We start from the raw sequence: 144,179 nt of genomic DNA, 5'->3' as shown, positions 1-144,179 counted from the left end.
TCCCGGAAAATATAGTGATGATACAGTAGTACGCACATTTTTGAATCTCACCCCAGATGAACAGAGGTTAGCTGGGATTTATATGATTCAACAACTCATTATACTATATCGGAGTCAGCATTCGGACCCTGGTCCCTTACCTGACATACTGACTGAATTGCTTATGAATAAATGGAGAGATCCAGGTACTAAATTAATTAAAGAAATTCTAGAATCAAGAAAGCAGTATATTCTTTTTGTATGCTCAGAGCAGGTCTCAGTGCCCGTCAAGGAAAGAACCACGTATCACGTGGATAGACAGAATCCGTTACGAGAAGTGCACCCAATAAAAGGCGAGGACAACGAGTTTAAGCGCGTATTTGTATATACGCCCATATCAAAAATAGAATTGTTACAAATGAAGAAAGTGGTACCCAGTCATGACAAAGATCCAGCGGGTTTTCACCGAGAAATTAAAGACATGTTACTCATGGGAGAGTATACCTATCCCGACATTATGACAATATTAAAGGTATTGATGCCTGCTGGCATTTATGAAAAACTCAAGGAAAAAGAGTGGGAGGTAGGAGACCAAAAGATAGAATGGTCAGTGTTAGAAGCGGAAGAAAAGGCCCGAACTGCAGGAGCAGGACTTGGGGATAAAGCTAAAGCATTACCAGGTTTACTAGTACAGGTACTGCCACGTTTATTAACTACGAAAAAGGAAGATTGGGGAACGATTTCAGCCTGTAAGCAGAAGCAAGATGAAGACACTAGTGATTACTATGCCCGATTTGAAAAATGTTTTGGTATAAATAGTGGCATAAAAGCCAGTAGCGAATCATACCCGCATCTGTTTGTAACAAAATTAGTAGAAAATGCCCTGCCCCCAGTAAAGAATAGAGTATTAAAATTCGAGAGTACCTGGCAAGGTAACACTCCATCACAAATGTTACAAATGCTACAGTACCATCACAATAGAATTAGAGAGGAACAAGAACATGAACACAGACGCATGAAAGACACGAAAATGAAAATGCTAGTTTCCCAGACAGTTCCAGCGGAAGGACATAAAAAGGGTATGACACATTCCGATTCAGCAGGACCTGTAAAAGGGACATGCAATTATTGTAAAAAGCCAGGTCATTACGTACACGATTGTCCAGTTTTAAAACATAATATCGCCATAGGTAAAACACAAGAAAGATCACGGCCACTCAGACAAGATCAGAATGAACAAGGAGCTATGCAGCATGCCCAGGCCATGCCAGCCGCACAACAGCCAATACAGTTTGTGCCAGCTGCACCACCGTTGCCTGCTGCTGCCACACAGACAACAACACGACAAATGTATCAGACCGCACAGTATGAATATCCTGAGTATCAGCGTTACGCATGAACTAGCCTAGAGAGGGAAATTGACTTACCCCTTATCGAGATTCCTGTAGATCAAGAAGGACCTTATGTACATAGTGAATTATTAGGCCAAGATAGGAAGTTTTTACTCGATACAGGGGCAAGTCGAACAACTATAAAACGTAGTGAAGTTCCAGGGGCACCCCTCTCAGGCTCTCAGAATATTTCCCTTGGTTTTTCAGGAAAACCTATTGTTAATGAAGTATCACAGCCTCTTCCACTTACGATAGGACCTCTGACCCGAACTACAGATTTATTGCTTACTAAATCATGTCCAGAAAATCTGTTAGGAATTAAAACCCTGAAAGCTCTAGGAGCCATAATATGTTGTTCTCCGGAAGGTGTAAGGTTGTTTTTACGTGATTTTAAAGGTCACTATGTGTCTAGAGACATGGATCCCCGACTGCAGATTTTACTTCACATCTATGGGCACAAGGCCCTACTGATGTTGGTTGCATGAATATTACACCATATAGAGTCACATTAAAGGCAGGAGTGGTGCTACCACGAATGCGACAATACAAGTTACCACCAGATGCTGTAGTGGCTTTACTACAAATCATTGACGAGCTCATTGCCCAAGGAGTAGTTGTGGAAACAGACTCCAATGTATGTAATTCACCGATAATTCCGATTCTTAAACGAACGGATCCAAAGGCCCCGCCAGTATATCGATTGGTTATTGATCTGCGCGAATTAAACAAGTGCATTGTGCCACAATTTCCTGTGGTCCCAGATATCTCGTCATTACTGACAGCCATTGATTCCGAAGCAACATTCTTTACTGTAATTGATCTCAAGAATGCCTTTTTCAGCGTCCCAATAGATCCGGAAAGCCAATATTTGTTCGGATTTAGTTTAAATGGACGTAGCTTTAAATTCTCACGCGCACCTCAAGGATTTACGGAAAGCCCCAGCATCTATAGCCAAGCACTGAAACGAGAACTCGATAGTATCCACATGCCAGTTAACACTGCCTTGCTTCAATATGTCGATGATCTGCTGATCACCGCCCGAAGCGAACCTGAATGTGAAAAAGCATCACTGACAGTTTTACAATTTCTAGCCGAAAAAGGGCACAAGGTGTCCCCTTCTAAGCTGCAATTCTGTGTCCAGCGAGTTGTTTATCTTGGACACTCGCTGTCCAAGGAGGGAAGGCAGCTTACACCCGACCGCATTCAGTTAATAGCTAACATGCCTATACCCAAGACACAAAAGGAGGTACGAGCTTTCATAGGCCTCACTTCATATTGTAGGCAGTGGATCCCTCAGTATGCATTTCTAGCAAAACCACTCATTCAGTTAACCACACAGGAGGCAGCCACATCGACTGTTCTCCCTTGGACTCAAGAACATACACAAGCTTTTGAAAGCCTAAAGAAAGCTTTATGTCAAGCACCTGTTTTAGCAACACCATGTTACAGAAAACAGTTTACACTCTTTGTTACAGAACGCGAAGGTACTGCCTTGTCAGTACTCACACAGGATCAAGCAGGAGCACACAAACCATGTGCTTATTTTTCTAGTACATTAGATCCCGTAGCTCAGGCTTTGCCTGCGTGCCTGAAATCAGTGGCAGCGACAGCTTTAGCAATCAGACAAAGCGATGCCATAGTGTTAGGACATTCATTGACAGTTCAAGTACCACACGCAGTAGAGGTTCTTGTAAATAGAACACAAACACAACACTTGACTATAGCGAGACTTACAGGGTACGAACTAACACTGTTTCAGCCACATATAGAAATCAGACGCTGTAACACATTGAATCCTGCCACACTTTTGCCAGTAACCGGAACAGACCCACTAGCTCATGACTGTATTGAAGTTATTACTATAACGACAAAACCCAGACAAGACCTGACAGATGTTCCATTGTCCGATCCAGACCTGACGTTGTATGTAGATGGTTCATGTATGAGAACAAGTGCAGGAGAACTAGTGGCCGCTTACGCAGTCACAACAGATACTGAAGTCATTGAAACTAATCGTATAAATACTTTGTCAGCTCAAGCCGCAGAGCTCATCGCTCTGACACAAGCCTGTATTCAAGCCACGAATAAAAAAGTCAACATATACACTGATTCACGTTATGCATTCGGAGTTGTACACGACTTCGGCGTACTGTGGCGAGAGAGAGGTTATTTAACTTCCCACGGTGCCCACATTCAGAACGGACCCCTCATTCATGCCTTATTAGATGCAATACATCTACCCACTGCAATATCTATTATGAAATGTAAGGCTCATACAAAGGTTACTGATATCATTTCCCAAGGCAATGATCTAGCCGACAGAACAGCTAAACAGACGGCTCAAACTCAAACCCCCGACATGACAAAGACAATAGTCCCGACACCGACACATTGTATGACAGTTAAAGATCCTACCCTTGACGTAATTGACATACAGACACATGCTACACCAGACGAAATAAGGAAATGGACTGAATCAGGAGGGATTCAAACGGACCAAGGATGGATGATGAAGGAAAAGTCTGTATGGTTCCTTCCTGATTCAATGGTCCAAATTATAATTAACACTATACATAGTCCAGCACATCTAGGAGAAAAAGCTATGCTAGACAGCATTCAACACATTTGGTTCAATAAACATTTACGAGCAGCAGCCAAACAAAAGGTCCGTACCTGTATGATCTGTTGCCAGTTTAACCCAGGAAAAAGCGTTCCCGTAGAACAGGGTGGATTTCATCCTCCTAATAATCCTTTTGAAGTGCTCCAGATGGACTATATCCAGATGGAACGATGTCGAGGATTCAAATATGTTCTCGTAGTTGTCTGCGCTCTGTCCCGTTGGACAGAGGCGTACCCGGTTTCAGATTACACTGCCCCGACTACTGCCAAACAGTTGGTTCGAGAATTCTTCCCACGATACGGTTTACCACGTGTTGTTCACTCAGATAACGGCCAGCCGTTCTCATCCGAATTAATGAAACACGTTTCACTTCTGTTAGGTTATCAGTGGAAATTCCACTGTGTCCGACACCCCGAGGCAGCAGGTCTCGTAGAAAGACATAACCAGATACTGAAAATCAGATTGTCCAAAATATGCAGAGAGAAAGGTGTCGACTGGATAGTAGCGTTACCAGTTGCACTCTTTTACATGAGAATGGTAGCACACTCTCGAACAGGGCTATCCCCGTATGAGGTGATCTTCGGTAGACCACCAAATATGTGGGGGACGCCCGTACCACGCAAAATAACTGATATTGACTGTAATATGCTGACAGATTACTTGGCTTCCTTGATGTCTGCACTACAATCTTGTCGTTCACAGGTAGCTGCAGCCTTTCCCGACCACACCGAGGTGAAACCCCATGACGTGGTTCCGGGGGACCTGGTCTTTGTGAGGAATTTCGACCGAAAGACTCAGCTGGAGCCCAGGTGGAAAGCACCCAAGTTGGTCCTGCTGACCACAAGGACAGCCGTGAAGATCGAGGGCCGCAAGGGCTGGATTCATTCAAGTCATATCAAGAAATTTCATGGACTATCCTCGGATATAGACATTGTGCCCTGCACTCCCTCACAGACTGATTCAAAACTTCCTTTGGTTGAAAAGACTGAAACCGAACTTTACAAACTAAAGCTTAGGCCCAACAAGTCGAGCAATTTGATTGTTTAAGTCCTCTCCAAGGTGAAGCGGTTGAATTGTCTCTGACATGTATCCCTTGGACCTGAGTAGAGAAAATACCCGGAAAATGTTGAAACGACAGGCGTCTTGTAAATCACTGCGTAGCCACTGCATAGTGACATTATTAATTCTGTTTTTATTAAGTCTTTTAATAATTATTACAAGTATGTTGTTGCACATATATTACCCTATTTCTAGACATGTTTATAATGTTGCTGCTGAACATTCTTTTAGTGACTTACCTCCACATGAATTGTCTTATAGACTTGCGCTGCGCAATAACACTTTCATTAGTATGTTACATCATTCCCATCAGACTAGTAATGCTACTAATTGTTGGGTGTGTGGTCGGCTCCCTCCCTATCAGAATTATGAAGGAGTCCTGCCATTCTTTCCACACCCATTTACACACAATGGCTCCTGTGGAGCATGGTTTAGTTTAATAAATTCCATAGACTCAGACACAGCAGTTTACCAAGATCATTGGGTATGGGGAAATCTGAACCTAGTTTTACTCAAGGTCTGTTACCGCGACAAGGAGGGTCGCCCCAAAAGAACAGGAACTGATCTAGAAAATGAAGTATATGGATTAGGTAATTTTACACCTAATCTCATGATTCTAAATGTCGTATCCGAAATTGAACTAGTCTTACCCACCATGTCAGTATTCCCAGCGAAGGGTGAATTGTGTGTAAGAAAGGTTGGTTCCATACATATGGGCCATAGTAAATGCACTACTATAGTAGAATTCAGTGATCAAGGCAAATCTTCATTTAGAGCTTCTCGCCATTCCTACTTTGTATGTGGTCAGACTGCATATATGCGTTTACCTCTAGATTGGGATGGTACCTGCTACATTGCATTCCTTTTGCCACCTGTTTTCCTAGCTCCTCCTGATTATTACAGAAATATTCATTTAGTACACAACAGAGAGCGGAGAGATCTCCCCATTGTCGATTACACTGAGACGGCATGGGACAAGTATGTAGATTTTAATAAAGGCATCTTTCCCTACATAGGTACCGTTACTAATAGTAAGCTGATACGTAGATTAACTAGAACCCTTGAAGCAGTAGTGAATGAGACTATTTCCGCCTTAGGCAATTTAACAGAAGAGCAGTCTGCTATGCGGATTGTTGTGCTTCAAAATCGTCTTGTCCTTGACGTCATCCTGGCTGATAGGGGCGGAGCTTGTAGGGTCATCGGATCAAGCTGCTGCGTATTCATACCAGAAAATTCGCCATCTGTATATAAAGCCATCACTCGCCTTCATAAGATTGTAAGCCAGATACACCAGAACCCAGGCACTTGGACTTGGTCCAGTTGGTTTTGGAGTGTGATATCAGCCTGGGGATGGAGAGTTTTATCCTTCCTAGGTATTGGCCTTCTCCTACTATTCAGTTGCTGTCTATGTCTACAATGTGGACCAGCGATCTGTGGTCTGTGTGCCACATCGTGTATTCCACCACCAAGATTTCATTCGTCACGGAAGAAGAAAGAAGAACAAATGATGCTATATGAACAGATCAATGGATTAATGAAGATTGATATCTCTTGAAGGGCAAGTAGGGGACAAGGAGGGAATGTGGAAATATGGATTTTTCTGGTCAGTTATGTCCCCTATCTTGGACCCCAACGGTTCTATGTGCATGTTACAAGTACATGTATGTTCCCTCCAGTTCCAGTTATGAAGACGCAAATACATGTGCGTCCAACGTCAACATGTCCTCTGTCAGATCCGCCATGAATAGGCCGGATATTCCATTCCTAAATATGAAAGGCCACCGGCTTTATATGGTTCACTTGTGCCATTTTACAGTCCAGGCAAGTAGGCCCTGATTCTGTCATCAAAACTCTTCTTGCTTTCTGCCTCTGAAAGCTCCAGTCTGAGCCTGCATCTGTGACCATGAACTTTGTCTCATTCTCTGCGCGGCTCACGAAGCCTGACATCAGCCTATTCTCTGCCAAGAACTGTATTTCACCTTCGAATTATCTGCTTCCCCCTCAGCCGATGCATTCCTGCCTAGTAGTTTAAGTAAACATTCTTCCAGTTACCGAGCAAAAGGCCCGGCTTCTCTGCCCTTATGCAAGTAATTCATAGCCCTGTTACCATGGAATATTCCTACCCCCTCGCATTCAGTGTAGACACTTAGACGCTTGTACACGCACGCACAGTCAGTATAGAATAGATTCTGTCCGAGAGTCCTTCTTTCTTGGATAACATAGTTCTTTAAACATAGGATGTTAGATATGATTTGGGATTAGGTTGACTTGACCCCCCAGACTTTTTGTCTCCACATGTAGAGCTAAATGTCAAGTCCCCTTCACCCCCTAGTTACACGTCAATTACACGTCATACTGCTGCGCGCGCATCTAGGCCAAGTATTATCTTATAGATCCACCTATATATGACATCATAACCAATTATGTTCCTTTTTACTCTTTATTACACCCATTTCTGGTTACGCAGAACAACTCGTCATTTTCCTTATCAATTGTTACGCCTACTGCATTCGCTTCATTGTAATGTATGTACTATAAAAGTTACTTCTTGTCAATAAAGTATGTACTTCACTTCCTGAACCCCCGTGGTGATGGAACTTGGAGCAACCGATTATAATCGATCACTGGAATAAAGCCCATTCCGAAACTCTAATATCACGGATTCTGCCTCTCATTTTACTGAGCTATTTTATAATGTTTCTGTATCAAATTCAGTCCCGGTAAAGGAATTTTATTTACCACAGTAAGCATATTTTTTTGAGATTCATACAATGAGTACCATTAAGTGATTAACAGATATTTATTCAGCACAATGATACCCCTAGGGGTGAATGTGCCCTTCACAAATGTACATCTTAAATTATGTTATGTGTTACTGCCTTTCATTGCCACTTGAAGAACATTCAATTTGTCAGTTTCAATCTTTGAGCAGGGTCAGGTGAGAGGTTGTACCAATTTAAGATACTTCACTAGGCATCTTGAGAAACACATTTAATATCTCTATGGCTGTTTCCCCTCTGAAATATTGACTTTCTCACACTGCCTCGCTCGGGAGATGGACTACAAGTTCAGACAACACATTACAGCTTCACTGGCACAAAAAGGGAGACCCCAAGTTGCACAATTTCATCTTATACATTAGGGACTGGAGCTAATCCAATTCCCTTAAGTCAATGTTATAGAAGCGTTTTTGCATCAGGACAAAAATATGGATGGCTAAACTACTGTTTTTTTGCTTTCATTTTATTTATAAGTGTGTTATGATTATTTAACAAAACAATCCTAGCTCATAAAAAAACTTTTTTTTCAAAAGAGTGAAATGATTTTGCACTATTTCTGCTACTTATTTAATAAAAGATGAAACAAGCTGCAGGTAAGTCTTTACATTTAATTATTTTATCATGCCTGATATTATTTTAAAAGGAGGGCGGGCGGGAGGCGGGTGGCGGGTGGCAGGCAGCTACGCTTCGCCCTGGCGTGTGCGTAGCGCTGCCTGCTTCACCTACTTCGAAAACTGCGAAGCAGGCAGTGCTACGTACACTACGTGGGCGAAGCGTAGTATAACGCCCAGGGTTATAAGGAGGACAAGCAAATGTGAGCGCGCATACGATTGAGGCTGTGTAGAGCGTGCATGCTTGTCGCAATGAAGTGGAACTCCCTGGGATAACTGCGCACGCCAAAGGGCAGGAGTATGAGTGCAGGCATGCAAACGTTTTCAGGATGTCCAGCTTGTGCCGTCTTGAAATTGGTTGAAATCCTCACTGCACCAACGCAAGTGAATACTAACTTTTCCGATCAACGAAGAATCACATATTACGATTTCCACGACAGACTTGCGTATTGTTTGCATCCTGGCAGCATGTGTGGCACGTCACTTCTCTCTGCCTCCCTATCCCTCATCTTCACTTTGATTCAGCAGTGTTGGAGTGTTACGACACTCATCTCCGGCCCCTCACCCTTCCGAACTGCACAGTAGTGAAACTGCAAATGCCTCAATTATTAAATGGCATGTCAATCTTTTTTGCCCTTCATACCTTTGGAAAGGCATTGCTGCAATCATTTTGGCGGGCAACGTGAACTGCCAAGGTCAGCCATTACGTCTTGTTTGTACCCTGGCTAGCGGACTCCAAAGAGTGTTCGGAAGCAGTCTGCTTTCATCCTGCTTAGTTGTACGACGTGGGAATAGCGTCTTTGGGAATTCTCTGGCATTCTCAGGTAGGTCATTCATTTTTATCAAGGGTGAGGGGGCGGAGATGAGTGACGTAACACTCCAACACTGCCAAATCAGAGTGGTTAAAGTGCCACACATGCTGCCAGAATACAAACAATACGTAAGCCTGTCGTGGACTTCGTAGTATGTGTTTCTTTGTTGTTCCGAAAAGTCATGGTTCAGGACTTCATGGTTCAGGACTTCGTTATATGTGATTCTTCGTTGTTCACACTTCGTTGTTCAGGTAGGTCGTTGTTCACACTTCGTTGTTTATGATATTTCCCATTGCAAGTGCAGGAATCTCTGACCCAGTGGGTGGATATACTCTGGCTTTATGTGAAAATTAAATGAAGAAATTAACAGACAAATACAACAAATTATGATTGTGTACAACTTTTAACATAGCTACTTAAATACATTTAGAATGCAACAGTGATGTTTACAAATCCATGCACGCTTTTATGTACCAGTTACAAAACTTCATTGAAGTCACTAACTGAGATGATTAACTGTTTCTGAAGAACACATTGGAAGTTAAAGTGTGCACAACTCAGGATTCTGGAACTTGTAGTGTGATAGACAAAATAAAAGACAAGAGTAGAATTCACCATGAATATTTGCATAGACTTAAAGTGACTACCATAGTCACATTTGCACTTCATATTAATCAGTTTTCAAATAAAGTTATTGTTTAACCATCACATCTTACCAGACACCACAAAAAGGTCATCAGTAACAGGCCGCCCATGCACCACGTGGGGGTGCATGGTGGAGAAGACGTCCTTCTCAAGTGGTGTGCGATGAAGACAGGTTCAAGTTTGTCAACCAGGGAGAGCTCTGGTCACCTCGATCCTGGTGAACTTCTTCTTCACACATCTCTTCTCATCTTGTCACTTCTTTTTATTGTCAGTGATGGCCCAGACACCCTCCACCAATGCACTGACTGCATTAGCAACTGCTTTCATAGGGATGCCTTCTGTGTTGCACTGGTGAGGTATGGAGGTAGACCATAAAGCTTTTGTTAGGTTTCCACTACACATTTTACAATCATTTGGTTCTCCTCTTTTGTGAAATTGTTCTTCCCCCTGACATTCAACATGCTGATAGGGTGATGGGCAAGATGAAGCAAGGCTCAGAGCAGCCAGGTAGAAGAATGAGTTTGGAAAAAACAGAACCTTTGATATGTGCTGCTTTTATGTGGTTTGCAGTGCATGGTTTTCAGGTGGCATTATTTGTCTGCAGGTGTTTGTATTTACACTTTTCCCACCCAAGTGCAGAGGCTCTGCCCGAGTGTGAAGGTTCCCCCGAGTGGGGAGGTTCTGCCCTATGTGCAGAACCTCCGCAGGCATAAAGATACTACTTGTAAGTCCCTTTGTTAATACCAAAAAGTAGCGAAGTTATACTTTTGGTCTAACTTTACCTTTGTGAATCAGGTCCTACATGGTTATTCCCTTTCCATTGCTGAGAGTTCATGTATGGTACTTTATTCCCCCAAAAGATATGGCATGAAAGCCCCAGCGGGTTGGTAAGACTAAAAGTATTAAACAAGCATTGGAATTTCTAATAGGTCTCACTTTTTTAAACAAGCATTGCCAAAATCAATACAATTTGCTTGGAACTCAAAATGCAAGTCGGGCCTGTCAGCTTTGTTGATGCTTGTTACTAGAAATCCCTCCAATCAGACTTCTTGCTGTAATAGCAAACTGCAATAGGTTAGATAGTTATTAAAGGTCCTTGGAGTCAGACACAAATGCTTTCTGTGGTAGTATCACTGGAGTGAGATACAAATCCTTTTCTATATCAGGTAACATTAACTTAGGTTGTTACTAGAGGTCACTGGAGTCAGACACATGTTTTCTGAAACAATGTGCAGTGCCTTATGTAGTTACCAGAATGTCTTGGAGTCACCAGGATGTAGTCAGGCTGCAATACTTTGGGTTATCACTAGAGGTCTCTGGAGTCAAAAACAAACCCTTTTCTGAAGTAAAATGCAGTTCCTGAGGGTGTTTTTCACATTAACCCCTTTCCCTAATACCAGGCACTTGTATGTAGAAACAGTTACACATTTTCTGGAATTCTTTCAAGAACACAGTCTGTTACGGGGCTTTTTAGACCCTCTGGTACTAAGAACTTTGTCAATGTGACCTGAGACAGCAAGCTAGATGGACTGCAACTGCTCTGCAACACACTGAGCATTGCTTGAGCGTGATGCATTTTAGGTAAAAATCAATCTTGCAAGACACCACAGGAATAGTTACAGCAACCCATATCCTCTCTCATCATGGAAAAGCACACCTAGGAATATTTGGAAAACAGGAACATAGTTTCAATATTTATTCGAAATTAAAACCCGATCCCAATGCATATGAGGTGAATAATAATGATTATAAAACAAGCTAAATTGTGGCATTGAACCTTATCAGGTGGGTGAAAAATATACAATATTGTAAAATTGTGATTGTGTCATCAATCTTATTTATATTGATATTTCCCACTCCACCCCTTGCTGATAGACCCGGCCAATGAAGGCTAGATGTGCCTCCTGGTAGCCTTCGCGAGGGAAGGGGATTGCAGTTCTGTATGACCCTGCGGACTTGAATCTATATTATGACATTTTTTTTAATCTCATTACATTCTTTTCTTAGCTAATATATTGTATTTGAACATTTTTTTACATTTTCACAATAAACAATTCTCAGAAGGGCCCTGGCAGCCTTTTACTTACTTACATCCTATGACAACGAAACACAATATTGGGAATGCTTGCACTAATTGGCTGTTATCTTGGCATCAATACTTATTAGGGTGAACAATCATGAAGCATTTTAAGGAATAAGGCATTATGAATGAATAACAAGTGAGCTGTAGGTTTGCAGGTTGAATTCTTTTATTTTTTTTTCCTTGCTCAAGGGAGAGAGTCACAGCCAACACATGTTCTTCATACCCACTAGGGGATAGCTGGAGCACACCTAACTGCATCCCTTAGTTACTAAGGCAATCATTAGAACCACTATATCCACAGCAACACACTTCTTTATGTACCTATCCATTGAAACTGTGCCTATTTAGAAAAATTAACGAGAAGTAATTTACTTGCTTCCATTAGACCTTGTTCATTACTTAAACAATCACTGGAAAAGAAGATTCAATCCATATGGAAACACATGTATATATTAAAGCAGGCTTAATTATCAGGTTGCTGTGAAAAATGACATGAATAAATCTGCATTTATATTTAAAACTTATAGTTACTTTAAGAAGGGGATACCTATAAGAGAAAACATATAATACTTATAACAAGAGGCAAGTGGGCAATGGAGAGTAAGCCAGAGAGTAGAGCATATGGAGAAAGGAAATGACGTGGCACAGCTACATGCACCTAAAAGTAAAATGAGCCAGTAATTTCCAAAAGGAAAAATAATTTTCTGTCAGGATTTAAAGGATACAACTCATCCCACCAAAACACTGTCCCTACAGTCACACACAAATAATTTCTGTAAAAAGATGCAATACCTTAGGTTATTACTAGAGTGTGACATAGACTTTCCTGAGTGTTGGCTGGAGGTTCCATGAAGCCATGCAACCTTCTTCGGGCCCACCGAGGTCTGTAACAAGAACAGAAAACAGGGTAATAGAAAGAAAGGAAAGAGTAGAAGGAGGAAGCGAGAAAGAAGGGACTAAGAAAAGACACACAAATGTGGAAAAAGGCTATTCAAGGCTGTTTCTACGAGGACAGGACAAGAAGAAGAAAGGAGCCAGAGACATCCTCAAGATCGACTTGCAGCAGAAACCGCAGAGAAACTGCCATCCAGACTGCAGGGAGCCAACAGGACCCAACAGGGATCCAGAGGATCCCATTGTGCAAAATTGAGGCAATAAAGAGAATGCAACCGCTCCCCTGCCTCCTGATATCTAGGTCCCACCACAGCCCAAGGGAGTGTTGTGGCTTTGCAGGTGTGTCCTTGGTTGCCCTGGAAGAGGCCAAGTGGGTGGGCAGCACTGAGGAAAATATCTAACAATTAGAGGTGGCGGGAGAAAACCAGAGTAATAATGTGGAGAAGCAGGGGAGAAACGCCTACCTTGAGCTCTCAGTAGCATTTAGTGGGACTTGACCACAGGGAACAATACTGCATCTAAAAGGTGGATTCTAATAGGTTTCAGTTTTTAAACAAGCATTGCCAAAACCAATAAAATGTGCTTGTAACTCAAAATGCAAGTCAGACAAGTCAGCTTTGCTGATGCTTATTACTAGAAATCCCTCCAATCAGATATAAGTACTTGCTGTAATAACAAGCTGCAATACCTTAGATAGTTATTAAAGGTTCCTGGAGTGAAACACAAATGCTTTCTCAGGTAGTGTCAATGGAGTGAGACACAAATCCTTTTCTATATCAGGTAACAGTAATAAAGTTTGGTACTAGAGGTCACTGGAGTCGGATACATGTTTTCTAAAGCAATGTGCAGTGCCTTTTGTAGTTATTAGAAAGTAGTTACTAGAGTCCTGGAGTCACCATGATGTAAACAAGCATTTGCAATGCATTAGGTCTCGCATTTACGAAACTCTCATAAATGTGACACCAATTGCATTGCAAATGCTTGTTTGTAAAAGCGCCATGCCGCTGGAGTGATAGCAAAAAGAGAAAAGATCGATTAACAAAACACCAATCTCAACAAGGAAGAAACTCTTGAATGTGTCAATTTGCTAATGCGAGGTGTCCCCTCTAGAGACGTGAGAACTTCCAGAAGTCCCGGGTGGCCCTCATTGCCTGTTAGGCGAGGCAGGAGAGGCCAGCAGGCCCTATTCAGAAGGGGTGCCACTGAAGGGGGTAGTAGAAGGGGGCAATGCTAAATTATCTAATTTATGGCATCCTTTTCAAATTCAGCTTTCCTCTAAATGGATTTTGTAGGAAGGTGGATATCTGACTATGGTCACTGGGGTAAGTTGGTGTAACCACCTCTTACTTAGGTGTAGTATACCTATACCTAACCTTAAATGGGACACCTGGTAACCTATAAGTCACTCCTATGGCAGACCTTAACAATCCTGAAGGCAGAGTGCTTGGTTCCATGTGAGATGGTGCTCTGGCATGAGCTGAGCCTGTCTGCAGTTGTCGGAACAACTTCCTTCTACTGTTTCCAGATATCGTCATACCATATACTCTTAAGTGCATTATGAACCTCGCGGTTACATGCTATCTTTGGTTTGGCTTTATCAAAACATGTCGAGTAAGGTGTCATACGAATTGGAATACTAACCCCTCGCCAATTCTGGCGACGGGGTTAGCATTCCACCCTTCTAGAGGGACACGACATGTACAGTACCTGAAACCCGGGTAAAATCAGACATAGCCTCAGCTCCACAAAATGGATGCTGCCACCACAGACACAAGTCTGCCCTCCTGCTGCTGGGAGTCCTTCCAGCTTGGGAGGTGTGGACAAAGGGTTTCCTGCCAGGGGAGGTGCATGCACCACCCCAGACAGGATTTTGTGTATTGGTTAGGTAGGGCTGAATAGAAACCAGACATGCCTGTGGCTCACAAGGAGCCTCGGTGCATATGCCAGTTCAAACCGGTCCTGGGGCACACCAGTCCCGGGCCTGGGGCGAGCTGGACAAAGGATTGGGGGTGTAACCACCCCCCTTCCTGGTCCCACCCTTAGGGAGGGACCTAGCAGGTAGTCCGGCCCCTAGAATCCGCTTAAAGGTAGGAGCTGTGTCCTAAGACTTCAGACATCCTGGAATCAACTTGAAACTAAGAAGAAGACGGGAACTTCGACATTCTGCTGCACAGAAGACTGAAGGAAATCTCCCCTGTGGTCAGGGAGTGACCACCTTGCTAACGCAAGCACCATCCAGCGAATCAACGTCTGCTTTGCCGCCGCCTCCCGCCGGAGCCCGAGCCCAGAGACTGACAAGACCTGGACCTCCAGACCTCTCACCGCCCGATCCACAGTCCCTGAAAAGAGGAGACCCGTGGAGGCACCGAGACACGTGAAGCCAGCCATCTTGAAACGACCACAACAAGCTGACAAGTGCAACAACCGAGGCTCCCTCCAAGTTGTGCTTTGGGATCTGAGAAGCCCAACCCTCGAGCAGCATCTGCACCAAAGGTGAGCCCTCCAGCATCTCCACAATCTGCGTGGGGCCCTTCTGCATTTTGCCACTCGACGCGCCTAACCGGTTGCTGGCCCGTTGGCTAGTGGCCATCTTGGCGACGAACTTTACAAAATACACCACTGGTCTGGTTGCTCCAGACTGGCCCTTGCTCCCCTCCAAAGGAGCAGTCCCTCTGACCTTGCTGGTCAGAACCATCAGCTTATTTCATCTCCTACCACAATTGCTTTTGCCAAGGCTTGTTTGCTTCGATCAAGTTGCCGACACCGCTGACAGCGAGAGCCTGCGTGGAACAGCTCGTGAACCGACTCCTGGACGTCGTCGACCTCCAGGGACCACGTGGCTGCAGAGACAAGCTACACATTTCTTCCTGTTTGCACCCGACATTGCCTGGTACCCACCTGGTGCCACGCTGGTCACTGGCTAGTGACTGTGAACACTGTCCCCTCTGCTTACAGGTCTTCAACATCTCCGATCCACCCTTGGATCCACTGCATCTCTCCCGGACCGACCGCCTGCAGCATCTCTGTCTTCAGGCTCCACGGAACAGATAGAAGAAACCCGACGCACTTCGAGGCCTATGCACCCGCTTCCTGTGGGTGAGGTAAAGCTGGCACTCCTGTGCCCAAGTGTAGTATTACATCTCTAGTGCCTGTGTTCCAAATCTTGAGTTCCTAGTCCATCCGGAAGATCCTCTTTGCAGTAACTTGTTACTTTTTACGCACCCATTGAAACCTATGGGAGCACGCGTGTGACTATTTGCTCTGCACACGCCACCCGTGGACCTCCTGGTCACTAACTGAAGTTAGCTCCTTGTAGGCCCAGCGATTCTAGAGGCCCTAGGCCTTTTTCCTTTTCTGTTCGTGGTACTTATACCACTATTTTAGTATATGGTTTGAGCGGCCACTAGGGCCTATCCATATAAAGTGCAACTTCTGTGTATTCTACTGTAATCTTGTTTGACGATTTGTGCTCCTGTGCTCATAAAGAGACTAGGGGTTACTTTGAGAAATAAATACATATATATTTTGAATATATATCTGTGTGGTGTCCTTTCATTGGTATAAAAGGGGGTTACCTTTGGTAAAACAGCTGGCTTAACACGCTTCACGAGTTTAGCCTCAAAGACTGCTTAGCCTACGCTACCACTAGGGCAGCTAGTCCGAAAAGGTTGACTTACAACCACACCATAAGGGTTGCTTGGCATGGTACAAGGTGGTCACTTTAACTAGTGAACATCATATACCAGGCCAACTTCTCACATTGGTGAGCAGCGGTTGGATTTGAGCTTGCTGTGTTTTACCATTGTAATCTCTTGGTTGTCAATTGAAAGATCACATAGGTACCTGTAGGTACATATAAAACAAGATTAGATATACATAAGTTCTACTGAACTTAGTTGTTGTAGAGCAAAGGGAGTAGCACACCCTGACTACAACTACTAGATAGGTTTAGTAGGTAAACCCAAGTGTAGGTAGATTGCAACACATCCACCCACACTTAAGAGCAATGGCTGGGGCAGAGGGGTCCAATGTACCCATCTCTGCTGAGAGTGACCCCCAGAGGGCACCATCCATCTTTGCTACCCTTAATCAGAATGAGCTCAGGCATTTGGCAACTCTTAGAGGCATTAAACAGCCCAAGAACCCTACCTCTGCTGAGCTCAGAGAACTCTTGCAAAATGATGAAATTCAGAGAGAGCTCAAGAAATCTTCCCAGTTAGCCCCCTTAGGGTCAGGAACAGGAGGCCCCCCTTCTGAAGATGCTACAGAGGTACCCAGATCCAATAGTCACCCCTTAGATGGCAATAATACCACAGAGGATGAGAGTGATAAAGGTACTGATACAGAGAGTAGTGATGATGAAGGGAGAACTAGCCCAGTGCCAAGTGTTATACTTGGCCCAGCTAAACTAAGGCTATTGGGGACTGACAATGGGATCATCCCATTGGATCTCCCCAGTGGACTTAACCAGGGGCTTGGGAGGCAAAGGAATCGCTCAGGTGACTCTAATGCTTCTCATGCCTCTAGAGGCTCTCAAGGTCACTCCAGGAAAAGGATGACCACCCCTCAGAGGAGGGAACATGAGGCCAGAATGCAGGAAGCTCAGCTGAGAATCAGGAAACAGGAGCTAGAAGTAGCTCTGATGCAAGAAAAACTGAGTAAGGCTAGGCGACCTAAAGAGAGTGGGTCTATACCCACTGGTGGCAGCATTGTCCTTAGGGACAAAGATAGGGTCTTTGATAATAGGAACCTGTCTAAGGTTGTGCCCCCCTACAAAAGTGGGGATGACATCCACAAATGGATGACTGCTCTTGAGAGAGCCTGCAAAGTGCAGCAGGTTCCTGAAGACCAGTGGGCAGCAATCCTCTGGCTCTCCTTTGAAGGAAGAGGCAGAGACAGACTCCTCACTGTTAGGGAGGAGGATGTCAGAAACTACAGAGTCCTGAAGAGTGTCCTAGTTGATGGGTTAGGCTTAACCACTGAACAGTACAGGTTAATGTTCAGAGACACCCAGAAGACACAGACTCAGGACTGGTCTGAATATGTTGAATGTGCCACTAAGGCTTTGGAGGGTTGGTTGCTGGGAAGTAAGGTATCTGATTATACAGGATTGTACAATTTGATGATGAGAGAACAGATTTTAAGTAACTGTCAAAACCAGCTCCTCCATCAACACCTGGTAGACTCAGATTTGACCTCTCCCCAAGAATTGGGAAAGAGGGCAGATAAATGGGTCAGGACCAGGATCAGGCCTAAGAATCAGGGTGGTGACCAAAAGAAAGATACCACCAAACCTCAAGAGAAGGGTGGGGATAAAGCAAAAGAGAAATCTTCCTCAGGGCCCCAAAACTCCCCACAGGGTGGTGGGTCCCAAGCTCCCTCCTCTACCACAGGTAAAAAGCCTTACTGCCATGAATGTAAAATTCCTGGGCATTGGAAAACTGACAGCAATTGCCCAAGGGCTACAAACAAAACTGTTCCTCCAATTACTCCTGTCACACCACCTATTACTGTCAGCAGTAATCCCCCAGTGGGTGGGTTTACTTGGGGAACACAGGGGGACCCTGGCTTAGCCAATTCCCCTACAGCAGATACTCTTGTCTGTGATGGTGGCATGGGGTTTGCCAACTTCACTGCCTGTCCCAACACTTTGGGTAGGTACAGACAGGAGCCCTACATCAATGGTACAAAAGCTGAGGCCTACAGAGACACTGGAGCTAGCATCACCATGGTGGCCCATTGGCTAGTTCCCTCTGAGCAGCTTTTGCCTGGTTGCTCCTACCAGGTAACTAACATTGATGGCAAACAGAACAGTCATCCCATGGCAGAGGTGTGTCTCAGCTGGGGAGGTGTCACTGGCCCTAAAAGGGTGGCAGTGTCCCCAACCCTGCCTGTAGACTGCTTACTGGGGAATGACTTAGAACTCTCAGCTTGGGCTGGAGTTGAACAACACACCCATTCTAAAATGGTAGGCCTTTCAAAAAAGGGTAGTGGGGTTGTGCCATTCACAACCCCTGTCCAAATAGATTTCCTCCCTGGAAAGGTTGGAAGGGCAGTGGTAGCCACAGCCCAGGCACAGACAGACTTCCCTGTAGAGACTGGCAGAGCTGTGACAGTCACAGCTCAAACACAAACTGAGTGCCCCCCTGAAAAGGTTGGCAAGGCTGTAATGGTCTCAGCCTATACTCAGACTGACATAGGTGTAGTGAAGCCTGAAACTATGGATCACTCCACACAAACAGAGAGTAGTGGGGAGGAAGAAAAGTCTCCCTCTCCCCAGACCTTAGGAAAAGGTCAGCCTCCTCAGGGATCTGACCTCACCCCTTGTGAAGGAACTGCCCCAGAGGTAGCCAGGCCTGGCCTGGCAGAGCCTCTGATGTCAGTGGCCCCTTCCAAGGTGGGACCCAGTCTGGTGCAGGTAGCCTGCCTCTCTCTACCCTGCCTCAGTCAGCCCAGGGCTGCAGAGGTCAGGGAGGCCAGTGGACCCCCAGAGGGCCCCTGTCCACGAGAACCCCCCCATCAAAAGAATGAGGATTGCCTGGCTAGTAGCCCTAGTCAGGTGATGGGTAAAAACATTCCTGAGGGATCTCCTTTACAGGTAGTTAGGGACCTCCCCCAGAGGGATTCTGTTGGGCACAGGCAAACATGGGACCTTAGGGCCCCAAACCTGACCTGTCCCTCCAGTAAGCCCACAAAAGGGACCCAGCCTCCAGCTTTAGGTAGCCAGAGGCTGACCCTGAGAGCACAGTGCAACTCAGTTAAGGAAAGAAAGGCATCCATGGTGGAGGATGATTGGAGGAAGCTGAGGCCTCACTTTGAGGACACTCACTTCAGTACTCCATCTCAACACCAGCCTTTTACTTTGCCAAGACACACCAAAGGTAGAGATTCCCTATGGTGGAGACCCTCTGATACCCTTAGGGTGAGGGATTGCTTAGTGGACCATGAGACAGGGGGTAACCATGCCAGTGCTGGTTCCTCCTTATATGGCCACTTGGGCAATATAGGCTTACCTGGTCAAGGTCAGCCTTATCTCCCTTCGTTTGGGGGGGGGGGTTGTGTAGGAAGGTGGATATCTGACTATGGTTACCCCCAAATTTTTGCCTAGTGTCTAGCTGGTTTTTCGACTTAGTTGGCCTGAGATCCTGCCATTCAGGATCTCAGCCTGGCTGTTCTCTCTTTAAAATGGACTCCATTTACCCTAGGTACATACCCAATTGGTTGGATCACCCTGTGAGCCCCTGTACCAGTGTACACTAGGTACCCAGGGCATTGGTGTATCTAAGGCCTGCCAGGGGCTGAAGCATGTATTATGCCACCCCAGGCTTGGCCTAACAAATTTGACACAACTGGCTGATCACTCAGCTGGGGTAAGTTGGTGTAACCACCTCTTACTTAGGTGTAGTATACCTATACCTAACCTTAAATGGGACACCTGGTAACCTATAAGTCACTCCTATGGCAGGCCTTAACAATCCTGAAGGCAGAGTGCTTGGTTCCATGTGAGATGGTGCTCTGGCATGAGCTGAGCCTGTCTGCAGTGGTCGGAACAACTTCCTTCTACTGTTTCCAGATATCGTCATACCATATACTCTTAAGTGCATTATGAACCTCGCGGTTAAATGCTATCTTTGGTTTGGCTTTATCAAAACATGTCGAGTAAGGTGTCATACGAATTGGAATACTAACCCCTCGCCACTTCTGGCGACGGGGTTAGCATTCCACCCTTCTAGAGGGACACGACATGTACAGTACCTGAAACCCGGGTAAAATCAGACATAGCCTCAGCTCCACAAAATGGATGCTGCCACCACAGACACAAGTCTGCCCTCCTGCTGCTGGGAGTCCTTCCAGCTTGGGAGGTGTGGACAAAGGGTTTCCTGCCAGGGGAGGTGCATGCACCACCCCAGACAGGATTTTGTGTATTGGTCAGGTAGGGCTGAATAGAAACCAGACATGCCTGTGGCTCACAAGGAGCCTCGGTGCATATGCCAGTTCAAACCGGTCCTGGGGCACACCAGTCCCGGGCCTGGGGCGAGCTGGACAAAGGATTGGGGGTGTAACCACCCCCCTTCCTGGTCCCACCCTTAGGGAGGGACCTAGCAGGTAGTCCGGCCCCTAGAATCCGCTTAAAGGTAGGAGCTGTGTCCTAAGACTTCAGACATCCTGGAATCAACTTGAAACTAAGAAGAAGACGGGAACTTCGACATTCTGCTGCACAGAAGACTGAAGGAAATCTCCCCTGTGGTCAGGGAGTGACCACCTTGCTAACGCAAGCACCATCCAGCGAATCAACGTCTGCTTTGCCACCGCCTCCCGCCGGAGCCCGAGCCCAGAGACTGACAAGACCTGGACCTCCAGACCTCTCACCGCCCGATCCACAGTCCCTGAAAAGAGGAGACCCGTGGAGGCACCGAGACACGTGGAGCCAGCCATCTTGAAACGACCACGACAAGCTGACAAGTGCAACAACCGAGGCTCCCTCCAAGTTGTGCTTTGGGATCTGAGAAGCCCAACCCTCGAGCAGCATCTGCTCCAAAGGTGAGCCCTCCAGCATCTCCACGATCTGCGTGGGGTCCTTCTGCATTTTGCCACTCGACGCGCCTAACCGGTTGCTGGCCCGTTGGCTAGTGGCCATCTTGGCGACGAACTTTACAAAATACACCACTGGTCTGGTTGCTCCAGACTGGCCCTTGCTCCCCTCCAAAGGAGCAGTCCCTCTGACCTTGCTGGTCAGAACCATCAGCTTATTTCATCTCCTACCACAATTGCTTTTGCCAAGGCTTGTTTGCTTCGATCAAGTCGCCGACACCGCTGACAGCGAGAGCCTGCGTGGGACAGCTCGTGAACCGACTCCTGGACGTCGTCGACCTCCAGGGACCACGTGGCTGCAGAGACAAGCTACACCTTTCTTCCTGTTTGCACCCGACATTGCCTGGTACCCACCTGGTGCCACGCTGGTCACTGGCTAGTGACTTTGAACACTGTCCCCTCTGCTTACAGGTCTTCAACATCTCCGATCCACCCTTGGATCCACTGCATCTCTCCCGGACCGACCGCCTGCAGCATCTCTGTCTTCAGGCTCCACGGAACAGATAGAAGAAACCCGACGCACTTCGAGGCCTATGCACCCGCTTCCTGTGGGTGAGGTAAAGCTGGCACTCCTGTGCCCAAGTGTAGTATCACATCTCTAGTGCCTGTGTTCCAAATCTTGAGTTCCTAGTCCATCCGGAAGATCCTCTTTGCAGTAACTTTGTACTTTTTACGCACCCATTGAAACCTATGGGAGCACGCGTGTGACTATTTGCTCTGCACACGCCACCCGTGGACCTCCTGGTCACTAACTGAAGTTAGCTCCTTGTAGGCCCAGCGATTCTAGAGGCCCTAGGCCTTTTTCCTTTTCTGTTCGTGGTACTTTTTTTTTTTTTTTTTTTTTTTTATAGTCCTCATTTTGCAATACTTGTGTAGGTTTTGATATTGGAGACCAGAGCTGCTATTTCAACTGTCCCGGGCAACTCAGAAAACCCTCAAAAGAAAGTTTTTTCTTGCAGCTGGAAGCCAGTTATCACCTCGACACAACGAAGGGGGCCATCCACCCTTAGTTATTTAGTGTATTGCCTGGGTTAAATCATTGGACTTTAGTCACAAGGATTAGAGAAATGCTCCCAAATTTCCCAGAAGTTGTATTTTTTCCTGGGCTTCCCGCTTCTATCTAATCTGTTCACTCTACCAATGGATTTCCACCAATCCAAGTGTTTAGGAGGTGTGGTGCAAACCCAGTTAATACATATTTCTCTACGTGCTAAAAGAATTAATACAAAAAGTAGATTCTCCTGTCTTAGACCTAAATTACTTGTATTTACAATTGTTTTGAAGATCCCAAAGATTACCAATTCCATACTTACAGTTATTTGTTGACCAAGAAGGTCCGTCAACGTCTTACCAACTTTTAGCCAGAAGTCTTCGAGATGGGGGCACTGCCAGAACATATGTATATCATCTGCCTTATCTTCGCCGCATTTTGGACATTTTTTCACTTGTTGATGACTTTGGAACTTAGAAAGTTTTTTTGGGGTCCAGTAGGCTCTGTGAATAGTGAAGATGTGATTTCTCCTTAGTGCGGCGGACTGAATGATACCCCAGCATTTCCCCATTGATACTTGCCATATGTCTTGAAGATCTGTAGTAGGCAGCGAGATCCCCCAGGTCGAATCAGGAATCGTAAAATGTTCTTCTCCAGCTGCTATTAGAGACCAGTACCACAATGATACTTCTTTTTTCTGGAGACCGACTCCAAGCATCTTGAGTTCCAGTTGCTGGTTACCCTTAAGTGGTTCTGTTATTGAGTTTATCCAGCTCAAAAGTTGGTAATATTTAAACTTTGATAGGCGATCTTCTGTGGCAGATGTTAACAGATCCCAACCAATCAATGTGTTATTAGGGATAAGTTCCCCCCAGTTTAGGATTCCTGCTCTCCTTAACGGTAAGGCCAGTTGATCTTTGAGGCAGTCCGGAGTTCCGGGGGAATCCCAGACTGGAGAGTATTTACTATAATAGGGGATCTTTAAAGTTTTCCTGATTTGCAACCATAACTTAGCTGCTGACAGGAGAATTTTCAGTTTAATCTTTTTGAAGAATTTTTGATGACCAAATTTAAATAGGAAGTGTCCTCCTGTGTCTACCATCGCTTGTAAGTGTGGTGGATATACTTCATAGTTTTGCAAGAGTATCCTAGTGTGTTTAAATTGAAAGGCCTTACAATACTCTAGTATGTCTGGACTTGCTATACCACCTTGGATCTGTTCCTAGTCCATCCGGAAGATCCTCTTTGCAGTAACTTGTTACTTTTTACGCACCCATTGAAACCTATGGGAGCACGCGTGTGACTATTTGCTCTGCACACGCCACCCGTGGACCTCCTGGTCACTAACTGAAGTTAGCTCCTTGTAGGCCCAGCGATTCTAGAGGCCCTAGGCCTTTTTCCTTTTCTGTTCGTGGTACTTATACCACTATTTTAGTATATGGTTTGAGCGGCCACCAGGGCCTATCCATATAAAGTGCAACTTCTGTGTATTCTACTGTAATCTTGTTTGACGATTTGTGCTCCTGTGCTCATAAAGAGACTAGGGGTTACTTTGAGAAATAAATACATATATATTTTGAATATATATCTGTGTGGAGTCCTTTCATTGGTATAAAAGGGGGTTACCTTTGGTAAAACAGCTGGCTTAACACGCTTCACGAGTTTAGCCTCAAAGACTGCTTAGCCTACGCTACCACTAGGGCAGCTAGTCCGAAAAGGTTGACTTACAACCACACCATAAGGGTTGCTTGGCATGGTACAAGGTGGTCACTTTAACTAGTGAACATCATATACCAGGCCAACTTCTCACAGATTTCCTCTCAAACCTGCAGAAAGGAGTGCAAATTAAATTACCCCCTCCTTCCCCAATGGGCAAACAAGGCTTTTAATCCATGTACTATGCATATTCCCACATGGCCTGTTTTTTTTTTTGTTATTGGCATCTTGAGAAGAGGTTTGCTTCTGTCATGCATCGACTCTGCGACACTATTTTGTGGCACATGCCGGTCTTTGACAAGGATTAGCTCAAGCCGTAGACGCAGTTTTGCGCAAACCAGAACATCCAACCCGCAGATATGGTTTTTAAAAACAGAAAAACTGCACATTTCAAGTCAGATTTTGCTGAGTTTTATAAAGTTCTGAACAGGTGTAAACAAAATTCCTGTCCCGTCTTATAGCTGGTAATTGGTGCCTGTTAGTTTCAGATGGTATTTTTAGTAAATCCGTGGAAAGTATGGTTTTTATAAGCTGGAACTCTGTTTTACTGTCCAATGTTGAACATCTATGTAACAATCGCTAAATCCAGCAGAAACATTATGTAACCCATAAACTGGAATGTCCACTGGGTATATGGACGGCCACACTTCATTCTTAGAGTGTATTTACATTTGGCTGTTGATCACCCACAATTGTTTCAAACCACTGTTTCACTGGAATGAGCACAAATTACTGCCTGACATTCACTAGAAATAAAATGTCTAAATTATATTTATATAAAGCGTTGTATGTGTATTTACTGAAAGGGGCATGTTTTTGATTGGGAAGATCTCTGCCACGGTTTGTTTACCAGCACGTAATTTTATACAACTCCAGGGAAGTGGCAAAGGCTCGCCAGCTTGTGTGCAGATCCATGCAGAGATAAACAAGCTTCGTCCAGAATTGATAATTTTGCCAGGTGATGTACACGTGAAAGTTCAGCTGCTCAGGCCGCTGCATGTTATTGTAAAAACACTGTGCTCCCTCTGCTCATGCACCCCGCCCCTCTGGGTGGTATCGAGATTCAGCTGATTACCTGCTGGTTGAGGTCCGTGGCCATATGCAGCTACCAGAGAAGGAAGAGGCCGCCCACTCGCTGGCGGCCAGATGCATAGGAAACTGTCCCAAGCAGTCCCCGGCAGAGTTCCCAGTGCTGCCCTGCCCTGATCCCGGGCACAATGATCTCCGACACAGATCACTTTATTCATCTGAATTAGTTAATGTGCCGGGTTACTGTGACACCACGGTTTCGATTTTCACAGTTATTAAAAAAAAGTGGCGCGTCCGCCATTACATAAAAGTGCACAACGGGCACTTGTTAAACAGGGCGCTCGGTAAACAAGGAAGCAGTGGGGGCGGGGAGGGGTGTGTCTGGGACTGCGTTCGGCGGCCGGGATGCACATGCATGTTAATGCGCACTATTTTTTTTAAAAAACAATTACGCTGTGAAGGCTTAAGGATACTGAAGTTAGGTCGTGCTACTTCCGGAATGAACAGTAGTTACTTACGGCATGAAGAGCCAATAATGAGGCTAATAACAAAAAAATGCACAAGTTAACGAATCGCAAGCCACAAGAAAGTAACAAGCAATGGGCGGAGTTTCAACACCCATATGGATTACTAGATGTCTCAGAGAGACAGCGCATGCGCGCTGCCTAGGCGAGACCTAAAATAGGAAATGAAGACTGAGAAGCACATGAGAAAAAGAAAGAAATGACGTTAACCAAAAAGAGATGAATACTGTTGACATAATATTCTGGTTACCCTGAAGGGCAGAGAGAGTGAAAAAAAACAACGTGCCAAGGAATGCAGAGGTAGATAAAACAAAATCAGCTGACAAAGAAAGGAAGATAGAGAGAGAGAGATTAAATAAAAGAGGAGAAGAAAAATCACATCTAGGTTTCTTTATATTATTATTATTTGCATTTACCATGTTCTTATTTCCAAGGAACCAGATGCCTGAGGTGGGAGGCAAAGGGAAGGAGTAGAAGCTGGATGCGAAGACTAGACCCTAGTCAAAGGAAGAAGAAGGAAAGAACATTACATTGCTTTAGTCGAAAACAAGACTGTCTCTCAAATACACAGTGACATTTTCATGTATTTAAATTATAAAGAAGATATCAAACTCACAAACAAAATCCCTTTTCTTTAAAAACCAAATACTGAGATTGTATCCCTAATTCTGGTGATCCCAGCTCCCGCGTGTAACATTGTCCCTGAGGCAACGAAAAAAACTTTTTTAACCAGTCTGCAGTATCTTTGGACATTTCTGAAGTTTCCTGGAGTCTTCCTGTAATCTAGGTGCAGGACCTTACCCCTTACTAGAGGTTTATCAGAGGGAGATATATTTACTTCCTTTCACCAGACTGCAATGCCTTAGGTCCATAGGCTCAGGCCTTTGCCAATGGTCCTCTAGTACCAACCAAAAGCATAATCCAGATATTGTATACTCTCTGCAGTCTATTATGCAATTTCTGGAGGTTCCTACAGGGCTTACAGGGCTTACCACTATCCCTTCAACCTCTGCATACCAGAGAATTATGAATAGAGCAATGCTTTTCAATGTCTTTTGTTGAAAGAAACAATGGCAAAAAGGTTGACTGTGCTTTTATTTTTAGCAGGCCAGATCGTAGAGGATGTGTGACTTCAAAACAGATTTGCATATGGACTTTTGACAGTCTAATGATTTCTTTGCTCGGTTTTGTTGCTAACTAAATATAGTAATGCTGGCCTGTGATGATCATCGGTATGATCATTCCTATATCTTCTGAAAGAAGTCATCAAAATACCACCTGTCACTTTTAATTAGAAATGTGAGGAAGTAAAAGAACAGAAACTAGAAAGGAATTGCAGTCACGTGCATTGCCACGTTCTAAAAGAAAAATGAGAGCTTGACTTGTGAAAAGAAATATACATCTCTGATGTTAGCAGTAGAAAGTCATACCTCATTCAGTCAAGACAGTGATCCTTGAGTTGCACACAAATCATTTTCCACAGCCTGCTGCAGCACCCTAGATCAGTACAAGGGGTCTCGAGTGAGAAGCAAATCTTTTACTAGCAGGCTGCAGCACCTTAGGTCATTACTAGAGGCCCCTGGAGTCCGGCATAAGCCCTTACTGTAACCAGCCTGCAGTACCTTGCAAATATTTGAGATCCAGTTGTCCATATCTGCCCCACATCTGCGCCTTAAATCTCAGGATCCCCAAAAATTAAAAATAGCGCAGATGCCCATCAATGCCTTTTGCTGAAAGTGAAAGAAATCAATGGTAAAAGGGTTGCCCCTGCTTTTGTTTTTAGCAGGCCTGGTCTCAGAGGAGGAAAAGCTTCCAACTACGTTTGCATATTGATTTCCAGAGGACCATCCATTTTTACTCATCTCCTAGGACTGAAATAAATATTCTAGTCTTCGGCTCTGATGATTCTAGTGATTTTTCTCCCTCTGAATGCAGTGCTTTATTATCTGGAAGAAATTACCTTAACATTCTCAGCGAATACCAGGCACTTGTACGTAGAACGTTTCACCTTCCTGTGTCTGTAGTGGTAAGTTCTTATTAATGTTGTATGGTTGATGGTTGTTATGAGGTAATCGTTATTGGACTTGTGAAGTACACCAATGGAGTGAAAACGGTTAAGCAAAATCTAATGACTCAAGCCCAGGTAGTAGTTCTCTGATATCAGCAGCGTACGTTTCTACGTCATACAATGAACACACTGTGAAACTGAAAGGCTTCCGACTGTGAGAAAAGGTATCAAGTCAATAGTGAAGACCTAAGATGGTTATTAAGGAATAGAGCAGTTGCTGGAAAAGAGAGTGTACGTTCTGAGCAAATGCAAAATAGCCAATAGGGGATTAATGATTTATAATTAACGTTTGGTTAAAAAATACTTATGAGTATTTGTGGGAGAAGGAAATTAATTCAATGTGATTTTAATGGTGAAGTGGTATCAAAACCCACACTCTTGGCTATATAAATTTTACCTATATCAATACTTTATAAAAACAGAATTAGAAAAGATCTTCCCCTACTTTCAGAGCTGAAACTTATATTCCATAACAGACACCCAGTCAATACTGATTGTGAAAGTAGCCCCTCAAATTTGCACCTCTCTGTTTTATCGGTGGATTGGCTTTGTGGTTAGATTGGTCAAGTGAATAGTATGGTTGTTGTTGCCTTGGGTTTTGTGGTAGGCATGTGTCAATATCTGCTTGCTCAAGAACAATCAACAGACTTTACATTTGGAGATTTGCACACACAGTGAGGACCTACATTGGAAGAGGTGAGCAAGTATGTTAAGCAACTCAAGCTATTTGGTTGGCTGATTGAGGTTGTAGGTTGTAGAATCAATTGAATGTCATTGGCTGATGCAGGTGATATGTTTTATGTCAGTTTAGTTAATTACAAGATTCATTTTCAATGCTTCTAATCAGTTAATTAGATTGGTGAATTATGGCAGCTAGTCTGCCATTTCTAATGGTTTGTTTTATTGTATAAAGATGTTATGGAAACATTTGCTAATAGTATTGTGATGATTAAACTGAATATTTCTCCAACAGGGTCTCTGTGGTTCCATGTCTGTGCCCTGAAACTAACTGCGTTTTCACTAGCCAGAATATTTATAGTATATATGCTGTTGCAAACTGTACATATGGATGTTTAAGTATTTATTTACATCTCTGTATTTAATATTTACAGTATGAGATAGTAAATGTGTTCAACTCTTGAGATGAACTTATAAATCAAAGGGTGAGTTGTACCATAATGCAAATAACCATTGTGACTTCTATCCTCATCTACAGTTATCAGTTGACCCGGGCACTCCGGTGCGTAGAAGCAGAGTGGGATGTAGTAAGTGGTTAGATGATGGTGAGCATGGGGACGTGGTTTAGGCGCCGTAGGAAATGACCACCTCTCTGGGACGCTCCGAGAGTCCGTGAGCTGACGGGACTTCTCCGGGCGCGTATGCTGCTTTTCTAGACTCAGCGCTTCATTTAAAGGCATTGGAAATGCTCCTCCGCGCGATGTTTAGGAATCGGTGTTGCGGGGGGAGCTAATTTGCCTTATTTCGGCATTTTTTCTCGGACGTGGCTCGTTCGTCAATAGCGGCCGCCATTTTGAGTGCCTGCAGTCCTGTTTCTGCATTACATCTTTCTTCTGTTGAGCTTAACAATGATTTGGAGCCTAAACAACGGTTATTTTCTTCATGTTTTCCTCAAAAACTATATTTTTTGTACCTTCCTGCGGCAATAAATATCCTGTGGCTTTTTTTTGGGGGGAGAAATTTTTCTTTTGCTTATCTCTTCAGCTTATACATACATTAATTGACTCCATTTTCACTCTGCAGCTTCTATTTCTTCATTGTTGGCTCTAGGATTACAATTTTTTGGGCAAAGATTTTATTTTGAAATCCACTGACTGAACTTTTTAATTTCTCTTCACCTTTGAGACGCCATTTTCGATCTTGTGATTGCTTGCTGATATCCTTTTTGCTCACAACTGTGGTAATAATGGCTCGCTCTAATCGCAGCAGTGCTCATCATACTACTGATATCTGTGTACCATCTGACGACGTCAACCCTTTTAGTGTATTGCAGGATAATATGGATGATGCAGTTATTGACTCTCTTGGGGCATAAAATTCTTCTCCTAATTCGTCTCGCTCAAACACTAAGCCTAATTCCAAAATACCTTCCACATCAGGAAAGCGAGTAAAGGCGAACCCCCCATCTCCCACTAACACTTCTTCGACTGTATCCATGGAACTTCTACTTGATGAAATACGATCACTTAAACCTTATATGGCCGAAACGAACGCTCGTCTTCAACGTCTAGAGGATAACTGGTCCCACACAGAACAACAAGTTGCGGACCTTGAAGGGAAAATGACTGCAGTACAATTAATCTCTGACCAAGTGCCGGGAATACACAGAGAAATACATTCCCTTAAACAACAGGTTGAAAATTTGGAAAACCGAAATAGACGAAACAACCTATGTATTTACGGTCTGGCGGAAGGTCTTGAAGGGTCCAATCCTATATCCTTCTTTCAATCTTTCTTGCCCACGCTACTTGGTCTTCCGAGTTCCCCTCCTCTGAATATTCAACGAGCACATCGTTTGGGTCAACTTTCTCGTTCTGCCAATTTCTCTTCCGCTTTGCCGAAATCTAGAGGTGTCATCCTGTATTTCCTAGAGTATACTAACCTACTCAAGGTTATACTAGCTGCCAAACAAAAAGGGAAAATCACATGGCAGGGCTCAAATCTCTTTTTTGCTCAAGATTACGCAAAAGTTACTGCTGATCGCCGCAAAAAAATTCTGGATATGAGACCTGCTCTTCGTTCCTTGAATGCACGTTACGGATTGTTCCACCCTTGTCTCTTCAAAGTGACTTACAACAACAAAACAACAAACTATGAAGATCCTGCGCTTCTCCAGCAATTTCTCAATTCATGCAGAGAGGAATCTATGGACACTCCCAGATCATAATTTGAATTGATTGTCTCCTGATGTCTTTTGTCCTTTTTTGCTTATATGTATTTTATGTTTTTGCTGTAGTTGTGATTTCCTGAATTTCCCCCCTAATGTTTTTTCTTTTTCTTGTTATCAGGTGCAGTCTGGTGATCCTTTTTGATGTTTACCCGTGTAGTTTTATTGCCCGGTGGATGTGTCTCCTTTCTCGCGCTCGCTCGGAGTTTCCCGTTTGGTGTGCCATTTTCCTTATGTGGTTCCTCCATCCCCATCCTCATGGTTCTTTTGTGGTATGTCTTTTTGACATTCGTGTAATTTTTCGTTTAATATTTGATCTGTTTTGCTTTCTTCTTTCATGTTTTCTTTTCTTCTATCCTTTTTCCTTCATCTCCTCTTTTTATCTTTATCTTTCCTTTCTCTTTTCTCTGTGTCTCTTTATATTTATTTTTCTTGATGGCCTCTTTTTTCTAGCTTCTCTTCTACGTCTACTCTGGCTTTCTTATTTTTCCTCTTGTTGTTCTAATGTTCATTATTTGCTTAATATTACAGTTACTCTTTTTATTATTCATAAGTTACTGTTTCCATTTAATGTTTTTCTGATGCATGTTTATTCTCATTTTCAAAAAATTTCTAGCATCTTTTTTCGCTTTCTCAATATCTGCCTCTCAATGCCCAAATTAAGTTTTGTCGGTTTCATTTAGAGTTGTTACATGGAACGTTAAGGGAATAAACAATCCTATAAAAAGACAACGTATATTAACCCATTTGGCTAAGTTAGATGCGGATATAGCTTTAATACAAGAAACACATTTATCTGACGCTGAGGCATCTAAGTTGAAGAGAAGTTGGGTAGGTGATGTTTTTTCTTCTCAAGCTTTAGGCAAAAAGAATGGAGTGTCTATTTTATGTCATAAAAAATATCAATTATCAGTTACTCATCAAGAATGTGATCTGGAAGGTCGTTGGATATTAGTTCAGTTGCTCATTAACCAAATACCCTTAGTTCTTTTCAACATCTATGCACCAGATATTTCTGACAATGACTTTTGGCCACATATTTCCGAAAAATTACTTTTGTTGGTCGATGATTATATTGTTTTTGGGGGTGATTGCAACCAAGTTTTTGATCCCATATTGGTCAGACATTCTTCTGTTAGATTTTCCAACACCGAAATGCACTCTCAATTTTCTTCCACTATACGACGCAAGGCCTTGGTTGATATCTGGAGACTTTGTAATCCTGACATTCAAGAATACAGCTTTTATTCCCCCCCTCATCACTCACAATCTCGCATAGATTACCTCTTTCTCAGTAAGTCCCTTTCCCAACAAGTTTCCCATTCCGAAATTGGTTCCATTTTAATTTCTGACCATGCCCCGGTTTTCGTTGATTTTGATCTGCTGCCCCCTACTTCACATACCCGCAGATGGCGTTTTAATAATATTTTACTATCTGACCCCAACTTTACAAGTCAATTCAATGCTTTTGCTTCTAAATTTTTCTCTCTCAATTCTGTCCCTCCTTCCTCTCCGTCATGGTTTGGGATTCCTTTAAAGCGGCTGCCAGAGGTTTCATTATGAATTTTGTTTCTCACAAGAGGAAATCCTTTCAGGCCAGAACTTCTCAAATGCTAGCAGAAATTAAAAAACTTGAATATGATTATTACCACTCGAATTCAGATTCTTCCTTAAAAAATCTTATTGCCGCAAAATTCAAATTGAATAAATCCTCTACTGAAGCCGCATCTACTTATCTTTTAAAGAGTGGTGCTCGTTATTATGGGGGTCAAAATAAGATGGGGAAATTATTGGCAAAATATTTGAAAATACGACGTGATCGGACTAAAATTGAGTCCATACAGAATAGCGCTGGCATTTCTTTATTTAAAGATTCTGATATTTTAAAAGAGTTTGTTTCTTTTTATCAAACTTTATACTCTCCTGAACAACAACCGACTCCAGCTAACCTCTCCACTTACTTTCAAAATCTGCCTTCCCCTTTATCTCACGATATTGACTTTTCCTCTTTAGAGAAGGACATCACTCTGTCAGAAATCTCGCATGCCATTTCAGTACTAAAGCGGGGGAAGGCCCCGGGTCCGGATGGCTTCACTATTGAATTTTATGCTCACTTTGCTACTATACTTCTTCCTCGCCTTCTATTACTTTTCAACTCTTTTATTACAAATGGTACTTCTTCTGGCACCTTTCAGGAAGCCATGATTTGTTTAATCCCCAAAGAAAATAAAGACGCCTCTTTTTGTAAAAATTATCGTCCCATCTCCTTAGTTAATCTTGACTATAAATGTTTTGCAAAACTTCTTGCTCTTCGTATTGACCCCATCTTACCTCATTTAATCGGATCGGAACAATCAGGTTTTGTAAAAGGTCGTCTATCTTCCGATAATTCCAGAGTCTTCTTTAATATTCTCAGTAAAGCCTCCTCTCTTTCTTATCCCATAGCCGCCATTGCGTTGGACGCTGAGAAAGCATTCGACAGAATTGGTTGGGATTTTATGTTCCACGCACTTAAGTGGATAGGGTTCCCTCCTAAGTTAATTTCCTTTATGTCTTTATTGTATTCAGGTCCTACGGCTTCTATTTTTGTTAACGGTAATGTCTCAGATTATTTCCCCCTTCGGAGGGGAGTACGTCAAGGATGTCCTCTCTCTCCCCTTTTATTTATAATTGCTTTAGAACCTTTTTTAACCAAGATTAGACAGGATCCTCAAATTACCGGTTTTCAACTTAATAATACCTCCCAGGTTAAATTATCTGTTTATGCAGACGACATTCTCTTATATTGCTCTAATCCTCCTTCTTCCGTTCCAGCCTTTTTGGAACAAGTTGCTTTCTTTTCCCAAGTATCTGGCTATCGTCTTAACTCCGATAAATGCGAAATACTTCCCCTAAACGGGCTATGCCTTAAACAGGATTTCATTTCTACCGGTTTCTCTTGGCAAACTTCTAAGATAAAATATTTAGGCTTGTGGTTCTCTTCAAATATTCCAGAAACACTTAAACTTAATTTTGACCATGTAATTAAAACCTTATCTGACTCCATCGATCGCTGGCATCCACTTTTCCTATCTTGGTGGGGTCGTCTTGATTCCATTAAAATGATGCTCTCTCCCATAATTCTGTATATTATTTCTATGATTCCTGTACAAATTCCTGGTTTTTATTTTAAAAATGTTGATACGTTATTAACGAAATTTCTTTGGAAAAATAAGGTACCCCGAATAGCCCTATCCTCTTTAAAGAAAGCCAAATCTTCTGGCGGTCTCCAGTTTCCTGATTTCAAACAGTATCATCATGCGTTTTCATTAAAACATTCCTCTCGTTGGCTATCTTCGGATCAGGTTATACACCCGCCCATATGGTTGACTATAGAAAGACACTTTTTATCACCATTTACCTTTAATGAATATCTTGCCTTTACTAAAAATATTTCTTTATTATGGTCCCCAATCATATCTCACACATGTAAAATTCTTGTTCCATTGTTACCCTCCTACGCTCCTTCCTTTTCTTCTTTGTGTCAACAGCCCATTTGGCATAATAATTTATTACGTATTAATAATCGGTCCCTTTACTGGAAAGTATGGAGAAACAATGGCTTGCTTTGGATCTCACAATTAGTGTTCAACAATACTCCTTTGTCCTTTTCAGAACTTCAAACACAATTTTCCTTGCCTTCTTCTAGTAAAATTCAATATGATCATCTATATCCTGCGCTCTGTCAATACCTTCTTTCTTTACCAATAACTTCCATTCCGTCCTCCAAATGCTCCTTGCTTTACCCTTTAATATCTGGCTCGTCCTCTGCCTCCTCTCTCTATAAAGGTTTGTCTTCTATCTCTGACAGAAACAAATCAAAGGTTGAATTGGCTTGGGAGAAGGAGTTGTTGGTCTGTTGGACAATCCCTTTTTGGGATAAAATATAGCTCAAAATTCATAAAACGTCCAGAGCGGCTAACACTTCTCAATCCCTCTTTTTTGTGTATCAGCGTATTTTATACACTCCCGCAAAATTATCCTCCTTTAACTCGGATTGTACTCCTGCCTGTTGGTCATGCTCTTGCACACATGCTGACTTGTTTCATATGCTTTTTACCTGTACTCCTGTAAAATCCTTTTGGCAGTTAGTTTGGTCCCAAATAAACAAAATTTTCAAAACAAATGTCCCCTTTTCCCCTTCTACTGTTGTTCTAGGTTCTCTATCACCTCATTGGCCTCAATCACCTTCTCATTTTAAGTTGATTGATTTATTATTAGCGATAGCTTTTCACTTAATTACTTCAAATTGGAAACAAGCTGATAAAATCACCTTCAGAGCATGGTGGAACGCAGTTTGCTTTCATCATAGACTTGATACCAATTTTGTCACTCCTATTTCTGTTTCCATTAAAAGAGATCGTTTATGGCTCCCTCATTCCTCCTACTTCACTTCTAATGTCACACCCAAGACTCCATGTGTTCACACTGCTGATGAAGTTCGGAAGCCTCCATGAAGCATTGTTGTCTTTTTATATTTTTAGATTATTTTTTCGATAATTTCCCTGTTATGCTTTTCTTTTATTATTTATATGCTTAATAATATTGTCTTTTCTACGTGCAGATATTGATATTTTGTACTATTTTTTCTTGAAGAATACGATTTTATTATGGTCATATTAGTTGTTTTTTTCTCTCTTTGTTCCCTTTTTCTCTGTCTTTCCCCTCCCCCTGTAATAGTTTCTTGATTTTTTATTATTATCCCTGTGCATTATATTTCAATATTCTTTGCTGTTTATTTCTGCTATGTATTGTTTTGGATTTTGGATAAAGAAAATTCTACATTTAAACTAAAAAAAAAAAAGATGATGGTGAGCACAGTCCAGCACGAGGAGAATAATCCTGTTACTACTTTCTCTTTTCTGTTCAATTTGTGAGGCAAATCCATCTTGCTTACAACTTGGTTTGAAAAAACATTCATCCAACAGCAATGCATTCAACTGCACTGGGCCCCAAAAACATGTAACCAAATGTGCAGTTTGAAATCCTGTGATTCACAAAATCACAGGGTTTGCAGCTGCATAATGATATTTGGCCATATACTATCCCCTTTGGAAAGTTGGAAAGGCTTTAAAGACTTGCAAAAGTGATCATTAAACTGATATGGAATTATAATTATGAAAGGGTGAAAAATGGCAACCCCACCTGAATGAGATTTAGAATGGTATGTGTCAATGGTTTGTCTCAAACAACTGAAAGGTTTTGAACACCTCAAAGGAAGTGGTAACGAAACCACAGAGGGGAAGCTTTACCCAGGGTTTAGCTTCCTTGAGCAGCCGCGGCCGCTGCAGTTAAGAGCGGTGGAGCAGTGGGACCGGCTGGGGGGGAGGGGGTGGGTTTAGAGAGATGACCACAAGGGAAAATTAAATGAATAAATAATTTTCCCTCGTGGTCGTCTCTCGAAATACCCCCTAGCCGGCCCCACCGCTCTTACCTCCAGCGGCCGCGGCTGCCCCTGAGTCGTGTTTAAAGCAGCGCCCTTTCCATTAAGCTCAAACAATTGTTTTCCGTTTGCGAGTGCAAACGAAGGGATGGAGATCAGCAGCCCACCATTCCTGAATTGGTAGCCATCACAGGAGTCACGTGTAGCAACCTGTCTAAGTAATAATCATTAGGCAGATCGTTCTGCGACCCCCTGTAAATGTTTTTATTTCCAATGTAGCCTATTTGTAGATAGGTCGCCTCACAAATTGCAAACCAGTAGGTGTGCAAATTGCACATTCCTGGTTTGAGAACGGTATAGTACACCGGGCCCTTTGTGATGCCACCTAAGCCACAAGACCTCTTCGGCCTGTTCTCTGTATTCCTCTGCTCCTTCCCACCTCTTTCTCAGTCCATGTGGCCTTAAGGTTCCCTCTATAGTCATCTGTATATGCTGTCTACACGCTTTCGCCACCACGTCTCCATCTCTGTATCCCTCTTCTGCCATGGTCCACGTGTTCTCTGGCCCACAACATTACCCTTTCCTTTCAAGTTCTGACTTAATTTTCGTTTCTTACTTTGACCCACCTCTGAATCCCCCCCTCCATGTTTGTACTCCTTCCTGTCCCTAGACATGCCTCCAAAGTCTCTCTTCTCCCATCACTGTCACTTTTTACACATCATCAGTCCCCTCTGTACCCTGTGTAAACTTTTAATATCACCTACAAAATCATCATTCTACAATTGTGTTAAAGAACGGTTCAAGGAAGGTATTTTGTGATACATGAGCACTTCAGTGCGGTGTAAACGGTGATTAGTGGAACTACAGAGTACATAAACAGGGGATTTGGAAAAATGAGCACATTTCAGGGTGCCTCCCTCTGAGGGTATATAGTGTCATGGATATCTGAGACCGACAATTTGAACGCTATTTTTATATTTATTTCAAAAAGCAAGTGAGTGTAGCTTTTGTTTAAGGCTTTTCAACAACTAACAATGCTTCAAAGTGCTTTCTGGATGTTCAATGATGACAAAGTGTGTTTCATAGTTTGTGGTCGGTGGAATATATTTTCTTGTTTTGTGTGAGGTTAGGAGCTTCCAAACAAGTCCCACCGAACCTATTTTTTATTATGGGAAACACAAGATTTGTGTGAGAAATACAGTAATTTGTACATATACTTACATTCTTACAGCAGATTGATGGGAGAAACATAGTAGACAATGTTGCGAAATCACTTGTTGAAATATCAATTAATTAAAATGTTTTATTTTCGGACAGATATGGTGAGAGGCAGCTGGATTTTTCTAATGTTTGTACTGAGGAGAGGACACAACAGGTTTTGGAGGAGCTACGGTGGGTTGCGATATAGAAAAATGTGATGAATTCCTAAGAGGTGGTGGGTGCCTCTAGTATGGCAGAGGGCTGCAAAACAGTTAATACCATGTACGATTTTACTGTGTCATTGATGTGTATGGACTTTAAATCTAAGTAAATCATACTTTTTTAGCACAATCAGATGTTAGGTAGAAAATCAATAAGTACATTTTACTCCTTTAAAGTTGTTTCTGTTTTACAAGAATTTATCATTTTTATGTCCCCTTTACATTTTAATGAGTGTAATGGGGGAACTGGGGACCTACTCTCCTATTTGAATCAAAATCACAAAAGCGAACACGTCTATAAGGCAACCTCTATTATTTTTTTCAATGTCTTTATTGATTTTTGGTTAAGGACATAACAGACATGCATTGCATATTGAAAGGATGCATTCCAGAAACTTTACTCTATCAACTAGAATGGCATTAAATTCCTGAAAGTAAACACAAAATATCTCAGAACAATATGAAGCCTTATTCATGCCCAGTAGTGGCCGACATGGATCAGGAGTGGGGGGCAGTGCGGGGAAGGGTGAGGGCGAAATGTAAAAAAAAAATTTCCTCCTTGCTGCTCTCCTGCTCTCTCCCACGTCGTCGCAGTCTCTCCTCTTTGGGCCCGGAACAAGAAGCAGCCATGCTCCCTCCCCATAGCCAATCACAGTGCTGCAATGCAGCGTTGTGATTGGTCTGAGAGCCGCTGAGCCAGGGAATGGGGGCCTGAGCATGTTCTCAACGCATGTTGTAATGCAGCCTGCATGGAGAACATGCAAAGGGTGCATGACTCTGACCGGCCTGAGCCGCAGGGCCAAGGAGTCAGGCCCACTTGGAGTGGGCAAATCACTCCTCCACTGCTCTGCTCAGCAGAGCAGTCCCGCCAGCCCCGGAAAGCTGCGCAGCAGGAACAAATACAATGATAATAACCCTTAGTTATTATCATTGTATTTGTTCTTTCTTTCACTGTAGGGCGACGGAGCCAACACTGTTCATGCCATCACAGACACAACTCCCATAGGTGTAGCAAGAATGTGCTATGTGCAACTTTGACTCTATACCGTAAACTACACAGGTAGCCTAGCTCACATTAGCAATCAACTACAGATATATGGGAAACCCTCATTGCACACAGTGATCAATATTTATACAACTGTTCAGAGAAAGCCACGTTCCTCAAGATAATCAACATCTTTGCCAAAATTTATGCCGTACTACGGATAGCTTTAACCTGTGTTAAGCCACTCACAGTTACCAAACCTACATTGAGAAATGACATTGATATGAGCAGAAAAGTGGGCTCTCTAAACAGTGTTTACTCTATGGAGAGAGTTTACTCAGTCAATCAATCAGGTGTCTTGTAAAGCGTGACTACTCACCCGTAAGGGTCCCAAGGCGCTGGGGGAAGCTGCTGGTCCATCGAAGGTGCTGTGGGTCAGTCGAAGATCTATTTCTTGAAGTCCTTTCTGAATTGAGGCAGTGAGGGTGATTGCCTGAGGTGGAGAAGCAGGGTGTTCGAGGTCTTTGCTGCAAGGTCGGAGAAGGATCCTCCTCTGGCTGTGGTCATGTGGACAGTTGGGATGGCTAGCCAGGGTGAGTTGGGTGAGGGGAGGTCTCTGGTGGGTGCATGGAATGCGGGGCAGTGGTTGAGATCCGCAGGTCCACGTTGTGTAGGGCTTTGTAGGAGTGTGTGAGGAGCTTGAAGGTGAATCTTTTGTTGACTTGGAGCGATTGGAGGTCTCTCAGGTGGCTGGTGATGTGGCTGAGGCGGGGGTGTAGAGGAGGAGTCTGGAGGAGGCATTCTGAATGTTCTGTAGTTTCTTGAGGAGTTTCTGAGTGATGCCGGCATACAGTTAATTGCCGTAGTCTATTCTGCTACTGATGAGTTCATGGGTGACCATCTTTCTGGACTCAGTGGTGATCCACTTGAATATCTTTTGGAGCAGGCATAGCATGTGGAAGCAGGATGATGAGACAGCATTGATCTGGAGGCTCATGGTGAGCAAGGATTCCAGGATGATGCCGCGATTCTGTGTAAGGTCTGTGTGTGTGAGGGTTTCAAGTGCTGTGGGCCACAAGAAGCTGTCCCAGGTAGGGTCGAGCCCATGATGAGGACTACGCTCTTGCCTGAATTGAGCTGTTTTTCATCCAGGTGGCGTCAGTCCAGTCATCAAAGTTGTTTTTGGTGACTGTGGGTTCATTTGTGAGGGAGACAATCAACTGGGTGTTGTCAGCATGGGAGATGATGTTGAGTCCGTGGTTCCTGACGATGGCTGTGAGCGGGGGCATATAGATGTTGAAAAGAGTGGGGCTCAGGGAGGAGCCCTGGGGCACTCCGCAGCTGATTTCTTTGGGTTCTGAGAGGAACAGAGGTAGTCTGACTCTCTGTGTTCGGCCGCTGAGGAAGGAGCTGAATCATTCCAGGGCTTTGTCGTGGATGTCGGCGTCGTGGAGTCTTTTGCATGGGGTGCGGTGAGAGACTGTATCGAAGGTGGCTGAGAGGTCCAGGAGGATGAAGATTGCAGTTTCATCCCGGTCATCGAGGGCACGGACGTCATCCGTGGCAGCGAGGAGGGCAGTCTCTGTGCTGTCGTTGCATCAGAAGCTGGATTGAGAGAGGTCCAGGATCTGGTTCACTTTGATGAATTCGGAAAGTTGAGCAGTGATGGCCTTCTCCATGACTTTGGCTGGCAAAGGGTGAAGAGAGATGTGTCTGAAATTCTTGAGGGTCGTCGGGTCAGCAGAGGGTTTCTTCATCAAGGGGTTGATATCTTGTTTACAGTCTTCTGGGATGGTGGCGGAGTTGATTGAGCAGTTGATGGTGTGGCAGAGTTCGGGGGTCATGGTGTGCCTGCTCTGTGATCCGCGTCATCCACGGTGAGGGAAGTTCAGCTGAGTAGGGTCTGTTGAGGTCCAGCATCATAGGGTTCAGTGGTTGTGGGCAGTAGGGGAGGTTCTTGGTTATCGAGGCTGTCAAAGCTGCCATATATCTCCTTGATATTTCAGTGGAAGTCGGTGACTAGGTTGTTGCAGACGTTTTGGGAGGGGGTGGATATATACTGTCTCTGTGCTTGGTCTAGCAAGTTCTTTGACCGCTGCAAAAAGTTCTGTACTATTGTGAGCATTGGCCGCATTCTTCATTGTTCTGATGAGGTGGTGGTGTGTGTTGACAGTGGTCTTAAAGGCTGAGTGGTCTTCTGGGGTCTTGCAGCTCCTCAATCTCTTCTCGAACCATCTACAGGTGCGTCTGTACTCATGAATGGCAGTAGAGAACCAGCTGGCTTTCTTGGAGTGTTGCTTGCTTGAGGCTTTCTTTAGAGGAGCCAAAGAGTCAATGCAGTTGGAGATCCATTGGTGGAGGAGGTTTGCTGCAGTGTTGGCATCTGTGGATGTCGGTGTGGGGGGGGTTCTGAGAGAGGTGGTGAGCTGTTCTTAGGTGACACTGTTTAAACCTCTGCCAGGGTATCGGTGGGCGTGGTGGTGTGCAGTGGGTTTGGTGAAGGAGAAGTGGACGGAGCAATGGTCAGTCTACTGGAGCTCAGTGGTGTGGCTGAAGGTGATGTTGTCGCTGGCAGAGAAGATGGGATTTAGCATGTGTCTTGCGTAGTGGCTTGGGGAGGTGACCAGTTGTTTGAGTCTGATGCTGGTGAGGTTCTCCAGCAGGGACAAGATGTTTTTATGGTTGGAGTTGTCCAGGTGAAAGTTGAGGTCATGGAGGAGGATGTAGTCTGTGGAGGCGAGAGTGTGGGGTGTGATGAGGTCCATGATGGAATCGCTGAAGGGTGGGTGGGGATCGGGGGTCTGTAGATGAGGGTGCCACAAAGGGGGGTGTTTGGGTTGGTCTGGACCTGGAAGTGGAGGTGCTCCATGTTGGTCGAGTGGTTCTCTGCATGAGAGGTGAGGCAAAGGGTGTATTTGTGTATGATGGTGATGCCTCTGCCATGGTTGTTGATGCAGTCCTTATGAATGATCTTGTAGCCATCTCAGTTGGTGGTGGCGATGTTAGTGGTGGATGTGGAGTTCATCCAGGTTTTCCTGAGGAAGGCGATGTCGGAGTTGATAGAGTCAAGCAGGTCCCAGATCTCCATGGTGTGTTTGTGGAGGGAGCATTGTGTTGAGCAGGATGCAGTTGAGGCGGTCGGGTCCATTAGCTGGTAGTCTTGTGGTGGGAGGGGCTGCGGGGCAGTGGCCGGCGAAGGTGCAGCTGCAGTTCCGGCAGGAAAAAGGGTCCTCTGTGTTGTTCGGAAATGCCTGGTGGCAGGCAGTGTGTCATCCGGTGTTGAGAGCATGAAGGGTGCTGGCATAGTACCGGTGGATGGTCCGAGAATCAGGATCCATGGTGCTGGGTGTGGACCAGGCACGGATGGGCGCAGACAGGCTTGCCTCTGGTGTGCCAGCAGCATGGCCACACAGAGTCTACCGTAAATAGTGTGATGGGAGGGTTGGACAGCTGGGAGGCGGGAACGTGGAAGGCGAGAATCTGCACTGGACGGGGGCTGAGTCCCGGGGTACGAGCACTGGTAGGCACACAGAGGTAAAAGGTGCAAAAAGAGGCAAGAGAAAAAAAAAGAAAAAAGTGAAAAGAAGCAAAGAAAAGCAAAGAAGAATGAAAAGGAGGGAAAAAGAGATCAGAACAAAGAGGCAGAGGGCAGAGCATCGGCAGAGAACAGATGCTTTACCACTGGACCACCAGGGAAGAGGCGCAGGTGGGAGCCTGCGGATGGAGGACTGCCTCGAACCACTGACCAGAGGGTGAGTAGCAGCTACAGGGGCAGCGGCTACCAGGCAGAGCTGTACAGGAGAGGGAGCAGTCCACTAACAGGATCATCAATCTCCTCTATACCGCACTTTGGTAGACAGTGAAACTCTCAAGATCAATACACCATAGAGTATTAAAAAGTATCTACTAAGAACAGTGTACACTTTATGGAACATTTGTAAAAAAAACCACTAATCACTTAATGTGCAAAAATTATACTATGTGCACCATTAATACAGTGGGGAAAACTTTACAGATAGCTCATATTCTGAAGCAAAACAAGCACATGTACATAGTTAGTGTGTTATCTAGAAATTGTCATGATTAGAAGATTCTGTCTAATAACTCAAGGCTGCTTACACTACTTAGGAACCTATTTAAGAAAAAGTCATGCATTGCAGTGCAGCCAGTCACCTTGCTGTATTGCACTGCGTTATATGGAAATGGCAGGTCTGGGCCATATTTAAGGCAATACGGCTCATTCCTGCCTTTTCCTCTGCACTGGTGCCTCTTCTTTGCAGCCTAGTCCCAATGTAGGCACCCTTGCACCATGATGGAAGGGTTCCTCTCCGGCAGAACACAGAGCGTCCGCCTTCCGCTCCGAAGCCACCGAGATTATCTGCGGCGTACCCCAGGGCTCATCCCTCAGCTCAACGCTGTTCAACATCTACATGGCACCGCTCGCCCATGTCGCCCGACTGCACGACCTCAACATCATCTCTTACGCCGATGACACCCAGCTGATCCTCTCCCTCACCATAGAACCCCACACCGCCAAAACCAACCTCCATAAGGGAATGAAGGCTGTCGCCGACTGGATGAGAAACAACCGACTGAAGCTGAACTAGGACAAGATGGAGGTCCTCATCCTCCGATCCACCCCCTCAGCCTGGAACGACTCCTGGTGGCCGACCGCACCAGGAACAGCTCCAACTCCCACCGACCATGCACGCAACCTAGGCGTCATCCTCGACTCCACCCTCTCCATGACGAAACAGGTCAACGCCGTCTCTTCCTTCTGCTTCAACAACCTCCGCATGCTCTGCAGGATCTACAAGTGGATCCCCACCGAAACGAGAAGGACCCAGGCCCTCGTCAGCAGCAGGCTGTACTACGGAAACGCCCTCTATGCAGGAGCCCCGGCCAAACTCCTGAAACGGCTCCAACACATCCAGAACGCCTCCGCACGCCTGATCCTCGACATCCCTCGCCACAGCCACATCACACCCCACCTGAGTGAACTGCACTGGCTCCCCGTTAAAAAGAGGATAACCTTCAAGCTCCTCACCCACGCACACGAAGCACTCCACAACACCGGACCAGCATACCTCAACAGCCGACTCAGCTTCTACACCCCCACCTGCAAGCTCTCGCCACTGTACCCTGCATCCAAAGAGTGACCACCGGCGGCAGATCATTCTACCACCTCGTCGCCAAGACATGGTACACCCTCCCCATCCGCCTACGGCAGACCCAAGACCAACTGACCTTCAGAAGACTCCTCAAGATCTGGCTCTTCGAACAGTAGCAACATTCCCTCACCCCCTAGCGCCTTGAGACCCTCACGGGTAAGTAGTGCACTTTACAAATGCCTGATTGATTGATTGCCTGCTTTGCACGAAAGATTGTTTTTGAGCAGGAAGGGGCACCTTCCTGCACAAAAGCAATCCTGAGAGGCATATTCCTCTTTCTATGTGTGGTGCAGAAGGCATTCTCTGTGTGTAAATGCAGCACACATTGAAAGAGGAAGTAACGAGGAGAAATAAAGATATTTCTCCCCGATACGCCTCTCCAGGGAAGGTGCATCTTTTTGGTGCATTCCCAGGTTTACCAGTTCTGGTAAATCTGTGAATGCATCAATAAGCATGGAGGTGACATGGGAAAACCCACGTAATGCTCATGGAAGCCTTCCCAGAGCAGAATAAGGCAATGCAGGGATTTGCACTGTGTTACCCTTCTCCAGATTTATGGAGCCACTCGGGGCCAATCTGACTTAAGATTTGCATCCTTCTTGCACCACGTTGTGTGGTGCAAGAGCATCACAAACCAGCATGTAAATAGGAACCACGGTATCTACTACATAGAATATTTGCCCTGTTGAGCCCTTTTTCTGCAGAACCCATAAGCTTTTGTAAACATGCTGAACACAAGTCATCAACTGTCCCCAGCAGACAGACTTACTCTTCAATACCAAGAATTATAACGTGTTCAATACTTCTACACAACTATGATGCATTAGGAGCACATGTGTTTTACAGACACTCCCTTTAGCTGGACACAGGCTGTACACAATTAGGTAGAAAATTGATATGGTAGTTCCATTATATATTTATATATAATGTTATGGCTTATTTCGCCATTCATTTTCCATGCCTACATATTTGGTGAAAAAACACGGCAGCAGCACAGCAGTTCCTGCTATTATATCCATGGTGTATTTTGTTTTAGGTGTAAAGCATGGCGGACCCGTTTTGGAGTCCGAAGACCAAACTGTTCCATTTAAAGCGCATATGTGCAAACAGTCACTTTTCCCTTTTAATAACTGAACAACTAAATTGTGTCAGAAACTCACAGATATTCCACCATTCTCTTCTAACTCTTTACATTTTCAAACAATTATTTTTACTAGTCTTTTGTGTTGTTTCTTCAATATACTTATAAGAACTCTTTGATCATAGCATTTACTAGAGCAATAAAAAGCACATAAATGTATATCATCAATCAAAATCCACTATTCCTTGTACATTGATTCTTTTTTACACCAATTTTTCATATGACCAATTCTACTTTCACAATACCACTTTTCTTTCAATTAAGTCAACGTTTACATTTAATTTGCCTTATCGACCATTAGTTCAACGTAAAGTATCACTAGCCAATAACAATCTGCAGATAAAGGTCCTAATTTATTTTTTCATTTTCCATAATTCAGGATGATGTTGACCTCTACGCGTTAGCGAACCTCTAAACCATTCTCTAGAAAATCAGCTCCAAATAAACCATTAATTCAATTAATTAGTTAATTAATTAACATACATCGCATTTCTGATTACCCAAATCCTCCTGTGATTGTTTTTGTCACTCTGGAATTTGTACTGAGGAACTTCATTAATTAGATTCCTTAGGTTATAATTGTTATCTTCCTCAGAGCACTGAGTATCATGGGGAGGAAGTACATACTCCCAGGATTATACTCAGGAATCACTGGGTGGGTTTCTCAAATCGTTTTTTGCCATACCAGGTTTGCAAAGTACTTATATTGTTCTTAAAGTCCAATAATTTCAAAAAACGTGTATGATGCATGAAATACAAGCGAGCTTAACCATTATTATATGCACTTCTTCTGCAGACCGCATAAAGTGCTGTTATCATACAAGTTATTGATAAATTGCATAAAGTGCATAATGATATAAAGTGCAAGTGTAGATAAAAGTCCATACGTTACATCACCTATCCAGCTCAGAAAGCTATGAACATTCAAGGTACATGTGGTTTTGCTCTTCCTTCTGGAGTACCCACAATAGTCCAGTACTATTATTTAGCAACCAACTGAAATAGGAATGCCTCTACATCAAATACAGTTGAATATCACATTATTCATTAATTTTTAAGCAATCCATTATATGGCGAACCCACACTTATGTCAAAGTCCCTTTAGGCCCTCCCTGTTGCAACTAGTTTATAGTAAAGTGCTATATACACAGTGCAAAATCGTTCAAAAGAATTCGGTTAGCCTATATCCCATAGCTTTACAAAGTCAGCCATCAGCCTTTCATTTTTGCATCTTTAAAGTGTTTTCATTGTTCCTTTCCTATGATCTAAGTGGCAGTGATTCTCTTAAAAAGCATCCTTACCTATTTCAATTCATGCATATCATTAACCCACACCGTCCTTTTTCTTATTCATGTACTTATAGTATACGTGCAACGCCTTGTCTAGGTTGTGAGTGTTGCTGGTAACAGGCTTTGGGATATAAGTTCACAATGCTTGTGTTTAATATAATAAATAAAAGAGAGTAACACAATCCTCTGGAGTGCTCGAGCTCTTTTCTCAGAACAAGAGAAGGGCTTTTGAAAGTATGTATATATATATATATATATATATATATATATATTCACTTAAAAAACCATAGGTTTCACACATGTTATAGTTAGGTGGACATTTCACTCGTAAAAAATATAACTCGCGCGCCCGCAATCCACTGCTCATGACGTCACATATTACATCACTCATGACATGGTCAGTGGCATCACTCATGACATCACTGATGACATCATCCTTTTGATAGAGTGGCGGTCGTGCGAGTTATAGTTATCTGAACTAACTATAACGGGGGAATTTCATTGGTTTTTTACGAGTGAAATGTCCACCTAACTATAACATGTGTAAAACCTATGGTTCTTTAAGTGAATTTGCAAGGTTTTTTAAATGCTAATTCCTAACTATAACGTGGGTGAAACCTATGGTTTTTTCATTGAATTTGTACGGTGTTTTAAATGCTAAGTTATGTATTTATTATTATATTTTTTATATATTTATTTTACAATAAACTACGTATTAAAAATGTTTTGTTTTTTTATGGTTTTTCACCGTGCGTGCACCCCACGATTTTAAAAAAAAAATTAAAATGTTTTTTTCTGCCTTCGGGGTCCTTCATGGACCCCCTGACAAAGGCTAGGGGGTCAGGAACTCTCTACCCTGCCCCCTTTTCACGTTCGCCACCTTCCTTTTTCACTCTCGCACTCAAAACAAACAAAATGGCGGCAGACACTTCCTAATTTCGACCGATTCGAATGTTGACTGACATGTAAGCACCAATCAGAATTACGCTGGCGCACGTTAGGGTGCGCGCACCGTGCGCGCACGGTGCGCGGCTATAGATATTTATGTACTTTAACTGCAATTTTCTCAGGAAATACTGAACAGATTGACTCCATATATGTAAAAGGCACATCCCTGACCTGAGGACTACCTCTTTGCCAAATTTCAAGTAATTTTGTTCAGCCGTTCGGGCTGTACCTTCGACTAAAGGTCCTTTGGGAAAATGCATGGGGAAAACGTGTTTTGGGACCCCCCTTTTTTCTCGGCCCCCGCTTAACGAATCCCCTCGAGACATTCAGGGTGGGAGCTGAGCGGAGCGCCCCATTAGTTTTCAAAATTTCGCGAGGATTCGTCAACCGGTGCCAAAGTTATTCAAAATAGAATTTTGAGATTTCCTATGGAAACACGGTCCTAACTATAACTATCTACTGGCGACCGCCAGTAGATAATATATATATATATATATATATATATATATATATATATATATATATATATATATATATTTTGCCACAAGGTTGCCCTCCAAGGGATATCACGCACCTCAGGGTATCCGCACACTGAACCTCAGGCGGCAACACCAACAGCATGCCACAAGCGTTTACGAAGCCATACGCGTTTCGAGCTACTTAAGCTCTTGATCACTGGCAAAGAATGAGGCAAGAAGTGGACCTTGTAGAACGTGCTTTTAATTAAATGTATAGTCCCGCCCCAGTGGGCGTTTGTAAGGTCCCGCCCCAGTGGGCGTCATCACTGGCATTCTGGATGATGTAGTTCAAAGTTCTCTCACCAAGTGGCTAGTCTGCTTCTGCCTCAAGTAAAATATAATCCATCAGGGTAAAAGCGTGCCGGCACCCACGTCAGTGCTGCCAAGTCTTCCTGAAGTTCAAGGCCCCTTTGGTCCCCGACGGTGCTTGAAATACAAACACCAGGGAACGCCTCTCAAGCGTCAGGACATCACCGCGGCCGGACCAGCCGCATAACATTTTGCCACAAGGTTGCCCTCCAAGGGATATCACGCACCTCAGGGTATCCGCACACTGAACCTCAGGCGGCAACACCAACAGCATGCCACAAGCGTTTACGAAGCCATACGCGTTTCGAGCTACTTAAGCTCTTGATCACTGGCAAAGAATGAGGCAAGAAGCGGACCTTGTAGAACGTGCTTTTAATTAAATGTATAGTCCCGCCCCAGTGGGCGTTTGTAAGGTCCCGCCCCAGTGGGCGTCATCACTGGCATTCTGGATGATGTAGTTCAAAGTTCTCTCACCAAGTGGCTAGTCTGCTTCTGCCTCAAGTAAAATATAATCCATCAGGGTAAAAGCGTGCCGGCACCCACGTCAGTGCTGCCAAGTCTTCCTGAAGTTCAAGGCCCCTTTGGTCCCCGACGGTGCTTGAAATACAAACACCAGGGAACGCCTCTCAAGCGTCAGGACATCACCGCGGCCGGACCAGCCGCATAACATTTTGCCACAAGGTTGCCCTCCAAGGGATATCACGCACCTCAGGGTATCCGCACACTGAACCACAGGCGGCAACACCAACAGCATGCCACAAGCGTTTACGAAGCCATACGCGTTTCGAGCTACTTAAGCTCTTGATCACTGGCAAAGAATGAGGCAAGAAGCGGACCTTGTAGAACGTGCTTTTAATTAAATGTATAGTCCCGCCCCAGTGGGCGTTTGTAAGGTCCTGCCCCAGTGGGCGTCATCACTGGCATTCTGGATGATGTAGTTCAAAGTTCTCTCACCAAGTGGCTAGTCTGCTTCTGCCTCAAGTAAAATATAATCCATCAGGGTAAAAGCGTGCCGGCACCCACGTCAGTGCTGCCAAGTCTTCCTGAAGTTCAAGGCCCCTTTGGTCCCCGGCGGTGCTTGAAATACAAACACCAGGGAACGCCTCTCAAGCGTCAGGACATCACCGCGGCCGGACCAGCCGCATTACATTTTGCCACAAGGTTGCCCTCCAAGGGATATCACGCACCTCAGGGTATCCGCACACTGAACCACAGGCGGCAACACCAACAGCATGCCACAAGCGTTTACGAAGCCATACGCGTTTCGAGCTACTTAAGCTCTTGATCACTGGCAAAGAATGAGGCAAGAAGCGGACCTTGTAGAACGTGCTTTTAATTAAATGTATAGTCCCGCCCCAGTGGGCGTTTGTAAGGTCCTGCCCCAGTGGGCGTCATCACTGGCATTCTGGATGATGTAGTTCAAAGTTCTCTCACCAAGTGGCTAGTCTGCTTCTGCCTCAAGTAAAATATAATCCATCAGGGTAAAAGCGTGCCGGCACCCACGTCAGTGCTGCCAAGTCTTCCTGAAGTTCAAGGCCCCTTTGGTCCCCGGCGGTGCTTGAAATACAAACACCAGGGAACGCCTCTCAAGCGTCAGGACATCACCGCGGCCGGACCAGCCGCATTACATTTTGCCACAAGGTTGCCCTCCAAGGGATATCACGCACCTCAGGGTATCCGCACACTGAACCTCAGGCGGCAACACCAACAGCATGCCACAAGCGTTTACGAAGCCATACGCGTTTCGAGCTACTTAAGCTCTTGATCACTGGCAAAGAATGAGACAAGAAGCGGACCTTGTAGAACGTGCTTTTAATTAAATGTATAGTCCCGCCCCAGTGGGCGTTTGTAAGGTCCCGCCCCAGTGGGCGTCATCACTGGCATTCTGGATGATGTAGTTCAAAGTTCAAAGTTCTCTCACCAAGTGGCTAGTCTGCTTCTGCCTCAAGTAACTCGCCATAGCTCGAAACGCGTATGGCTCCGTAAACGCTTGTGGCATGCTGTTGGTGTTGCCGCCTGAGGTTCAGTGTGCGGATACCCTGAGGTGCGTGATATCCCTTGGAGGGCAACCTTGTGGCAAAATGTTATGCGGCTGGTCCGGCCACGGTGATGTCCTGACGCTTGAGAGGCGTTCCCTGGTGTTTGTATTTCAAGCACCGTCGGGGACCAAAGGGGCCTTGAACTTCAGGAAGACTTGGCAGCACTGACGTGGGTGCCGGCACGCTTTTACCCTGATGGATTATATTTTACTTGAGGCAGAAGCAGACTAGCCACTTGGTGAGAGAACTTTGAACTACATCATCCAGAATGCCAGGGATGACGCCCACTGGGGCGGGACCTTACAAACGCCCACTGGGGCGGGACTATACATTTAATTAAAAGCACGTTCTACAAGGTCCGCTTCTTGCCTCATTCTTTGCCAGTGATCAAGAGCTTAAGTAGCTCGAAACGCGTATGGCTTCGTAAACGCTTGTGGCATGCTGTTGGTGTTGCCGCCTGAGGTTCAGTGTGCGGATACCCTGAGGTGCGTGATATCCCTTGGAGGGCAACCTTGTGGCAAAATGTTATGCGGCTGGTCCGGCCGCGGTGATGTCCTGACGCTTGAGAGGCGTTCCCTGGTGTTTGTATTTCAAGCACCGTCGGGGACCAAAGGGGCCTTGAACTTCAGGAAGACTTGGCAGCACTGACGTGGGTGCCGGCACGCTTTTACCCTGATGGATTATATTTTACTTGAGGCAGAAGCAGACTAGCCACTTGGTGAGAGAACTTTGAACTACATCATCCAGAATGCCAGTGATGACGCCCACTGGGGCGGGACCTTACAAACGCCCACTGGGGCGGGACTATACATTTAATTAAAAGCACGTTCTACAAGGTCCGCTTCTTGCCTCATTCTTTGCCAGTGATCAAGAGCTTAAGTAGCTCGAAACGCGTATGGCTTCGTAAACGCTTGTGGCATGCTGTTGGTGTTGCCGCCTGAGGTTCAGTATGCGGATACCCTGAGGTGCATGATATCCCTTGGAGGGCAACCTTGTGGCAAAATGTTATGCGGCTGGTCCGGCCGCGGTGATGTCCTGACGCTTGAGAGGCGTTCCCTGGTGTTTGTATTTCAAGCACCGTCGGGGACCAAAGGGGCCTTGAACTTCAGGAAGACTTGGCAGCACTGACGTGGGTGCCGGCACGCTTTTACCCTGATGGATTATATTTTACTTGAGGCAGAAGCAGACTAGCCACTTGGTGAGAGAACTTTGAACTACATCATCCAGAATGCCAGTGATGACGCCCACTGGGGCGGGACCTTACAAACGCCCACTGGGGCGGGACTATACATTTAATTAAAAGCACGTTCTACAAGGTCCGCTTCTTGCCTCATTCTTTGCCAGTGATCAAGAGCTTAAGTAGCTCGAAACGCGTATGGCTTCGTAAACGCTTGTGGCATGCTGTTGGTGTTGCCGCCTGAGGTTCAGTGTGCGGATACCCTGAGGTGCGTGATATCCCTTGGAGGGCAACCTTGTGGCAAAATGTTATGCGGCTGGTCCGGCCGCGGTGATGTCCTGACGCTTGAGAGGCGTTCCCTGGTGTTTGTATTTCAAGCACCGTCGGGGACCAAAGGGGCCTTGAACTTCAGGAAGACTTGGCAGCACTGACGTGGGTGCCGGCACGCTTTTACCCTGATGGATTATATTTTACTTGAGGCAGAAGCAGACTAGCCACTTGGTGAGAGAACTTTGAACTACATCATCCAGAATGCCAGTGATGACGCCCACTGGGGCAGGACCTTACAAACGCCCACTGGGGCGGGACTATACATTAATTAAAAGCACGTTCTACAAGGTCCGCTTCTTGCCTCATTCTTTGCCAGTGATCAAGAGCTTAAGTAGCTCGAAACGTGTATGGCTTCGTAAACGCTTGTGGCATGCTGTTGGTGTTGCCGCCTGAGGTTCAGTGTGCGGATACCCTGAGGTGCGTGATATCCCTTGGAGGGCAACCTTGTGGCAAAATGTTATGCGGCTGGTCCGGCCGCGGTGATGTCCTGACGCTTGAGAGGCGTTCCCTGGTGTTTGTATTTCAAGCACCGTCGGGGACCAAAGGGGCCTTGAACTTCAGGAAGACTTGGCAGCACTGACGTGGGTGCCGGCACGCTTTTACCCTGATGGATTATATTTTACTTGAGGCAGAAGCAGACTAGCCACTTGGTGAGAGAACTTTGAACTACATCATCCAGAATGCCAGTGATGACGCCCACTGGGGCGGGACCTTACAAACGCCCACTGGGGCGGGACTATACATTTAATTAAAAGCACGTTCTACAAGGTCCGCTTCTTGCCTCATTCTTTGCCAGTGATCAAGAGCTTAAGTAGCTCGAAACGCGTATGGCTTCGTAAACGCTTGTGGCATGCTGTTGATGTTGCCGCCTGAGGTTCAGTGTGCGGATACCCTGAGGTGCGTGATATTCCTTGGAGGGCAACCTTGTGGCAAAATGTTATGCGGCTGGTCCGGCCGCGGTGATGTCCTGACGCTTGAGAGGCGTTCCCTGGTGTTTGTATTTCAAGCACCGTCGGGGACCAAAGGGGCCTTGAACTTCAGGAAGACTTGGCAGCACTGACGTGGGTGCCGGCACGCTTTTACCCTGATGGATTATATTTTACTTGAGGCAGAAGCAGACTAGCCACTAGGTGAGAGAACTTTGAACTACATCATCCAGAATGCCAGTGATGACGCCCACTGGGGCAGGACCTTACAAACGCCCACTGGGGCGGGACTATACATTTAATTAAAAGCACGTTCTACAAGGTCCGCTTCTTGCCTCATTCTTTGCCAGTGATCAAGAGCTTAAGTAGCTCGAAACGTGTATGGCTTCGTAAACGCTTGTGGCATGCTGTTGGTGTTGCCGCCTGAGGTTCAGTGTGCGGATACCCTGAGGTGCGTGATATCCCTTGGAGGGCAACCTTGTGGCAAAATGTTATGCTGCTGGTCCGGCCGCGGTGATGTCCTGACGCTTGAGAGGCGTTCCCTGGTGTTTGTATTTCAAGCACCGTCGGGGACCAAAGGGGCCTTGAACTTCAGGAAGACTTGGCAGCACTGACGTGGGTGCCGGCACGCTTTTACCCTGATGGATTATATTTTACTTGAGGCAGAAGCAGACTAGCCACTTGGTGAGAGAACTTTGAACTACATCATCCAGAATGCCAGTGATGACGCCCACTGGGGCGGGACCTTACAAACGCCCACTGGGGCGGGACTATACATTTAATTAAAAGCACGTTCTACAAGGTCCGCTTCTTGCCTCATTCTTTGCCAGTGATCAAGAGCTTAAGTAGCTCGAAACGCGTATGGCTTCGTAAACGCTTGTGGCATGCTGTTGATGTTGCCGCCTGAGGTTCAGTGTGCGGATACCCTGAGGTGCGTGATATCCCTTGGAGGGCAACCTTGTGGCAAAATGTTATGCGGCTGGTCCGGCCGCGGTGATGTCCTGACGCTTGAGAGGCGTTCCCTGGTGTTTGTATTTCAAACACCGTCGGGGACCAAAGGGGCCTTGAACTTCAGGAAGACTTGGCAGCACTGACGTGGGTGCCGGCACGCTTTTACCCTGATGGATTATATTTTACTTGAGGCAGAAGCAGACTAGCCACTAGGTGAGAGAACTTTGAACTACATCATCCAGAATGCCAGTGATGACGCCCACTGGGGTGGGACCTTACAAACGCCCACTGGGGCGGGACTATACATTTAATTAAAAGCACGTTCTACAAGGTCCGCTTCTTGCCTCATTCTTTGCCAGTGATCAAGAGCTTAAGTAGCTCGAAACGCGTATGGCTTCGTAAACGCTTGTGGCATGCTGTTGGTGTTGCCGCCTGAGGTTCAGTGTGCGGATACCCTGAGGTGCGTGATATCCCTTGGAGGGCAACCTTGTGGCAAAATGTTATGCGGCTGGTCCGGCCGCGGTGATGTCCTGACGCTTGAGAGGCGTTCCCTGGTGTTTGTATTTCAAGCACCGTCGGGGACCAAAGGGGCCTTGAACTTCAGGAAGACTTGGCAGCACTGACGTGGGTGCTGGCACGCTTTTACCCTGATGGATTATATTTCACATGAGGCAGAAGCAGACTAGCCACTTGGTGAGAGAACTTTGAACTACATCATCCAGAATGCCAGTGATGACGCCCACTGGGGCGGGACCTTACAAACGCCCACTGGGGCGGGACTATACATTTAATTAAAAGCACGTTCTACAAGGTCCGCTTCTTGCCTCATTCTTTGCCAGTGATCAAGAGCTTAAGTAGCTCGAAACGCGTATGGCTTCGTAAACGCTTGTGGCATGCTGTTGGTGTTGCCGCCTGAGGTTCAGTGTGCGGATACCCTGAGGTGCATGATATCCCTTGGAGGGCAACCTTGTGGCAAAATGTTATGCGGCTGGTCCGGCCGCGGTGATGTCCTGACGCTTGAGAGGCGTTCCCTGGTGTTTGTATTTCAAGCACCGTCGGGGACCAAAGGGGCCTTGAACTTCAGGAAGACTTGGCAGCACTGACGTGCGTGCCGGCACGCTTTTACCCTGATGGATTATATTTTACTTGAGGCAGAAGCAGACTAGCCACTTGGTGAGAGAACTTTGAACTACATCATCCAGAATGCCAGTGATGACGCCCACTGGGGCGGGACCTTACAAACGCCCACTGGGGCGGGACTATACATTTGATTAAAAGCACGTTCTACAAGGTCCGCTTCTTGCCTCATTCTTTGCCAGTGATCAAGAGCTTAAGTAGCTCAAAACGCGTATGGCTTCGTAAACGCTTGTGGCATGCTGTTGGTGTTGCCGCCTGAGGTTCAGTGTGCGGATACCCTGAGGTGCGTGATATCCCTTGGAGGGCAACCTTGTGGCAAAATGTTATGCGGCTGGTCCGGCCGCGGTGATGTCCTGACGCTTGAGAGGCGTTCCCTGGTGTTTGTATTTCAAGCACCGTCGGGGACCAAAGGGGCCTTGAACTTCAGGAAGACTTGGCAGCACTGACGTGGGTGCCGGCACGCTTTTACCCTGATGGATTATATTTTACTTGAGGCAGAAGCAGACTAGCCACTTGGTGAGAGAACTTTGAACTACATCATCCAGAATGCCAGTGATGACGCCCACTGGGGCGGGACCTTACAAACGCCCACTGGGGCGGGACTATACATTTAATTAAAAGCACGTTCTACAAGGTCCGCTTCTTGCCTCATTCTTTGCCAGTGATCAAGAGCTTAAGTAGCTCGAAACGCGTATGGCTTCGTAAACGCTTGTGGCATGCTGTTGGTGTTGCCGCCTGAGGTTCAGTGTGCGGATACCCTGAGGTGCGTGATATCCCTTGGAGGGCAACCTTGTGGCAAAATGTTATGCGGCTGGTCCGGCCGCGGTGATGTCCTGACGCTTGAGAGGCGTTCCCTGGTGTTTGTATTTCAAGCACCGTCGGGGACCAAAGGGGCCTTGAACTTCAGGAAGACTTGGCAGCACTGACGTGGGTGCCGGCACGCTTTTACCCTGATGGATTATATTTTACTTGAGGCAGAAGCAGACTAGCCACTTGGTGAGAGAACTTTGAACTACATCATCCAGAATGCCAGTGATGACGCCCACTGGGGCGGGACCTTACAAACGCCCACTGGGGCGGGACTATACATTTAATTAAAAGCACGTTCTACAAGGTCCGCTTCTTGCCTCATTCTTTGCCAGTGATCAAGAGCTTAAGTAGCTCGAAACGCGTATGGCTTCGTAAACGCTTGTGGCATGCTGTTGGTGTTGCCGCCTGAGGTTCAGTGTGCGGATACCCTGAGGTGCGTGATATCCCTTGGAGGGCAACCTTGTGGCAAAATATATATATATACATATATATATATATACAATTAGAGATTTACAGATGGCATACCTGATCATCATAAAAATAAATATTAAAATATTTTTTTGCATAAAAAGAATCTTTCATGAATAATGGATAGAAGCAATACTTATTTAAGAGCAACTGAACTTTTTGCAGCAGGCATCAAACTTGTACAGTTCCCCTTAACACCGATGAAAAGCTTTAAATCTGCATTTTCACAGACGGAAAATACCTTTTGCTTTCTCGGGTAAGATGAAATGTTCTCTTCTTAGCTGTAAATATTTACAACTCTGCCAGAAGCGACAGCACGCATTTTCCTGCAAGACTAATAATGCATATTATTCAGTAAGGAATATGGATACATTATTTAAATTAACCCGGAGAGGAGTGATATTGCATTCAAATGCGCTGAATTATTGAATTTGAACCCGTTCCTAACTTCGTTTTAATTAAGAAGCCCCTTTCAGTAAATCCATTACGGCGGCTAATTTATTTTTTATCATAATGACATCTAACAGCGGTTGGGTCCTCTGCAGAACGTGTCTTTGAAGTTCGGCGACTGCTCGAGAAAATTAATAGAACTTTGAAAAAGAAGTGAGTGCCCATAGACTGCCGCCCGATCACGTCACCTTATGGAGCAGATGGTTGCAACCACTCAGCATTAGGCGCGTGCATGTTCCAATAATCGCAAACTCATTAGTGCACACGCAGAAACTGAGCAGGACGGAGAGGGGGAGAAAAACGGATCAATCTGTTCATAATTCCGGAAGGAAAAGCCTGTGGGTTGTTCATTCAAAATAAATGCACATAAAAATCAAGGGACATAATTAAGGGCCGACTCTCGGCGAGCTTCCTCGAAGCTGCAATCAGACACACTTTTTGTAAAATGGAAGACGAAGGCGAGTCGGCAGTGATGAGCGGATTTGACTTGGTAAAGCCAAAGGCTTTCTAAAGCACTTTGCGATTGATTGATTTGCCTTTCATCAGGACAATGGATTGTGCTGGTGTGGTTTTATCAATCCGCGAGAGTGCAAATCGCGCCGGCAGAAAGGAGGAGCAGGGGTCTGCAATCTGCACAGATAATGAGATGGTTCAGCAGAAATCCTCTTGACTGAAATCTCCAAGGAACAGGAGACCTCTGTTATGTTGCATCAGTTTAGGTTTGTAATGTTGTGTTATGTCTGTTATGCTATATTATTGTGTGGTATGTTACGGAATGTTTGTTATGGTATCAGCTGTTTGTTATGTTACATTATTTTGAGCTATGTTATATACGTTATGTTGTTATGTTAGGATGTGTTATGTTATGTTTGTGTCGTGTTTGTTATTCTAGCTCATGGTCTGTTATGTGAAGGTATGTTTGTTATGTTAGGCTATATGTGTTGTGTTATGCTATATTTATCATGTTCCATTATGTCGTGCTGTTTTATTTGTAATGTTATATTATGTATATTATGTTTTTTATGTTACATTATGTTGTATTATTATGTTATGTTTGTCATGTTATGCAATATTATGTTTGAGATGTTATGTTGTGTTATATTTTTTATGTTATTTCGTGTTAGGTTAGGCTATACTGCTAAATCAGGATAGTTAGGTTAATTTATGTCGCATCTCTACAGCACACAGCTGCCACTAGGATTCATACTGTCATGAGCAAACATCAGTTCACGTATATGTTCGAATGTGTTGTTTTGCAATTCCCTAAGTGGTAATAGTTGTGTTATCGTGGTCTATTTGTGTCTCATGGTAATTGGCACTGCTGGTATGTGCTCTAATGTACCAAGGGCATGTGAAAAGAGACAAACCACGTGGTAGCGGCTTCGCACAGGTAAGAGTGGTGAGACAGGGCGGAGTGGAGGGTGGTGAAAGTTGACAGACGACGGTATAAGTTATATTAAATAAATAAAAAACCCATTTACTTTGTGCTCGTCGGAGCGCTGCAGCGCCGATGCGGCGAGCGCAAAGTGTTTTATTTTTGTTTTTATTTAATATTACTTATTCCGTCATCTGTCGACTTCCACCGCCCCCCCACCCTGCCCTGGCGGCCACCGCTCTTACCTGTGCGAGCCACTACTTTGCAGATTTTGTGCAATGTACCTGTCGTTTATTATAGTAGTTTATCATAGCTCGCACATCACTAGTGAGCGATCTGTAAAGAGATGCCTGGCCAAATGAGTGACATGGGGTTGCATGTGAGCATAGCCTCGACAAAAAACATTTAGAATACTGTGAATCTAACAAGCACCGCATATCATAAATGGAATTAAAGAATGTAAGGCAGCATGGTGTGAAATGAGACTGGCAGTCAGCAGTCATTGTAGACAGATCCGCTCTTCAGTATACTCATACGCAAATAAGGGAACGCGTTAGATGTTTGCACATTGTGTCTGAATCCATGGGGCTGGTTGACAGAGCTGCCAGAACAACCACCATTCGCGATAGTGTGCACCTCCACTCAATGCACCTGCTTTTACCAGACACTGCTTATTTGATCACCCAAGGACAATGCTGTCTCCAGCACATACACAGACACTCACAGTTAGTGTATGTGCTGGAGTAAGCACAACACAAAACACTGAGCAGTTCTTTAAACTTGTGTCCTGTGTTTCTCTGCTGATGACACCCACCACTCTTGAGAGGGGCCTTAGATTCAACCAGGATAGAGTGTGCAGCCAAATGCTGTGACAGCTCTCAGAACCCCTCGGGGCTAGCGATCAAGGCACCTCGGCAGAGATAGAAATACCGTATTTCCTACTGCACTGTCAATGTCTTTGAAGTTGCACCCTGCTGTACCTTTTTGGAAGCTGTTACCGCCCACAAGAAGCTGCAGTCTTTGAGTGCAGCCCCTAATTCATGTGCTCCTTTGTGCCTCTTACCAAAGGATACTTTGTGAATCAAGACTTTTTTTAAATTCAAGCAAAATACTTCCAACAAATTCTATGAAAACGTTGCAAAATGATTATCAACTGTGCCAATAGAAGACACCAATGAATTTGAACAAAAGTGGCACCATAAAAATAGTTTTAAAAAAATTCTATTGGAAAACTTTCATTACAAGAGCAAAATGAAATAATAGATGTCAAGGAGGACAGACTACTATTGAGAACAAAGAACACTACTGAACAGCTATTAATGAACTTGACGTTAGAGCTAAATAAAGACATCAGCAAGCACGTGTATGTATCAAACTGTAAAACATTGAAAATTAAAGCATTAGTGAATCTGATAAATCATGTGACAATAGTGATCAAACAGACAGTGTGGCTAAACAACATTGCGGAAAAACAATGATACCACAGACAGACAATGAGGTTAATCCACATTGTTTGCCATTTGGCAACAATCCAATAGGAGTGATGCAAACACATGCAGAAAAACGGATTGAAGATGACTTGCATATGGGGTGGATTACAGGTTACAAGTACAGTGAATTGGTGTTATACAAGTTTCCAAAAATCCTCAAGGACCAAGGATACAACCATTACGACCATCATGTCTGGAACTGAATCAACCATTGAAACATTATCAAATACATGGATTGCAATCTCCCAAGACTGTTGAGATATGTACCATCGTTCATCGAGGACACAATATATTTATTATTTGTGTTTCAACTGATCCAAATTCACTAACATAAGATTATACCTACAAATTACATGGTAAATCTCAATGAGAATGTTCCACATGCTTACAAACAATTGAAGGCTTTATGATTCTGTATCTACTGCTAAATGCATCAATGGAATTCATGTTTAAACTTTTGAAAAACAGAACTACAACAGATATGACATTACATATGATTCAAAGTATTATGTACAAACTATTGGTACGGCCATGGGCTGCAAAATGGCCCCAATATATGCCTATATATCTATGCACAGAAACAAGAAAAAAACAAGTATATCATTTAGCATTATCAGTGGAACACCAGAATAAAAACAAGAGTGTATTTAAAGATAATCAGCTAGAAATATGAACTAGCCCCCAAAGATACATGAGTTTTTGAAGTGTTATAAGCACATGGCAAAAAACTTAATACAGATTTCCATGTTGTTGGCCATACGATTGCACCATAAACTACAGATTGAATGTTTACTAGTAAGCACGTTTTTCTACATAAAAATTATTTTCTCAAATTAAGGCAAATTTAGGACTCAAGAGAGTGAATGCTAGCAATTTTTAAGGATTGATGACACACCCAGCAGATGTTAAGAAAAGCAATAAGACACAAACAGAAAATACCAATAGAGTAAGCAAGTAGAACACAACAACAATCCCAGACTGCTTGAAGATGGGCCTACCATATAACAGAAATTTCAACAGTATAGTGAAAATTATAAGTAGGCACTTGAATCTCTGAACAAATGATTTTGTGTTAAGGAATCAATGTACAATTAAACCAGTGGCAATGTACACAAGCAAGTGTAATATACATAATATTTTGGTCCAGGCAGAGACAGCAAATCAAGCAACCTTGAAGCAAATAACAATTTTCCAAGCAAAGAAGGGAGCTTAGCTTAGCCCTGTTTAGGGTCTGGGACCTACAATCACAAACACAATAGCACCGGCACTGTGATAAAAGAGCTAGGACTCAAATCACCTATACTAATAAAATGTTGTTTTGAGGCAGCCCTAAGACAGTCTCTGTCAATGGTAAGAGAGAGCCTTTTGCCCCTGCATCACGCAAGGGGACCTTTTGGCTGACTGGTGGTTAGCATTGGGACAGGTCAGAAGAGCTTAAGCAAGTCCTGCAGTCTTGTTCCCAGCCACGACAATGAGAACAGCACTCAGTTACACATTGTGGAAGCATCTATGCAGGGTCCATGCTGGTCAACGTTGATGAATGTGTTGAACAAGCTTGAGAGGAGCTCCACCATATACATTCAAGTCCTGGCAGATGGGCAGTAACCCACTGCCAATCAGTTTAAGTGTATCTTTTGCAGATCAAACATTCTATCATTCAGGTTGTGACATGGTTTCCCTTCTCATAGAGGCTTCTAGAAAAGGCATCCATTGCGGTTTTTCCAAAATGTACTGTGATGGACACTGCCTAGGTGTAGCTGGTCAGGTACAAATTCTGGGAACATACTCTGTCAATAAAACGTCTGTACTCCTTGAGACAGATCCTTGAGACAAAGTGACAGGAGAGAATGAAAATGGGGGTTGGAATGTCCTTGCAAATGCCATTGTCATAGTGATCGTAAATTCCCATGTGCACACGTTGCAATGTTGACAAACATTATTACAAAACCTATGAATAGAATGTTCAGAACTATTTCTAATCACTAAAAAATAAATACAAATGGCAACCTATTTGCATGTGGACACTGGACTTAATTACAACAGAAGGTCAGCTGGAATCAACCTTGAGCAAAGATATTGTATCCCAAAACGAATAATACCTGCAGATGCAGTTGAGGAAGCCGCCGGCTCTATGAGACTAAAGGGTCAGGAAACCAAAGGAGGATCTCTCCATCTCAATGCACCAGAGAGCATGTCCACTGGAGGCCAAACAATACCCAGAAGAGCTCCAAATTAGCAATTTGAGAAGTGACTCATAATTAGAGCCCCCACACATATTTGCTAAAATAAAAAACAACTGGATACCTGTAATGATAAAAAGACAAATGATGTGGATGTTATAGCTGCCCAGAAGGTAAAGGACATTTGTTATTACACAGACTTTCAGTCCAAACCAGAGAATACTCAGTGTTATATACTGTGCTTCAGACATAAGGCTTCTGGTAATGAGTTCACTCAGAATCTAATATGAAATACATTGTCCAATACAAAGAAGACTGATCAGTGTAATTAGAATATTTATAGTTTCTATGTTACAGCTACTCTATCAGATTGGAGAGTCCTGATGTAAACAATACTACCAATCGTGGAAAACACTTGAAACAGTTAGCAACATATAATGATTCCGAAATGTATTTAAATCTTTGTTATTCTCAAGTTGTCAGTTCTTTGCTTTTCACAAGTAAAAGCATTGCTTCATAATTATTATTGTTTACCCTGGCAAGAATTTGCAGCTCGAAAAGCAAAATAAAATTCACATCTGGAATGTGAACAGTGGGAAGAAAGGCACATGTCCAGTAAGAAATTGAATATAACTAGCCCCATCACAACTTGACAGGAATTCAGGGGAGAGGAGGTGTCAAAGTCAGAACTAAGCATTGAGGCCTATATCTCCACACGAGTCTGTGCAGTATGAGTTAAAATACCCAGATTGTGGAATACATATTGTCCTGGAAGCACATGTTCCTTTACCACGTGAGGATTCCCAACTCTAGGGGGTTTACTGCTGACATTTTCTACCTGCTCTGAGTAGATGAAAAATGTCAGCAGGCCTGCTGGTGGTGTAACTTGATACTGAAATGCACCATGTAAAACCAGACGTGGTATTCTAGCACACAGTAATTTTCGGTGGAGGAACACCGGTCCATTCAGAATAGACCAAGTTATCAGAGGTTTAAGCACAGGTTAATTTATTCCCTTTTCTGGCTCACCCTGACAAGAATTGTGTTTGTTGCTTGAGTGGGGCTTCTACCCCTTGGAACCAATAGCCCAATTTTTACAAATACAATTTAAGGGGGCAGGGTAGGGATACCCTGACCCCTCTTGGCCCAGGATACAAAAGTACCCACAAAAAGGTTTTGGGGGGAGCCGCCCAATCCCATGGGACTCCCACAGGACTGCCCAGGGACTACTTGGAGACTCCTGAATGAGTCTCATTGGACTGAGAAAATGAACTACAAAAAAAAAGGTGGGGTCGGTGTCCATGGGGGGTTGGCCTGCCCGTGGGGTGGGGAGTTGGGCGCAGTGCTGGCCACGGGCCAAGCCTTGTGCTTAACCCCACGCTACACACCACTGTAGGCAAGGCTGTGCATGGCAGGGGGTTGGTTGAGTGCCCACAGGGATTGGGTATAATCTTGCATTCCATTAAAAATCCCTAGATATTCACTGAAAAAAGAGAAAGGTTAAAGGGACATTACAGGGAGATGTATTGATAATATCTTTCTTTTCATCAACAAATGTTAGATATGCCCTGGAAAAACAAAGATTGAAGTGATATTGTAGTTAGGTCAAAATGTCAGGTAAAGCGTAGAATTTTAAACTGAAGAAAAAACACTGAAATTCAACCAATTCAAGCAGTAGTTTACTGAACTAACTAGGACTTGTGCCTGCACTATGCTCTGCTTATGTCCTCACAGATTGTATTACTTATGACATGTTCAAGTACATCATTGATGACTTCACATATAACAGCTCATATGACATCATTGATCACATCACCGGTGACATCATACAATCATTGTGACACCATCCTATAGAGTATGTGGATTTGAAGTACTTCAAGATGCAACACCTGAGGACAATTTTCTATTCACCCTAATTCGATCACATTCTTAAACATTTTATCTTAGACCTTAGCGTCAGGCAGAACAATCAGTAAACATAAACACCTTGGTAGGTAATAACTAAACACACACACTTCTCACTTGCATACAGATAGTACACACACTTCAATAGGGAGGAAGATAACCACAAATCCAACTTGTTCTTGTACCCATAAGGTGTAGTTTCAAATAAGGCTTAGGAGCATTAACAAGACCTTTCTCCAACGGAGACTACAACAAAAGTGATAATGAGCAAACAAACAGGAGAAAAATAAAGGCACAATATATGGTACAAAAATCAACTACTGGATCCTGGCTCAGACAGGCTTGGGGGCGTAAACATGTCCTTGCAAGCAAATAAAGAAATATTCAACGCAAGACACACAAGTCAAGAAGTTTAGGAAGTCAAGAAACTCCAATCACCGCAGGTAAAGTCCTCTACGGTAAGTGGAAATCAACAGGAAATGCTTCAAAGTACAGAAATTGCAGTGCAGGGACTTATCTGTGTGTAGCGGGACTCGCAGCAGCCCAGGAACAGCCAACTGGAGCCTCCAGAGATGAGACGACGAGCCTCAGCACAGCTCCGGGAGAAATCCTCAATGCGAAACATTGGGGCATTGCTAGGGTGGGATTTATATACCTGCTTGATGAATCAAGATGGCCCCCACGAGGTGAGCAGGTTGCATAGCCGGAACCCTAGCCGCATCAGGCTGTTCTTGCAGCAGGGCTGAAAAGCGCAGGTCCAGCTACTAAGGGCCTTCCAGCGAAAGAGAGAGTGTGCAGCACGAGCTGTCACAGGGCCAGTATTTACTTGGGTTTCAATGTATCTGCATCCTGCAATGCCTGGGGCAGTAAAGGATAAGGAAAACAAGGACAGCACAACAGGGCACACCCAACTCCAACAGGTAATTTTTCATGCCAGGGTGAGAGTAGGGAAGAGGGACAAAAACGTGTTTAGGTGTTGTGAATAGTGTGCTGGTGAAGGGGGAAACTGGGAAGGAGCCCAAGGAGTTTTTCCACGAAGCATGTACTTTACTCTCCGGGGGCCCCCCTGACAGATGACCCCAACCCTGCTGGACAGAGGATGAAGTTGCTCCACCCGGGGAATCCTGATGGTGCACTTTACCACTGCAAACCAGTGCTAAAGTGCTCTCGCCTTTAAACATGGTAAAATTGGCTTTCACCCAGTTGGCACATTTAATTTACTTATAACTCCTTAGTAAAATGGTATCACATGTACCTAGGGCCTGTAAAATAAATGCTGCTAGTGGGCCGTCCATCACCACCCCCTTTTGTACCGCTTTGTTCGCCATAAGTTGGCAGGGTATGCTCAGACGTTGAGTCCCTTACTCACTTTGCCACTGGATTCAAGCAAGCCTGGCTGAAGACGGCTGAAATGCCAGAAACCGGTCCTAGGAAGCTTGTTTCCGGTCCAGGGAAGGCATGGCTTGGCAGTTCGGGCTGGACTGTTCCCATGAGGCACAGGGTCAGACTGATTTGCATATGGCCATGTCTGAACTGGGGTGGCAGAGTGGGCTAAAGAACGGTGATGGATCAAACCCAGATCTGTTGACTGGGTGTGAGTGTTTGATTGGTTCTGATGCTCCGTCCATCACCACCCCCTTTTGTACCACTTTGTTCGCCATAAGTTGGCAGGGCATGCTCAGACGTTGAGCCCCTTACTCACTTTGCCACTGGATTCAAGCAAGCCTGGCTGAAGACGGCTGAAATGCCAGAAACCGGTCCTAGGAAGCTTGTTTACGGTCCAGGGAAGGCATGGCTTGGCAGTTCGGGCTGAACTGTTCCCATGAGGCACAGGGTCAGACTGATTTGCATTGGCCATGTCTGAACTGGGGTGGCGGAGTGGGCTAAAGAACGGTGATGGATCAAACCCAGATCTGTTGACTGGGTGTGAGTGTTTGATTGGGTCTGATGCTCCGTCCATTAGCACCCCCTTTTGTACCGCTAGTGGGCCTGCAGCACGTATTGCGCCACCCACTTAAGTAGTCCTTTTTAAACATGTCTCAGTCCTGCCATTGCAGCCTATGTGTGCAGTTTAAACTGCAATGTCGACCTGACAAGATAAACCTTTTGCCAGTCCTAAACTTTACTTTTTAATTCATATAAATCACCCCTAGGATAAGCCCTAAACAGCCCATATGGCATAGTGCATTGTATTTAAAAAGTTGGACGCGTACTTTTACATTTTTACTCTCCAGGTAGTGAAAAACTCGTAAATTCATTTTCCACTACAGCAAGGCCTACCTCTCTGTAGGATAACATTGGGTTACAGTATTACATTAAATTGGTGATAGCTTCTAATTGGGAGCAGGTAGATAGATTGAGTTTGGTGACTCATGAATTGTAACCAAATAGGACTAGAAAATGTCAACTTACTAAAAGTGGAATTCTCATAATTGTGACTTAAAATCCGACATTACCATTAAAGAGGGTTTTTAATGGTAATGTTGGATTTTAAGTCACAATTATGAAAATTCCACTTTTAGTAAGTTGACATTTTCTAGTCCTATTTGGTGCCGGCAGCCTGTCCCTGGGTCACATGATTAGTTGCAGTTGGTCTTTGTGTATTTCTCCCAGACAGTGGGACTAAGGGCCATAGTTATTGGCAAGATAGACCATCTCTGACTTGATGACAGAGAGGATCAGTCACCTACCACACCAGCTAATATTGGACCCTTAGAAGCATCTCTTCAGTATACCTCTGAACTGGTGGAAGACTCAGAATAGCTGCTATGCTGCTCTGCAAGATGGACTTCTATTCTTTTAGCCTTGCTGCTCCACTGCATTGGACCACTGTGCAATGCATCCCTGATGCAGGACATTGCATCCTGGCCTGCAGTCTCCTCGGATCTGCCGCTGCGCGATGCATCTCCAAAGCAGGCCTTCGCATTGCATGCTCCTCATTGACTGCATCCTTGACAACAATGTAGGACTCTGCATCTCAAGCCCCGCAACTTCTTCGGAACCAACAAGTGCACGATGCATCTTCGACGCAGGACTTCCCTTCACAAGCATTTGCCGACTGTCACCTCGACGATGACGCAAGATCTTGCATTGCATCCTCTCAGTTCTTTAGAACCACCACTATGCAATGCCTCTCCCTAATAGGAACTTGCAATGCCTCAGCTGTGCGACGCATCCTGGATCTAGGACTTTCCAGCGCTCCACAAACCAGGATTTAAGGTACTCTTGTTAAGCAGGCCTAACTTGGCCTCTGTATCCGGTCCACACTTTATTGTAGTTGGCCTGAACTTGTGACTTTGTCCTGGCCCAGCGCAACCAGATAAATACAGTTGGTGCTTTGTGATTTTAGTCACTAGTTTTACTTAAATCTTTAAAATTGCATATCTCCCATTCTACTGATCGGATTTCTGCTGTTTTATTGTCAAATAATTTATTAAGATTTACTTTATTTTTCTGAATTGTTGTAGGATTTTTCTTGTATTGTGTTTTTACTTTATTACTGTTTGAATTGCTGGATAAAAAATTTACAGATTGCCTCTAAGTTAAGTCTGATTGCTTCGCATCAAGTCACCAGAGGATTAAGCACAGGTTAATTTGGGGTTTGCTTGTGTTTCACTCTGACAGATATTGTGGTTGCTGCTTGAGTAGGGTTTCACCCCCCTTAACCAGTTACCCAATCTCCAACTTCCAAACTTTTAAAGCACAAAGGGGCAGATTTATGAGCCCCTTGCGCCACTTTTGCGTCACTTTTCCCATGTTAAAAGTGACGCAAAAGTGGCGCAAGGGGCTCATAAATCTGCCCCAAAGTGCTTTGGATCTCTGACCGAGGTGATGGTACATCAGTTGATTATACTTAGGGACTCCTCCCTAAAAACATGTAATATGTATAATTGTAGCCCTGAGGAAATCTGCTGCTACAGTGACAACAAAGATGAAACACATGTTGGCATGGGCGAAGTTGGAAACATGTAAAAATAAAGAACAGACTGTTGATACTACGAACTCAACTTTGATTTATCGGAGTGCTCAAAGAATATTTATCTCATTTGCTATTTTTCCAGCAGTGTAAGACTTGGTGGCTCTTCCTCCACCTAGAGCACCGGACACTAGTGGATATTTTAATGCTACTACTTGGGATGCTTTATATACTATAATGTGTGGATCCGTGTCCCTAGCCACCAATTTGAGTACTTTCTGGTATGTCTGCCTGTTTCAGTCTCGAGAATGAAGGCTGATTAATAGTGCTAGAAACATTGTATGAATGAGTGACTTGGCCCGATCTTGTTTATATGACAGCTACATACAAAGAGATCCTCCATAAAATATACATTGATGAAAAGGATTAGAGAGCTTAAAAACTCGTTACACAGGGTAAAGACCTAGGTTTATGGGGAGATTTAAAATCACAAGTTGAGATTTTCTGGTCCTATTTGGTGCCTGCAGCCTGACCCTGGGTCACATGATTAGTTGTAGCTGGCAGCTGGTCTTTGTGTATTGCTCCCAGGCAGTGGATTAAGGGCCATAGGTATTGGCAAGATGGGCCATCTCTGACTTGCTGACAGGGAGGATCAGTCACCTACCACACCAGTTAATATTGGACCCTTAGAAGCAACTCTTCAGTATACCTCTGGACTGGTGGAAGACTCAGAATGACTGCTATGCTGCTCTGCAAGAAGGACTTCTATTCTTTTAGCCCTGCTGCTCTACTGCTTCGGACCACTGTGCAATGCATCCCTGATGCAGGACATTGCATACTGGCCTGCAGTCTCCTCGGATCTGCCGCTGCGCAATGCATATCCGAAGCAGGCATTCGCACTGCATGCTCCTCATCGACTTCATCCTTGACAACAATGTAGGAGTCTGCATCTCAAGACACGCAACTTCTTCGGAACCAACAAGTGCGCGATGCATCTTTTGAGGACCCATCCGAACATCTTGTTTTCTTTTGCGATGTCCCTCCCTGCTGTTCCTGTCACCCAAATCCCTTCCCCTCGCCTGGCCACTCCAATACTCTGCACTGGATTAACATTCAGAGTTTGTGGTGCCTGGAGGTGGACCTCTTGATCTCCATGCAGAACCTGATAAAGAATCGTCATTGGCGCTCTTTGAGAAAATCATGAGAGGAAATGATTTTCTTTCAAACATGGATATATATACCCCCTGGTGTCATGAACGGTGTAATATATGAGGCGATAAACAGTGCTCAGTTTAGTGTACGGGTGAATTTCAGTGTTTGTTTTGTTTTTTAAATGTTAGTTTTTATATAATTATATTAGTACAAGACATAACTATGACGTCACTTTAACCTTTGGTTTTAGACAATGAATATATTTGAAATATAAGGTTAAGCCTAAATGGGGAGTGCGACTCTCTCTTATGCAGACAGAGGAATGGTGCAGAGTTTAACGGTGTGGTCCTCCCGTAGACTTTGCACCACCCAAAAAGGAAACATAAAGAGCACCATTTCGCCCAAACCTGGACCTCTTCATGTGGATCGTGTATTATGAAAGGGCAAAGGCTTCCAACGCCCACTGAAGCTGCCATAGGGAGTCCCTTTTAGCTCAGCAATTGAAATGGCCAAAAATTGAACATTTGGGAAAAGCAAGAAAGAGTGCATGAACCTGTACCATACCAATTAATCCACTGAGGACGGAAATAACCTTGAAAGTAATACCTACTGGAGGGGGAGAAATATCCTCAAAACAGTTTAATGTAACCGAAGGAAAAAAGAAATGGACCAGACATACCAGCATGCATTTTGGAATTAAAGAAAATACTGAATGGGGATTCTTGACAGTGTGCAAAGAGTGCAAACAATTATGACAACAAGTTGCATGAAAAAAAATATGGAGAGCATTGGACACGTTAAAAACAACAAACGTATAAAGGTAGAGTCCTCTTGCAAGCAACCTTCAATTGTATGGTCTTGAACAATGAAAACTGCCTTTTTGGCAATAAACTGGTGAACAAAGTCCAGGAGGACCGAAACGTATCAGGAAACCAATGAGTGGTTACCATATCTGTTTTGAAACAAAAATATTCAGCCCAAATGGTGGGTTCAACTCTTATCTTCTGGTGTCAGAGGACAGGTGCAATATAAAAATATTAATTTTAATCTTGCTACCTTACGTATGTTTGACCCCACTAAAAAAAATCATTAAATTTGTAGATAGATAGATAGATAGATAGATAGATAGATAGATAGATAGATAGATAGATAGATAGATAGATAGATAGATAGATAGATAGATAGATAGATAGATAGATAGATAGATAGATAGATAGATAGATTTCAAATCTCTGAAAATGCTCCGAAATGTTTTGTTTGTTTTGTTGTCAATTTCCATGGGTTGTATGCCAGCATCCACCACCCTTGCATCCAACATATGTTGGGGGAGGTTCTGGTCTATATCTTCGTAGTTATTCTTTATCACGACGGATTGACATAACTGTATTTCATTTCCAACCTTTGCAAAATAAATTGTCCTTTTTCTTATTGAAGTGCTCCTTTATTTTTGTGTTACCCTAACAAATTATAATTTGCATTGGAGTGTCCCAGGTGGAGCGTTGCAATCAGCCCACAGACCAGACTCTCGTTATTGCTTAAACTAATCAGTATATTTATGTTTTGACAAGTCTTTTTGAAGTCACCCACTAGTAGAATTTATCTGAAGTGACAAGAACATGGGTAATGAGTAAGACGGATGCACCGAAACAGAAACATGAGTTTTAGTTTTATGCACCCTTAACATTTAAACTGAATTTGAATGGTGTGATGTTTCAACTTATCTCACCTTCGTCCCAATATTCTTTACAGTTTCATAAAAAAACAATATTGAAACAATGCGAGGGTATTGTTGTTGAATGTATGACATTACAACGCATACATTTACAATGCATGCCTTTACAACGCAGTTTCAGAAACTACCTTTACAATGCATTCCATTACATCGCATTATACCTTTACAGCGCATACCATTACAATGCATACCATTACATCGCATTTAAGGTAAGTGTTGGATAGTATAGGGGTAAAAATTACTATTCTAACTCCAGTGAGTGCAGTGAGTGCAACAGTAGGGTAAGTGTTGGATAGTGTAAGGGTAAAAAAATACTATTCTAGCTCCAGTGAGGGCAACAGTAGGGTAAGTGTTGGATAGTGTAAGGGTACTATGCGTTGTAATGGTATGCATTGTAATGACTTGCGATGTAATGCCTGCGTTGTAGTGACATGCGATGTAATGACATGCATTGTAGTGATATGCAATGTAATGGCTGCATTGTAATGACATGCGATGTAAAGGATGTTGCGATGTAATGACTGCCATGTAAAGGTATTGCGATGTAATGACTGCATTGTAAAGGTTGTTTCCCTTTGTTGTTAAGCTTGATCAGTTTGTTTACAGCAAAAAGTAGCATAACGTTTTCCTAAAAGATATGTTTGAGGAAATATCATCCGAGTAAGGCCAGGTTTAGGATTCAGTAGAATAATAATGCCAATTTCCCATAAACATTCAGAGGAGAGGTGTAGTTTACATGTAGGAAAAATGACCATTCTCATTAACAAAGAATGATTCTCATTAACAAAGGCCTTATTAACATCACATGATCTGATGATGTCTGATGATGTCTTGTGCGTTCAGCTATCCCTATCTGTGTCTGCAGCGGCCTCCGACATTTATAAGGCACAATGTTTGCTAATATAATCGGATGATTCTGTAAAAGTCAGACTTCCCCATGGACAAAATCAGAAACTTTGAATGTGATACTGGGAACTAATTAACAAAACCAATATTTAATGTGAGGGGTCTATCTCATGCTTGCAGAAAAATTCTCCACAATACCGAGACTCTACGCACATTATGTAAAGTTTCAAAAAACGTTATGTGCCACAAATGCACCAGGATAGAATGCATTTGATTGCATACATTCTGAAGCTCTTAGGGAACTAATATGTATGTAGGAGTTCTGAGACTCAAACAGTTCCATATCCCCTAATGTACAGATGCAGGTCTACATATCTGGAGATTTATGGTTTGTTTATGGGTTTGCACTGTCTTCCCTTGACTGAGTTTGAATAGGCAAGTGCAGGTGTTTCTGAAATTCTGAATTGAGGCCCTTTTGTTATTCACAAGTCATGATAGGCTGTGCTTTTTCCAGTTACCAATGCCACAAGAAGTAAGAATTTTTCTTGCCAGTTTGACAGGGTACTCTTGACTGATTAAATCTTCTCTATCAAATGAGGGAGGAGAACAATATGTTTTATGAGTCAGTGGCTGGCCTATATTTCCGTAGTTTGGGTTTCATTCTAAGCTTTTTAATAGTACCTTAGCCGATGAAGTAGACGGTTGGAAAAGGTGGTTGGAGGCCATATATTCACTGTATGAGTTAGAGGGACAAATCGAGTTAGACAACTTATATTCACCAGAGAATGTCTTGAAGCTTAGGACCTTGGCACAAAATGGAGAAAAAAATCTGCTAAAAGTTGAAATGCTGCACTACAGTACTGTTTTACAAAAGTTTTGGAAGACAGTTACAAAGTAGGTCGACTTCTGGACCGGTAGTCCAAGTGGAATCAGATCCAGAACTAAGGTTATGGGGTGCTGGATCCTATTATTGGTTCAACGTAGACTGGAAAACCATTGAAATACTTGTCTCCACTTTTACTCCTGTTTCTATCTTGAGACTTTAATTCCATCCTATAATGTAATCATAAACTTTTGTTTGGGATGCTATTTGTTTTTTATACTAGACCTTGAGACAGTAAGATGATGGCCGAATAATAGAGAAAAAAGGTTAAGGATGCAGTGATTCAATGCTAAGTGTGAAAGAAATAGGTCTAGACAGCCTTCTCTGTGAGGTCAATAAGTGATTTGGCTGTCATCTGTTGCCCACATTAATGATTTTATGTAATCAAATGATGAAAGATTTTCAAGCTCCCTCTTTTATTTCAGCGTAGCAATTTAGTGATATTCCTTATGTCTGGGCAAAGAACTCCATCAAATGTGTCACTTATACACCAATTAGTCTTTAAAAATGCATACTATAAGATCCGCATACAAATTTGGCAAGGAGGGCTGCCACAGAATTTTTCTATTGGTACATGAGGAGTGAAGTAGGTTTATTTTCCCACTGGATACTTGCTGCCAATACTCAGTTTATCAACAACTCTATTGAAGACTCCTTTAGTCTCTTTTGTTGGAAGCTAAAAAGGTCTTCAACCTGGTGAACTGGAAGCGCCTGTTTTGATCTCTTGAGTTATGGGTTTTCTCCCCCAGTTCACCACGCTGTTACAGTACTCCTACATTGTTGGTTTTTCAGATTTGATTATTGAGATGAAAGCTGAAACATCAAGATCCAGCATGGCACACTGGAAGGATGTCTATTTTCCCCCTCTTTTTTGTGCCTCACATTGATCTTAACAAAGAAAATCTAGATCGAGGTGACCACTTGGGAAGCGCTGATATTTTCAGTCAATCTAAAATATTTCTGTATGCATACAATGTGGCTCCGTTTCTTATCCCGAAGAAGAAAACATATGGAGGGTATTTGGAGTATTATGTCAACTTCCCAAAGTGGCTGGAGAGAGAATTAATTCCAGAATACCAAAGTTGCTCTCCTGAATTCAAATAAGCCTCAGTTCCTAAGCTTTTTTTCATGGAGATGATTACACCTAGCCTGTGAGATGCCTGGGTGCTTAGATAAATAACAGAATAGAAGATTTGCACAAGTTCTACTTTCACATATTGTTAGGAAAGATGGAGAGTTTGGAACCTACAAAACAATTCCTTAGCCATTAATGAGATGAATGAACCTGGTAAAGATGGTTATTCTTCCTCAATGTTTTTCTCTCACACTTCTTTGGAAAAAAATCAGGTGACAGATTCTTTATATGGGGAGGAAAATGTAGATGTATAAGTGTGATTAAGCTTACAAGAGCACTTGACTAGATTGTGGGGGGCTCTTCTAGCAATTGAAGATAATTATTTTGCTGCTGCTGTTCAATACATAAATTGATTATTATGTAATGTCCAGTCCTGTCCATTCAATTGATCAATAGTGCATTAGATGGCAAACAAATATGGTCCTTTAGATTCTTTGGGCAAAGTTAGAAATCCTTTTTTTAGGAGGTAACGTTTCAAATGCTATAAGGCCTTTGTGAAGTTTATTGCCATATATGCAAGAATAATATGCTGAAGATCTTAGAGGCCTAGTATAACCCTGGAAGAATCCTAATTTGCCTAGTTGGATTTCGCAGATGGTTGTGAGCCCAGGGATGCTCACAGCATATTTAAAATTAGCCAAACATTAGAAGAAGATATTTTACTTTCTTTTATACCTTATAAGAGTATTTTGGGATACATTTCCTGTGGCAGGTCTTTTTCGATGTACATGTTGAGAGAAAAAGAATCTTAAATTATATAATTATCTCTTTAGTGCTGGGTATTCCCGAGACAGTATCTCTTCTAACATGTTATAGGAACTCATCATAGAGACTTGGAATGGATCTGCTGATATTAGGATAACTGAGGAGTGTGTCAGTATCATAGGTAATTAGAAACACAGGATCAGGAGACAAACGCAGGAAGGAAATAGTAGTAAGAAGCAGGATTGGAGGATTTGGAAGGCTGATCAGTGGCAGCGGGGGCACAAAAAACTGTTAGTAACAGTAGTCATTCTCCATGTCCCGCAAGCCTTGCTTGGAAGTCCCGCAGGATCACAGTGACCACTCCACATTTTTATTTCAAAATCTGTTTTATTGAATTTTTGTCACAGGGAGTACAATAAATGCCATATTAGAACCACAAACGCCATAAGTACATTTCACCTCAGCATACAGATCACTCCACATTTTTAAAGAAATTTTAGGCTGTGGTGGTTCCTCTGGGACGCCGACAATGGAAAGGGGGTCCGAATACACCTACCCTGCCCCTAATGTCCTTTTTCAAAAATCTTTTCAATACAGGGGACTAAGCGCCTGAGTCGTGTCATGCCAGCCACTATCTTTCATTTCATGTTGCGGACAGCCACTCAGAGCACTCACTCCGAAAAAGCCCCCTCAGCCAATCAGAAAGCTTTCATTTTTTTTATGTTTGCCCAAAAGTTCAGATAGCTATACATTTTGAACCTTAATTTTTCAAACACTACTGAATGGATTTACAACACACCATAAAGAGCATGCTATCTAGGTAAAGATCTAAAATCCAAAACTTTCCAGGAAGGAGCTTATGGGGATGAACATTTTGTTTGGAAAGCTTTGTGAAGCAAAGTTCTTAACAAAACAAAAAATGTATTGCATATGGTAACTAAGTCCTAACTATACCTAAACAGCTGCAGTTGCCACTATGTTTTATGTATATTATATATATAAATATATATATATATATATATGCACACACACACCCACACCGACACACATACACACACACCATCATATAGCATCACGAGAGGCACAGGTCACATCCGAATGCCTATTTAAATGAGAATATGCTAAAAAAATATCTGTTGTTATAACCTTTATTGTCATTGGTTAAAGGTCCACTTTATTTGATTTATTTTTCTTCTGAGCTTTCCTGCTTGCTTCGAGATGCACCGATATGAGTATAAGTTTAGCTATTTAGTTGCACTGTCAAACTTACAGTACCATTTAGGGTCTGGCGGATGCATCCTCCAAACCCGCCTATGCTTGCTCCCTGCCCTCATAAACCTTCACCTGGTGACTCACACTCCACAGGGCTGCTGGCATTATGATGCATTTAGTTGTGACCGCTCTGTGTACAACGGTGGGTGCGAACATGCAGAAGTCAGAAATGTCGCCCACACACCGGAAAAAAACTGCATCAATGACGTTTCACTTTTCTTCAGGAAAAGCAAACCCCTGCTTTGTAGTTTGCTTCCGCTGAACAATAAAAGCCAAGTGGGCCGCCATGCTGGTAGATATTACATGTGTGCCGAATGTCCTCCTGCCATATTAGTAAATACACTTTCAACAAAATGCCCTGTCGGCGTGGGGTAGCTGAAAGGACAGCAGGCAGCTGCCCTGGGGTGGGCGTGGAGGAAGGGCCGCCTCCGCTCCAGCGGTTTGGAGGCCTGCCAGTCAAAGTAAAATAAAAAACCTATAGTGTTGTGATGAGGCTAGTATATTTCTATATAATCAGCATTTACTACATTAAACACCTTTTTAGTCATTAAGGCAAGTGTTAAATGATAAGTATTTAAACCCCTGCTTACTTAGATGTTAAGGAGATGGTTTTCTGAATTTTGCACTCTAGCCAGTGCAGCAAATTTGACAATCTCACAGCTAGATTACTGTTGATGTCACCAGAGGTCTTCATAACACAGAAGACGCCAAGTTTCTCCTGTGTGTTTGCCAATACAGGCCAATGTGATTGGATACTTTAACTCACGTGTTTGATTTATCTGAAACGAACTACAAACTTGAGAAGGCATCAGGGTTGTAAATGAAAGCACACGACCAAAAACATGATGTGAGTGACATGGAGTCAACTGGGGAAAGTACGCATTAGCTTTTCTAACGCTCCCCTTGTAGTCTAATGCAATTATTTTTCAAAGTCCCTCAAAATATGGGAATCGTGGTCATCCTAAATTATTGAATGCTGGTAATGAATGTCCTATATTGCTTATTTAGCATACAGGTGGACATTTCATGTACAATTCAAATCACCTGTTCAGTAAACATTTAACAGAAGCCTGTTCCAAGAGACGTTTGTGTCGAAGAGCCCGTACCCAGGTGTGTGTGTGCCCATTCTACCTTTTGAGCGATGCGCCTGAAAAGACATGAACCTACAGGCATATTGTCCAAAAAAGGAGTAGAGAGGGCGCATTGTGCACAGACAAGGGGCTGGCATAAACAATGTTCAATCTGCTCTTCAAAGGCTTGTCAAGGAAAAGCCCTTCAAAGCCAGATCTGAGTTACTTGCTGATAATAAACAGAACATTTTTTTGGTGTTGGGTTACCTTGGAGAAGATGATTGTATTTTTTTTTAAGTGTTCAGATAATAACACTCAATTCCCACAACCAAAGTCCCACCTGCTGCCCGCAAGGTACTTCCTCTCCACTCCCAAATGCACATTTAATTGAGCACCCCAGCCACCTGTGCAATTACCAACCTGACTCTAATAGTGGTTTGTTTTCAAAGCCTCAAGGGGACTGTTGACAAGTTGGAGTCTTGTTTCATTAGTCTTGAACGGATGACATAGGTGTCAATAGAATTTACGCACCACCATCAAATTACTGTAACTTCCGCACCTCCGTACAACTCGCAATCCACACTACATTAACTATAACTCGGCATTCTACCATGCACAGTGTTGTCACAAATTATGTAATTTGAGATGGCATAAGTGTTGTTATGAATACTCTGATTTTTATAAGATATAAGTGATGTAATATGAAGGGGTATAAGCAGTGCATCGTAAAGGCACTAGTTATAGTTAGTGTGGTGTGTATTGCTCGTTGGCCAGAGTGTGTACGGAAGTATGCAAGTTACAATAATTTGATGGTGGTGCCTAAATTCTACAGTGGAGTGGCATAGAGTGGAGTACAGTGTTGTAGAGTGGAGTGGTACGGTCTATAATGTAAATCTGACACACACAATAAAGTGCTTCACGTATTCATTTAGCGGGAAATAAGCAATTTTCACTGACTACAGTGCCATGTGTACTTCTTAATCAGAGTAAGCACTAATTCAATTATGCTATAAGGCATATTATGCATGTAAGGTATATAGATTGATGTAAACCAGATGTACATAATAAAGTGCTTCATGCATTCATTTGGTGGGCAATACACAACTTTCACTGTATACAGTACCATATGCACCATTCTACTAGGTTTATTCTTGACAATAAATCATGCACTGTAGAGATACCATTGTGTTGATAATTTATCGATCAAGATGCCAATAAAATCACTCATCAGTCTACATATGCACTCCTTCCTTCCAATACCACATAAACGTGTGCACTGTTAACACCTATCGTTTCAATGACCATGTTCTATGATTAGAGAGTATACAAACTTTGAATGAATTTCAACAGCAATATGAACTCCTAAATCTTGAGAGGTACTCAATATTCCAGAAAATGTTATATACATTACCAATCCATATAAAACTCAGATCCAAAATACGTAATATTAAGAACATGTCCCCTACTTCCATCTTTGGGAAAGATTCAACCAAATTCCATGTCCATCAATATATAATGCCCATTTACAGATGCACATGCTGTTCCGCATCATTATTGTGGCACCAGGGAGCCTCAGTTTCCATCATTAGGATTAACCTTGATTCATCTTTTCTCAGTTCCAATTCCCTGTCTCCACCCCAGAAATGCTTCTGTATATATTTGATGCCATAATATTTGAATCCTTTCAGGGAACCCTGCTGAATCTCCATAAAATGACATGCCATCCAGTAACTTTTGTCACAATGTGTTTTAGTTTTTCAGAGTTGCAGAATCTATCTAACAGTCACACTCAAGGATATATATTACATATTCATTGTTGCATGTCATTCTGTCTTTTATCATGATTTTTCTTCCTTCAAAGGTTTTATATTCCTTTACGTTTTGGCCGCACAGGCATGTCATATTTTATGAAACTATTACTCAGGTTTTTTAACCATCCTGAGGAATTTCGACTGAGTTCGTAAAAACTATGCATCAAAATATCACCCTGCTTAGCAGTCCTCTGACAGGTACTAGTAGGATGTGCGCCCACAAATTCCTTCAAATGTTCATCATGCTGAAAAACATGCCAGTTCTTGGTCAGGATCCTTTTTATATTGCTGTCAGCCAAAGTTTATTCCATAAACATCCTGCAACTGTTAGAATCCCAGACATCTGTTGTTACTGTGTACCTGTTGTTTTGATATATGAGGGAATCCCTGTTCCTTTTTCTAGCTCTGATCAATGCATCATTGAGGACAGAGCTGGGATATCCACAGGAAGCAAATCTCCTGATCAAATTAGCTGCCTCTTTTTCAAATTCATATTCAGTGCAACATATTCTCTGGACTCTTAATAGGTGTCCCTATGGAATGTGCCATTTAAAGATTTTATGATGCCTGCTATTTTATTATAATAGTGAATTAGAAGCCATTGCTTTTCTGTGGACCGTATTGTATAGTACATCATCTTTGACAGACAAGTCTACATCCAGGAATTTAATATGTTCCCTGCTGTATGTGCTGCTGAATTTTATGTTACATACATTCACATCCAGCATCTGAATGAACTTCTTGAGTAACTATTCATCTCCATGAGAAGTTAAAGATCGTCTATAAATGTACTTCTCTTTTCCATCAGCCCAGATGACCTCCTTCTCCCACCACCCCATGAATAAATTCAAGTAGTTGTGTGCGAAGGAGGGTCCTATGACACTCCCCTGTTTTTGGAGATAAAACTTGTTATAAAAAAGAAAGACATTATGAGTGAAACAGCATTCCAACATCTAGACCATCACCAAGTGTGTTCTAAGTATTTCAGTGGTGTATTCCTTAAAACTACTCACAGGCAGAGATGCCATGGTTATGATTTATGGAGGTATACAAAGTTACTACATCAAGAGTCACAATGATAAGGAATTTGATAAACCCTCCTCAGGAAATCAGTAGTGTCCTCGATGTAAGAAGACAAGCCAGCCACATATTAGTGAATAGGGGTGGGCGGAATTTCCGTAGTTGCGCTACACAAAGCTCCGCGAGAGGGTAAAAAAATCTACGCAAGCACGTAGAGTTCTGCCAAGACACAAAATTGCTTGTTCCGCCCATTTGCGATGCGTTTTTCCTGTTCGCAAAAGCTGTTTACGTGCTCGGGGGAAATATCTCGCAAACTTGCCAATGCGGTCGCCAATTGGCGCGGCCATCTTCTTTCACTTGTCCCGCCCGCTCACGATGCGTGTTTCCTGTTCGTGAACACGGACACGTCCGAATGACATGTTCGCGATGGCACTCTCTTGCAGGATCGCGCGGCCGGCTACCAAAATCTCATTGCGCACACGAACAAATAGGTAAACTCGTCGGCGAACGCAGGAATCCCGGGAAGTCGCTCTTGCACGCAAGAACACGCATTTTGAAAGCATGAACAAGGGAAAGATTCCGCGATGCTGTGGATCGCGGAATTTTTGGCAATTCCGCATTCTCCGCGGAACGCGGAAGTGCCCAAATTCTGCAAATTCCGCGAGCGCAAAGTAAAGAATCTATGGACGCAACAATTTGCCTTGCCGGTAGTCTCTGGAGGTCCTTATGCACTCTGGGAAAAAAATACATAGTTGTTAATTTTGAGTCAGTGACCCACAAGTGTTGACATTCTTCCAAATCAAGCTGCCCATCATGCAACAATTTGTTCAACAGTGCATGATGTTCCATCTCCATTCCTTTTAAGAGGCTTTCTTTTAACACCAGATAATTGTTAGTGTTTCTCAGCTGGCAATGAGCTTCCAAAAGATACATCTCCTTGTTCATCATCACAATGTTACCCCCTTTATCAGATGCCTTAAAAATAAGAGACCCATTGTTTCTCAAAGCATTAATGTCCTTCCAATCTTTTTGTGTGAAGTTAACTCTGTGTCTCCATGTACCTTTTCTCCGTAGCATGTAAAAATATTTCAGCACCATTTCATGGAACAAATCAATCTTGTTTTCAGATTTTAATTTTGGACAAAATTAGCTTTTTGGTCTGCACTCACTGGATTCTGCCATATCAATGCCAAATCCCATCATATTTAGAGTCTCCACATCAGATAAACCTGAAATCACTCCATGACTAATAAAGGTGATTTACATGATCCTGTTTTGGTTCTCAAATTCATTTACTTCCACCAGATCTAGAATATCTTTCCTGGTGAAATTTGACCATCACATTATTATCACATTGTTGTATCATTTCTCTTCCTGATTTTGTTGAAAACTATTTCCTTAGTTTCCTTTTTCCTGTAAACATATAAACCTCAATTTCAAGATTCATGAAGTCGCAGCTGGTTAATGGGCAAAAACTCAATCCATAATTCAATATTCTTTCATGATTTAGTGTTAGCTGAGTTGATGCTATATTGATAACCAGTGTGTTTTCCTTTATTTCATTATCCTCATTATGACCTATGTTTATTGCTTCTATGCATGGCTCCTAGCCCTTCCTTTTCCTCTTGTCCCTCCTTGTTCCTTTTTCTTGGTTTAATTACTTGCCCCTCCCACCAAACTGACTTGCCATGTGGAGGAGGCCCATATCCCTTGAAAAGTCCAATCTCTCGGTGGGATATACACATATATATATATATTACCAAGCACTCTTCTTTTCCGCGCTTCTTCTCAGCCACGATAAAAAGAGCACGGACCACAGGTTTCTTTTAAAATACCAGTTGATTTATTTCGGGATGACTCACACCAACAAAACGGCAGCCATTACGCGTTTCATCCCTTCATGGGGACTTGATCACATGACGCTGATCTACCAGTGGTATCTCGTTTTAAAGGGTTACACACTTTTTTTCTTTTTTTCAATTTAGTATAATTCATTTTGATTGGATTGTATTGTTTCTCTCATGAATATTGCACACATCATATTACATTCTTACTGCAATATACTGTATTATGTACATTATATTTAATACCCATGAATTGGACATTCTGTGATTTATATCATTATAGAGAGATTTCAGCAGCACATAAAAATCGCATTCTGCTTGCTGATTATTAGTACACATTATGCTGTATAAATACATTGGGTTGCATATTGGTCAGAGCAGTGTTTTTAACCAATTATTGCTTCATAATTGATATTTGATGTGGGCATACTTTGAATGAATAAATAAATAAATAAATAGATAAATCCATATATAAACATATTTAGATAAATATATAAATATATTCAAATAAATATAGCCATAAATACAGACATAAATAGATAAATTTAGTCAGTATAAAATCCATATTCATAGAATTATAAAATCACCACCAGTATACAAAAGAGTAGAAATAACTGTACATTCCAGTATAAAGTATAGTGTTGTGTTGGGTAAAATTACCATCAACATATCAATATGAACACCTCAACACATTACTAGGTATACCCCCTCATTGCTTTATTTAAAGACTGACAGGATAAATCCCTTCTTTGTAGCTTGTCAATTATTTCCAGCTATCAACTCTTCTTGTTTGTACCTTTCGGGTTACTTTATTATCTTTATTCTATCCTATTCATTGTTTGCCCATTCGTTGTTAAATCAATTGCTCTTTTATTTCCTGTTCAACCCAGTTGGTATATATGTTGCCTAAATCTTGGCCAACATAAGATAACTCCTCCAATGGTGTTTATGTGCAAAAAAGTGCTGGTGTAAAACCTTAAAACCCACAAACGAAAATATATATATATCTGTATGTATTTATGTGCAAATTGTGCTAAATTAAAATGATAGTTAAAAAAAGAGAGAATATGTAGAGGGAATTAATTATAAACTATTTGTTTATTTCTGTTATCAGCGGTCTTTTAGGTGCCCTCACGTTTGTGTTTTTAACTTATGTCTAACATATTGTAGCTTTAATCAGATTGATTAAATGGATCTGGTTGTCAGTGGGGGGAGATCATTATAAGCTGTCGCCCACTTCCTTGCTCTTAGAGACTTGCATGGAGTTCCTCCGAGCTATTCAGTCCATTGGGGTGCTTACTATCAAGATTTAGGATGTAATACATCTCCAACATTCTAAGGGATTTTTCCCTATCACCTCCTCTTTTATTTTTCGGGACTGAATCAATGAGGAAATAACTAAGATCTTTGGGGTTACCCTCATGCTTCTCCTGAAAGTGGCGTGCTACCGGGTATGCTTGGTCATGGTTCTTAATGGCACGTATGTGTTGGGGCACCCGTTTATGCCCTGGTAAAATGGTGCTCCCAATGTATCTTAATTTGCACGGGCACTCCAACACATATACCACATGATCCGTTTTGCAATTCAAAACTTTGGTGATCTCATTATTGGGTACTCCAAAAGGTGTGGAATAATTAGTAGTAGAGACCCCGTGTTGACAGGCTTTACACACCTTGCATTTGTAAAATCCCTGTCTTTGTGCCAGCCAAGATCCCTTGGTCGGCATACCACATGGATCATTGTCTACTAACACATCCTTCATCGATACACCTCTCCTATATGTTATAGCTGGGTGTTTGGGGACCATTTTTCCTATTATGGGGTCCTGTTTGATGAGGTACCAGTTTTTATTGATGATTTTCTCATTGCTTCCTCCAAACGTTTATATTAAAAAATGAATCTAAAGTTATATGAAGTTTCGTCAGGGGCAACTTGTTTGGGTTTTTTATCTATCAACATTCCCCTGTCAACCAGATTGCATTTGGTCAAGGCTTTTTGTAGACATTTGTTACTGTAACCTCGTTCCTTAAATCTGCCAATACATTCCTGATGTGCTATCTTTAGGGTTTCGCTATTGCTACAAATTCGTTTTATACGTAGTAGCTCACCATAAGGAATGCTTTGTATTAGGTGATTAGGGTGGGCACTACTGGCATGTAAAATTGAGTTCCCTGCCGTAGGTTTCCTGTGCAGTTTAGTTTCCACAATTCCCTGATCTATATACACCTCAACATCCAAAAACACTACCTTAGTGCTACTTATACTGGCAGTAAATTTGAGGTTTAAATCATTAATGTTGAGCGCATCAATGAATTCCCCTGCTTCTTTTCCGTACCTCGCCACACCAGAAACAGGTCGTCAATGAACCTCCACCAACATTTAACATTGTTTTCAAATGTTTCCGTGTATTTGGTCATGAGAACAAGCTCCTCCCACCAGCCCATGTGTAAACACGCGTAGCTGGGGGAGAAGCTTGCCCCCATCGCTACCCCACGTAGTTGTTGATACAACACATACTGAAATATAAATATGTTGTTTGTTAGACAAAGTTGAACCATGTTAATTAACATCTTGTTATGCTCTGCATAGGGGGGGTCCTCTTCTTGCCAGGTAGTATTTCAAGGCACGTAGCCCATCGTTGTGTTTGATTGATGTATAGAGTGAGGTTACATCTAAAGCAATTAAAAGATAATCGTCATGCCATTGGAGATTTTTTATTTTGGTTAAAAAGTCACCTGTATCCTTGATATATGAGGCCAGTTTTCTGAACGTGTTCTTGAAGAAAGAAATCCACATATTTAGAGGTTTTTTCAAATATGCTATTTTTGGCTGATATGATCGGCCTACCCGGTGGATTTATTTTGTCCTTATGTACCTTTGGTATAAAGTACAGTAAGGGTTTTGTGTCCACAGATATTTATATATATTCACAAAAAATACTCTAATGGACCTAAAAAAGGATCCAATAAACTGAGGGAAAGAGGAAAGTGGAAGATTCTGAAATAAGGTTGTACCTAACCCAACCATGATCGTGGGGGAGAAAAGTATTTCTTTAAGTTACCCTCACACACCCTAGTGGTGTCATGCTTCATCATCGGGTCACCCAGACCCCTAAAAGTCCGGGTGGGCTCAACCACAGTGTTGGGAGTGCTTTTAATTTGTTAAAGACAGAGGGGGTTAACTAGATAAAATACCTCAGGCAGATCCCCAGTTTCCCTTTATTTTTGGGTCTGTCTGGGTACTTAAAATAAATAAAATTGGGTCTTTGTAGGAGTGTTATGGTCCTAGGACCCTAGTGCCGACATGTTTCAGTCCATAAAAGGGCCAAAAAATGGTCCAGGACTTTCTTCAGGGCAAGGATGTAACTCCCCTATGTGAGTGAAATTACTGGGATGGGATGTCCCTATCCTGTCAGTATGGTGGGGGCAGAGTAGCTGCTCCACGTGATATTTCGTAAAAGTGGGTGTGTGTCAACTGCCAGGACCAGAACCAAATAGGTAGCAGGCAGGGTGACCGATCTTAATTAAGACCGCCCGTTCTGACTTTTTTGGTCCTGTGAGATACAGTCAACCTCCCCGAATTGGATGGAGCCTGGCAGTTGACACACACCCACTTTTACGAAATATCACGTGGAGCAGCTACTCTGCCCCCACCATACTGACAGGATAGGGACATCCCATCCCAGTAATTTCACTCACATAGGGGAGTTACATCCTTGCCCTGAAAAAAGTCCTGGACCATTTTTTGGCCCTTTTATGGACTGAAACATGTCGGCACTAGGGTCCTAGGACCATAACACTCCTACAAATACCCAATTTTATTTATTTTAATTACCCAGACAGACCAAAAAATAAAGGGAAACTGGGGATCTGCCTGAGGTATTTTATCTAGGTAATCCCCTCTGTCTTTAACATATTAAAAGCACTCCCAACACTGTGGTCGAGCCCACCCGGACTTTTAGGGGTCTGGGTGACCCGATGATGAAGCATGACACCACTAGGGTGTGTGAGGGTAACTTAAAGAAATACATTTCTCCCCCACGATCATGGTTGGGTTAGGTACAACCTTATTTTAGAATCTTCCACTTTCCTCTTTCCCTCAGTTTATTGGATCCTTTTTTAGGTCCATTAGAGTATTTTTTGTGAATATAGTTACTTGTAGGGAGGATATACTCTACACATTATCACCTCTCATACCCTTTAGGTCACTGGAACTTCCCAGCGCCTTGTTGTGTTATAGTACACAGATATTTATACTCATCCGATGTTATTAGGCCCCTTTCTCGCCAGGCCATTAGTTTGACTCGATAATTTGAGTGTACTGTATTCCAAGTCATTTTATTGCTTTTCCCATAGCAAGATTTATCATCCAGGTGGTTCATTGCTTCCTTCAAATAATCTTCCCTTTTCCACAAGACCACGTTTCCTCCTTTATCCGCGTTTCTTACTACTATTTCTTTGGTGTTCTTTATTTTCGTCATTAATTGATGGTATTGTAGCTCTTTTGTGTTTTTTCTGGCCTTTATATATATATATATATATTCACTGAAAAAACCATAGGTTTCAGGGGCGTTATAGTTAGCTGAACATTTCCCTCGTACAAAACCCTAGAAATTCCCCCGTTATAGTTAGTTCAGCTAACTATATCTCGTGCCCCCGCAATGCACCGCTGATGACGTCACATATTACATCACTCATGACGTGGTCAGTGACATCACTGATGACATCACTGATGACATCTCAAATGACATCACTGATGACATCACTGATGACATCATCCATGTGATAAATTAGTGCATCTTCTCACACCCTAATATAACCTTTGATACACTGACTCAAAATTTCAGATGGCCATTTTGAAAACCATAGATGCTCCAATACCAATAACTACATACCCACTCATTGACTCTTAGGTCTACATATACCACCACTCACTCACCTGTACAGTCACTCATACTTACAGTCACTCAGTACAGGACTATCATATGCATTTATACACCTATATAGACACTCACACACCGCCAATCATCCATAGAGGTACTGACACACCTAGTCAGTCATGCAAATAATTAATCACAGTCCAATTTACTCACCTATACAGTTATACACACACAAGTTCACTTACTCATAAAAATACTACCACATTCTTACGCTGTTATACAATTACTGATACAAGCACACACTCATACATACAGTCACTCTCACAATCACACACTCTCACATATAGCCAATTATATACTCTTACACACATATATACTGCCTTCACATATGTAGTTACTGTCACATGTACCACTGAGATATACATTCAATCACTAACACAACCATACACACACTCACCCACCCATGCAGTCCATCACAGATGCACTCTTCAAACCATGCACCCATAGAATCACCCACTCACACATCTATGCACAGAGTCATACACAACCTACCCACACAAACACTCAGGCATCCATACAGATTCTCAGACAACCAATCAATAACCCATATAGACACTCATATAGCTATTCACAAAACCATGCAGCCAATTATACACCAACAGATAGACAGATACAGACATTCACACAGTTTAGCCACTAGTCTGCAGTAAGATACGTTTAATGACTCACTTATAGAGTCAGTCACGCACCTACAAAATCATCCATTCACACACTTATACACCCACTCATTCTTCCTTAGGCCTTTCCCTATATATATTAAACATATTTAAACTTTACAGAAACACAGACTCACTGGATGACGTAATCAGTGATGTCATCAGTGATGTCATTTGAGATGTCATCAGTGATGCCATCAGTGATGTCACTGACCATGTCATGAGTGATGTAGTATGTGACGTCATCAGCAGTGCATTGCGGGGGCGCGAGCTATAGTTAGCTGAACTAACTATAACGGGGGAATTTCAAGGGTTTTGTATGAGGAAAATGTCCAGCTAGCTATAACGCCCCTGAAACCTATGGTTTTTTCAGAGAATATCTAAGGTTTTTTAAATGCCAATTCCTAACTATAACGTGCATGTAACCTATGGTTTTTTCAGTGAATTTCAAAGGTTTTTTAAATGCTAATTCCTATCTATAACTTATCTCTAAAGCTATGATGTTTAATGATTTTCATAGGATTTCTAAATCTTTATATTTCAGTGTGTCAATTCTTTTAATTATTTTTTTTATACTGTTGTATAGATACTGACTGGGGAATTGAAAGTGTGAAAGACAAGTGTGTAGGTGGTTAGAGGACTGCATGCATAGTGGATAGGGGTTTGAAGCAGTCCATGTGCTAAGGCCTGGCTCACTGCATGAGTACTTGGGATCTGACTGAATGATTAGAGTACTGCAAGGAGAGTGCCTGGGTGAATTTATAAGTGGTTGCGTTTTCGCGCAGTGAATGGATTAGTACATGGTGCTGAATGGGTCACTAGAGGAGTGCAAGGGGAGTCACAGGGTGTTTGCTGGAAGTGTATGGATACTGACTGGAGAATTGAAGGTGTGAAAGACAAGTGTGTAGGTGGTTAGAAGACTGCATGCATAGTGGATAGGGGTTTGAAGCAGTCCATGTGCTAAGGCCTGGCTCGCTGGATGAGTACTTAGGTACTGACTGAATGATTAGAGTACTGCAAGGAGAGTGCCTGGGTGAATTTATAAGTGTTTGGGTTTTGGCGCAGTGAATGGATTAGTACATGGTGCTGAATAAGTCACTGGAACAGTGCAAGGGGAGTGACAGGGTGTTTGCTGGAAGTACATGGATACTGACTGGGGAATTGAAGCTGTTAAAGAGAAGTGTATAGTATGTTAGAAGACTGCATGCATACTGCATAGACATTTGAACCAGTCCATGTGGTAATGCATGATTCACTACATGAGTACCTGAAAACTGACTGAATCATTAGACTACTGCTAAAAGAGTGCCTGGGTAAACATTTTAAGTTTTTCAGTTTTGGCGCAGTGAAGAGATTAGTACATGGTACTGGATCAGTCACTGGACGAGAGCAAGATGAGTGACAGGGTGTTTACTGAAGTATATAGATACTGACTACTTAATTAAAGAAGTTAAAGACAAGTGTGTAGGTGACTAGAGGCCTGTATGCATACTGGATAGACATTTAAACAGTCCGTGACCTAAAACCTCAGACACTTCATGATTACTTCGGTACTGACTGAATCATTACACTACTGCATGGAGAGTGCCTGGGTTAACGATTTTAAGATTTTGTGTTTTGGTGCAGTGAATAGATTACTACATGGTGCTGAATACGTCACTGGAAGAGTACTAGAAGAGTGACAGGGTGTTTGCTGGAAGTACATGCATACTGACTGGAGAATTCAAGCTGTTAAAGACAAGTGTATAGTAGGTTAGAAGCCTGCATGCATACTGGATAGACCTTTGAAGCAGTCCATGTGGTAATGCACAGTTCATTGCATGAGTACCTACGTACTGACTGAATCATTAAACTACTGCTAAGGGACTGCCAGGATGAAACTTTTAATTTTTTAGGTTTTCACGCAGTGAATAGATGAGTACATGGTACTGGATCAGTCACTGGAGGTGTGCAAGATGAGTGACAGGGTGTTTATTGAAGTATATAGATACAGACTAGTTAATTAAAGAAGTCAAAGACAAGTGTGTAGGTGACTAGAAGCCTGCATGGAAAGTGGATAGACGTTTAAACAGTCCATGAGCTAAGACCTCAGACACTGCATGATTACCTGGGTACTGACTGAATCATTACACTACTGCAAGGAGAACGCCTGGGTTAATCTTTTTAAGTTTTTGTGTTTTGGTGCAGTGAATAGATTATTACATAGTGCCAGATGAGTCAGTAGAGGTGTGGAAGTGGACTGAAAGAGTGTTTACTGGAGTTTCTAGATACTGACTAGTTAATTGAAAAAGCAAAAGACAAATGTGTAGGTGACTAGAAGCCTGCACGCATACTGGACAGACATTTGAAGCAGTCCATGGGCTAAGGCCTGGCTCACTGCATGAGTACTTAGGTACTGACTGAATCATTAGAGTACTGCAAGGAGAGTGCCTGGGTGAATTTATAAGTGGTTGTGTTTTGGCACAGTGAATGGATTAGTACATGGTGCTGAATGGGTCACTGGAGGAGTGCAAGGGGAGTGACAGGGTGTTTGCTGGAGTGTATGTATACTGACTGGGGATTTGAAAGTGTGAAAGACAAGTGTGTAGGTGGTTAGAGGACTGCATGCATAGTGGATAGGCGTTTGAAGCAGTCCATGTGCTAAGGCCAGGCTCACTGCATGAGTACTTGGGTACTGACTGAATGATTAGAGTACTGCAAGGAGAGTGCCTGGGTGAATTTATAAGTAGTTGGCTTTTGGCGCAGTGAATGGATTAGTACATGGTGCTGAATGGATCGCTGGAGGAGTGCAAGGGGAGTGACAGGGTGCTTGCTGGAAAGGGAACAGATACTGACTGTGGAATTAAAGGTGTGAAACAGAACTGTGTAGATGATTAGAGGACTCCATGCATAGTGGATAAGCATTTGAATCAATGCATGTGCTAAGGCCAGCCTCACTCCGTTACTACTTGGATATTAACTGAATGTTTACAGTATTGCAAGGACAGTTCCTGGGTGAATACATAAGCAATGACTGCCTTCTAATTCTACCAAAACTTGAGGACAAGAATGGTTTTTAAGCAGTTATGCGTATGCAAAGATGTCAAGTACTCAAATGCTTCTCTCACAGTGGTTCCCAAATGCACACAGACTCACAGTGTGATTCTAGACAAGCAACACTATCCTAGAAGTTTACCAAAACTCATTCACTAGTCTAGAAGGGGTAAGGGTACTGCACACAATCTACATATCTCAGTACTGCACTTTAGTGTCAAAGCCTGATTCATTTTATCAATGCAGAAGCAAAGACTGGCTTGTAATGCTAGTAAAACTTGACAACATGACAGGTTTTAAAACAGTTATCTGTCAGAAAATACACAATGTTACCAAATGCTTCTCTCACAATGGTTACCCAAATGTACACAAACTCACAGTGTGATTCTAGACAAGCAACATTATCCTTAGGAGTTCATCAAAACTCATTCACTACTGTGGAAGAGGTAAGAAGACTGCACACAATCTATATATTTCTGTACTGCATTTTAGTGTCAAACCCTGACTCATTTTACCAATGCATAGGCAAAGAATGGCTTCTAATGCTACTAAAACTTGACAACATGACCGGTTTTAAAACAATTATCTGTCAGCAAATACACAATGTTACCAAATGCTTCTCTCACAATCCGTACCCAAATGCACACAGACTCACAGTGTGATTTTAGACAAGCAACACTATCGTAGGAGTTTACCAGAACTCATTCACTAGTTTGGAAGGGGTAAGCGTACTGCACACAATCTACATATTTAAGTACTGCACTTTAGAGTCAAAGCCTGACTCATTTTATCAATGCATAAGCAATGACTGGGTTTTAATGCTACTAAAACTTGACAACATGACAGGTTTTAAAACAGTTATCTGTCAGCAAATACATGATGTTACCAAATGCTTCTCTCACAGTGGTTCCCAAATGCACACAGACTCACAGTGTGATTCTAGACAAGCAACACTATCACTAGCAGTTTACCAAAACTGATTCACTACTGTGGAAGGGGTAAGGGGACTGCACACAATCTACATATTTAAGTACTGCACTTTAGTGTCAAAGCCTAACTCATTTTATCAATGCATAAGCAAAGACTGGTTTTTAATGCTACTAAAACTTGACAACATGACAGGTTTTAAAACAGTTATCTGTCAGCAAATACACAATGTTACCAAATGCTTCTCTCACAATCCTTACGCAAATACACACTGACTCACAGCGTGATTTTAGACAAGCAACACTATCCTAGGAGTTTACCAAAACTCATTCACTACTCTAAAAAGGGTAAGGATACTGCAGACAATCTACATATTTCAGTACTGCACTTTAGTGTCAAAGTCTGACTCGACTCCTTTTATCAATGCATAAGGAAAGACTGGTTTCTAATGCTACTAAAACTTGACAACATGACCAGTTTAAAACAGTTATCTATCAGAAAATACACAATGTTACCAAATACTTCTCTCACAATCCTTACCCAAATGCAGACAGACTCACAGTGTGATTTTCGACAAGGAACACTATCCTAGGAGTTTACCAAAACTCATTCACTAGTCTGGAAGGGGTAAGGGTAATGCACACAATCTACATATTTAAGTACTGCACTTTAATGTCGAAGCCTGAATCATTTTATCAATGCATAAGCAAAGACTGGCTTCTAATGCTACTAAAATTTGACAACTTGACGGGGTTTAAAACAGTTACCTGCAAGCAAATACATGATGTTACCAAATTCTTCTCTCACAATGGTTACCCAAATACACACAGACTCACTCACAGTGTGATTGTAGACAGCCAACTATCCCTTGTACAAAATACATTTACTAGTCTACAAGATCTAAGGTGACTGCACACATTACAGAAACTTTTCTACTACACATTAGTACCAAAATGCTTCTCTCAAAATGATTCCTAAATGCACACAGACTCACTGTGTGATTCTAGACAAACAACACTATTCCTTCCACTATACCAAAACACATTTCTTAATCTACAAATACTGCATTTTAGTGTAGAAATATGACTCATTTTACAAATTCATAAGCAATGACTGCTATGTAATTGTACCAAAATATAAAAACAGCACAATTATCTGTCTGCAAACACATGAAAAACACAAATGCTTATCACAGAATAGTTTCTACATGCACACACACTGACAATAAGATTGTAGACAAAAAAAAGTACTCCCTGCACTTTAGCAGGAGAAACACATTAGTTTGATTAAAATCAAAATAGACCACATACATCCCCTCACAATTAAATAACTCACCTTTCAAGTTGTTTTGTAGATTAAGAAGTATATCAGTCACACACCAGATTTTCTTATACAGAATCTCTGCACTGTGCACCTGTCAGCAAAACCAAAGAATGGCAAAGTTTCCCTCTCATTTTCCACACATATATATGTAAACATCAAATCACATTCCTTCCCACATAAATTCAAAAGCTAACACACATTTCTATTGGTTAAACATTTCAACCCTTTCCAAATGACATAAATTTGAACCCTACCCCCAATCTGCCTTCTGCCTGTTACCATAGAAACAGGTCATGGAACACTGAACTGAGCACACAGGTCACAAGTTCAGCACACAATGTTGCTAATCAAAACAGCAAGTGTGCTTGACGTTTCAACATATCAGCTTATCATATATAATGTTCCTTTCAATCAGTTTTTGTTAACCAATAAGAATCATGCGTTTAAAAAACAGAAACATGCACCCTACCTTTCAGTGTAGAAGGTTGTCAAACAACCAATGATTTCTTGTCTTTTTTCAAAACTGCATCTTAGCCACCATTTTAGAAAAATCTTACTTTTCAAACTGCCATTTCATTTACAGAGACCATCTGAGTGCCTCCAGACCTCCCTTCAAGATGCTTAGAATGTGGATTGTGGGACACAGCTATATTTTCTGGAGCCAAAGGTATGCAGAAAACAAAGGCATTCACAAAGACCTAGGTTTGCCAAATGTACGCATTAAATGGATTGGACAGAGAGGGTTGAAGTGGTACCAATTGATGCCATTGGTAAAATCCTTTATGCATATCCAACACCCTGACCTCATAATAGTGCACTGTGGTGGCAATGACCTAGGCACTTTGACTGGGGTAGGTCTGGAAATGCTTATGAAGGACACCTTTGCAGAATTGATTTCACTTTTTCCCAAAACTGCCTTTGTGTATTCTAACATATGCCAAAGGCAGGAATGGAACTGGTCCAATCATTTGTGTCCACAAATTGAGAAAGCTAGGAAACATGTGAATAAATCTGTATCTGCTTTTCTCCGAGAATATAGAATGGGGTCCATTTACAATAACAATCTGCACTTTCATATGCAAGAGATGTATAGGAGAGATGGAGTACACTTTACTGATGAAGGAAACAGAGTATTCCTCAACAACTTTAGACTCTGTATAGGTACTTACTTATAAGTACCAAAAACTCTCAATGAACACAACAGCTCTTTTTAGAGCCACTCAAGAACAAAATACTTAAGCTTGATGTTTATCTCCCAAAAATTTCAGGTTTTTTTCCTTGGATCCATGCACCCAATGCGTTAGGAACCGTGCACCCAATGCGAGAGAAATCGTGCACCCAACGCGTTAAGATGCGCGACTCCTAATTATACCGTAAAAAAAAAAAATAGCCCCTATCACTAATTTGTATTATCCCCGGGGACCGCATCCCCCGGGGTTTATAAACAAACGTTGGAGACCGTGGAGGCAGCCCCAACGCCCCCACGGTCCCAGCCGGCGCCCCGCGTCCTTCGGGAGCCGGCATTGCTTTTCCACATGGGGAGCTGCTGACATGCAGCTCCCCGTGTGGAAAAGCAATATCATTTGGATTTTGAAAGAGAGAGCAGATTTTCCTGCTCTCTCTTTCAAAATCCTAATGAAGTTTGCTATGGGAGGGCGGGAGACTCCCGCCCTCTCATAGCAAACAACAGTGTCCTGGGGTGGGCACCCCAGGACACTGTAGGAGCCGTCCCTGGGGGTTGGCCGTCCCCAGGGCCCTCGAGGGCTCAGGAGTGGGGCCACGCAGCCCCCCTCCCCCATTAATTTATAAAGATGTTCCGGCCGGATCCGCACACCCTGCGCGCTTTTCGACATTTAAAAAAAGAAAGCTGGCCCCAGGGGGTCCTTCTGGGACCCCCTAAGCAACACTAGAGGGTCCGAGTATTTCTACCCTGCCCCCTTTACATCTGTTCCTGGTTTCGAATGTAGACACTTGACAGCCAATTACCATTCAGCGCGTGATCGGGAGGGTGCACGCTTGGTTCGCAGAGGGTACGCTTAGGGTGCGCATAGGGTGCGCGGATCCTCCGAGGCCATAGATATATCTATCTTTTTTACTCTAATTTTCTCAGGAACTACTGAACGGATTTACACCATTTATGCAAAAGGCACGAGTCTGAACTGAGGACTACCTCTTTGCCAAATTTGGTGTAATTCCGTCCAGCAGTTCGGGCTGTAGCTGCGGCAACAGGTCCTATGGGAAATTGCATGCGGAAAACGCGTTTTGGGACCCCCTTTTTTCTCAGCCCCCACTTGACGAATCACCACGAAACTTTCAGGATAGGAGCGGACCGGAGCTGGCCAAAAGTTTGGAAACTTTCGCGAAGATTCGTCAACCGGCGCCAGACTTATTGGGAATAGAATGTTGCGGATTTCCTATGGAAAATAGGTCCTAACTATAACTATCTACTGGCGACCGCCAGTAGGTAATACACACATACATATATTTATATAGTTTATTTTTCTTCCATCCATACCTGCTCCTTTCCCATGCCTCCGGTGGCGGTAGCGCCTCCTGCTATTTAGGATACCGGCACCCCAGCAGTTTTACTGCACCCGTTTATTGTGAACAATGACAACATTTAGGCGGACCTCTGCCTTTCTCAAACTCAATGTGCCCCACCAACTTTCAAGAATAAATACAAATATAGGCCCATGAATAGTAAAAACAGAATTAACAATCTTGTGATATGAGTTCCCACTTCACCTTTAGCTATAAACAATATCTGTTTTGATCAATTATTGTACTCTACATAAGCCATCCTTGTACTAGGTGTACTTAATGATCTTAAAGGTATGTTAAAGCAAATTATATATTTTCTAAAACAAATATTTGAATTCATTTCCTTGATAATAAACAATTATATCAAATTATTCAAACATGTAATTCATTATACATGCATTGTTTGGAATTTTACATTGATAGCCCAAAACATTGGAGTAACAGCATAATTGGCTGCCTTGGAAGCACTGAGTGCCTGTTTTGTGGTAAATCCCCAGGCACATAAACTAACAAAATGTATCCTTACAATAAATCTTTACCCCAGTGGGGTCCTCCTATGCTTCCACAGGAGATCAATGTTGAACTCATAACTTAATAATATATTCCACTTATATCAATGAGTCCCTCATTTCCCCAGTGGGCTTACTTTCAAGGATGAATTGATCAATAATAGCTCCAGGGTCAAATACCATAAGAAAGGAGAGAAAGCACAAAGCAAAAGGGGGAAACAAACTAATGTTCCTATTTAAATAACAGAGGCGACAATCAAAATGTACATTGATGCTTGCAAAGGTCAACTCTCTTAAACGTTGTGCCAGTTTCAGCATACTCATACGTAAATCATCCCACTATGGAACACAAGTTGACTTCATAACCAATAAGCCAACAATACGACTTATCTTGGTCCTCCAAATGGGCAGCAAGTTTCTCATCTTCATTCAATCCCAATGGTTCATTGGTGCCCAGTAGGATGATATGAGATTCCACCTTGCAAAGGAGCTTCACTCTATCGCCTCCCTTTGTGTTGGCAGTCACCCTCTCAATGCCATAAAAACATTAATAGATCAGAGTCTTTATGATTGATGCCTTTCAGCAAAATGTCTTGCCACAGGATAAGTTACATTGATGTTTTAATCACTCTCCTATGTTCAAATATTCTTTTCTCTAGAGGAAAAATTGTATTTCCAACATATTTTAACCCAGAAGGACATGAGACTATGTGGATACAGTAATCAGATAGACATGTTGCATGTTTCATGATTTTACATTTTTCACCAAACCTGGTTCGTTATTTATTTATTTATTTTGACAGTTTTATATAGCGCGAACAAGACCCTTGCAGGTATCAGAGCGCTTAACAGTGCAGAAATATCAACATAAAAACGTATAAGTATCGTGAATTAGGTGAATACAGTAAAGGTGAACATACAAGAATAGCACATATTTACAGGGGAATATCAATGAGTCAAGTGAATTTGGCCAGAAGAATAGATTTCACTTCTTTTTGAAAAAAGCTGCGGATGGATTAAGTCTCGTTTCTTGGGGCAAGGCATTCCAAATCCTGGGAGCCATTCCTGAGAAGGAGCGGTAGTATGTTTTCTTCTTGGAGAACCGTTGTGGTTTAAGTAGAAGATTGTTGGAGCTCCTAGTAGATCTGTTACCACCCGATAGTACCAATTTCTCCGCTAGGTATCTCGGTGTTTTGTGATGTAAGGCCTTATATGTCATACAGGCGAATTTCAAATGAATTCTGGCCTCAAAAGGAAGCCGTTGAGGGCACGAAGGTCAGGGGAGATGTGGCAGTTTCTTTTGGAGCCTGTGATGAGTCTAGCGGCTGTATTTATTGAGGCTCTTAAAGGAGCGGTCGTTGATCTGGGTAGGCCGCAAAGAGCAATACTTCCATAATCCACTTTGGGAATTACTAGAGAATGAACTGCCTGTTTAAAGTCACTGGCCGGTATGAAGGGTTTCAGTTTTCTCAAGGTGTTAATCTGGAAATTAGCTCCTTTGGTTGAAGCGCTGATGTGCTTCTGCATATTTAGCTTATTGTCCAAGGTTATTCCCAGTGATTTAGTGGAATCAATGATGATAGGTTGACCATCGAGTGCTGTAATGTGCTTCATCCATTCACGGATGGTGGTTGTTTGGTTGGGAGGAGCAATTAGGAGAAATTCTGTTTTTAGGGTGTTTAGTTTTAGATGGTTCTCTGCCAGCCAGATCTGTGTTTTATGGAGTGTTGTATTAAGGGACTTTATGTCACACCCTGCGCGCTTTTCGACATTTAAAAAAAGAAAGCTGGCCCCAGGGGGTCCTTCTGGGACCCCCTAAGCAACACTAGAGGGTCCGAGTATTTCTACCCTGCCCCCTTTACATCTGTTCCTGGTTTCAAATGTAGACACTTGACAGCCAATTACCATTCAGCGCGTGATCGGAAGGGTGCACGCTCGGTTCGCAGAGGGTACGCTTAGGGTGCGCATAGGGTGCGCCGATCCTCCGAGGCCATAGATATATCTATCTTTTTTACTCTAATTTTCTCAGGAACTACTGAACGGATTTACACCATTTATGCAAAAGGCACGAGTATGAACTGAGGACTACCTCTTTGCCAAATTTGGTGTAATTCCGTCCAGCAGTTCGGGCTGTAGCTGCGGCAACAGGTCCTATGGGAAATTGCATGCGGAAAACGCGTTTTGGGACCCCCTTTTTTCTCAGCCCCCGCTTGACGAATCACCACGAAACTTTCAGGATAGGAGCGGACCGGAGCTGGCCGAATGTTTGGAAACTTTCGCGAAGATTCGTCAACCGGCGCCAGACTTATTGGGAATAGAATGTTGCAGATTTCCTATGGAAAATAGGTCCTAACTATAACTATCTACTGGCGACCGCCAGTAGGTAATACACACATACATATATTTATATAGTTTATTTTTCTTCCATCCATACCTGCTCCTTTCCCATGCCTCCGGTGGCGGTAGCGCCTCCTGCTATTTAGGATACCGGCACCCCAGCAGTTTTACTGCACCCGTTTATTGTGAACAATGACAACATTTAGGCGGACCTCTGCCTTTCTCAAACTCAATGTGCCCCACCAACTTTCAAGAATAAATACAAATATAGGCCCATGAATAGTAAAAACAGAATTAACAATCTTGTGATATGAGTTCCCACTTCACCTTTAGCTGTAAACAATATCTGTTTTGATCAATTATTGTACTATACATAATCCATCCTTGTACTAGGTGTACTTAATGATCTTAAAGGTATGTTAAAGCAAATTATATATTTTCTAAAACAAATATTTGAATTCATTTCCTTGATAATAAACAATTATATCAAATTATTCAAACATGTAATTCATTATACATGCATTGTTTGGAATTTTACATTGATAGCCCAAAACATTGGAGTAACAGCATAATTGGCTGCCTTGGAAGCACTGAGTGCCTGTTTTGTGGTAAATCCCCAGGCACATAAACTAACAAAATGTATCCTTACAATAAATCTTTACCCCAGTGGGGTCCTCCTATGCTTCCACAGGAGATCAATGTTGAACTCATAACTTAATAATATATTCCACTTATATCAATGAGTCCCTCATTTCCCCAGTGGGCTTACTTTCAAGGATGAATTGATCAATAATAGCTCCAGGGTCAAATACCATAAGAAAGGAGAGAAAACACAAAGCAAAAGGGGGAAACAAACTAATGTTCCTATTTAAATAACAGAGGCGACAATCAAAATGTACATTGATGCTTGCAAAGGTCAACTCTCTTAAACGTTGTGCCAGTTTCAGCATACTCATACGTAAATCATCCCACTATGGAACACAAGTTGACTTCATAACCAATAAGCCAACAATACGACTTATCTTGGTCCTCCAAATGGGCAGCAAGTTTCTCATCTTCATTCAATCCCAATGGTTCATTGGTGCCCAGTAGGATGATATGAGATTCCACCTTGCAAAGGAGCTTCACTCTATCGCCTCCCTTTGTGTTGGCAGTCACCCTCTCAATGCCATAAAAACAATAATAGATCAGAGTCTTTATGATTGATGCCTTTCAGCAAAATGTCTTGCCACAGGATAAGTTACATTGATGTTTTAATCACTCTCCTATGTTCAAATATTCTTTTCTCTAGAGGAAAAATTGTATTTCCAACATATTTTAACCCAGAAGGACATGAGACTATGTGGATACAGTAATCAGATAGACATGTTGCATGTTTCATGATTTTACATTTTTCACCAAACCTGGTTCGTTATTTATTTATTTATTTTGACAGTTTTATATAGCGCGAACAAGACCCTTGCAGGTATCAGAGCGCTTTACAGTGCAGAAATATCAACATAAAAACGTATAAGTATCGTGAATTAGGTGAATACAGTAAAGGTGAACATACAAGAATAGCACATATTTACAGGGGAATATCAATGAGTCAAGTGAATTTGGCCAGAAGAATAGATTTCACTTCTTTTTGAAAAAAGCTGCGGATGGATTAAGTCTCGTTTCTTGGGGCAAGGCATTCCAAATCCTGGGAGCCATTCCTGAGAAGGAGCGGTAGTATGTTTTCTTCTTGGAGAACCGTTGTGGTTTAAGTAGAAGATTGTTGGAGCTCCTAGTAGATCTGTTACCACCCGATAGTACCAATTTCTCCGCTAGGTATCTCGGTGTTTTGTGATGTAAGGCCTTATATGTCATACAGGCGAATTTCAAATGAATTCTGGCCTCAAAAGGAAGCCGTTGAGGGCACGAAGGTCAGGGGAGATGTGGCAGTTTCTTTTGGAGCCTGTGATGAGTCTAGCGGCTGTATTTATTGAGGCTCTTAAAGGAGCGGTCGTTGATCTGGGTAGGCCGCAAAGAGCAATACTTCCATAATCCACTTTGGGAATTACTAGAGAATGAACTGCCTGTTTAAAGTCACTGGCCGGTATGAAGGGTTTCAGTTTTCTCAAGGTGTTAATCTGGAAATTAGCTCCTTTGGTTGAAGCACTGATGTGCTTCTGCATATTTAGCTTATTGTCCAAGGTTATTCCCAGTGATTTAGTGGAATCAATGATGATAGGTTGACCATCGAGTGCTGTAATGTGCTTCATCCATTCACGGATGGTGGTTGTTTGGTTGGGAGGAGCAATTAGGAGAAATTCTGTTTTTAGGGTGTTTAGTTTTAGATGGTTCTCTGCCAGCCAGATCTGTGTTTTATGGAGTGTTGTATTAAGGGACTTTATGTCACACCCTGCACGCTTTTCGACATTTAAAAAAAGAAAGCTGGCCCCAGGGGGTCCTTCTGGGACCCCCTAAGCAACACTAGAGGGTCCGAGTATTTCTACCCTGCCCCCTTTACATCTGTTCCTGGTTTCAAATGTAGACACTTGACAGCCAATTACCATTCAGCGCGTGATCGGGAGGGTGCACGCTCGGTTCGCAGAGGGTACGCTTAGGGTGCGCATAGGGTGCGCGGATCCTCCGAGGCCATAGATATATCTATCTTTTTTACTCTAATTTTCTCAGGAACTACTGAACGGATTTACACCATTTATGCAAAAGGCACGAGTATGAACTGAGGACTACCTCTTTGCCAAATTTGGTGTAATTCCGTCCAGCAGTTCGGGCTGTAGCTGCGGCAACAGGTCCTATGGGAAATTGCATGCGGAAAACGCGTTTTGGGACCCCCTTTTTTCTCAGCCCCCGCTTGACGAATCACCACGAAACTTTCAGGATAGGAGCGGACCGGAGCTGGCCAAATGTTTGGAAACTTTCGCGAAGATTCGTCAACCGGCGCCAGACTTATTGGGAATAGAATGTTGCAGATTTCCTATGGAAAATAGGTCCTAACTATAACTATCTACTGGCGACCGCCAGTAGGTAATACACACATACATATATTTATATAGTTTATTTTTCTTCCATCCATACCTGCTCCTTTCCCATGCCTCCGGTGGCGGTAGCGCCTCCTGCTATTTAGGATACCGGCACCCCAGCAGTTTTACTGCACCCGTTTATTGTGAACAATGACAACATTTAGGCGGACCTCTGCCTTTCTCAAACTCAATGTGCCCCACCAACTTTCAAGAATAAATACAAATATAGGCCCATGAATAGTAAAAACAGAATTAACAATCTTGTGATATGAGTTCCCACTTCACCTTTAGCTGTAAACAATATCTGTTTTGATCAATTATTGTACTATACATAATCCATCCTTGTACTAGGTGTACTTAATGATCTTAAAGGTATGTTAAAGCAAATTATATATTTTCTAAAACAAATATTTGAATTCATTTCCTTGATAATAAACAATTATATCAAATTATTCAAACATGTAATTCATTATACATGCATTGTTTGGAATTTTACATTGATAGCCCAAAACATTGGAGTAACAGCATAATTGGCTGCCTTGGAAGCACTGAGTGCCTGTTTTGTGGTAAATCCCCAGGCACATAAACTAACAAAATGTATCCTTACAATAAATCTTTACCCCAGTGGGGTCCTCCTATGCTTCCACAGGAGATCAATGTTGAACTCATAACTTAATAATATATTCCACTTATATCAATGAGTCCCTCATTTCCCCAGTGGGCTTACTTTCAAGGATGAATTGATCAATAATAGCTCCAGGGTCAAATACCATAAGAAAGGAGAGAAAGCACAAAGCAAAAGGGGGAAACAAACTAATGTTCCTATTTAAATAACAGAGGCGACAATCAAAATGTACATTGATGCTTGCAAAGGTCAACTCTCTTAAACGTTGTGCCAGTTTCAGCATACTCATACGTAAATCATCCCACTATGGAACACAAGTTGACTTCATAACCAATAAGCCAACAATACGACTTATCTTGGTCCTCCAAATGGGCAGCAAGTTTCTCATCTTCATTCAATCCCAATGGTTCATTGGTGCCCAGTAGGATGATATGAGATTCCACCTTGCAAAGGAGCTTCACTCTATCGCCTCCCTTTGTGTTGGCATTCACCCTCTCAATTCCATAAAAACAATAATAGATCAGAGTCTTTATGATTGATGCCTTTCAGCAAAATGTCTTGCCACAGGATAAGTTACATTGATGTTTTAATCACTCTCCTATGTTCAAATATTCTTTTCTCTAGAGGAAAAATTGTATTTCCAACATATTTTAACCCAGAAGGACATGAGACTATGTGGATACAGTAATCAGATAGACATGTTGCATGTTTCATGATTTTACATTTTTCACCAAACCTGGTTCGTTATTTATTTATTTATTTTGACAGTTTTATATAGCGCGAACAAGACCCTTGCAGGTATCAGAGCGCTTTACAGTGCAGAAATATCAACATAAAAACGTATAAGTATCGTGAATTAGGTGAATACAGTAAAGGTGAACATACAAGAATAGCACATATTTACAGGGGAATATCAATGAGTCAAGTGAATTTGGCCAGAAGAATAGATTTCACTTCTTTTTGAAAAAAGCTGCGGATGGATTAAGTCTCGTTTCTTGGGGCAAGGCATTCCAAATCCTGGGAGCCATTCCTGAGAAGGAGCGGTAGTATGTTTTCTTCTTGGAGAACCGTTGTGGTTTAAGTAGAAGATTGTTGGAGCTCCTAGTAGATCTGTTACCACCCGATAGTACCAATTTCTCCGCTAGGTATCTCGGTGTTTTGTGATGTAAGGCCTTATATGTCATACAGGCGAATTTCAAATGAATTCTGGCCTCAAAAGGAAGCCGTTGAGGGCACGAAGGTCAGGGGAGATGTGGCAGTTTCTTTTGGAGCCTGTGATGAGTCTAGCGGCTGTATTTATTGAGCCTCTTAAAGGAGCGGTCGTTGATCTGGGTAGGCCGCAAAGAGCAATACTTCCATAATCCACTTTGGGAATTACTAGAGAATGAACTGCCTGTTTAAAGTCACTGGCCGGTATGAAGGGTTTCAGTTTTCTCAAGGTGTTAATCTGGAAATTAGCTCCTTTGGTTGAAGCACTGATGTGCTTCTGCATATTTAGCTTATTGTCCAAGGTTATTCCCAGTGATTTAGTGGAATCAATGATGATAGGTTGACCATCGAGTGCTGTAATGTGCTTCATCCATTCACGGATGGTGGTTGTTTGGTTGGGAGGAGCAATTAGGAGAAATTCTGTTTTTAGGGTGTTTAGTTTTAGATGGTTCTCTGCCAGCCAGATCTGTGTTTTATGGAGTGTTGTATTAAGGGACTTTATGTCACACCCTGCACGCTTTTCGACATTTAAAAAAAGAAAGCTGGCCCCAGGGGGTCCTTCTGGGACCCCCTAAGCAACACTAGAGGGTCCGAGTATTTCTACCCTGCCCCCTTTACATCTGTTCCTGGTTTCAAATGTAGACACTTGACAGCCAATTACCATTCAGCGCGTGATCGGGAGGGTGCACGCTCGGTTCGCAGAGGGTACGCTTAGGGTGCGCATAGGGTGCGCGGATCCTCCGAGGCCATAGATATATCTATCTTTTTTACTCTAATTTTCTCAGGAACTACTGAACGGATTTACACCATTTATGCAAAAGGCACGAGTATGAACTGAGGACTACCTCTTTGCCAAATTTGGTGTAATTCCGTCCAGCAGTTCGGGCTGTAGCTGCGGCAACAGGTCCTATGGGAAATTGCATGCGGAAAACGCGTTTTGGGACCCCCTTTTTTCTCAGCCCCCGCTTGACGAATCACCACGAAACTTTCAGGATAGGAGCGGACCGGAGCTGGCCAAATGTTTGGAAACTTTCGCGAAGATTCGTCAACCGGCGCCAGACTTATTGGGAATAGAATGTTGCAGATTTCCTATGGAAAATAGGTCCTAACTATAACTATCTACTGGCGACCGCCAGTAGGTAATACACACATACATATATTTATATAGTTTATTTTTCTTCCATCCATACCTGCTCCTTTCCCATGCCTCCGGTGGCGGTAGCGCCTCCTGCTATTTAGGATACCGGCACCCCAGCAGTTTTACTGCACCCGTTTATTGTGAACAATGACAACATTTAGGCGGACCTCTGCCTTTCTCAAACTCAATGTGCCCCACCAACTTTCAAGAATAAATACAAATATAGGCCCATGAATAGTAAAAACAGAATTAACAATCTTGTGATATGAGTTCCCACTTCACCTTTAGCTGTAAACAATATCTGTTTTGATCAATTATTGTACTATACATAAGCCATCCTTGTACTAGGTGTACTTAATGATCTTAAAGGTATGTTAGAGCAAATTATATATTTTCTAAAACAAATATTTGAATTCATTTCCTTGATAATAAACAATTATATCAAATTATTCAAACATGTAATTCATTATACATGCATTGTTTGGAATTTTACATTGATAGCCCAAAACATTGGAGTAACAGCATAATTGGCTGCCTTGGAAGCACTGAGTGCCTGTTTTGTGGTAAATCCCCAGGCACATAAACTAACAAAATGTATCCTTACAATAAATCTTTACCCCAGTGGGGTCCTCCTATGCTTCCACTGGAGATCAATGTTGAACTCATAACTTAATAATATATTCCACTTATATCAATGAGTCCCTCATTTCCCCAGTGGGCTTACTTTCAAGGATGAATTGATCAATAATAGCTCCAGGGTCAAATACCATAAGAAAGGAGAGAAAGCACAAAGCAAAAGGGGGAAACAAACTAATGTTCCTATTTAAATAACAGAGGCGACAATCAAAATGTACATTGATGCTTGCAACGGTCAACTCTCTTAAACGTTGTGCCAGTTTCAGCATACTCATACGTAAATCATCCCACTATGGAACACAAGTTGACTTCATAACCAATAAGCCAACAATACGACTTATCTTGGTCCTCCAAATGGGCAGCAAGTTTCTCATCTTCATTCAATCCCAATGGTTCATTGGTGCCCAGTAGGATGATATGAGATTCCACCTTGCAAAGGAGCTTCACTCTATCGCCTCCCTTTGTGTTGGCAGTCACCCTCTCAATGCCATAAAAACATTAATAGATCAGAGTCTTTATGATTGATACCTTTCAGCAAAATGTCTTGCCACAGGATAAGTTACATTGATGTTTTAATCACTCTCCTATGTTCAAATATTCTTTTCTCTAGAGGAAAAATTGTATTTCCAACATATTTTAACCCAGAAGGACATGAGACTACGTGGATACAGTAATCAGATAGACATGTTGCATGTTTCATGATTTTACATTTTTCACCAAACCTGGTTCGTTATTTATTTATTTATTTTGACAGTTTTATATAGCGCGAACAAGACCCTTGCAGGTATCAGAGCGCTTTACAGTGCAGAAATATCAACATAAAAACATATAAGTATCGTGAATTAGGTGAATACAGTAAAGGTGAACATACAAGAATAGCACATATTTACAGGGGAATATCAATGAGTCAAGTGAATTTGGCCAGAAGAATAGATTTCACTTCTTTTTTGAAAAAAGCTGCGGATGGATTAAGTCTCGTTTCTTGGGGCAAGGCATTCCAAATCCTGGGAGCCATTCCTGAGAAGGAGCGGTAGTATGTTTTCTTCTTGGAGAACCGTTGTGGTTTAAGTAGAAGATTGTTGGAGCTCCTAGTAGATCTGTTACCACCCGATAGTACCAATTTCTCTGCTAGGTATCTCGGTGTTTTGTGATGTAAGGCCTTATGTGTCATACAGGCGATTTTCAAATGAATTCTGGCCTCAAAAGGAAGCCGTTGAGGGCACGAAGGTCAGGGGAGATGTGGCAGTTTCGTTTGGAGCCTGTGATGAGTCTAGCGGCTGTATTTATTGAGGCTCTTAAAGGAGCGGTCGTTGATCTGGGTAGGCCGCAAAGAGCAATACTTCCATAATCCACTTTGGGAATTACTAGAGAATGAACTGCCTGTTTAAAGTCAATGGCCGGTATGAAGGGTTTCAGTTTTCTCAAGGTGTTAATCTGGAAATTAGCTCCTTTGGTTGAAGCGCTGATGTGCTTCTGCATATTTAGCTTATTGTCCAAGGTTATTCCCAGTGATTTAGTGGAATCAATAATGATAGGTTGACCATCGAGTGCTGTAATGTGCTTCATCCATTCACGGATGGTGGTTCTTTGGTTGGGAGGAGCAATTAGGAGAAATTCTGTTTTTAGGGTGTTTAGTTTTAGATGGTTCTCTGCCAGCCAGATCTGTGTTTTATGGAGTGTTGTATTAAGGGACTTTTATGTCTTCAAGTGAGTGGACCTTAATGTAGAGTTGTGTGTCGTCGGCATACATGTGATATTGGATATTTTATGAATTGAGAAGCTCAGTGAGAGGTTCCATAAACATATTGAAGAGTATCGGGGAGAGGGAGGAACCCTGGGGTACTCCCAGAGTGACCGGGGAGATGTTGGATAACAATTGGTTAATCTTGAATCTTTGTGTTCTGTTTTGGAGGAAGGTCGTGAACCAGTTTAACACAGTACCAGATAGTCCCATCCTGTGTTTCAGGAGGTCTAGAAGATTGTCATGTTTGACTGTGTCGAAGGCTGAGGATAAGTCAAGCAGGATTAGCAGGCATCCCTTGTTTTGATGCAATATTCATAGTGCGTCATCAATTATGTGGGTCACGGCTGATTCTGTGCTGTGCCCTGATTGAAAGCCTGATTGGAATTGATCGAGCAGGTTGAAGTGATCTATGTGATTACTAAGCTGCACGTGGACACATTTTTCTAGCAGTTTGGCGAGGGTCGAGATGTTGGAAATTGGGCGATAGTTATTCAGGTCAGATGGGTCCGCCAATGGTTTTTTTAGGATGGGGGATATCTGACCAACTTTGAAGATGTCTGGGATGATTCCTTGTAAAAGAGAAGTGTTTATAATCCCAGTCCACAGGGGCAATAGCAGTGGAGTGAAGATTTTTAAATGGGTTGCTGGGAGAGGGTCTGTGAGGTGATTGGAAGGATTCAGTGCTGTGATCATTTTTAAAATAGTTTCTTCGTTGTAAAAGCTGAAGTCGGTCCAGGAGGCATTGTTCTTGAGTTCGAGCTTTGTAGAGCAGATTATCGGGATACTAGGTGTGGTCGGTGAGCCACTCATATGTGGGTCAGTATGTGATAATAGATCGTTAAGTAGGACTGTCTTTAAGTTTTCAGTCTTTGTTGTGAAAAAGGATGCAAGATCCTCACAATTGGGAAGTGTTTCGGGATTAGCTTGGGGAGAGTGGGAAACACCCTTAGATTGAGCTTTGATTATTTCGAATAGTCTTTTGGGACGATTCTTGGCTTGGTCTAATTGTTGACGAATGAAGTCAGCTTTCGATCGTCTAATCTTTCTATAATAGGAATTTCTCTTACTTCTTAGCAATTTGAGGTGGGCAGCAGATGGAGCAGCTCTCCATTGTCTTTCAACTGTTCTTAGAGATCTTCTGTCTTCATTTAGCCTACCATCATACCAGGGGTTTGATCCTTTTGCGGTGACTCTTTTCAGTTGCAGGGGAGCTAAGTTGTCTAGTACCTGGTTCATAGAGTGAAAGTAGTGATTGGTTAGAACATGTACATCTTTTAGACCATCCAGTGGGGGTGTGAGGGTGTGACTAGCGGTTGTGAGAGAGGCAGGGGTAATGTTTTCTAGGTTCCTTTTCCAAATTGTTGTTCTCGTCGGTTGGACAGAGAGTGGCTTGACTTCCTTCTTGATGTGGAAAGTAATTATGTGATGGTCAAACCAGTCGCAAGGGAGGATCTATTCCAACTGGGTAGAGTCTGTTTTGGCAATTACTAGGTCGAGGATGGAACCCTTTTCGTGGGTGGGGCAATCACAGATTTGGGCCAAATTAAGGTCGGACAGAAAAGCTTTGAGGCTATTGACCTCTGAGTCGTCATGATCATTCCAGTGGAGGTTGAAGTCCCCCAGGAAGATCTGAGTATCTTGTTGTCCGACATTTGCAGCTATGATATCCATTACATGTTCGATGAAGATGGGATTGTTTCCAGGAGGGTGGTAAAAAGAATGTAGAGAGCATAGAGGCTTGTTATTGCTTGTGATGTCTAGGCAAAGGTACTCACAGGAGGAAAGCACCAGTGAGTTGATGCGGTTCACCGAGAGGTAGTTCCTATGGATGCAGGCAATGCCACCCCCTGGCCTATCTAGTCTGTCTAGTCTAGTGATGTAATAGTTAGGGGGAACTAGTATGTCTAAAAGGGGCGTGGAGGAATTGTTTAGCCAAGTTTCAGTCAAAATTATGAGATCGGGTTCAGTAGTTAATATGAGGTCAGCTATATCCGTGGCATGACGTGATGCAGATCTACAGTTTAGTAGGATACATTTAAGCTGGGTCATGGTGGGAGTAGTGTTGTGGTTGTGGAGGATGGGTACCCTCTTGAGGTTGTTTTCAACAATACCTCTAGGAGTATGTCTCAAGACTCTAGAGGCATTGGGTTGGATGGGTTGGATAAAGGACAATTTTTGCAGGTTGTCTGTCTGCATAGGTTCAAGGGGAGGGGGTGAGGGTTCGTAGGAGCGAAGTAGGGAGGTAAGATCTTTCTCTGATATGGGGGATGTTTTCCTGGTAGGGCGTGATGGGGCATTGGGGTAAGGTACTGTTTTCCATCTGGGGGGCGACTGAAGCAGGGGGCTAGTACATGGCTGATGAGTGTATTTAGTTTGTGGCTTGTGTTGTTGCAGAATCAGGTCGTGAAGAGTTTGGATGTCCTCTTTGATTTGATGTAGGGATATAAGAATCCTATCAAGTTTGTGGTCTGATGTAGGGGTTGTCGTATTAATAGCCAGGCCTGTAGTTAGTTGAGGAGGAGTTGGTGCTTGTTTGGGGTCCAGGGATTTGCCTTGAGCTAGTTTGACGTAAGGTGGTTTACCGATGTGATATTCCATGGGGGGTGGGGTTGAGAGGGGACGTGTCGGGGTATTGATGCGTACTTTAGTAGGAACTGGTTCAATGTAAGGCAGTATATCTGAGTGGCCCTCATTGGATAGGGGGGGAGTACAGAGGGGATGGGAGGGGGTGTTGATGTGAGCAGAAGGCAGCAGGACCATGAGATTCGTGGTGCAGGGAGAAGGGGAAGATGGGACTGCATGCTGATCAGGAGTAGGTTTGTAAGGAGCGATGAGGGCCAGGTCAGCAGTGAGGTTATTGGGTATGGAGATGGAAGTGGAGAGGGGAGTACTATAAATAGGATGGGAGAAGGTGTAGTTCAGGAGATGGGGGGTGTTAGTGGAGGGCGAGGGGGCGTGTGGGAAGGCTGGGGGCGAGGTAGTGCCAGTGTAAGGGTATAGAAGAAATTGTGGTGGAGCTGGGGGCAGAATATGAATTATGTAGGTATAGGTCACTTAATGGGGTGTCGGCTACGCCAGGGATGGGAGTATTATTGTTATGGGATAACGCTAGGGGAAGTCCAGGTGCGGAATAAAATAGGGGGTCAGTCCGATTGCTTGCAGAATGGTTTGCTGGTGAGGTGGGACAGGGGCTTGCAACCTTCGCTTTGATGATCGGGAAGATGTTATCCAGAATGTGAAGATTATGGTCTGAGGCCTGCATGAGGATGATACCATTAGGATAGATGGTGATTGTGTCATTCGCTATGTAGAACGGGGAGGGAGTGATGTGTAATGTAAGACCGTGTGCAGTTTTTTAAATGGATGCAGTCGCGAATAGGGCGAGAAAGGCTTTCCGCCATTGTGCTCTTCTTTTGGTGTAGAAGATGATGTCGTTAGTTGTGCATCCTGTGTTATTGGAGAAGTAGGTGTCAGCAATTGGTGTTTCGGGGTGAGATTTTAGCTGCCTATGTTTAAAGCCTTTGGCCGCCTTTTTTGAGAGGCCAGGGGGGTATTTGATGGAGTAGGTGTGCAGGCCTATGGGCTCCATAGTGTGGGAATGGTGAGATAGGGGGCTTAGTAGAAAGGGGTAGGAGGGTTCAGTTATTGTTTTACATTGTTACACCATCAAAATGCCTTACACATATCCCAAGTAACAAACCTTTGTGGTGTGGTTGTATCATCGTCAAATCCATTTGGATCTTATTCATGTTGATGTGTATCAAAATAACTTAACCTTGTCGATGGTGTAACAGTGTAAAAGGATATCAAAGTAAGTTTGGTGAAAAGCTGCCATTTCTGCATTTATATGGGGATATAAAAAAGCATGCGGTCTTGCGAAATAGCGTAGAATACGTTAAAATCCCAGTGGCTGGGCTTTACCCAACTTTAAGTTCTATTATTGGGCAGAAATAGGAAAAAGAATGGTTTAACTTGTTAATTATTTATCCAATGCACCTCCCATAAGAATATACCAACATTTTCTATGCCAGGAAGTTGTGGGCTGGCTCCTGTAGAGTTTGATGCAATGTGGTTGAGGATGCCAAAAAACTCTGGCAGTGATGGAACAAGTGCTTCAGTATACCAGTGATTCATATATATCTTCCAGTAGGCATTACAATAGTTCTACCAGAACTTGTTTACAGTTCTATTGCTATTTAATAGGCACTATCCTGTATTATGCATCTCGGAATGCTATACAAAAACCAAACTGTCAGGACTTATGAGGACTTAGTGGATGAATACAAACTTCCAAGAGGTTGTTTATTTTAAATACTTTTAGTTCGGACATTATTTGTTTCAATCTAACTTAATACTTGATAAAATTCACCTATTAGACATACTTAGTAAACTCACAACAGTTAATATTTAAAACATATATCCAGTGATAAGCCATTAGTTACTAAACTGCAATGTAACCTTAGCAGAGCAGTGGACCCAGATTTTAGGCATATCATTGACTAGTGGCACTATAATTCATAGATTTGCGCTTAGCAGTAGGTATCTCCGGACAACTAGCTTATTAGCCCAGTTATATGCTATATTATTCACCTGACGGGCTAGGTGCTTGGAAGTGTTGGTTGGATTCTAAGGGGCTTATATATGAGAGCCCTGCGTCACTTTTGCACCATGTAAAGTGGTACATGTGTGACGCAGGTCTCCCACAAAGATTTATGAAACCTCACAAGCCACCCTGCGTGGCTTTGAGCGGCCTCATAAATCATGAGTAAGGTGACGAAGCGCAAACTGCTGCATTGACTTACTCTGCACCCGTGAGACATTCCATGGAAATTGCAGTGGGTTTTCCCACGCAAAACCCGTGGAATTTGACGCTACCCCAGATTTACAAAAACATGTAAACCTGGGGAAGTGCCAAATCAGTACTCCACCTGAGGTGAGGCATATCGAGGAGAAATAACTTAATTTCTCCTAGTTTTTTCTTCTTTGCATGTGTGCTGCATTCTGCAGTACACTTGGAAAGAGGAAAACACCTCGTAAGATTGTTTTTGTGCAGGAAAGTGCCCCTTCCTGTACAAAAACAATCCTGCCTGCAACAGAGGCAGAATGGACAGAAATGCATTGTATTGCTTTAATATGGTGCATTCCTGCCCTTTCAGTTTGGCGTGAAGCAGTGCAGCAAGGTGCCTTGCTGCGCTGCCCTACGCCAAAATGCCATAAATGAGGCCTTAAGTGTCCGAGATATTTGACTGAAAACGCAGATGAAATGCATATGTTTGCTGCCTGTAGCAGGTTGAAGGAATTTTGGTGTGACATATTCTATACGCTATCTGTGATATGGAATACTTGTATACTACACTCTTTTTTTTGGGGGGGGAGAATGCCATATCAGACTCTAGTTTGCCACCAAATTGCATTGGCTTATGCTTCATGATCACAACAATGGTTCAGCTTATACTCACAAAGCAATGGACTGACTAAACGTCGCTGGAATATATACTTTGGTGACAGATTATGATGTGTTCTATGTTTGTGATCAAAACAGTGATATATTGCATTGCAGGTAAAAGCGGGAAGCATATCACAGCGTAAGTCTGGTCCAAGCTCCATTGACATTCCTCACACAGGATTTTAAGTTTGTATCTTTTATTCGATTTTGACTGATTATATTTGAATGATTGTGGTATAATAGCAGAAAGTTTACTATTTCTCGGACTCATGACTATGTACTTTTACATTTTTTCTTGAAAATCTGTCTCTTAAACTCAATAAAAAAATCAATGACTTTTAATTAGCTGTATACATCACTTTTTATTAATAATTAGTACATAATTAAAAAATATTGTTTTATACTTCAGGTATTTGGTATTTATTTATTTAGGTGATTTTTTTAAATTTAAAAGTCAGAAAAATAATGTTAATTTAATTTAATGTAACATATTTAAAAGATGATCAAATATTAAATTTAAAATTAAGTAATTGCTGTTGCAGCATTTTTTTTATTTTGTTCTACATTCCCAATAAATATATACTGGCAGTGAGCTTCATATAGTAAATTATAGAGAAAAGTAATAATGTTTATTATACTTGAAAACAACTGTATATATATATATATATATATATATATATATATATATATATATATATATATATATATATATCCAAGAAGAATGCGAGGCTCATTACCGGAGTTTAAGGGCGTTTATTCACAGGTAAGGTTGCGCAGGCTTTCTCCCTTTTCCTTACGCGTTTCAACAGACTTTCTGCCTTGATCACAGGAGGAGAAACAAACGATGTCTTGTGCGTGTGAGCGCACCTTTTGAAACTCTCAAAGTCACTTGACTGGTGTTTGCGCATACAAGTCCCATAATGCCTCTTACTCATAGTACGACTTGCCACCTGGAAAGCTAATGAATCCTAGTGTCATTCAAGTAGAAAGGAGTATTTTCATTGAGATACAGGCAAATATCAGTAAAAGATTTTTTGGATTACCAGTCTCGTGATCCTATTCTCTTTCGCCAATGCTTGTTGTTAAAGGAACTTCTGTGGCATCGCCCTGCTCCGGCACGATCAACATAGGGATTTCCCCATGCTGAATCCCTTCCTTTTCACTGCATCCTCGCTGATTAGCATAACCTGGGTTAGGTGTGCAGCGTCGAGTGGGTCATGCTCCAGAATTCACATACAACCAAAGACACCTCCGTCTCAGGAGCCCCCGACCCTACAGGGCAGCCTCGCTTCAAATGGACACGGAGACATCCATTACTTTAACATCCAAGAAAAATGCGAGGCTCATTACCGGAGTTTAAGGGCGTTTATTCACAGGTAAGGTTGCGCAGGCCTTCTCCCTTTTCCTTACGCGTTTCAACAGACTTTCTGCCTTGATCACAGGAGGAGAAACAAACGATGTCTTGTGCGTGTGAGCGCACCTTTTGAAACTCTCAAAGTCACATGACTGGTGTTTGCACATACAAGTCCCATAATGCCTCTTACTCATAGTACGACTTGCCACCTGGAAAGCTAATGAATCCTAGTTTCATTCAAGTAGAAAGGAGTATTTTCATTGAGATACAGGCAAATATCAGTAAAAGATTTTTTGGATTACCAGTCTCGTGATCCTATTCTCTTTCGCCAATGCTTGTTGTTAAAGGAACTTCTGTGGCATCGCCCTGCTCCGGCACGATCAACATAGGGATTTCCCCATGCTGAATCCCTTCCTTTTCACTGCATCCTCGCTGATTAGCATAACCTGGGTTAGGTGTGCAGCGTCGAGTGGGTCATGCTCCAGAATTCACATACAACCAAAGACACCTCCGTCTCAGGAGCCCCCGACCCTACAGGGCAGCCTCGCTTCAAATGGACACGGAGACATCCATTACTTTAACATCCAAGAAAAATGCGAGGCTCATTACCGGAGTTTAAGGGCGTTTATTCACAGGTAAGGTTGCGCAGGCTTTCTCCCTTTTCCTTACGCGTTTCAACAGACTTTCTGCCTTGATCACAGTAGGAGAAACAAACGATGTCTTGTGCGTGTGAGCGCACCTTTTGAAACTCTCAAAGTCACATGACTGGTGTTTGCGCATACAAGTCCCATAATGCCTCTTACTCATAGTACGACTTGCCACCTGGAAAGCTAATGAATCCTAGTGTCATTCAAGTAGAAAGGAGTATTTTCATTGAGATACAGGCAAATATCAGTAAAAGATTTTTTGGATTACCAGTCTCGTGATCCTATTCTCTTTCGCCAATGCTTGTTGTTAAAGGAACTTCTGTGGCATCGCCCTGCTCCGGCACGATCAACATAGGGATTTCCCCATGCTGAATCCCTTCCTTTTCACTGCATCCTCGCTGATTAGCATAACCTGGGTTAGGTGTGCAGCGTCGAGTAGGTCATGCTCCAGAATTCACATACAACCAAAGACACCTCCGTCTCAGGAGCCCCCGACCCTACAGGGCAGCCTCGCTTCAAATGGACACGGAGACATCCATTACTTTAACATCCAAGGATGGATGTCTCCGTGTCCATTTGAAGCAAGGCTGCCCTGTAGGGTCGGGGGCTCCTGAGACGGAGGTGTCTTTGGTTGTATGTGAATTCTGGAGCATGTCCCACTCGACGCTGCACACCTAACCCAGGTTATGCTAATCAGCGAGGATGCAGTGAAAAGGAAGGGATTCAGCATGTGGAAATCCCTATTTTGATCGTGCCGGAGCAGGGCGATGCCACAGAAGTTCCTTTAACAACAAGCATTGGCGAAAGAGAATAGGATCACGAGACTGGTAATCCAAAAAATCTTTTACTGATATTTGCCTGTATCTCAATGAAAATACTCCTTTCTACTTGAATGACACTAGGATTCATTAGCTTTCCAGGTGGCAAGTCGTACTATGAGTAAGAGGCATTATGGGACTTGTATGCGCAAACACCAGTCATGTGACTTTGAGAGTTTCAAAAGGTGCGCTCACACGCACAAGACATCGTTTGTTTCTCCTCCTGTGATCAAGGCAGAAAGTCTGTTGAAACGCGTAAGGAAAAGGGAGAAAGCCTGCGCAACCTTACCTGTGAATAAACGCCCTTAAACTCCGGTAATGAGCCTCGCATTTTTCTTGGATGTTAAAGTAATGGATGTCTCCGTGTCCATTTGAAGCGAGGCTGCCCTGTAGGGTCGGGGGCTCCTGAGACGGAGGTGTCTTTGGTTGTATGTGAATTCTGGAGCATGACCCACTCGACGCTGCACACCTAACCCAGGTTATGCTTATCAGCGAGGATGCAGTGAAAAGGAAGGGATTCAGCATGGGGAAATCCCTATGTTGATCGTGCCGGAGCAGGGCGATGCCACAGAAGTTCCTTTAACAACAAGCATTGGCGAAAGAGAATAGGATCACGAGACTGGTAATCCAAAAAATCTTTTACTGATATTTGCCTGTATCTCAATGAAAATACTCCTTTCTACTTGAATGACACTAGGATTCATTAGCTTTCCAGGTGGCAAGTCGTACTATGAGTAAGAGGCATTATGGGACTTGTATGCGCAAACACCAGTCATGTGACTTTGAGAGTTTCAAAAGGTGCGCTCACACGCACAAGACATCGTTTGTTTCTCCTCCTGTGATCAAGGCAGAAAGTCTGTTGAAACGCGTAAGGAAAAGGGAGAAAGCCTGCGCAACCTTACCTGTGAATAAACGCCCTTAAACTCCGGTAATGAGCCTCGCATTTTTCTTGGATGGTAAAGTAATGGATGTCTCCGTGTCCATTTGAAGCGAGGCTGCCCTGTAGGGTCGGGGGCTCCTGAGACGGAGGTGTCTTTGGTTGTATGTGAATTCTGGAGCATGACCCACTCGACGCTGCACACCTAACCCAGGTTATGCTAATCAGCGAGGATGCAGTGAAAAGGAAGGGATTCAGCATGGGGAAATCCCTATGTTGATCGTGCCGGAGCAGGGCGATGCCACAGAAGTTCCTTTAACAACAAGCATTGGCGAAAGAGAATAGGATCACGAGACTGGTAATCCAAAAAATCTTTTACTGATATTTGCCTGTATCTCAATGAAAATACTCCTTTCTACTTGAATGACACTAGGATTCATTAGCTTTCCAGGTGGCAAGTCGTACTATGAGTAAGAGGCATTATGGGACTTGTATGCGCAAACACCAGTCATGTGACTTTGAGAGTTTCAAAAGGTGCGCTCACACACACAAGACATCGTTTGTTTCTCCTCCTGTGATCAAGGCAGAAAGTCTGTTGAAACGAGTAAGGAAAAGGGAGAAAGCCTGCGCAACCTTACCTGTGAATAAACGCCCTTAAACTCCGGTAATGAGCATCGCATTTTTCTTGGATGTTAAAGTAATGGATGTCTCCGTGTCCATTTGAAGCGAGGCCTGCCCTGTAGGGTCGGGGGCTCCTGAGACGGAGGTGTCTTTGGTTGTATGTGAATTCTGGAGCATGACCCACTCGACGCTGCACACCTAACCCAGGTTATGCTAATCAGCGAGGATGCAGTGAAAAGGAAGGGATTCAGCATGGGGAAATCCCTATGTTGATCGTGCCGGAGCAGGGCGATGCCACAGAAGTTCCTTTAACAACAAGCATTGGCGAAAGAGAATAGGATCAGAGACTGGTAATCCAAAAAATCTTTTACTGATATTTGCCTGTATCTCAATGAAAATACTCCTTTCTACTTGAATGACACTAGGATTCATTAGCTTTCCAGGTGGCAAGTCGTACTATGAGTAAGAGGCATTATGGGACTTGTATGCGCAAACACCAGTCATGTGACTTTGAGAGTTTCAAAAGGTGCGCTCACACGCACAAGACATCGTTTGTTTCTCCTCCTGTGATCAAGGCAGAAAGTCTGTTGAAACGCGTAAGGAAAAGGGAGAAAGCCTGTGCAACCTTACCTGTGAATAAACGCCCTTAAACTCCGGTAATGAGCCTCGCATTTTTCTTGGATGTTAAAGTAATGGATGTCTCCGTGTCCATTTGAAGCGAGGCTGCCCTGTAGGGTCGGGGGCTCCTGAGACGGAGGTGTCTTTGGTTGTATATATATATATATATATATATGTATATATATATATATTATCTGGCGGTCGCCAGTAGATAGTTATAGTTAGGACCGTGTTTCCATAGGAAATCTCAAAATTCTATTTTGAATAACTTTGGCGCCGGTTGACGAATCCTCGCGAAATTTTCAAAACTAATGGGGCGCTCCGCTCAGCTCCTACCCTGAAAGTCTCGGGGGGATTCGTCAAGCGGGGGCCGAGAAAAAAGGGGGTGCCAAAACGCGTTTTCCCCATGCATTTTCCCATAGGACCTTTAGTCGAAGGTACAGCCCGAACGGCTGAACAGAATTACTTGAAATTTGGCAAAGAGGTAGTCCTCAGGTCAGGGATGTGCCTTTTGCATATATGGAGTCAATCTGTTTAGTAGTTCCTGAGAAAATTGCAGTTAAAGTACATAAATATCTATAGCCGCGCACCGTGCGCGCACCGTGCGCGCACCCTAACGTGCGCGAGCGTAATTCTGATTGGTGGTTACATGTCAGTCAACGTTCGAATCGGTTGAAATCAGGAAGTGTCGGCCACCATTTTGTTTGTTTTGAGTGCGAGAGTGAAAAAGGAAGGTGGCGAACGTGAAAAGGGGGCAGGGTAGAGAAATTCTGACCCCCTAGCCTTTGTCAGGGGGTCCCTGAAGGACCCCGAAGGCAGAAAAAAACATTTTAAGTTTTTTTAAAAAAAATTGCGGGGTGCGCGCACCGTGCGCGCACCTTGCGCGCATGGTGAAAAACCAAAAAAGATATAATAATAAATACATAACTTAGCATTTAAAAAACCGTACAAATTCACTGAAAAAACCATAGGTTTCACACACGTTATAGTTAGGAATTAGCATTTAAAAAACCTTGCAAATTCACTTAAAAAACCATATGTTTCACACATGTTATAGTTAGGTGGACATTTCACTCGTGAAAAAACCAATTAAATTCCCCCGTTATAGTTAGTTCAGATAACTATAACTCGCGCGACATCAGTGATGCCATGAGTGATGTCACTGACCATGTCATGAGTGATGTAATATGTGACGTCATCAGCAGTGGATTTCGGTCGCGTGAGTTATAGTTATCTGAACTAACTATAACGGGGGAATTTCATTGGTTTTTTACGAGTGAAATGTCCACCTAACTATAACGTGTGAAACCTATGGTTTTTTAAGTGAATATATATATATATATATATATATATATATATATATATATATATATATATATATATATATATATATATATATTACCTACTGGCGGTCGCCAGTAGGTAGTTATAGTTAGGACCCTGTTTCCATAGGAAAACTGCAACATTCTATTTGGAATAACTTTGGCGCCGGTCGACGAATCCTCGCGAAATTTTCAAAACTAATGGGGCGCTATGCTCCGCTCCTACCCTGAAAGTCTTGGGGGGATTCGTCAAGCGGGGGCTGAGATAAAAGGGGGGTCCCAAAACGCATTTTTCCCATGCATTTTTCCATAGGACCTTTAGACACAGCTACAGCCCGAACGGCTGAACAGAGTTCCTTGAAATTTGGCAGAGAGGTAGTCTACAGGTCAAGGAAGTGCCTTTTGTAGGTTTGGTGTAAATCTGTTCAGTAGATTCTGAGAAAATAGCCTTTAAATCAATATATATATCTGAGCCAGCTTACGGTGCGCTTACGGTGCGCTTACCGTACGCGTACGGTGACATGCGCGAGCGCGAATCTGATTGGCTGTTAGATCTTAGTAAACATTCGAATCGGTCGAAACCAGAAAGTGGCGGCCGCCATTTTCTCTCTCGCACTCTGAGAGGGGGTTAAAAAACAAAGGGCAAAAACATGTAAAGGGGCTGTTTAGACAGCTCCTAAGCACCTAGCCATGTTGAGGGAGTTCCCAAAGTTCCCCTAAAGCCAAAAACGGAATTTTCATTTTTTCGATAATTTCGGCGATTACGCTTACCGTACGCGTACGGTAAAAAGTATTAAAAAAAAAAAAATATCCAAACTCTCCCCACACCATGTACAAATGGTGCCCGAAGAGCACCATTTGTGCATGGCTTATAAAACAACTAGAAAATAAAAATATTACCTTTCACAACGAAGCGCATCATAGCGTAATGTGGGCACGCGGTGCGCATAGCGCACCGCGTGCCCGCCGTGCGTGCACGGCACTAACTGTGTAAAGTGGGCGCGCGGTGCGCACGGAACGAACTGCGTTAAGTGGGCGCGCACGCCACGAATGGCGTAAAGTAACTTAGCATTTAAAAAAACGTACAAATTCACTGAAAAAACCATAGGTTTCACACACGTTATAGTTAGAAATTAGCATTTAAAAAACCTTGCAAATTCACTGAAAAAACCATAGGTTTCACACATGTTATAGTTAGCGGAAATTTTACTGATAAAAAAACAATGAAATTCCCCCGTTATAGTTAGTGCAGGCAACTATAACTCACGTGACCGCAATCCTCTGCTGATGACATATGTGTCTTTATGAAAAAAAATATTTGCAATATATGTATAGCTAAAATTTAATGGAAGAAGACATGGGCAAATAAGTGTCTAAATACAGTATTAGCATCAGCAGAGGATTGCGGTCACGTGAGTTATAGTTGCCTGCACTAACTATAACGGGGGAATTTCATTGGTTTTTTATCAGTAAAATTTCCGCTAACTATAACATGTGTGAAACCTATGGTTTTTTTAGTGTAAATATATATATACACTTCGCCCAGGAAGAAGGGGCCTTGAGCCCTGAAACGCGTCGGCTGTGATAATATACACGGGGAAAACCGGAAGGCTGCATATGAAGGCTGGAGGGCTGAGAGCAGCAGAGTGCTCTCCCAATGCTTCAGGGCAATTTGTTTAACAACATATATATATATATATATATATATATACATATACATATATACATGTAAATGTGCTAGACTCCTTGTAGTTGATAGTGATTTTTTGTTGGAGTGTAAACTGATATATATATATATTTTAAAACCACATGCTCCAAGCTGACCCATTAATCACGGGACTGAGTCATTTTACGCTATCAAGCTGAATTGTACTAAGGCACGAGTCTTTGTTGTTACATTGCTATTAATGGTGCAATGTGGGAAGAGAAGTATTTAATCCTGGTCACGTGTTCATTCAATAATTGCACTACAATTGCCCACCTGTGATGAAGACTATTTAACAGTCGAAACGCGTAAGGAAAGTTTTGCTGCTTTTACTGAAGAATGGATTGCCATAATAAAATGCCAGTATGTTGTGGAGTTGGGCTTCATTTTGTCTTGTTTGGTGGCGTTCCAATGTACGGGCTGCTCCTTGCCCACTCTGAAGCCACCCTGCAGGGACGGTGGCTCCCGTCACTAGGAGACTTCTCGTGTGATATTAAATGGGGAGCATGTCCCGCTTACCTGCTATTGTGACCAAAAAAAAGGACTTCCAAGGAATTTCACCCAGGGAGGTGAGAAAGGGAAGGGAGAGGAAGTGTGTGTTTCTCTTCCGGTCAACTCCGACAGAGCTGCGTGATTTTAAAGAATGATTTGTGAAATGAAGCAGCTGGCAATAAGCAAAACATATGAACATTATGCACTCGTGACTTTCATTTTAAAACCACATGCTCCAAGCTGACCCATTAATCACGAGACTGTTTTGCTGCTTTTACTGGAGAATGGATTGCCATAATAAAATGCCAGTATGTTGTGGAGTTGGGCTTCATTTTGTCTTGTTTGGTGGCGTTCCAATGTATGGGCTGCTCCTTGCCCGCTCTGAAGCCGCCCTGCCGGGACGGTGGCTCCCGTCACTAGGAGACTTTTCGTGTGATATATATATATATATATATATATATATCTATATATATATATATATATATATATATATGTTTATGTTAAATATTATTGTAAATTACTAAATAATCAATTAAATGTATACATTTATATCAAATTACCATTATGTTTCTGAAGTTTAAATTTAAAAAATAAACGTAAAGTTAAAAAAAAGTATTTACTTATTAATAATTATTAAACCTGCTGTGTAATTTTTCTATTTACATTCATTAAGTCCCTACATCAATTAATTTCAATGGAAAGCTGATGTTGTCCTAGTAGCTTGCCACGTGTGATGTTGGACTTACTTCACCTCTGAGCTGGAGTATATTTACTGTTTTGGGTCCATTTTAGCTGTAGCAATTTTAGAAGTGTAGTTTGTGAATAGCAATAGGCTTACTCTTTGGTGGGTGGTTGTATGTCCCTCCCTATGCCCTCCCCTAAAATCCAATTTCTTCACCCTTAACCCCTCCCCTTTAGTAGTAAGTATTCCCCATTTTCTAACTACTCTCCCATCCCTCCCCTCATCTACTATTAAAACGAATACCTACTTGTGAATAGGGTCTGCTTTTGGGGAGGAGCTCTCTGCGAAGAAAAAGGTAGGAGAAGTGGACGCGGAGCCTCCACACAGGTTTGTGAATAGAATTTTGTAGTGCATTAGTACTACTATTGCAGTACTTTTAAATGTACTACAAAATGCAATTTGTGAATACGCTCCATTGTTGGGAACAATTTGTTTTGCTCCCAACAAAGATAATCGTGCACTTTCTGAGACAATCAGTGTTTCAAGCACAGTGTGTTGTGCATTGAGCCTATATTCTCATAACGTTTTGCAGCATTTATTACATTGATTCATATTGACACACTGTGAACAAGTTCCCTCAAGTCAGTTCATTCAATGCCATCTTGAGGGTATTATGCACCAGTGAATATTCTGCCTCCAGAAAGACAGTGGTAATTTGGAAAGCTTGAGTGAAGAGCTATGATGCTGTGAAGAATCCCACTCCTGTTGCTACTTCACTGTAGGTGGTAAGGACGCACCCACGTCAATCAGAGAGAATGAAGGGAAAGGCAGAATGGAGGGAGAGAGAGACACAGTTGCCACTTGTCTGCTTGCTTGGATCAGCAAGCAGGTCAGCAGACTCAGCAGGAATGTGGATTTTAGGAATAATATACAATTAACAGGTGGGTGACAACAGAGAGGTAACAAACCCAACAATTTGGCATTGAGCTTTTCTTACAGAACTTCTTGGCAGATTTTATCTTAATGAGTCTCCACCATCCAGGCACTGAACCACAGACTACCTGGAGAGGCCATATTTCTTGATTCAAGAGGAACACACATAACATGAAAGCAGAACAAGAAGAGCCCTCTCTACCCATGCTAACATGAGGAAAACGGAAAAGGGAAAAAAAACGAAAGGTGAAGAGATTGGAATATAATGAGGATCTACCACAACCGGTAAACACAACAGAAGTTGCTAAGTAGCTTTGGCATGCTCAACTCACGCCTAAATTCTCCTGGTGTCTAGAATGTCTTAGAAATGGTTGGCATAACTCAGAAGTGAGTGCTTGTTCTGTTTTAGCTGCTTATGGGATAAAATTTAGTGATTCGATTTTTGCACAAGTTTATACTACTTTTTCTCTTTAGAAAAGTAGAGAAAATGTATTTCTACCATATCTTATAATACAAATTCAGAAGAATCTAGTGAAATAACTTTGTTCTATGCTTTGTGCAGGTGTAAATCTTGTTTGCTACACTCACCTATATGCAAGTAGTAAAAACAATGCAAATGGATTTACTATTTAACCTACTCAGCAAGTTAATTTTAGTCATAAACGTAAGGTCATGGTAACAAATGCAATTTCTACACCTGCCAGAAATCCACAAATGGATTCCTGTTCGGCATAAATACATATTTAATACAGATTTCTCTGATCACAAGCAAGTAGAAATCTGCATTACTAAGTCAAGCTTAAGGAGTGAGACGTACTTAGCAATGAAAGTTTAAAACACCCAAACACATGTACAGAGTTGGAGTAACTCCCCTTCCAGGACGGAAAGTGAAATGGCTCACCCTCCGATTTGCTGGGGGTGTAGAGGAATGGGTTTCTCAACAGGGGGTGAAAAGTTTTGCCCACAGAGAAAAAAATTGCACTTGCACAGGCGGAATATTGCCTTTATAAAAAGTCACATGACATTTACAAACTTACAACTGGAAACCTGCGCGTGGCGCACCATTCCAGTCATACTTCTGGGAATGTTTGTGAATGGAAATAAATTGTGAAAGTACCCTCATGCAAGGATGCGTAGGGCCCATGTATTTTATGAAGCAGTGCAATATTTCTGTTATAGATTATTAAATTGTTTAGATGCACCCAGGTTTCTATATTAAAATGTAATTAGCACTGTTGCCGATCGACCCAAATACATTGATTGAGGTCTATCAAATCAACACACATCCTTATCTTACTTCCATTGTTCTTGGGGTGCCAAAACAATTGGGGCCATCCACTCTGAGGATTCTATTTCCTCTTTCACACCCAACTTTTGCAATCTATCCAATTCCTTTTGTTGGGGTTTAAGCATGAGATTATGCACCCTTCTGACTTTATGTACCACTGGACATGCCCTGGCCTTTAGAATAAACTTGTATTTGAACCCTTTAAGAAGACCTAACTCATACTTAAAAATCCCTTTGATCTCCTCCACAATGTCCATATCATCAGTGACCTGTGACACTAACATTACCTGGTCAGACAAGCTTGAGTTCATTGTTATTCCTAGGTCTCTCTGGTAACATGATCCTAGGAGATAGTCTCCCCTTTTTGCCACATACACCTTCCCAATAGTCTCCCTTACTTTGAATTTTATGCTCATAATGGTGAAACATAACAGATGAATCTTTAGGCTCCCATAACCTATAGGATTGATATCAGGTGGCGTGAGTATATATTCTCCTCACCAAAATGTATGTCCCAATTCTTGTCACCCAACAAAGTGAAAGAGGATCCAGAGTCCGCTAACACAGGTATAATCTTACCACCAATGATGATGTCACATTTAGCTATTTCATTCACATCCCCATCAATATCCCCCTCATGTTTAGCTGACCCTTCTGTGTTTGTCACATGTAATAATGCACGTTAGGGAATATTTTCCCAGTTGCGGAGTCTAAATCATGCTGCCTGCACTGTTTTTTTGTGCCGGGAGGTTATCCTGAGCTTTAAAATCAGCGCGAATGGCACTACATGTGGTGCCAGTGTATGCTGCTGCTTTCTGCCGCTGGAGTAGACAATCTATTCGAGCGGCAGCTTCCTCAACGCGAATAGCAAATTTCTCAACACCAGCTGTCACGACTAGCAAAAACCACCCGCGATGAGAAATCTCGCCGGGAGGAGGTCTAGCGTGTGAATTTTTCTCGCGAGCGCTCGCCAACTCACCAAATTCCACTCCACGTCATTTCGTGGAGTTTTTGGGAACTCCATGCCGAGCGCAAAGTGGGCAAAACTCTGCAAACTCCGCCGGCGGAGATTAATTCTTCGCCCACCCTTACATTACAGTCTACGTCTTCAGAATCGCACTCCAATACTTCAGAAACTCCAGAGGCAGTACTAACCAGTGGAATTTTGCATATTTCTTTTAGCCAGTTTGATGAATAATCCATACTCTCAACAATGCTGATTGCCTCTTTCAAAGAAGGATTCTTGGACAGTAATCTCTCCTGTACCTTGGGGTCATTGGTTCAATGCACCAGCTAGTCTCAGATGAGGGAGCTCATGAAATTAGCAAACTCACAGATTTGGGCAAGAGACTTCAAGGCTGCAACATAGTTCACTACTCTCTCTTCCTTGACCCTCATACAAAAAATATGTGTTTCCGTCACTACATTGATACATGGCCCAAAGTTGGTTTGTAACATTAACACTGACAACTCATAGACAGCCCCAGTTTCTCCTTCACCACTTCCAATTGTCACTGGATCCAAACTTTCGTAGATATTCCTACCCTTTATGTCCAGGTTATGAAGGAGGATTCCTTGCTTTGTGGCTGGAGAAAAGTCCACCCCCCTCCCATAGATATCAAATACGAATCAAATAGATGCTTCAACTGTTTCCAAGGTAGTGAAGGTTCTCGCCTTTCAGACTTCAGAAAGAAATTGAGGGGGTTGACTCATGCTAGCCATACCATTCCTGAAACTGAAGGTAAAATTAACAAACAAATATAATAATTTCAAATATCTAATTAATATAACAAGTTAACATAAGGAAGTAAAATAATTGATCTTCCACTCCTTAGTCCATTAAGGTCCCACTCCTTCTTCCTAGAGTTCCTTAAGAATGCCGTCTTCCTATAAAGAAAGAAATCCTCTGGGACAGAACAAAGCAATGTCTGACTGTGTTCCTGTAAATATTCTCCTTTTCAGGTTCTCTAGAACATATTTTTGTTAATTTCCAGGCTTTCTAGTAAATATTCTCTTTTTCCCGGCTTTCAAATTTAGACTGCACCTCCCCCAGTACATAGCTCTAAATTTCTGATCTGCTGACCGACTCACTTTCAAGGGGACTGCTCTGTGGAGACACGCAGAGTCAGTACTCCCAGAAATAGTGCTACTGCTTGGCCCCATATGGTGTTGTGCATTCAACATTTGACCGCGTATTAGCAATGATCATCGGTGCTCGTACTAACGCATCCTGCCAGCGCTGGTACATGCCACAACACTCGCTCCATAGTGATGTACAGTCTAGTCTTTTAATTTTTTTTTGCTAACACACACTGTTACGTCAGCGTGCTTCGCTGTGCACGTTCCAAATCCTCCCTCCATTTGCCAGAATGAACGTTGCACCGAGTCTGCTTCAGCCGTCACCACACCACAGCAGTCACCTGTGACTTCCTCACACGGAGGTGAGGAACCTTTGCTTTACCATAACGCATTAGCCTCGCACCACACACACTCATGCGGCCCGCAATTAAATATAAACAGCTGCCTGGTATTCGCGGCAGCACCTAAACTGTCCTGAACTGGGGTATAGCCAGAACCACCCAAAATCGACAGTAAGCAGGTCAGCGGTGAGCCCTTCATTCAACATTGTCCTGCTTCAAATGTCAAGTTCACTTACTGCCTTAAGTAAATACAGGTGTATCACATAAATTGACTTGTTGTTCACATTACAATGCCTTTAAAAGCTCCAAATGATGCACGCAGGCTCCACTGGTGGATGCAGCTCGTTGCCAGTGTTAAGAGAAACATCAATGCAGGGTGGAGGTATAAACTCTCTTTATTAGCATCCAGCAACAGGTACACAACCACAGTCTCTTCAGCCACTATTTAGCTGACACCATGGTTGCCAGGACATCCACAGGGTTCTGTATGCTGCCCTTAAGGCTCCATGTATTACATCAGCCTTAAATGCCAAGTTACAACCACTTGGCTTTTTGCTACTTGACTCATTCATTGCTTCTCTGTATTTGTCAAGATGCTAAGGGCTTCCAGTGCCAAGAAGCTTAAGCAATAGAGTGCTACACAAGTTTATCATCATATAATATAGCCTCTTAGCCCATTGCTATGGGCTATACCGGTCGTTAAAGGCTCTGAACCTGAGCAATATGCCCAAGCTGCAGGCGAGGGCCAATACTAAGGGAGAGTTTAGCAACTGGTGCATCCTGGGGCAGAAGGGTTATAAGGCTATTAAAACATTCCACCCACTATGGGTAGAATGTTGTAGATGAAAAAGGGAGAAACAGGAAGACAAACATTGGAATGTTGGAGATCCAGGCTTATACCAGCCATTATAAGTCCGGAGGTACTCCTTTGTCTTCAATGGAGCTCTCAGCATTCCAATGTTCTAATATAGCCTTAGAGCCCCAGACCCACCGTAGCAGGCTCTACCAGCCATTAAAGGCCCACTCCAGTGTTACAGGCATTTAACAAGGGAGCTGGCCTTTAATGGCTGGTAAAGTCCACTACAGAGGGCACTAAGGTTATTACAACTTTCTACCCCTAGAGGGCAGAATGTTCTAATTTGTAAAACAAAGGACTCACAGAGCCCAGGGTATTAAAATCCCCTCGGGATCGGTGAGGAGTTTTGTTCACAGCAACAGCTGTGAACAAACATTGGAATATTGGAGCTCCAGGCACCTACTGGCCCTTAGAAGCCTTGAGCACTCCATTGTTTTCAGTGAAGCTCCAAATATTCCAATGTTTTAATATAGCATTGTGTAACTCGTACTTACAAAGCCTTTCACAACATTGGTCCCATGTACCTGAAGAACCTCATTAACTTCCACAAACCTACCAGACACGTCTGCTCAGCCAAACTCCTACTCGCACACACCTCTTGCATATGCAGAAACAGATCCGGCGGTCATGCCTTCTAAAGCCAGGAACGACCTGCCCCTGCACATCAGAGTCACCTTGTCAGTTCTTGAATTCTGCAAGAAACGGAAGACCTGTCTCATCACGTAGCCCTGACTCTTGCTCAGCCCAGGCTTTAGCACAAGCAGGCCCTCCCATGTGAGTTGTACACTATACAGGGGCAATCCTCGACTAGGAAGGAGGAGCGTCGCCCCACTGCTTTCTCACAGTTTGAGAAAGCCAAAACATAAAATAGTAATAACTTTTAGTTAATAAAATTGTATGTTTTCTTTGCGAATTGCGGGTGGGTGTTACTGCTCTGTTCTTTGAGCAGGGCAGGGGAGCAGTGGTTTACCCATTTCTGAGTGTGCAAAGACTGTTTGGTAGGCCCTCTCGGAATGTCCAAACCAGTCATGCGCACTCTACTCTTCTCCATGCAGGCTGTGTTGCAGCCTGCATGGAGAACATGCCAACCCCACTAGCCCCTCGCTGGGCGCTGTCCCGACCAATCACAATGCTGCAATGCAGCGTTGTGATTGGCTTAGGGGAGGGAGCTTGGCTGCCTGCTTCCTGTTCCTGTCGGAGGCAGGAGAGAAGGAAAGCAGAAGCAGAGAAGACGCAGGACCCGGCTGAAAGGTAAGTTTAAATTTAATTTCTTTCACTTTTTTTTATCTCCCTGTGACACCCCCCGTGGTCCCCTCGTGACAACCCCCACAACCCCTCACGCCCGTCCCCCACCTGCGAGCAATGCCGGCTGCTACTGGCACTATACAAATACACATAACATTGCATTAAGGCGGGTGCAAACCACGTTTGCTTCTAATGGTATCATTACAACCGGACTTGTCACAAGACCAATTGTCTCTTTCATTAAAGTCCCTTTGCCTTCACTGCCTGTGCTTCATGGGACCTATATTCCAAGAAGACTTCAGCCAACTGTGTGATCTTGGCAATATTCATCTGTGGGAATAAAGACACATAAAATCGCTGCAGAAGTATACAGCTAGTTCCACCCATTCTATGCATCAAGTCACACACCTTTGAACTTCCTGGACATCCTTCATGCTCTCATCCTGTTGTCTGCAGAGCAATTTCCTAAGGTGACCCAAAGACAACTAGCAAAATGCGTCCACGTGAAATCTAAAACCGTAGCAAGAATCGATAAGTCAGTGGGGCCAAGGCAGCCTGCGCCACAGCCAGAGGTGAAGGAGAAAATAGGGTAAGGCATTGTGTGATCAAGACTTTATGTTCTGTGCACACAAGAAATCACCGAGCCATCCCTCTCGCGCCCTCGGTCTCCCCAGAACAGAGGCCTGCATTCCAATTATCTCACGCAGCCCAAGCAGCATCTTGCAGGGAGAGCTCTTATTCAACCTGCCATGTGTTTGTACAGCCTGCCTCCCCCCAGAGAACGCGCACAACATCTAAAGTGTGCTATTTATTACTATCAAAGGAGCTTAGTTCATAAGCAAAGACGTTCTATCCCGCAGCTGTGACATTTCTGTAGTTTAATGCTGCGGGCATATGTGAGAGCAGTACATCAAAAAGGCTTCTGTACAAAAGGTTTACAGCAAGTGCCAGGGCGCATCCTAATTTGGAATGGAGAATGCTGCTGAGGACAAAAACTGCAATCTATTTTTCCAGATTTTGTACAAAGGGAGATTGATGATAACAAAGCATGTTACTACTATAGCTGAGCATGCATGTGGTATCTATAATTTACTACTGGCGAAATATCATAAAACTGAAGCAAAATATTGGATTGAGTGGCATTTGGAAAAGTAAGATGTGACCTGCACTCCTGTGCTGGCCGGGTGTGTGCGCAGCCTCTTTGCTGGTTCTGTTTTCTTAAATTTTCATGAAGTCTCATAAACTTGGGGACCTGGGGCCTGATTTAGATTTTGGCGGACGGGTTACTCCGTCACAACAGTGACAGATGTCCCGTCTGCCGAAATATGAATCCCATTATATCCTATGGGATGTATGTTTCCGCGGATGCGATATGCGTCACGGTTGTGATGGAGTGACCCGTCCGCCAAGTTCTAAATCAGACCTCAGTCTATAAAGCTGATGTGTTCTCTTCCTGTGTTGAAGGCAACAGATACACGCCCAGTAGAAAACTCACTGTTCAGTAGGATATATCAATGCAGCCACGAGGCAATGAAAGAGTTAAACACTTTCATTATATACAGATAAGTGTCTCATTAGGGCTGTAGATCCCGGGCAGTACAGTTGGAGCCACCTTGGAATTTTCCCCCTGTCGTCCACAGCTGCCTAGAAACGCCCCTGCCAAGCCTGTCACCAGCAGCAGCTCCCCCGCAAAGGCGGAGGAACAAAGGAAAAATAAAATGATAATAACAGGATGTTACTGTCATTTTATTTTTCTCTACGGAGCCAGGTTGGGCGGGCCGGTGCTGGGCTTCTGTCACAGTACAGGAGGAAGAGGGGTATATTCACCTTAAGTGCTCATGAAGGTTTGGGCGGCCGTCTTGGGCCGGCCAAACAGTCATGCGCACTTAGCATGTTCTCCACTAGGCTTTAATGCACAGCCTGGGTGGAGATCATGCAAATTCTCACAGTCCCCGTCTGAGTGCCGAACCAGGGCGCTCAGACCAATCATGACGCTGCTGTCATAGTGACAGCAGCATCGTGATTGGCTTTGGGGAGCCTGGGTGCTTCCTGCTGCTGGGAGCGAGGAAGAGCAGAGGACAACGACAAGCGTGCTGCATGAACAGGTAAGTGATCTTTATTTTTATTCTTCATCCCCCGAAACGCCACCCCCGTTCCGCAGCAGCTGACATTGCCTGTCACACAGCTTATTGATAAAGCAATGCCATCGACCGCTTGACAGACAACAGAAGGGACTGGCCTGTGCGTAGTAGGAGGTGGGGAACCTCATACATGTTTGGAGGCATGCCTCACAGCAACATATTATTTAGCTGCCCAAATGAATAATATTTCCAACTGAAGTTCAAAAATATTCTCTATCTCGTCCAGTACAAGAGCTGCTTTTCTAGAAAATATGATGGCAAGGGCAGGCAATCATTACATACAAGGATGAATGGACACTGTCACAATGCTGGATGGCAACAGCACACCCCCAATGAGAATCCATGTGTCCCATGAAAGCTCAGTTTAATAGACCTATCCGTCTTTATCACACGTGGCAAATCCAAGCATGTAACGGAAGCAAATAACAGCAAATCAAAAATGATTTATATCTTCAACTTAAAAAACTGCAAGTCTTGATTGCAGAATAGCTGAAAGGTATATTATGCTCGCACATGATGGCCTATTTGAGCCTGCTATGTATTTAGGTCTCTCTGCTGACAGCTGTCTGGCAAGACCTCAGGTCAACACACACAACACACAACGTATACATGCATACAAGAATGGGCTTTTGGTCATGTATACAGAAAGTGGCTTCTGGTCAGCTGTCTTCAGTCATTGGCTTGTTAGGGCGAGCCCCGTCAGGCATTGGCTCGCTGGGTGTCCATCAAGTATTGGAATCAGCTCACTGCATTTCACAGATGTGTTTACTTAAATAGGGTGCTAGGGTCGGTTTCCTATCTGATCTCCACCCCACTTTTCACTCCCCTTTACACTGCCGCAGGCATCTGTAACCCCCATCCCTTATGTTCGGGCAGGGGATGAATAATTCCTGTACTCTACAGTTCAGTGTAGGTACCTCCTTCCCTCATGCCGGCAGCAGCCTCCAGCTCCCTGGGAGTCTCATGCCATTTACCCATCAGCCTTTCCTCTTCACTACTTTCACTGCCTCAGTGTAAAAGACTTCGGGGTTTATTTACAAGTAAGCCTGGGCAAAGCACTACGCTACGCTCGCGTAGTTTGCGAAGTTCGCGCTACTTCGCACTACGCGAATTGCACATAGCACAGTGCGAACACGCGTAGCGTAGTGTTGCGTAGTGCTGCGGTCATTTTTTGCTTGCTCGCGGTCCTCAACGTCAAGTTGGCGACCGCGAGCAAGCAAAATGACATCCCAGCGAGACTTTTTCCTTGTTCGCGATCAGCAACATCAAGTTGGCGATTGCGAGTGATAGAGATCAGGGTATCTAAAATATGCCCACTACCACGGATAGAGTAATCACACAGTTACACGCACATACATTCATCATACGCTAGGGCCCATTTCACTAACATACGCTCAAATACTCTACCAGCAATAAACCTGTGGAAAGAAAACACCTAAACACCCTGCATCAATATCAGGTCGATCAGATCTGGTTTAGTGACTGTCCTAATCAATAACATAATCTACACAACATATACAATAATGATCAAAAATATAAACCCAATAATTGACAAGAAAGAAAATTCAACACCATGTTTAAAATTATATTGCTTTATCTAAATTAGTCAAAGTAAATCAATCAGAATAAATCATTTCTCATAGTTACCTATTCTAACTAAGTGTCAGAACGGGTCAGGACAAGTCTCTCGGTAAAGTCTCTCAAGACGAAGTCCTCTGCATTGATCCTCAGCAACGCAACCTCACGCGGCAAAGGTAAAATGGCAAGTGGCAAAAGGGTGGCAAGATCCCTCCCTAAGCTAAGAGTTTTTATAGTGAAAATTACAATGGAAACTCACATTAAGTTTGCAGAATACACTGAATCACTGAGCAGAGCGAAAAGGAAAGGATGCAACATTGCAACATTTGTGAACCTCCGCTCAGGAAAAATACACATAGCGAAGACTACGGAACAGGAACCAAGAAAATAAAACATGTATCACATTTAATCCGGCTTCTCCTCGGCCATCGAGCCAGAGTTCAGAGTTTCCCTCTAAGGCTCCTTTGTCTTTCGAGATTGCCAAGGACACTTTCACTTTTCTTGGAGAATTCCCAAAAACTGCTGCTGTCCTCATGGAAAGTTTCATAGAAGGACCATGGTCAGTCAACTTCAAGACCATTTCCAGCAGGGGTCTCCCTCGTCACGTCTTTCACCTATTCACTCGAGGCCAGGCTCATAAAATCAGCCATCATGGATTAGGCCTCCATAGGCCGCAATAGACCATCTCAATTAAAAGAAATAAAACAACGTTACTACAGCATAATGATTAAACAGTGTTAACCCCACTAATACCCTTATGTGTATGCATTTATCTAGCTTTTGCGACATAAAAAAGCATTAATTCAGACAGCGTTTTGTGCTCAAAATAAACAGCACACAGCAACGTTTAAACATGAAAACTTGCACGTTATTTTTTTAGGAAAACAGAAACAGCACACGCATGCTAACCTTCATGTAACTTTCTCTATGTTAAGACAAACGAGTTGATTAATAAAAAAAACACACTTGCACAAAACAAATAATTAATTGTTATTCGTTAATATTTAATAAAACGCATAGACATACTAGAGCTTCAAAAGCCCCTGAATTTTCTAAATGAAAACTCTGCTCCAGCAATCCCCCCTTTGGTGATTTTATCACCAAATAAACCCCAAAAAAAAAATTAGTGAAAATTTAGTCCCATTTTAGGAGAAATCAGAAATGTCTTTTCCCCTTACACAACACTAAACACCAGTCACTCTTTCATCATCTCTCTTTGTCTCTAAATAAACACTCTCCCTCAATTCTTCTAGTTCAATTTCTTGAGGTTCTCTTTTCAACTTCTTATTTTTCTTTTCTTTATTCAATTTCTTTTTCCCTCCCCTGTTTTTACAACACACACACACCAATCTTATTATTAATAAAGCCACAATTATACAAGACAAGGGAAACAATATTCTACCTATAATTGTACTACCTATCTTTGCAATAAAATCCTTAACAGCTATCATCGTATTAGCTATTTTAGTCCACAAACTCCCAGCTTCAAGTGGTACTAATTCTTCATGCAAATCAGTAATATTTCTAATATAGACCTTCAGGTCTTTACTTTCGTCAGGAATGTAAGTGCAACAATGTTGAACTTTCAATATTCCACAAACTCCACCCTCCTTGGCCAAAAGAATATCAAGGGCAAGTCGATTTTGCATAGACATGGCACGTACGGCACTTAATTCCGTATTCACCAAAAGAAACCCTCCTGCGGTATTTGTCGATAAACGATCAACCACTGTGGACAGTTTCCGAATTCCATAAGCATTTAAAGAAATTCCCACTGCTGGAATCAAAACCCCAAAAATATCACCCACAATTTCAGACCAAGTTTCTCTCTTAAAACGTGTTAATAAGTTAATATCTTCTACATCTCTTATTTTAGCTGTATGAAAAATCTTAGGAAAAACCAGGCCCACATAACATGTGCCATACCAATGGTCAGGCAACTTGTAATAAGCCTTGTTCCCACAAACATAGTACACTCCCGGAAAAATTGTATCTTCTCCACCTCTGAAACCCCAACCTGTCGCAACGAAGTATGTATCATGGCACTCACTAGTCCCCACAAAATATGTATCATATTGGGATTTCCTTCTTGTAATACAAGGTTTACCCTTCTGCGGTGCATCTAGAGCTAAAGTTGGACTAGCCCCATTCTTCAACTCTTTTCCCATGTCAATGTCCCAAATTGTCTCACTCACTTCATATTTTCCCCCTTTCTCATGCATGTTCACTCTCCTTTCTTCTACCATATCCAGAAAAGCTCTCTCCTCTTCTTTCAAACTGCAAGTTAAATTATTCTTAAAAATGTAATCTAATGTTAATCCTTTTTCTTCAATAAAAATCTCACCAAAAGTGTTAGCTTCTTTGGCTGGATTCAGCTCTTTGTTCATTGGCAAGTGCCCAAAAATACTATCTCTGTTAGACATCTTATAATCTATTTTCCCTAACAAATAAAAAACACTACTTAAAATACTACATGAAATACCATATGTAGCTGGTAAATGGTGATAAGTAACACCCTCTGAGACAGATGCAGGTAATTGCATACAGACATAGCAATCCCTTACTTCCATTGTCTTCACATATTCATATAACAGTTTAGAAAAAACATTACTAGAAAAATTATTAATTGACCTATCTTTGTGTATGTAACTACTACTTCTAATTTGAACTACTTTTTGTGAATTCTTCTCTACATTTGTCACATTTTCTATATTCATTCCAAACTCTACTCTAAAAGTAACTAATAAAACTAAAACACCCCATAGAAGCATTAATAATCCAGTACAACAGCAGCACATTCTACACCACCTCTTAAAGAAGGCACATCTATTACTATTATTCTCTATGTTAGCCATTTTAGTTTAGCCTCTACTACTCCACCACTGTTTGAACTTCTTCAATTCTTCAGCAATTCTTCAGCTTTCAGTTTATCCAAATGATCTCTTCGTTCACTTAATCCAAGTGAATCCTTCTTTCACTCAGTTTGGATACTTGTCATTCTTCACTTCAATTTCTTCAACATCAAATTGTATCAGATCTCCAACATCAAGATCCTCAGTACTCGACTCTTCTCCAATGTCAGTCAAGAGTACTTTCAGAATTTCATCAGTATCTTCCTCAACAACTTCTCTCAAGACCACTTCCGGATTATCTCGAGTCACTGTTTCTTCTTCTCCTCCTTCAGACAGTGCCACATAAGACCATTCCGGTGATCTGTACTTTTGGTTGGGTCTTCTTACTCTTTTTATTTCCACTGGTTCGTTTGACTCCTTTGATTCTTCTCCTTCAGCTTTTGAACTTTGACTCGAAACTTCATTCACTTGTTCAGCTTTTGATGAATTTGCTCTTATTACTTTGTATCTTAGCCTCTTAACTCTGTTGTTAGGCCAACGATCTCCTCTTAACACCTTTTTCGGCTTTATTTCTTTATTACTCCTTTCTCCAATCCAAGTTCTCTTTCTCAGAACTCGACCCTCTGTTTGTTCATCTTCATCATCTGTTTCAAGTGCCTCTTGTTTCCGTTTTCCAGCAGCTTTCTTCTTCTCCACAGATTTTTTCACCACTGTTTGAGACTTCCCTATTCCTGTCCCTCCTCGGGTCTCCGACACGCAATCTTCTTGCTGTCTACTTGTCCCTTCACCTAGCTCCTCATGAATGTTCCCTACACCTCCTCGGGGGTCTTCCGCAATCTGTCCCTCTCTATCTTCTTCTGACCCTACTTCTTCAAGTATAATCTCAAGTGGTTCTTCAATCTCCTCCTCTTCTGATTCAGGAGTAATCTCTGTGTGATTTCTTTTTTCTTTTCTTTTTCCTTCACTGCTGTTTGAAACTTCAGGCTCTCTTACAGAATCTGATCTTCTCTCTGATACTCGCAGTGATTCTCTTGAAGCTCTCTCTGCTTCTTTTCTCACTGATTCCGTATCATCAGTATCTTCATCATCACTGGAATCTGACTCTTCAAAATACTCTTTACCAGTCCCTTCTTTTGGATTTGGAACTCTCAGAGTATGACTTGCATGTACCCAATGCTTCACTCCAGCACACTTTACTGCAGTCGTTGTAGTCAGAATAACTTGTCTCGGCCTTCCCCACCTTGGAATCAAGCAATTTCTTCTTCTGTGTACCTTAATCCTCACCCAGTCTCCTGGACTCAGATCATGGGCTTGCTTCTTCTCAAGTGTGGTAGCTTCTTCTCCAACCTGGTGAAACACAGAATGAACTGCGTCAGCCAGGCCTTTACAGTAATCCAAAATCATGTCATCAGTTATTGTCACCAACTTATTGACAGGCACGAATGCATGGCGCATAGCACGTCCCATGATTATTTCATGCGGGCTCAAACCAGTAGTTCTATCTGGAGTAGACCTCATTGTCATCAGAACTAAAGGCAAAACATCTGGCCATTTCATGCCAGTGGCTAAGCACATCTTTCCAATCCTATTCTTGATTGTGCCATTAATCTGCTCAACCACACCAGAAGCCTCTGGTCGGTATGCACAATGTAGCTTCTGCCGTATTTTCAATGCTTCACAAATCAAACCCATGAGCTCATTCTGAAAGTGTCTACCTCTATCAGACTCAACTGTTACTGGAAACCCGTACCTAGGAATCAACTCCCTCAACAGTAACTTTGCCACTGTTAATCCATCATTTCTTCTAGTCGGGTAAGCTTCCACCCACCTTGAAAACAAACAGACTACCACTAGAACATACCTCAGTCTGTTCACTTGGGGCATCTCAATGAAATCAATCTGCATTCTTGTAAAAGGACCTCCTTCTCTGCCTATTGTTCCCAGACTCACCACTGTCTTTTTCCCAGTGTTAAATTGCTGACAAACTAAACACCTCTGACAGATGCTTTCTGCAATTGTCCTGAACTTTGCATTGTACCAGGTCTGCTTAAACGACCTAACCATCGCGTCTCTTCCCAAATGTCTCTGGCCATGATACATCCTTGCCATTGACGACAAGATAGAGTTAGGCATCACTGGTCTGCCATCTCTGTAGACCCAAACATGGTCTGTTTCTCTTGGAGCACATCCTGCCTTAATCCAATCTTGTTTCTCTTCATCTCCTGCCTCATCTTGTAACTGTTTCACTTCATCCCAGGTCTCTAGGACATTAGTAAACATCACAGAAAGAAAAGACATTTCCCCTTCTCTTTCCCTGTTAATGGACTGATTGGTCTTGGCACAATACTGTGCAACATCATTTGCGTACCTATTTCCAATCGTTATAAAATCCTCCCCCTGACCATGGGCAGCACATTTTACAACTGCTAACTCCTTAGGCAGCTGTATCGCCTCAAGCAATTTTCCAATCATTTCAGCATTCTTTATTGGAGTCCCACTCGATGTCAAGAAACCTCTTTGTAGCCAAAGTTGGCCAAAATCATGCACCACTCCAAATCCATACTGACTATCAGTCAACACAGTCGTCCTCAAATCTTTCCCAATCTCACAAGCTTTTGTCAATGCTATTAATTCAGCAACTTGCGCAGATTTCACTCCTTTCAATGGTGATGCTTCCATGACCTCTGAAACTTTGCACACCGCATATGCTGCACATAGCACACCATCATCATTCCTCAAGCATGATCCATCCACAAACAACACATGATCATTCTCAGGTAAGGGAATATCCCTTATATCTGGTCTCGGTTTCGTACAGTACTCAAGCACATCCAAACAATCATGATCATCTTCCATTTTTATACCCACATTTTCAATATCCGGCAAGAGTGTCGCTGGATTCACATTCACACATCTCTCAAGAGTCACATTTGATGCTCCCAGAATCACTTTTTCATACTTAGTCAACCGACTATGTGACATGTACTGAGTTCTGCTTCTTGTCAAAAGAATTGCCACATTGTGAGGTACGAATACCCTTACAGGATATCCCATTATGATTCCCTCACTCTGTTCCAGGCTTCTGCATGTTGCAGCCACAGATTTCAGACAACCTGGTAAACCCACAGCTACAGGGTCAAGTGTTGATGAGAAGTACGCAATAGGCCTCCTCAATTGTCCATGTTTCTGGATTAACACTGAAAGTGCACATCCATTTCTCTCACTGCAGTACAGCTCGAATTCTTTTTCATAGTCAGGCATACACAAAGCTGGAGCCTCACACATTTTACTCTTGAGCTCTTCAAATGCTGCCAATTGTTCTGCATCCAGATCTAATGGATCTGTCATTTCACTTTTTGTCAGTTTAATCAGTGGCTTTGCTATCAGGGAAAAATTAATTATCCACTGACGACAATATCCCACCATACCCAGAAACATTCTCACTTCTCTCTGGGTCTTTGGAGCTTTCATTTCTCTTATTATTTTGATCCTGTCAGTAGTCACTTTTCTCAGACCTTTTTCAATATTGTGTCCAAGATAATGAACCTCTTTCTTGCAAAATTGCAATTTGGCTGGAGATACCTTTAACCCTCCATCTGCCAGATGATTCAGTAAAGCTATGGTATCCACTTCACAAGCTTCACGTGTCTTTGATGCCACCAGTAGGTCATCAATGTACTGCACTAACACTGAGTTTTCGGGCATAATCAAACTCTCCAACGATTTCTTCAATAACTGATTGAATATCGAAGGACTCTCTGTATACCCCTGTGGGATTCGACACCATGCTAAAATACGCTGGCCAAACCTAAATGCAAAAATCGGCTGGCTGTCATGATGCAATGGAATTGAAAAGAACGCATGACACAAATCAATCACTGTATACCACTCAGCATCATGTGGAATTTGATACAGAATCACTGATGGATTTGGCACAATAGGACAACATGCCACCACAATTTGATTAACTTTTCTCAGATCCTGTACGATCCTAAATTTGCCATTGGGCTTCTTCAGTCCCATTATCGGTGAATTACACGGACTACTCAGCAGTTCCTCAGAACTCCCTGCTGAATCATTTTCTCAATTATAGGAGTTATCCCTTCAATTATTTCTGGTGTCATTTTGTACTGAGGAATGTTAGGATATGTAATTCCCTCTTTCACTGCAATTTTCACTGGATCTACATTATTCATCAATCCCACATCCTCTCCTGTAAAATCCCAAACTGCTCTTTTCACTGTGTCTCTCAACTCTTGAGGCAAATCCTCCGGATTAAACACAGCAAATGCACCAATTAACTCACTTTCTCTATTTTCTAGAGTCATTCGGTAGAAAACATCATCATCTGGTGTTTCAAAAGCTATTCCATCTGGTGTACAAAAAATTGTGCAGTTCATCTTACACAATAAGTCCCTACCTAACAGGTTCACTGGACTCGTGTCACAGACAATAAATCTGTGCATGTCTGAAAATGTCCCTATCTGTACTCTTACTGGTTCAGTAAGACGTGTTTTGATTTGTGTATTGGCTACACCAACTACTTGGATTGCTTCATCCGAGAGAGGAAGATTTTTAACATCTGTTGACCTGACAGTTGATCTTGTCGCACCTGTGTCTACCAAAAAAGTAACACTCTCCTCATTTATTTTCCCATCCACAAATGGTCCTGCCTGGTCTATTTCTAGAGTTGCACCAAGTATGCACTCTTCCTCCTCTCTTCGGCACCGTCAATAATCACCCTCAGACTCACTCCCTTCACTCTTTAACAAGTACTGCTGTACTTTGTTAGAACGTCTTGGTTTGTTTACCTGCTCATCATTGTAGAATCCCGAGTCCTGATTATATTTTTGTACCCCTCTATTCTGCGGCAAGGGCGGTTTTGGCTCTTGACTCTGCTGTCTCACAACTTTCTGTTGTTGCTGTTGGTTATTCCCTTCATTCTGGTTCTGCACCTGTTGATTTAAAGGTTTATTCTCATTACTCACTAATGGTGGATTAGGACATTCAGATCTCCAATGTCCCAGCTGGCCACAGTTGTGACAAGGGAACTTTTTCTTTGCTTCCTCAAGACTTCCTTTCCCTTTTCCTGCATATCTGGGTCTATTTCCTGCATTATTTCCTGGATTATTCGCCTGTTCCACTAACTGTGCTTCCTGTCTTTCTGCAACTTTCACTTGTGCCCACATTGCTTTCTCTTTCAGCTTTCTTTGTTTTGCTTCAATTTCATCACTGAAGTATTTTGCATGTCTCAAGATCTCATCTACTTTTTTACTCTGCCAATCTACTGTGTGTTCACGAATTCTCTCACCAATTTCAGGTCTTAGGCCATATACAAATCTGTATACAAAGTGACTCAAATCTTTGTCACCCAGGTGTTCATCTCCACTGAATTGTTTAAAAGCCAGTATCAGCCTCTCGTAAAAAGCATGAACTGATTCTTTTGCTTCCTGTTGTGTTCGATCTATCTTAACCCAGTCTGCCTCTTTTGGAGGAACTTTACTCTTCAGGTATACCATCACCTGATCATACTTCCTCATCACTTCTGGATCTGGTGCCCCTGTTCTTGAATCTCTTGGATATTCCTCAGTAGGCCAACTCACAACTATTTTACACTCAGTCCACAAGTCTGCTGGAACAATTATATCAAACAGACTATTCGGGTCAACCCACAGCACTTTTGACAATTTCACAAACCTATCTACCTGCCTATACCACTCGACGGGCTTTTCTCTCAATCGAGGGAAATCATTCGTAAATGATAAAATATCCTGTCTGGTCCATGGAACATGTACATATCCTCCTCCAGGTATTTCTCTCATAGGATAATTATCCACTAGTTTCTCTTTTTCTCTCACTGGAAATGCTGAATAAGTTGTTCTATCTACAGATTCCTCTCTTTTCTTATACCACCTATCCTTCCACTTTTCCACATCACCCCATCTTCGCAGTAATGCCACCATTTCTTTAATCTGTCCTGTTCTACCAGAAGCATTCAAATTTTCAATGTCCTTCTCTGTAAAATCCATCCTGTAAGTTCTCTGTAAAGCTTTCACTTTATCAATGTCAACTCCTTGTTCATTTGCTATTGCTCTTAACCTGTCATGTGTATTCCTTGCTCTCCAGGTAACACTTTTACACATAAACAATAGCTCACCATCATGATGACTCTTCAGGATTTCTATCGGAACTGTTCCTGTCACAAGCTCTTCTAATTCTATACGTAACCTAGCCACATCAATAACTTGTGAATCCTTATCCTTTTTCTGAAGAACCTTCATCCAATCATTCAAATCATCAACTGTTATTTCAGCAGTTTTTCTCACTGGAACCACTTTCTTCTGCGGTTCTAAAATTGGCATCCCTGAACAACTAGCTTCACTAGCATCCAATATTTCACTACATGTGTCATGTCTTGATTGTCTCAGGTCATTTTTCCCTGCTCCTTTACCTGAATCTCCTGAAGGACCAACTGAATTTGTCAGATTATTCCCAACATATGGAATCACTAGTCCATTCTCACCTGCTCTCTGTTTGTCAAACACAGGCATAACTGGACCTATTGTTACAGGCACCGTAACAGCTTCCAGATTCTTCGTTAACTCCCTAATTTTCTCAGTCAGTTCTGTTGTCGTTTTTGCTAATTTTCTGGCATTTTCCTCACTACTTCGATTCTCTCTCTCCCTGAAAGAACTACTACTTCTTGATTCAGGTGTCATTTTTTCTTTTTCAATAATACAGACTGTATCTCTTATCGGAGAAACAACTGGTGTACTCTCATCTGGTTCTGGTCTATATGGGGGTGGTCTCTTGTAAATCATGTCATTTAAGACCTCATCATCATACTCATTAACTCCAACTGCTCCCTCTTCAATTGTTCTCATAGGATATAATCCCTCTGACATATTAACATCTCGCCATCTTTTCATCCGATCATGATGTGTTTCACGATCATGTCTCCTCCCAAACATGTTCCTGTAATACCCTCCAGACCTTTGCTTTTCTCGCTCATGAACTTCCTCTTCCCATTCCACTAAAGCCTCGAACTGCGTAGGTCTCGGCTTCGGGTCCAGACGTACCATCTTTTCCCGTAAATTTCTCAACACGGCCAAATTAAATGAACCATGTTCTGGAAATGCTAGAACACCATCTTCTTTAGTATACCTAACCCAATTCTGCAACCATATACAAGTATGTAATCCATATTTCGCAACCATGAAGGATGCAGGTGTTTTCGCTGGAGGTAGCAACTCACCCTCTCTCGTTTTAACCTCTTTATCCTTGGTAAACCACTTTTTAACTTTCCCAAAGAATGTTTTTTTCTTTTTCTCCTCTTTATAATACATTTTAGCGCTTACCAAACTCTCTACTCTTTCCGTATTATAAATATACAATACGAGCTTTTCAACCAATAGCAGCGCGACTCACACTAACGCACCAATCCTGGAGCGTCTACGTCACTAAACAGCTCTTCCAATCCCTGCGCGACTCACACTAACGCACCAATCCTAGCGCGAACCCTATTCTGATCCACTATCCAATCAGAGCGCGGACTTTCTGACGTCAACAGTTGCTGCAGTCGCTTGTCTCCTGTCTTCTGTCACTCGTCTACCCCTCCTTTACAAAATCTCTCAGTAGACTTCGTGTCAAGATTTCTACAAAATCTATTAGTTACAACATAAAAACATCTCCATTGTCTGCTTCGCTAACCACAGAATAGTAAAAGAGAGTCTATTTTTCAAGAATCAACAAGCTTTCATACATCTCATAACTGTTTCCTCTAGGACTTATCCAAAGAGTCTTACAATCAATAAATGTATATACATTCACGCACATTCATGCAAGAAAAATATAGTACATGCACACAGAATCCTGTTTCCCGAGAACAGCGCACAATCTGCTCCACTACAGAATTATAACATACATTAACTAAGCAACTTCGCCCAGTTCCTCAAACAAGCTCAGAGAATACCTATTACTCCTCCCGCGATAAGCTTTAACGGAAATCCTTACGGATCCCTGGGACTTAAGACCAGAGTTTCAAAGATAACCTTCACTACGATACACACTCCTTATGTACCAGAAATATATTCTAATAGTAACATACGACGATGTCACTGATTCCGAACCCAGACAATGTGAACGCGCAACTTCAATTGTCACACGTTATTCCTTACAATCCCGTTTTTCCCGAGAGCAGCATATACTTCCCTCTGCCCTACTACGGAACTGCTACAACAGCTTCCAAGTTCCAGAAGCACTACATATAACTCAACATGACGACTTTAACATATAATATTAGTACATATACCAATATCAACAAAATAAAATCAATAATCAATAAGCCAATGTACAAGCAATCTTATCAGATCAAGACAACCATCTAAAACCATCCTCTGCTACCAGGAAATTGATAGAGATCAGGGTATCTAAAATATGCCCACTACCACGGATAGAGTAATCACACAGTTACACGCACATACATTCATCATACGCTAGGGCCCATTTCACTAACATACGCTCAAATACTCTACCAGCAATAAACCTGTGGAAAGAAAACACCTAAACACCCTGCATCAATATCAGGTCGATCAGATCTGGTTTAGTGACTGTCCTAATCAATAACATAATCTACACAACATATACAATAATGATCAAAAATATAAACCCAATAATTGACAAGAAAGAAAATTCAACACCATGTTTAAAATTATATTGCTTTATCTAAATTAGTCAAAGTAAATCAATCAGAATAAATCATTTCTCATAGTTACCTATTCTAACTAAGTGTCAGAACGGGTCAGGACAAGTCTCTCGGTAAAGTCTCTCAAGACGAAGTCCTCTGCATCGATCCTCAGCAACGCAACCTCACGCGGCAAAGGTAAAATGGCAAGTGGCAAAAGGGTGGCAAGATCCCTCCCTAAGCTAAGAGTTTTTATAGTGAAAATTACAATGGAAACTCACATTAAGTTTGCAGAATACACTGAATCACTGAGCAGAGCGAAAAGGAAAGGATGCAACATTGCAACATTTGTGAACCTCCGCTCAGGAAAAATACACATAGCGAAGACTACAGAACAGGAACCAAGAAAATAAAACATGTATCACATTTAATCCGGCTTCTCCTCGGCCATCGAGCCACAGTTCAGAGTTTCCCTCTAAGGCTCCTTTGTCTTTCGAGATTGCCAAGGACACTTTCACTTTTCTTGGAGAATTCCCAAAAACTGCTGCTGTCCTCATGGAAAGTTTCATAGAAGGACCATGGTCAGTCAACTTCAAGACCATTTCCAGCAGGGGTCTCCCTCGTCACGTCTTTCACCTATTCACTCGAGGCCAGGCTCATAAAATCAGCCATCATGGATTAGGCCTCCATAGGCCGCAATAGACCATCTCAATTAAAAGAAATAAAACAACGTTACTACAGCATAATGATTAAACAGTGTTAACCCCACTAATACCCTTATGTGTATGCATTTATCTAGCTTTTGCGACATAAAAAAGCATTAATTCAGACAGCGTTTTGTGCTCAAAATAAACAGCACACAGCAACGTTTAAACATGAAAACTTGCACGTTATTTTTTTAGGAAAACAGAAACAGCACACGCATGCTAACCTTCATGTAACTTTCTCTATGTTAAGACAAACGAGTTGATTAATAAAAAAAACACACTTGCACAAAACAAATAATTAATTGTTATTCGTTAATATTTAATAAAACGCATAGACATACTAGAGCTTCAAAAGCCCCTGAATTTTCTAAATGAAAACTCTGCTCCAGCACGAGCATGGAAAATAAACCTCCCGGCGAGATTCCCAACGCGAGGAGGTCAGGTTTCTCATTGCGAGTGGTCGCGTATGCTCGCGTTGAGAAAGCTGCCGCTCGAGTAAAAATCTACTTGAGCAGCAGAAAACTACAGCTCACACTGTGCAAGATGCCATTTTCAATGATTGCACAGTGCCGGTTGCTTGTCCGCACTGTGCAATCATTGAAAACGACATCTGGCACAGTGCGAACAAGGTACTACGCAGTTCGCAAAGTGCTACGCGTAGCTCGCGTAGTGCGAACTGCACTTTGCGTAGCTTCGCGAAGTTCTACTTCGCGAACTACGCCCAGGGTTATTTACAAGCCCATTGCGCCACCGTAGAGTCACTTTTTTTTACACTTCGGTGGCACAGTGTTCTGGCCCATATTTACAAGGCTACACAAAGCCACGCTTCATGGCTTTTCATGGCCTTGTAAATATGGCCCCCTTTCGTGCATTACTCTGCGTTAAAGGGATTTCCATGGGTGTTGCTGTGGGTGTTCACACACAACATCCATAGATTCTGATGCTTTAACACATTTACAAAGTTTCGTAAACCTGAAAATGCGTCAGATTCCTACGCCTCCCCATGGGAGGCGTAAGGGAGGCGCAATGAGGAGAAGTATGTTACAATTAAATGAAAGATACATAGTCCAAAGGTGTAGTTCAGGATCACAGCTCTATTCTTCAGATAGGATCCAAGTTATGTCTAATGCTATGCCCCACCAGGAGCAGTCTCCTTGCCGCTCAGCCCTTCCATACCAACTGATTCCTTCTTGCACTCAAACACTCTCAACATTCTGATGACATCACATAGACTGAGCAGCAAGGCAAAGGGCAACAACAGAGAGGATGCATTAATCACTTACTAAATTATAACCCATCCCCCCCTCATCAGAATTGTAAAAATACAAGCATGCGAGATCATTGTACAAACATGCAATATGACTAGCTATAAATAAAATGTGCGGAGGTGGACATACACACATAAAAAAAGTCAACAAGCTTCAAGAATAACACAAAGCTTCCGGGCGTAACACTATCAGGGTAATTTTGCAACCCCTAACGTTATGTTATGTTATAGTGACTTGTAAAGCGCGCGATTACCAAGTAGGTGTCCTGGCGCTGTCCACTACTCCCTAATCCTAAAAGGCAAAATTATTTACCGAACAACCAGGTCTTCAGCGCTTTTCTAAAATGCAGTAGGTTGTCCATGCGTCTCAAATTGAGCGGCAGGCCATTCCATAGCTTGGCTGCACCATAAGAAAAGCTACGTCCCCCCCATCAAGCTTTTTTTATAACAGGGACCGTAATCAGACTGGCA

The sequence above is a fragment of the Triturus cristatus genome, chromosome 11, assembly GCF_964204655.1.
Source record: "Triturus cristatus chromosome 11, aTriCri1.1, whole genome shotgun sequence".
NCBI classification, from domain to species: Eukaryota; Metazoa; Chordata; class Amphibia; order Caudata; family Salamandridae; genus Triturus; species Triturus cristatus.
This window is presented reverse-complemented; position numbering follows the sequence as displayed.